Raw genomic sequence first — 144,179 nt, 5'->3', positions numbered from 1 at the left:
TCAAAATGTAGAATGTGCCATCTCCATAACGAACACTAGCTTTACCAGAATGAGCGCTCCCGTCCCCTAATTTAGTCTGAGCATGCATGGATTTTTAACCGATGGACGTGTCTACAGACAATCGTTTTTTATCTATCGGTTAGGTATCCATCAGATAATTTTAAAACAAGTTCCATTTTTTTTAACCAATTGATAACTAAGCGATGGGGCCCACACACGATCGGTTTGGCCTGATGAAAACGGTCTATCAGACCGTTTTCATCAGACAAACCGATTGTGTGTACGCGGCATTAGTTTTTCCTACATACCGTGTTTCCCCGAAAATAAGACACCGTCTTATATTTATTTTTCCTCAAGAAAACACACTATGGCTTATTTTCAGGGGATGTCTTATTTGTATTACCGGCAAGTATGGTACAACAATCTACATCTGTTTGTGTGGGGTGAGAGACTGTTGCTGGTCAGTGCTGGGGAGCAGCTTTACTTCTTCTGATGTGGAGCACAGTGGAGCTGGGGTGATCTCTTTGGGCTCAGTAGCAGACTGTTTGCTGAAGCTTTTCCCCCTATCCCCTGGTGTTTGTGTGGGGTGAGAGACTGTTGCTGGTCAGTGCTGGGGAGCAGCTTTACTTCTTCCCCTAAGGACAGAGCGTCCAGCTCCTCACTTCACTGAGGAGACTTTTTACTTTCACTTTCACAGACCGGGACCTGACAGGGGGAGCTGACCTTATTGATGGTGCTGCCGACACCTCTCTGGTCACCGTAGCAGCTGTCACGATGGAGCAGATAAGAAGGGCTGCACGACTTCTTTACAGCTCTACAGCTCTGCACCAGTACACTACAATACATACGCCTATCATGTCTTGTTTCCCGCTCCGCTCTGCTACGCATAGTCACGCCCATCACTACGTCTTATTTTCGGGGGTATGGCTTATATTTCGGAAATGCTTAAAAATCCTGCTACGGCTTATTTTAGGAGTATGTCTTATTTTCGGGGAAACAAGGTAGTAGGCTTCACAGTTGCACTGCATTAAATATAAAATGCCAATTGTCTGGCAGTTGGCAAACATTCATAACTTCCAGATCATGCCAATAGGTAGCATGATCTGGTGAGCATGCAGGACAAAATTATAAAAATGACATCTATCACAAGGGGCAGTGCCTGACTTTGTGGTTTTCCATGGTGCCTTTTCAAATGGTGCCTACCTCATCTGCTGTATGGAGAGGCCAATACCTCTCCATAATATGTCTGACTTTTTTATGCTGTCCAAAATACCTGGGGGTGGATTCAGTAAGCAATTGCGTCTTACGTCGTTTGCGTTCGTCGGCTTCCGCGTAAGGCTGCTCCTGTTATTAGCAGGCGCTGCCAATGCTAAGTATACCCGTCGTTACTGCATCGCGATGTTTGAAAATTACGTTGTTTGCGTAAATGAATCGTGAATGGCGCAGGACGCCATTTACGTTCACGTTAAACCAAATGACGTCCTTGCGACGTAATTTGCCGCAATGCACATCGGGAAAGTTTCCCAACGGAACGCGCCTAATTTAAATGATCCACGCCCCCTACGGGATCATTTAAATTATGCGCGCTTACGCCGGCCATTTTTACGGAGCGCCCGCGCAAATTACGGAGCTACTGCTTCGTGAATGAAGCGTAGCGCACGTGATTTACGGAGGCGTAGCGTTAAAACGGTATGCTCCACCTCCGTAAGAGGGCGCAAATCTACCTGAATCTAGGCCCTGCTCTGTATTTAGTCTGGTAGTCAACCTCTTTCCTGGGTTTTAACTCATCTACTATACCCCCAATTTGGAAGATTATGTCGGATGCCTTGGCCTCTCTTTCAAAGTCTTAGTTTTTTGGAACAGTTTCTTTTAATTCATAGATATTGACTGTGTGGAATACTATTAATCAATGTAATAGGATGGGAACTTGCTGCATGTAATATAGTATTTCCAGAAGGTGGTTTTCGAAATAGGGTGGAACCAAGGCTATTGTCCTCATTGATCAAAATGTTCACATCCAAAAATTTGATGGATTGTTGATGACATCTCATGGCAAACCTCAGATAAAATGTATTGGATTCCAGAACCTCTCTTGTTCCAGTCCACACCACAAAAATGTCTTCTATGAACCATTTCCAAATTAAAACCTTGTCGTGATATTCATGTAATGTCTCATCAAAGAAGAGACCTCGTTCCCAACCCCCTCAGATATAGGTTGGCATAGGAGGGGGCACATCTGGTCTCCATGGCTACACCCTGTACCTGGAGGTAGCTGGAGCTTTGAAACATGAATACATTATAGAGCAACAAGAATCGTAACAAACTAAGGACAAACTGATTGTATGGCTCTTTGAGAAATGAAGCACTCCACAACCCCAACCCCACTATCATGTGGGATGGAATTGAAGAGAACCTCCACATCGATCGCAACTAACCATGAATTGGTGGGTATATAAACACTGTTCAATACAAAACATTGTATCTTGTTTATAGGAAGGTAAAGAGAGAACGTGCAGATGTAAATAGTCGTCGACCAACTGGCTCACAGATTCAGTCAGGCAGTCATTGCCCAATACAATCGGTCTTCTGGGTGGCTGGTCCATGCATTTTTGAATTTTAGGTAGGGCCTAGAGTAGGGGTTCTATGATTAAAAGTCTTAAGAAACTCCCATATGGATTTGTCAATCACACCCCCAGAGAAGCCTTGACCAATGATATTGTTTTTTACTCTCTGGTATATGCCCTTCCATATGATACTCAGATTCTCATGGATATTGATTAAATATGCTACCCATGCTGATTTATACACATGTTTTGTTATTTATATATATGGTTTGGTAACACATATGTTTATTTACAGCTACCTGTACCTCATTAACAAACATTCCTGAACTTTTGATTTATGTTGTTTTTACATTGTTATTGATTGTATTTGTCTTCCTGTAGTTACATATGCTTTATAGCTCTTGAAGAAGCTTAAATGCAAAACATGTTGAGCAATAAGCATTACAAGTGACATTGTAGCTATTTTGTGTATTGTATGTATATACAGACATTTTTATTAAATGTGGGCAACATTTTCTGTCCCCTTATGTCCTTTTAAATTTTGGATTTGAATAAAGATGTTTTTATAAAAATATTTTTGGCACCATAAAAATCCCTCTTCTTCTCTTTGTTTAAAATTCGACTTTTCTGAGATGATGGTGCCTTTGATCTATGACTGTATGTGACTTATACAGAGTACATTTACTCCTCACCAATAATAGGCAAAATAAATCAACTCACTAAACTTAGGAGAACCAAAGGAGCCTAGACAAATGTAAACAAAGCTCAGGCTGGTTACAGTCTAGCCGCAAAATGCACTAAATTTGATTAGGGACACTTCATCTTGAGGCAGGTTCTATACATTAGAGTGAAGCCCTGTACACACGGCCCGGATTCTCGTCAGGAAAAAAACATAGCTTATCCTGCCGAGATTCCTGGCAAGATTCTCTTGCCGGCCGAGTGTACACACACACCATTCAAAAGAACCGCCGTTCTTTTGAATGGCACAAACGCGGTGATGTCATCGACTACGACGAGCATGTGCTTGTCACATTCAATGCCGTCGCCACCATCTTTTGCTTTACACTACCTATGCCTTGGAAGCTACCGCAAATGCGTCAAAATCATTTCGAGCATGCACAGGTTTCCATTGAGAGGTAAGTATACACATGCTCGAGTTTCTCGGCAAAAAATAGAGAGCAGGTTCTCTATTTTTCTCGTCGAGATTCTGGGCAGTTTTCTTGACGAGAAACCTCAAAGCCTCGTACACACGCACGGTTTACTCAGCAAGAAAGCTCTGTAAGCAGTTTTCTTGCTTCTTCTTGATGAGAAAACCATGCATGTGTACACGGCTTGAGTGGAGTTTCCATGTGATGCTAGCTAGGTCTAGTAAGGACAAGGCCTCTGTGTTAAACTGCAAGACCGCCAAACTGGACTTTGTAGAACTACAGATTCTGCACACGAATGTAATGCTGCTCAATGTTACAAACGTGTCTAGGAGAGAAGCTCACCACATGAGGTGCAATGGTAAACACAAAAAAAGTTTAATTTCATTCATGTCCCTACACTGGCAAAACCCCATGAGTATTTCTGTACAAGCATCAGCACTGAAAGCACAAACTCCCTGTGGAAAAATCACATCACTGGTGTCTCAAAGACATATAGAAAGCAAGTAGGTGACTTAACCACTTAAGGACCGCCTCCTGCACATTTATGTAGGCAGAATGGCACGGCTGGGCACATGCACGTACAGGTACATGCTGTGCTATTGTCCAGCCGTGGGTCGTGGGCGCGCGCCCGCGAACCGGCCTGAAGTTCCGTGACCCAGACCGCGGGACCCGCGGACCCGATTGCCGCTGGAGTCCCACGATCGGTTCCCTGGAGCTGAAGAACGGGGAGAGCCGTGTGTAAACACGGCTTCCCCGTTCTTCACTGTGGCGGCGTCATCGATCGTGTGATCCCTTTTATAGGGATACATAATCGATGATGTCACACCTACAGCCACACCCCCCTACAGTTGTAAACACACATGAGGTCACACATAACCCCATCAGCGCCCCCTGTGGTTAACTCCCAAACTGCAACTGTCATTTTCACAATAAACAATGCATTTTAAATGCATTTTTTGCTGTACAAATGACAATGGTCCCAAAAATGTGTCAAAATTGTCCGAAGTGTCCGCCATAATGTCGCAGTCATGAAAAAAAAACGCTGATCGCCGCCATAAGTAGTAAAACATTTTTTTTATAAAAATTCAATAAATCTATCCCCTATTTTGTAATCGCTATAAACCGATAAACTCTTAGGCCCCATACTCACGAGCAAACATGTCTGCTGAAACTGGCCCGCAGGCCAGTTTCAGCAGACATGTTTGGTCGTGTGTGGGCGCGAGCGGGCCGAATTCCAGCAAACATTTGCCCGCCGGGCCTTTTCCCAGCAGACAAATATTCCTGGACTTGTTTTAAAACAGTCCGCTGGAATTCTGCCCGCTCGGACATGTACGGTCGTCAGTACAGACCTACCGTACATGTCCAGGCGCCCGCCGTCCCTCGCATGCGTCGAATGACTTCGACGCATGCGTGGAAGCATTTTAAAGGCGGGCCGCCCACGTCGCCGCGTCATTGTCGCGGCGACACCGCGTCATCGACGCGGCGACACCACGGACACGCCCCGCGTATTGTTTACGCGCGGACTTCTGTACGATGGTGTGTACAACCATCGTACAGAAGCCCTCTGGCAGACATGTATGGTGGAAACGGTCCGACGGACCGCTTTCACCATACATGTTTGGTCGTGAGTACCCGGCCTTATTGTGATTTTTTTTACCAAAAATAGGTAGAAGAATACGTATCGGCCTCAACTGAGGGAAAAATTTTTTTTTATATATTTTTGGGAGATATTTATTATAGCAAAAAGTACAAAATATTGAATTTTTTTCAAAATGGTTGCTCTATTTTTGTTTATAGCACAAAAAAATAAGAACCGCAGAGGTGATCAAATACCACCTAAAAGAAAGCTCTATGTGTGGGGGAAAAAAGGACGCCAATTTTGTTTGGGAGCCACGTCGAACGACCGCGCAATTGTCTGTCAAAGTGACGCAGTGCCGAATCGCAAAACCTGGCCGGGTCCTTTAGCTGCATTTTGGTCCGGGTCTTAAGTGGTTAACACATCAGTGTCCAGCTGAAATGGAAATATTAGATTTGGATGTAAAATATTTTAACTCCATAAGACAGAATCTTATTGTGCTTTTGTTTTCTTATGTTAGCGTTGGAAATGTAAATTTAGTGGGAATGCTAAATAGCATTCCCAGTATCGTTATTCGTTTTTTATTATTCTTATTTTTATTCCGTACGTTTTTTGGCTCCGCGTAACTTCTGCATACTTTCAGCTATTAAGACCATTCAACTTTTAAAATGTGCTAATGATGGGACTTCTTGAACTTTTTTTCTACTATTTATACTTATACTTTATACTTATATAATATACTTTTTAAAACATTAAGCTTTTATACACTTTTTTTTAACGTTGAAGTCAATGAGAGCATGCTTCAAATCTTTAAAATCTTCTCTGCTACCAAAAGTTTCAGCTCCTTCATACTTTCACCTACAGACACCAAACAAACTTTAAAATGTTCACAAAATATTCAGCTATGACTTTTCAGTTTGATATCTTTTACAGTTTTTGTGAAAAAGCTGTTTAAGTTTAGTGATTTTTTCAAAAATTTTTAGCGATTAAACAGAATGTCTATGGAGGTGGGTTAGAGTGGATGATGTCATCGCTAGAGCAGAGAGCTTTAAAAAAATGATCTTTATAGAGAGGGAACAAATTGCCTCGAAGATCTACTTGTCATATACATCAAAACGTAGGTATTTTTGTCTGGTTTCAGGCAATGTGCTCAGTTTTGGGATACGCCTTTTACTTTTGGCTGGATGAGCTTCCAAATGACAAGAGTTCCACACTTTCCTCCATTGACTGTCTTGTATAAAAAAAATCTGATTTCCCATCGAAACACACAGAGAACTTCTTTTTTAAATTGCTGACATGCCCACATTTTTAAGTTTATCAACATACCGATACATTCACAAAGGGCGTGTGTCTCTAACGATGAAGTCGCTGTTTCGATAGCATATATGGTTGTGGATTTATTAAGGTTTGTTTGAAGGGTTCTTAAAATCATTAGGTGTGGGGATTAAAGAGGTCGTAAAGGTATTTTTTTTACATAAATAGCTTCATTTACCTCAGTGCAGTCCTCCTTCACTTACCTGGTGTGGAGAAAGCCTCTTGAGGGGGCGACCAGACAAGTCAGGACACTCTCTATATTGCAGATAGCGAAAGGAGCTGTGTGTTATTAGGCATTCTGCTCGCCCCTCCCCCCTCAAGAGGCTTTCTCCAAACCAGGGAAAAAGCCTTGCATTACTGTGTGTAGTTACAGACAGGAAGAACAGGAAGTAAGGACTTCTCAGAAGAAATAAGGACATTTAAAAGCAAAATCAAAGAATGAGGTAAGTGAAAGAGGACTGCACTAAGGTAAAGGGAGTTATTTAGGGAATTTTTTTTACCTTTACAACCCCTTTAATGATCAAATAGAGGCTTTATAAGTACTGAAGGAACACTGCTTGTATGTCCTAAAGATAGTGTAGTGGTTATGATGAATGGCTTTGGTGTGGGCTTAGCAATTCAGCTATTCAGCATTCCCACACATTTTCTGCAGGAAATGCGTTTTCTAGTTTAAAATGTTATAGTTACTATAATGTAAAATATGTAAAAATGTAAATGAAAGAAATCATTATGGTAACTGACTGATTCTTACCAGTAATTTAGTTGCCTGGAGCATGATTATTCTATATCTGAACCCACAAGGACCTTTAACTTGTTTTGGCTGTATTAGTGATTGGAAAATCTCAGCAGAAACCACAATTTGTATTATAATACATATCTCCTAATGTGAAGCTAGCAGCAATATGACACCGCCACATAAAATAGCTTATTATATATATCTTGAGTATTTGGAACACTATAATTGGTTTGAAATATAAGCAATTGTAAGGTTTTCCCCTTTTCTCCTACTTCTTTAAAAGAAAAGCCTGGCATTAGTAATATAAATAGTGTGATTTTTTTCCCTGCTTAGAGCAGGAGAATTTATAACTATTCCCCAAACTGACCAAATATTGGTTGTCCTTGTTTATGTGTTTATTGTAGAAAAATTAGATTACAAATTTCCACTGCAGACAGTGGCTGGTCTACATTATCAGATATTTCCTGACAAGAGTTTAGGAGATTAGTATATGTTACTCCTAAATTGTGATGGACAAATCTCTGCATCGCCTAGTGAATATTTGAAATCTGTCAACAGCTCAGAGCCACATTATTATATTTTCTCAGTGCCAGGATTTTACTGCATATTCCAGCTTGTTGTCATATTATTATTCGCCAACTTTTTGTTATATTATTATTATTTACTAGTTTAGTGCCACATTATGGTATACCAACTGCCAACTATACCAACCAGTACCAAATTATTACACACCATCTCATTGTCTCATTAATATGTACATACTTATTGTTACCCAATTATAGGTTTATTGCTACATTAATAAATACCAACTGAGTGTCAAGTTATGATATTTGTTAAGTGTCACTATATCTTATACCAGCTAAATGCCATATTACCGTATAACAGCTCAGTATTAAAAAAATATACATCATCACAGTGCCACGTTATCACCGGGAATGTGGTTCTGTTTCAGTGCTACTATGGGTTTAAGGGGTATCCTGCATATTCAAGGTTCATGGTCTTTGTAAGCTAATACAGTAATTCACCTGGCTGAATTCTTTGTAATCATAATCCATTGCATGGACTTTGATGTTAGGTCATCTGGTTTAGAAGGGCTGATAATTACGCTTTCTTCTGTGGTAGCCCTTTGACTTTAAAAGCAAATGTTCCCAGCAGACATTTGTCATTGTGTGTTGGGGTAGTTTAGAGAGAACAAGCTGAGTCTGTGTGTAGGAATAGTTACTTGCTATACAGTGTATACTGTGCTATATGATGCTTATTACTTTGGATTGCAATGTGGTGGGCTACATATTCTTGTGTATCCCTACCTGTGTTCACAGTTCAGAGTCCTTTTTAGGAGTATAATTGTGTGTGTGTGTGTGTGTGTGTGTGTGTGTGTGTGTGTGTGTGTGTGTGTGTGTGTCAGCAACAACTACCATCAGACTCTGATTGGCCCATCATTGTGTCTGGAAATCCTCCAGTTGGCGCAGAGTAAGTGGGACAAAAATATCATAAAATATATCAGTGGTGTCTCTTATGACAGCCCATGAATTAAAGTAAATGTACTTGCTTACAGGTTTCCTCTCTGCACCTGAGCATCCCACCCCCACATGATCTCATTTAAGAAATCAGTCAGTATTACCTCCACTATGTGAGTGAATGACAGCTGCTTGCAATGTGAAATATGAAACCCATATGTAACCACCTGCCCACTTCTGTGTCCATTGTGCTTAGTAGCTGTGCAACACAAAGACTTACACTGTAATGCCATCCCACCACCGAATCCTTCCAACAGCACCCATATGACGCAGTCATCCATTATAAAAAACACTGCTGCACAGGCACCCCCCGGGACCTGTTGGAGGTTATGAGGTTGAATTTGATCATCAAAAGATCAATGCCATTCTGGATTGTCCCAGTCAATAGAAAGGAAGTGCAAATATTCATGGGTCTGCAAGAAGTTTATCAAGGCTCTTCATCTATTATGTTTCCCATAATGCAATTCACGAAGCAGTATAACCGTTTTCAATGGTCTCAAGATCTCAATAAGCATTTGACAAGCTAAAACTCCTTTTTACATCAGTACTAATGTTGCAGCACCCAGATCCAGCATTGGTATGTATATATCAAATATAATAAGGCCCCAAAACATTAAGTTTCCTCTTTGGCTTTTGTCTTTCCAGAAAGATAACCCCAGCAGAATAAAACTATGATGTTGGAGATTGCGAATTGTTGGTAATTAAATCTGCCCATGAGGAATGGCTTTACCTGGAGATGCAACTCATCCTATCCCATCCAATCTTAATTTTTACGGACCAAAACTGGAGTATCTCTGCCACTTGTAGAATGTCTTAGTACATTTTTCAGTTCATCCTTCCTTCAAAATATGAAGTTTGCCAGTACCGTATGCTGAAAAATAGCCCCACACTATGATGTTCCCACCTCCTAACGTCACTGATGGTATGGTGTTTTTGGGGTAATGTGCAGTTCAATTTGATCTCAAAACATGGTGTGTATTAGGAATGAGCTTGATGTTCGACTCGAACGTAAGTTGGACTTGAACATCGGATGTTCGCTCGTTCACCGAACAGCGAATATTATGGGGCATTCGTGGGAAATTTGAGCGCAGCGGAACGCCCCATAATGCACTGCGAGGATATATATTGCCAGCAATACATTAGAGCCACAAGCAATTTTAGATTAAATGTTTTCCTTTAGAAATGTAATTTTGCTGCTGTACTGTTGTAAACATGAGAAAACTACTGTACGGGCATACTAAGGGTGCCCCCAGGCACAATATTTAAAGGAATATTTCATTTTTATTGTTTCACTTTAAGCATTATTAAAACCACTGCTCTTGAAAAAAAAACAGCCATTATAAAAACTTTTTTGCATTGATACATATCCCCTGGGGCAGTACCGGGTCCCTATACACCTTTTATGGCAATAACTTGCATATAAGCCTTTAAAATTAACACTTTTGCTTTTTCACTTTCGTGTCCCAGAGACTTTAATGGTGTTTGCATAAATGTTTTGTCTGTTCGCATGTTCTGGTGCAAACCGAACTGGGGGGTGTTCGGCTCATCCCTAGTGTGTATTATGGCATCCAAAGAGTTCAATTTTGGTCTCATCTGACCAGACTATATTCTCCCAGTATTTCACAGTCTTGACTAGATGTTGTTCAGCAAACTTTAACTGAGCTTCAACATACTTTTTCTTCAGCAATGGAATCTTGTGTGGTGAGCGTGCATACAGGCCATGGCTGTTGAAGTGCATTACTTATTGTTTTCTTTGAAACAATTGTACCTGCTAATTCCAGGTCTTTCTGAAGTTCTCCACAAGGTGTACTTGGCTCTTGGACAATTCTTCTGATAATTATTTTCACTCCTCTGTCAGAAATCTTGCGAGGAACACCTGGTCATGGCCAGTTTATGTTGAAATTATGTTCTTTCCATTTCTGGATTATAGCCTCGACAGTGCTCGCTGGAACATTCAGAAGTTTTAGAAATCCTTCTGTAACCATTGCCATCAGTATGTTTTGCAACAATAAGGTTGCAAAGGTCTTGAGAGAACTCTTTGCTTTTACCCATCATGAGATGTTTCTTATGTGACACCTTGGTAATATAGACCATCAGTTGAGATTGAACCAGCCAATGTTAATTTGCACTGACAAGGGGCAGGATTGCTTTCTAATTACTGATTGATTTCAGCTAGTGTCTTGGCGTTCCATGCCTTTTTTCACCTCCCTTTCTTCATGTGTTTAATACTTTTTCCTTGTGTCATTCCATTGTATTACACATAATGTAATTTCTGAACTTATTTGATTTGGTTTCTTTGTATGAATGGATTGCATGGGTTGTTACCGAACATGTGATGAAAATGTCATGAAAATGTCATGTCAATAGCACCTTTAGATATATTGTAACTTAAAAGAACGGTGACGTGTTTAATACCTATTTTACTCGCTGTACTGTACAGAAAGACCTGGAATTAGCAGGTACAATTGTTTTAAAGTAAACAATAAGTAATGCACTCAACAGCCATGGCCTGTATGCACGCTCACCACACAAGATTCCATTGCTGAAGAAAAAGTATGTTGAAGCTCATTTAAAGTTTGCTGAACAACATCTAGTCAAGACTGTGAAATACGCCCAATTTTTCAGTTTTTTATTTGTTAAAAAAGTTTGAAATATCCAATAAATTTCGTTCCACTTCATGATTGTGTCCCACTTGTTGATTCTTCAAAAAAAAAACAGTTTTATATCTTTATGTTTGAAGCCTGAAATGTAGCAAAAGGTTGCAAAGTTCAAGGGGGCCGAATACTTTCACAAGGCACTGTATATAGTAAGAAAGCAGTGCTACTTAAATAAAATGCATAAACTATACATTAAACCCAACTGATGTATTAGTGCTCAGTATTAAAAATTGTACTATTTATTGTGCCTGTGAAAAGAACAATGTTTTTTTTTTAGGAAAGGCAAATCCACTTTGCACTACAAGTGCAAACTACAAATGCAAAGTGCACTTGAAATTGCACTTGGAAGTGCAGTCGCTGTAATCTGAGGGGTAGATCTGAAACGAGGGGAAGCTCTGCTGATTTTATCATCCAATCATGTGAAAGCTAAACAGCAGAAATGTAAACAAAAGATTTCAGTGTGTTGTTCAACTGAGTTGTACAGTTTATAGGTCACATTAAAGTTCTGAAATGATTTATCTTTGTCCAACTTTTTTACATCACAGAAACCTGACATTTTAACAGGGGTGTGTAGACTTTTTATATCTCGTACACATATACATATATATATTTATACACACATAGGGCCAGATACACGTAGCGTGGCGCATTGCTGCATCCCGCGTAGCGTATCTCTGATACACTACGCCGTAAGTTACGGCGGCGTAGTGTAACTTTGGCGGCGTAAGGGCGCGCAATTCAAATGAATGTGATGGGGGCGAGTTTTATGTTAATACGTCTTGACCCAACGTAAATTATGTTTTTTTAACGGCGCATGCGCCGTCCGTGGGGTTATCCCAGTGCGCATGCTCGAAATTAACCCGCAACAAGCCAATGCTTATGACGTGAACGTCATGCTACGCAAAGCCCTATTCGCGAACGACTTACGCAAACAACTTAAACAATTCAAAATTTGACGCGGGAACGACGTCCATACTTAACATAGGATACGCCTCATATACAGTAGGTGAACCCGATTTTGTGTCAATCTCGCTCTCTTTCTCGGCGAGATTGAGCACCTACGAGCCCCATCGCGGGAGCCAGCGCCGAGCTGGCTTGCCGCGATGGAGACAGAGCCGTCATAGAAGCGACGGGAGATCCGACTTGGATTCCCGCCAATTCTACACGTGTGCGGCGTTTGTTATGAATCCTGAGGGGGAAGTCCCCGCCGGATTTTAAATAAAAATCCGGCATGGGTCCCCCCTCAGGAGCATACCGGGCCCTTAGGTCTGTTATGGGTTGTAAGGAGAGCCCCCCTACGCCGAAAAAACGGCGTAGGGGGTCCCCCTACGATCCATACCAGACCTGTATCCAAAGCACGCTACCCGGCCAGCCAGGAAGGGAGTGGGGACGAGCGAGCGCCCCCCCCCCTCCTGAGCCGTACCAGGCTGCATGCCCTCAACATGGGGGGGTTGGGTGCTCTGGGGCAGGGGGGCGCACTGCGGCCCCCCACCTCAGAGCACCCTGTCCCCATGTTGATGAGGACAGGGCCCCTTCCCGACAACCCTGGCCGTTGGTTGTCGGGGTATGCGGGCGGGAGGCTTATCGGAATCTGGGAGCCCCCTTTAATAAGGGGGCCCCCAGATACCGGCCCCCCACCCTAAGTGAATGAGTATGGGGTACATCGTACCCCTACCCATTCACCTGCAAGAAAAGTGGTAAAAACACAAATAAACCACACAGTGTATTAAAATATTTTATTAGTCTGCTCCGGAGGCCGCCCCCTGTCTTCTTTATTAGCTCTTTTACCAGGGGGGGCTTCTTCTTTGACGTCTTCGGGTGGGTGGGGGCCGCCGTCTGGTTCTCTTCCACCGCCGGGGGGGGTGGCTTTTAAAAAAGCCCCCACCCCCCCGGACCGGCGAGTCAACATCGGGAGAAGAAGAGAAGTGAAGAACATGACGTCACAGCGCGGAAGAAGAACTCACAGCACGGAAGAAGACGTACAGCACGGAAGAAGGGACCGGACTGCGAGACGAAGAACCGGGGTGCGACGAGTCAACAGCGGAGAGCGGCGAGACCCCCCGGATAGCGGAGAAGACCCGTCGGGATAGCGGAAGAAGAAGAGCCCCGCCGAAGACGCCGAAGACGCCGAAGACACCGGAGGAAACCCGCCGGGGGGGTGGGGGCTTTTTTAAAAGCCACCCCCCCCGGCGGTGGAAGAGAACCAGACGGCGGCCCCCACCCACCCGAAGACGTCAAAGAAGAAGCCCCCCCTGGTAAAAGAGCTAATAAAGAAGACAGGGGGCGGCCTCCGGAGCAGACTAATAAAATATTTTAATACACTGTGTGGTTTATTTGTGTTTTTACCACTTTTCTTGCAGGTGAATGGGTAGGGGTACGATGTACCCCATACTCATTCACTTAGGGTGGGGGGCCGGTATCTGGGGGCCCCCTTATTAAAGGGGGCTCCCAGATTCCGATAAGCCTCCCGCCCGCATACCCCGACAACCAACGGCCAGGGTTGTCGGGAAGGGGCCCTGTCCTCATCAACATGGGGACAGGGTGCTCTGAGGTGGGGGGGCCGCAGTGCGCCCCTCTGCCCCAGAGCACCCAACCCCCCCATGTTGAGGGCATGCAGCCTGGTACGGCTCAGGAGGGGGGGGGGGGGCGCTCGCTCGTCCCCACTCCCTTCCTGGCTGGCCGGGTAGCGTGCTTTGGATACGGGTCTGGTATGGATCGTAGGGGGACCCCCTACGCCGTTTTTTCGGCGTAGGGGGGCTCTCCTTACAACCCATAACAGACCTAAGGGCCCGGTATGCTCCTGAGGGGGGACCCATGCCGGATTTTTATTTAAAATCCGGCGGGGACTTCCCCCTCAGGATTCATAACAAACGCCGCACACGTGTAGAATTGGCGGGAATCCAAGTCGGATCTCCCGTCGCTTCTATGACGCGCTTGCTGGGATGTGCTGTCACTATTCCAGTGAGTGCAAGATGTCGGCGAGATCTCGGCACCATGTCGCCGAGTATCAGCGCGACGCTGTCGTGCTAAAAGCACAATATCACAAACACCTACTGTAGCAGGGGTAACTATACGCTGAAAAAAGCCTTACGGAAACGACGTAAAAAAATGCGCCGGCCGGACGTACGTTCGTGGATCGCCGTATCTAGCTAATTTGCATACTCAACGCGGAAATCAACGGAAACACCACCTAGCGGCCAGCATAAATATGCACCTTAGATCCGACAGCGTACTAAGACGTACGCCAGTCGGATCTAGTCCAGCTTCAGGCGTATCTTGTTTTGTGGATACAAAACAAAGATACGCCGGAGCAAACTAGAAGTTACGCGGCGTATTAATAGATACGCCAGCCTGGCCCATAGTATATAGCAAATACTGTATATTGAGATATTGTGGCTAATTAGCTTAGTGTTATATTTTTTCCCCAAAAAGTGGATTTACCCTTTAAGCTCTCCCTAGTCACCAATAAGAATCACACTTACTCTAAAAGTATCAATATGATTATTGGGCGAAAAAAAATCCAGTTCCTATAAAGAATGCATTAATATGTAATGCCCTTTGTGATTTGGATACATCAAGCTTAGTACCTGCACATCACTAAAAAGAACATAGGAACCATCTGTCCAGTTAGCACAAAATCTTTACCAAGATGACCATCAGAGTCCACGACTGCTGACACTTCCTGCCCGTGCCATGACTCCTTCATTGTTCTTTTTCTTTTGAAGACAAGCAAAGCACATTGCCATAACAGCATTGTCAGAGCTTGCATTTTCCAGAGACAACACATACAGCATACATTTTTTTATTCACATTGTTTAAATCTTCTTTTTTTAAGTAATTTTATAGCAAGTGCTCTAAAATACTGTCATTACAAGTACCGGTACTAATTACATACAGTTATCAGAGCTCATTGCAGGACTCAAAAGACAGCTCCCAATCTCTAATAATGATCAGTAGGCAACAGGACTGACTCCTGATTGTGTGACCACTGTGACAGCCAACACCAGTGGTCATGTGAACTTTCTGCACCCCAAATGTTTGAACACAGTATGTACTAACAAAAGATTAAAAGTGTAGAGGCTGAGCTTCTTGCATTGTATGTTAATGAGCCTGGGACAGGCTTAAATTACTCTAAAGCCACCCACGCATGAATCAAAATGTGGTTTGTTTAGAAGGGACTGGATGAATTTTGATCTATGTATGGGCAGGCTGGTTATACATAGGTTAGTCTATCCCTTCATTGGCTTCCTCTCACCCAACAAATGCAATTTAAACTACTAACACCAACTTACAAAACCATCCGCAACTCTGTCCACAGCTACACCACTAGCCTAGTCTCAAAACCAACCAAATTTTTCTCTTCATTGCTCCCTTGAATTCATGCTCTCTATCTCCTTCCTCACCTTCTCCTATGTTCATCTCCAGAACTTATCCAGAGCCTCTCCTATCCTCTGGAACTCCTTACCCCAATCTGTCCAAGTATCTCCTACTCTGTCCACTTTTAGGTGATCCCTGAAAATCCTCCTCTTTAGAGAAACCAATCCTGTCTCCACCTAATTACTATACTGTTAATTTTTTCATCAGCTAATCCCCTACCTTTTGTATCATTTACCCTCCCTTTTAGATTGTAAGCTCTAATGAGCAGGGACCTCTGATTCCTATTGTAATAAATTGTATTGTAGCTATACTATTTACTCTCTTGTTGCAAAGTGCTTCACCGACGGTTGGCTCTATATAAATTCTGTACTATAATAATAATACAACCAGCCTGTTGGAAAATTTTCTCTTGATCAGCGCTGTCAGCTATAGCCAGCGGTGCTGATCAATGTATCCTGATGACATGGAAGTCTACTCTATCAGAATTCCCCCATCCCCATCGATTGTGTGCGAGGGACCTAAGCGCAGCGTTTTATACGGTAGACCACAAATTATTGCTGACACGGCTAGTCGAAGTAGCCGGAGTTGCGGAATGTGATTTATCGTGGTTCTCCTCCTTCTTGGAAAACCGATCACAAATAGTGAAACTTGGCCCTTTCACTTCTGAAAAACACACAGTGTCATGCGGAGCCCCCCAGGGATCCCCTCTGTCGCCTGTTCTTTTCAATATCTATCTCTGCCCTCTTTTTGAAATCATCAGCAACCAGAAGTTACTTTACCACTCCTATGCAGATGACACACAACTATATTTTCGCATCTGCAACAGAAAGGATCATTATCTCGGACTAGAGAAATGCCTTTCTTTGATAGAAAAGTGGATGACAAAGAGTTACCTTAAACTCAATGGCTCAAAAACAGAACTTCTCCTGTTTCAGGCCAATCGGAAGATTCATCCCGCAACAACATGGACGCCCCCACCCATTCTGGGTCAATCCATCACCCCCAGCACCAAAGTCAAAAGTCTCTGAGTCATCTTCGACACCTACATGACAATGGATGCACAAATAGGGTCAGTAGTCAGCGGATCGCACCATCTGCTGCGCCTTCTATGCAGACTCACTCCCTTTATCCCAAAAAAAGACATAGCAGTCGTGGTGGGGACACTTATCAACTCCAGACTGGACTATGCAAATGCCCTCTATCTTGGACTCCCAAAATACCAAATCACTCTTATGCAAGTCGTTCAAAATACGGCCGCTCGGGTTTTTCGGGGCGTGGCCAGGCAGCGGATGTAGCCGGACGTGTCTGAAGTGAGCTCCGCCGAAAATCCTTCTATTCATCCTGCGGAAGAAATTTATACTCACCCACAGTCACACCGGAGGATTCCTTGTTGCTCGGGGAACACGTACATACCTTTCCCGGTGTCCTGGTCCCGCGATGTCGTCCGGCAAACGGCAGCTGGTGAACAAGCCAGCAGAGCTCATGGTCCAAAATGGCGCGTATGCAGGCCGCACAGCGAGGGAGAAACACCGCGAGGCAGCTGAAAAACTGTTCTCCAAGCCACTGTTGAAAGAACCTACGGCCTCCTCCAGCACTCCGGAGGACTCACCGAGCGGAGGATCCGAGGCGGATGACACAGTGCCCCTGGAGGACTCGGTACAGGCCGGACTGCTATGGGACACAGTGAGTACTCCAGAGCAGGCCTCAGATAAGACACAGGGCCCGGGGAGTCCTACCATAGAGGGAGAACCCACGCTGAGAGATATATTCACTGCAGTCACTTCATGTAATGTATCCCTGGCAGTACTGACCACGGAAGTAAAAGGGATGAAGTCAGAAATCTCATTTCTCAGACAGGATGCCCAAAAAATGAGAGAAAGAACCTCAGCATTAGAGGAAAGGGTGAGCACCATTGAAGATGACATGGGGCCTATGCAGAGGGACCTGACCTACAATAACCATTTAATAGACCAACACTCTTCTCGTTTGGAGGAATTAGAGAACAGGATGAGAAGAAATAACGTAAGGGCTATAGGCCTACCTGAGAAAATGGAAGGAAAAAATCCTGTGGAGTTCATTGAGAAGTGGCTGATTGCAGCTTTTGGAAGAGAAGCATTCTCCCCTATGTTTTCTGTTGAACGGGCACACAGGGTGCCATCTAGACCCCCACAGCCTGGAGCACCGCCTAGACCATTCCTGTTTAAATTCCTACATTACCGGGACAGGGACGCCACTTTATACAATGCCAGAATTAATCCAGCAGCACTGAAGGTTGACAATACTAAAGTCTCCCTATTCCCGGACTTTTCTGCTGAGCTACAGAAGAAGAGAAGCAAGTTCCTGGATGTGAAACGCCGTCTGAGGGACCTCGACTTGAAATACGCCATGTTGTACCCGGCCCGCCTTCGGGTAGAGGTTTTTGGTGCTGTTCAATTTTTTGATTCCCCGGCCACTGCAGCACACTGGCTGGATCGGGAAGAGCAATCCATCAAAGAGGCGAGGGGTAGACGACCGGCAGACTGAAAAGAAAGTCTAATCTGATGACCCAGCATATTATGTGCTCACTTTCCTAGTTGCCTTTGTAAGGCGGTTTTTGTTCACTTTGGTCACTAAGGCCCAGAGTTTTGCTGTTGAGAAGCTCTAAGACACTGTGGTGCGCTTCCACTGTTGCCCCCAATAGGGTTGTTTCAGGCCCTAACTTGCCCCCTGGGTAAACTTTCGTTAGCCATGTTGGCTACATTACATATGATACTAAAGAGCGATGATCCCGCCATGCTCTGCTCTCAGGAAACTGCTCTATATACTTCTTTGTTGTTTTTTCTGTTTTTTTTACTATTTTTTTCTATGCTCTCCCTAGCCTGTAGCCCACATGAGCATGAAATAGGGTTCCCTTACTGCAGTAGACAAGGGTCCCAGAATGGTAGTATGCTTATTGCTTGTGATATGCCTCTAACCTCCAAGATGGTCAAAGATGATGCTTTAGATAATTTTTACTTATACGGTATAAGATTGTATTCTCCTACTGATATTAAGATTCCGGTAGCATGTCTAATATAACTAGGTGTCTGTCGTGGAATGTCCGAGGCCTGAATAGTCCGGTGAAGCGCCTTGAGGTACTGCGCACTATTAAAAGATTGGGCGCGGAGGTAATCTGTCTACAGGAGACTCACCTCCCCCCGGGTTCTACCCCAAAACTGGCAACTAGGCAATTTTGCCACCAATATCATTCTACCCATACGGTTTACTCGAGGGGAGTGAGTGTCCTGATCCGTAGTGGTACACAGTACACACTTATAAATGTTAAGATAGATCCCGAGGGCAGATATGTCTTTTTATATTGTTCCCTTTATGGGGTCAAATGTGTATTAGCGGGAGTGTATATCCCCCCACCATTCTCATCTAATGTCTTGAAAACGCTGGCTGAATTTGTGTCCTGTCTTCCTGGTATTCCAGTCCTAGTAATAGGGGACTTTAATAACCTAATGGATCACGAAAAGGACAAACTTAAGACTGGTGCGGGACAGGGGGGACATGATAGGAAGGGTCCCACACCTTTTGCCCGTTTAATTGAGGAATTAGGCCTGTTTGATGTCTGGAGACTGCATAACCCTGATTCTAGAATTTATTCCTGCAGGTCAGCTTCTGTAGGGGGATTGTCAAGGATAGACATGGGTTTCGGTAATGGTCTATTACTACCATTGGTACGGAACTCGGCATACCACCCGAGACACACTTCCGATCATTCCCCGTTTACGGTAGATCTGGGCCTGGGTGAAAGACGAGGTAAAACACTGTGGAAACTCAACCCGTTCTGGTTGTCTCTTATTCCGGAACCAGACCCAATCCCGGCATTACTTAGTGAGTTCTTTAGGGATAATTTAGGCACGGCGGACATTCAGGTGGTATGGGATGCGGCTAAAGCCTTTATGAGAGGCCAATTTATTAGAACTATCAACCAAATTAAATCGGGCACCAAGGAATGGGAGACACGTGTGTTAGAGGAAGCTCGCAGCTCAGAGGCAGCCTACGTAGCAGATCCATCTAATGATGGCTTAAAAAGACAGTGGATGGCCTCCCATACCATGCTTAAAGACCTATCGTTTCAACTTGCAGAAAACAAAAGGTTCTTCTTACAACAGAGACATTTTGAGGAGGGTGAAAATACAGGTCATATGCTGGCGATCCTGGCTAGATCACAGCAACCCCCTTCTCATATCGCAGTGGTAGCGGATGCGGGGGGGACACTATGCCACTCCACACGTTCCATTATAACTTGCTTCCAAGAATTTTTCCAAAACGTATACTCATCTAAGGTCAGCCCCACTAGTGAACAGTTGCACTCTTTCTTGGATAAATATCAGCTACCAAAATTTCCTGGGTCGGATGTAGCCATGCTTAATGCTCCCCTTACTAGTGAGGAACTTCTGGAGGCACTGGCGCAGGCACATAATGGGCGGGCGCCAGGGGCTGACGGTCTTCCCTCTGAGATTTATTGCAGATACTCTGAGCAACTCATCCCCATTTTACTAAAAGTTTATAATACAGCTTTTGAAACTGGAATTCTACCCCCGTCTATGAATGAGGCCCTGGTTGTGGTTCTGTTGAAGCCTGGTAAGGATCCTCTCTCACCAGACTCCTACAGACCGATCTCTCTCTTGACATTTGACATTAAGTTGCTGGCTAGAGTTCTGGCCACCAGACTCTCCAAATGTATTCATCAAGTAATACATAGGGATCAGTCGGGCTTCATCCCTACGAGGTCCACAGCACAAAACCTGCGTAGGCTATTCCTAAATATACAGGTGCCGGTGGACAACCCAGGTAATAGAGCTATATTCTCTCTAGATGCGGCCAAGGCATTTGATAGTGTTGAATGGCCTTATCTTTGGGAGACTCTGCATAGATTTGGGGTGGGACCATCCTTCCTAAAATGGGTTCAACTACTGTATAGCGCCCCGACTGCAAGAATGAGAATTAATGGGGAGGTCTCTGACTCTTTCAGGCTCTTCCGGGGCACGCGGCAGGGGTGCCCCCTGTCGCCCCTGCTGTTTGCCCTAGCCCTAGAGCCCTTGGCAATACATATGAGAGCTTCACCCGACATTACAGGTTTCATCCGAGGTGCAGGGCGGGATGTCATTTCTTTATTTGCAGACGATACACTGCTGTATTTGGGTGATACTCAAAAGTCGCTGGGGAATGCGATGTCCTTGATCGCAGGCTTTGGCGAACTGTCAGGATTCAGCATTAACTGGAATAAATCAGTACTTATGCCTCTGGACCCCCTAGCAGACAGCCTGCCTGACTGCGCTAGGGATATTGTGGTAGTGAATGAGTTTAAGTACTTGGGAATTCTGGTCACGCCAGACCCCTCCCAATATCTCTCTCTGAATCTGGCACCATTGCTACAAAAATTCAGACAGAAATGTGCGTCCTGGAAAAAACTTCCACTATCAGTTACAGGCAGAGCGAACCTCATTAAAATGGTGTGGGCCCCCCAGCTTCTGTATGTTTTCCACAATACCCCGATTTGGATTCCCCACAGGTGGTTTGCTCAGATAGATGCCCAGTTCAGAGATTTAGTTTGGGGTGGTAAGGTGGCACGTATAAAACTTGCCACACTGCAACTAGCCAAGGATCAAGGTGGTTTAGCTGTCCCTCATGCCCGCTGCTACTTTATAGCATCGCAAATACAGCATCTAGGAAACTGGGGGGAGGTAGACCTTGGAGACCCAATACGAGCCATATTACTCCCGTCGGGGCCAATGCTACCAGCGGTGTCTTACTTGGAAGCAGGACTCACACACCTGGACCAGACCTTACCTACGGTGGTGCTGCTTAATACGTTGTGGAAATACGTTCGTTCCAGCCTCAATGTCAGGGGGGTATGCCCCTTTACTCCCATTTGGAAAAATTCCTACTACAGGGAACTTTTTAAACTAGAAGGCTTCAGGACCTGGGTAAATGCAGGTATACACTATATCACACAATTGTTTAGTGGCCCAACCCTCAAATCGTTTGTTAATCTGCAGGAAGAGTATGGTCTGCACAGAACTCAGTTCTATAAATACTTACAACTGAGACATGCAGCCCAGAGGGAAGTCAGGCTCTCTCCAATCTTGCTAATAAGGCACCCCCTTCATAATGATGTGCTTTTTAATGTGGACAAGAAGGGCATGATTTCCCTTGTATACTCCAGACTGCTTAATGTAACACATGATGCATCGGCATTACCATGTAGGAAAGGGTGGGTATCGGACCTAGGTCCCATCGATGGGGATACATGGGAGCTGTGCTTGACTTCCGCCCCTCTGGTCTCGGTATCGGCGCAACACAGACTTTCTCATCTATTTCTCCTCCATAGAGTATATAGAACACCCACTCGACTACATAAATGGGGTATACGGGATTCCCCATTATGCCCAAAATGTAATGTGCAGGAGGGAGATTTATTACACATGATGTGGAAGTGTCCAAAACTCTTCCGATACTGGAACTACGTTATTGATACTATATCCCAGGCGTATGGCTTTCCGTTGCCTCATGACCCGGTGGTGTGTCTGCTGGGTGGCCTCGAGGTACCTTCGCTGTCTCCCGGTGGCCATACAGCCGTACTTAGACTACTGTATGTGGCTCGCAAGGCCATCGCCAGATATTGGATCACTCCCCGAGTGCCTACAGAGGGTCAATGGGTAAAGCTGGTAAATAATCTACTGATAAGGGAAAAAGTCACATACCAACACAGAAATGCTCTTAAGAAATTCTACTCATTATGGCAACCCTGGCTGGACGTACCAGGCCTGGGACCCACGCAATTGATTATGGAAAGGCTATTGCAGGGATAAATAGATAGGATATGAGTCGAGATGGGCTGGCAAAGTGTGGGATGAATAATGTTCAAATAGTTTTTTGATCCTTGGAGCAGAGTGTGGGGCGAGGGATTCAGAACCAGGAGGTGGTTTAAGAATCAATGTGATTGTTACAAATGTAAATGTTATTGCTTGCATTATGGCGGGGTAGGTTAAATAATTATTGCAATTAGAGGGTAGGGTAACATAGGATAGACGGCCTGAACGTAAATTGAATAAGGTTATATCCAAAGTACAGGTAGAATCTGGCTTTTCTTGGCCGCTGTCTAGGGGGGGTAAGCTCCTCTCATGTTTGATTTAGCTCATGTAATTATGATTGCACGAAGTTTACCTGCCTCTCTCTTAAATTGGCATATGTTCACCCTGAATGTAATGATACTGTCTGTGTATGTATCCTAAAGTATTGTTTTACTATTTTTTGCATCAATAAACCTTTTTCTTGATTTAAAAAAAAAATACGGCCGCTCGACTTGTGACTGGGAAAAAACCATGGGAATCAATCTCACCTTCGTTGAGATCCCTTCATTGGTTGCCAGTAAAAGACAGAATCACTTTCAAAGCACTCTGTCAAACGCATAAGTGTATTCAAGGAAATGCCCCCCCAATATCTTTGCGAAAAACTAAAAGCTCACAACACCAATCATGTTCTGCGATCCACCAACCAAAATCTACTCCAGATACCCAAAGCCAAATACAAGTCCAAAGGAGAACGAAGATTTGCGGTCCAAGGACCCAGACTATGGAATGCTCTACCAACCAGCATCCGACTGGAGGAAAACCACCTGGCCCTCAGGAGAAAGATCAAGACCCATCTCTTCTGAGGGCCCAGGGAATGGATACCAAGCGCCCAGAGGCGATTCAGTTTGCATGTGTTGCGCTATATAAGTTTCTCACTCAGAATCTAGACTTTTTTTATCAACTTGTTGATTAAATTAAAAAAAATGTCTCATGTATGGCCAGGCTAACATGGTTCTAGAAACCTTGAAATCAGCCATGACACCTCTCCCTGAAGAACATCTAAAAGGTAGGAAGTATTAAATATTTGTTTAGGCATTTTGTGTGAATGGGAACACATAACAATCATATAGTGGGGTTTTCTCAAATTTGACTGCAAAAGTGGAAATATGCATAAAATTTATGTCTAGAAGTGTAGCAAATACATAAATGTTACATTATTATGGCTCTTTACCTCAGAAAACTATCTTATTTTACCAAAATTAAAATACAATACAATTTTTTTAAATTATTTTGGAAAGAATGGGGAGGGGTAGAAACCCTGTATGACTGGAATTGCTGTCTGTGCCCCCATTGTAGAGATTTACCTTCACTTCCCATTGTGTCACAGAGAAGAATCTTTCCAGCTAAAGCTAAAGAAATACTAAAGATAGATACAGATATAGAACAACAGATTTGGCTCGGAAGCATACCAATTTGTCTTGAGAATGTGCCCTATGACACTGACTGTTAGTAGAATTAGAAGCTTGTGTATGGCAAGATTCCAGTAACCTTCATTCATGGCAGAGGACATAAGAATTCCCATATAGGCACCTATTTAAAAAAATAAATCTTTAACATACTCTGTATTTATATCTTTGTTTGTGCTAATTGTAATGTTGTATTTGTACTACAACAATACTGTATATTTTATATATATATATATATATATATATATATATATATATATATATATATATATTTAGAGCATACAGTATGCATCTTTGTCATTGATACCTGTAAATAGTTGTTAAGTACTATGTAGTGGTTTCAATAATAACAGTGTTTTGAAATGCAAATGTTACGTGTTGTACTTAAGACAATCACTTAGTTTAGCGTGCACTGATTGACAACTATGCCTGGCTTGCACATACATAAAAATGTTTATGTGGCAATTTACAGGCCTATCTTAGAATTTCAAAGGACTTAATGTTGTTTTGATCAATTTCCCTCAAGTCCCTTATTGATTTAATGCATTTTCCTCGATGTGCAGTCATAGAATGTATAACACTGTGGAAACGTAACAAACAGAACACATCTGGCATTTTAAAATAATTTTATTGTGTGAAAAAGAGGTTATTATTTTTAGTTTCTTAGGTAATTAGTTTTGCATTGTATGCATTTTAACCCAGGCGGCTGAACTAACAACACACATGCGAAGTTCCTCTCCAGGCTCTGTTTGTGAAATCTCTATAATAATCACTTAGCATTGCACTGTGCTTTTATAGGTTCAAGAAAAGGTTAATGCAAACATTTTAAAACTATAACTTATTAAAAGTTATGTTTATAACAATTTGATTTCTTTAGCACTTTGAAAATGTATGCTAGCCTTGCTGCTACCTATTTTTCAACACCAGAATGGATTGAGATAAAGTAACATAATGTAGTATGGATGTTCATTTGCTCCCAACTTTGATTCCCCAAAGGTTGGATCTTGCACCTCAAACATAATACAAAGAAAGTATGAATATATTATTGTTGTATGGATCAGCGACATGCATCCTTCATTCAGCTATTATATATACTGTATACATTTATATATATATATATATATATACACACAGTGCCATGGGCTGTAAAATTCTGGAGATGGACTTGTAACCTTAAAATTGCCCATGCTATTGAGTTACATTTGTAAAAAAAAGTAAAGTCACTGTTTTATAATAATTTTTTTACCTCCTTAGCCTCCTTAGCGGTGATCCCGAGCGTGACTCGGGATGCTAGGATCGGTAACCCCGAGTCACGCTCAGGGAAGCTGTGCAGAGCCTGCAGCGGCGTTCCTTACCTTCTCCTGGTGATCCAGCGATGATCTCCCATTGCTATGATTGCCGGCGAGATCCCCGCCGCTCCGTCCATCGGTCATCTGACTTCCTGGTTCTGTTCCCTGCAGCAGCAATGGTGCATGGGAGCGGAACTGGGAGGGAAATTCAAACATACACAAACAAATAAAAAGGAGGTGATACAATGTAATCTTAGAGGATTACACTGTATCGCCTTGCAATCTGATACAGTGCCCCTTGCCATTGTCATTTGTGACCATAAAATCTTTTGAAAATGGCATCAAAAAAGCGCTGTCCTACAAAGACGCTTTTGGATCAGCTGAGCGACAGCGACAGTGACAGCAGCAGCGACACAGAGTTGCTCGCAGAACAGAGCGTTAGTGAGTCGTGGGGAGATTTGTTATCTGACTCTGACACTGACACTGATCCAGAAAGTAATAACGGCAATGATCCCGCACCTGAACTAAGCGAAGTGCGCACTTGGTGCCCTATAGACAGCGATACGGACCAGGTAGCGCCCCCGAGATTCCGATTCACTGGATCACCTGGGATGAAGGTAGATGTGGAGAATGACAACCCTCTGGCGTTCCTGCAATTATTTCTCACTGAGGAGGTAATTTTGAAAATTGTCACAGAGACCAACCGCTAACAAGTGCAGCAACCCGCAACGCTGCGTGCCAGGTTTTTCAGAACCAGAAAATGGGAACCGGTGACTAAAGAGTACATCTGGCAGTTTCTGGGACTCATCATCCTTCAGGGGGTGGTGGGGAAACCTCTCCAGAAATGGTACTGGACCACAAATAGGTATTTGGCCACTCCATTTTTTGGCACCGTGATGTCCGAATACCATTTTTCGCTCATCATGAAGTATTTACACTTCACTAACAATGAAGAGTTTGATGAGGCCACGCATCCTGTGTCCAAACTAAAAAAAATCTGGTAGGTATGTCAAATGATTGTCACCAACTTCCAGTGGACCTACGTGCCAGAAAGGGACGTCAGTGTGGATGAAAGTCTGATGGCCTACAAGGGACGCCTAAGCTGGATACAGTTTATTGCATCCAAAAGTGCACGGTTTGGCATCACATTTTACATGCTCTGCGAGTCATCCACCGGATACATCTGCAATGCGGCCATTTACACTGGTAAAGGCACCAAGTTCAACCCCAGGTACAGCCACTATGGGATTGTCACATCATCTGTCCTTACACTGCTGGACCCATTGCTGAACCACAGATATTGTGTGACAATGGACAATTTTTACACGTCTATGGAACTGTATGAGGTTATGCTCCTAAACAAAACTGATGCGTATGGTACCGTTAGTCCTAACCAACGTGACATGCCATCTATGTTTGGCAAGAAAAAATAAAAAAAACGGAGAAATGGTTGCCTTTCAAAAGGGTAAGATGATGGCAATGCGATGGCGAGACAAGAAGGACGTGTGTCTCATGAGCAACCTCCACTGCCATGGTCCGCACAAAACATGGGAAAGATGTGCTGAAGCCGCAAGTCGTGATCGACTATAATAACACAATGGGAGGTGTCGACAGAGCCGATCAGGCAATGACATTTTACCCGGCGATGCGGAAACAGCAAAATAAATATTACAAAAAGATTTTCAGGCATCTCCTGGAACAATACACAGAAAAAACAAAACTCCTGCGCACGGGTGGATTGTCCAACAGTTATTCAATATTCCACATGGAACACACCAACAGTGACAAAAATGTCAAAAATAGTAACAATGGCCTTGCTGCCCTTCATGGATGGGGAATGTCCTAGTAGAAAACGACAAATGAAAAGAAAGAAAGGCGCACCAGCCTAGTGTGTTACCGTTTACAGTTTTAATGAAATAAAATGGTAATTGAAAACTACTCACAAGCGAAATGACATGACAGGCTTGTCAACAAAGATGTGGTAGATACCTCTCGAACCACACTCCAGAATAGGGGGGATAGATGGGATATGGGGGATAGAGTGACACACCTCTATCCCCCCTATTCTGAAGTGTGGTTTGAGGGGTATCTACCACATCTTTGTTGACAAGCCTGTCATGTCATTTCACTTGTGAGTAGTTTTCAATTACCATTTTATTTCATTAAAACTGTCAACGGTAACACACTAGGTTGGTGCGCCTTTCTTTCTTTTCTTTTGTCGTTATCTCCTGGAACAATGCCTTTGGAATTCTTATATCCTTTATAGAGCAAACACTGACATACCTCTTGTTCACTCTGACTTTATCTGGAAGGTGGCTGAGCAGATTTTTGTCAACCACCAGCCGCCATCAGTACCTGCTAACAGACCCAGACAACGTGCTGTTGACGTTGTAAACCTAGAACGCCTGACAGGTCGTAATGTTATGGACTACATACCACCAACCGCAAGAAAGGCAGCGCCTACCAGGATGTGCGTCGTTTGCTGTTCAAACAGAGATGGCAATAGAAAAAAGTCCGAAAAGAAACAAGGTACTATTGTCCTGATTGCGACGTCGGACTTTGTCCAGTTCCATGCTTCAACATTTTTCACACTCAGGACGTTTATTGAATTTCTTTGTTTGACAAATTTCATTATTTTACATTATTGAATAACATTATATTATTTATTAGATTATAATTCATGAGTTTGTTTCAAATTTATCACATCTGGGATGTCTACTGGAGTCTTGTTTGGTCAGGTTTAAAAGTGAGATGTAGACTTTTCCAGAAATTTGGATTAATTTTAGGCTGGATTGTTGGTAAGGATTTTTGTTTTTTCATCCTAAAATCAATCTGATATAAAAAAAAATCCTAAATGTATGTAAAGACAGATCTACCCTATCTGATCTAGGGGCACAGTTATTATCCTTGTGGCTTTGTATGTTTTATATGTTTGAACAGTTTTTATTTTTAAAAGTCTTCTTAATTTTCTCTTTGTGTGCCTAAGCCTTGGATAAATGCAAATTGTTGTACTGGATCCTTATATCTTAGTGGATACATATACTGTATATTCATGTAAATAGAGTAATAATGAATTTAAAGTGCTTAAACAAAAAAAATACCTGTCACGTACCTTGTAGCAGAGCCTGACGTGTAGAGGGAGACCTCTTGTACAGCCCTGGTTCAAGGGCCACTGGTGTTGTGACAGTGGCGGCGTGAGAGTGTTGTAGTATAAGTGCAGAAGTGTGTGGCAGGATGGCTAAATCAGCAGATGGTAACATGAACAGCAGATGCAGGCACACAGCAGTTGTAGGACCAACATGACCAGGCAGTATGCAGAGCAGGACAGACAGATAACTGGATGCAGAGTCAGACAAGCTAGATTAGCAATAGAGGTTTGGGTATCAGTATAAAAAGCAGGCAGGGAATGATCAAGGTGCTGACAGAGGTTGGCAGCAGGATATCAGGCAGATATAACAAAGTCTTTAAGGCAAGCAGAGGTCAGGATAGGAGGAGAGCAATCATGGTCAGGATAAGCCGGGTCAAACACAGGAATCAAGCAGAGATCACAGGAACAGGTACACGGGGTAAAGCTGCAGATCAGGCAACGATGCACTACTGCGCTTATATAGGCCATTTGGCACCAGCATTATGGCTCATTTACACTTGCTTCGGCTTCAAAAAGTCTTCTGACAGGCTTTGTTAAAGCTCTCTGAAAGCTAGTCAAAGCTCCTGTCACTAAATAAAATGTCCTGTTTACACCTGCTTTTGCTTTTCTTCAGCTTTGCTTCAAAAATTATACCCCATGTAGCTTCAGTCGTTTTTCAAAGTGTCTTCAAAGCCTTCATAGAAGCCAATGGCAAAGCTCGCTTGGAGCCCAACTGAAGCCCCACCGAAGCCTCATCAAAGCCCCACGAAGCCTCACCAAAGCCCCACCGAAGCCTCATCGAAGCTCCACCAAAGCCTCATTGAAGCACCAAGCAAAATCAGGTGTAAACAGGACTGTAAGCTAACCATTTTATTTAGTGACAGGAGCTTTGACTGGCGTTCAGAGAGCTTTAACAAAGCATGTCCAAAGCCATGTTTTGAAGCAAGTGTAAACTAGCCCTTAATGGCTAATGTGCACGTGCATTTTAGGCTACTGTTTCTGCAAATGCGCATAGGCGTCAGCCTATGCCCGGCAAGACGGGCACCTGCAGATGCACGTCTGCGCATGCCTGCCTGCCTCTGCCTAGGGGCTTCAGCTGCACTATTGCCAGCACATCCCTGACAGTACCTACATTAAACTTCAAATCCGTTTCATCATGTTTAATTTGTTTCACTTAAGGACCGGATTCAATGTATGTGAATGCATGGAGGGCTGCATTTACCTGCTAATAAATGAAGATAACATTACACAGCCCCCGCACCTCTGGCCCCCTTTACATTACACAGCTCCTGCACCTCTTGCCTCCTTTACAATACACAGCCCCTGCACCTCTGGGCCCCTTTACATTACACAGACCACCACACCTCTGGACCCCTTTACATTATTCACTCCCGCACCTCTGTACCCCATTACATTACACAGCCCCCTGCATATTACACAGCCATTTGTAAAAAATTCCTTGGGAAACACCCAAGGAAAACACTGTGCTAACACGTGATAATTAAATAGTGATGAATAACAAAAGCAGCTAGTACATATTGCTCATAATACCCAAAGCAAAAAAAAATGTACATACAAAAGAAGGTACAGCGCTAAAGTAAATGAAATAAAAAATGAGTGAACCAAATAAAACAAAATATGAAAAAATCTAAAAATCTGTGGCTTAATTGAAAAACAACAAAAAATAATGATGAAAAGTCCATACAATGTCCAAGGGTGAGAAAATTGCTGATCCTCCACCAATCAATAATTGAATCTAATTAATAATGGCAATAATGATGAAAATCAGTGAAGAAAGTCCAAAAGTGAAAGGTGAGATGAACGAAATTCCTAATCTTCCACCAAAAGAAAACTCAGTGGATCTTCAATATAAAAAGCTTTGTCCCTTTTGGGTTGAACGTGGAGTGGGACATAAATTGTTTCATTAGTAATGCATAGCCCCCCTCCATTTTTTGCAATAATATTTTACATTTTTAATATGAGTATAAATATTAATATTTTTATTTAGAATATAAAAAAATATAATTTTTTTAATAAATTTTAACCTCAATTAAATTTTTTATATGTTTTATACTGTTGTATTATCATGAAGTTTAGGCTTTTATATGGATTGCTTGTATATATATTAATGGACCATCATCTGTTTATTTATTTATACAATTATTCATTGTGTATGTTGTCTATTTTCGTTTCCTGATGCTGTGTCTCCGTATGGTGTAAGACTCTTCTCCTATTCTTCCTCAAGATGGCAGTCATCTGCATTTTGATTCCATTACCTATTAGCCTCATATGAGTGTTTCCCAGTGTGTACAAAGTAGTTTCCGTTTGCCCTTAGCGTTCGCCCACAGTAAAAATGGCGGTCGGACATTATTTAAGGCTTCAGCGATGGCCGGCGTGCTATTGGTCCATCCCCGACGACGTCTTACGACGAAACGTACGTAGGAGTGGCCAACGCGTACCTCGTCATCGCTTGTGCGGAGAGAGCTATACACACTGAGAACAGCCATCAGGATTCGATTGACAGCACGCGCTGGGGTTTATGACAAGCCGTTATTTATCTACTGAATTGTAAGTGCAATCCTTTTTCATTAAAAGACCTTTACATGCAGTACTTCACCATGGAGCTATTTTTTGTTCTTTCTTCCTTGAATATATGAGCGTATCTTCCTCATTTATCTGAAGTTTTGGAGCAGTTGATGATTCGATCCGTTCAACCTGCTGGTTTATAGTCCACTTGAGAGGACTTTAAAACATCTCTGGGCTCAAACTGACCGCGTTAAAAACGGTCAGGGGATCTGGTAAGCAGATTGAAATACCATCACACGGGTGTTTTCTTTTGGTGGAAGATTAGGAATTTCGTTCATCTCACCTTTCACTTTTGGACTTTCTTCACTGATTTTCATCATTATTGCCATTATTAATTATATTCAATTATTGATTGGTGGAGGATCAGCAATTTTCCTTTTTCTCACCCTTGGACATTGTATGGACTTTTCATCATTATTTTTTGTTGTTTTTCAATTAAGCCACAGATTTTTAGATTTTTTCATATTTTGTTTTATTTGGTTCACTCATTTTTTATTTCATTTACTTTAGCGCTGTACCTTCTTTTGTATGTATATTACACAGCCAACCCTTGCATATTACACAGCCCACCCCTACATATTACACAGTCCAGCCTGCATATTTACATGGTCCCTTTGAAAATAAAAATCTGATCACTTTTATTTCTGTTAGAAGGAATGTAAACATCCCTTTTGATAGTAATAGGTAGTGACAGGTACTCTTTTTGGAGGGATCTGGGGTCTATAAGACTATAACTTAAAAGCATTCAAAACGCCAAGTTTGGCTGTTTTGAATGCTATAATTTTTCAAAATTTGGCGCCTTTAAAGTCTTCTGTAACCTGGAAATTATGTTATGACATCGCTTTTGGGTTACTAGATCCGGGGCCTGATCAAAGTCTATTCCAGCTGGTTGCTCAGGCCTCCTGGTGGGACAGGAGAGCCCGGGCGAGCGAAGAAGGTGGCGGGAGGGGGAACATCCCCTCCCGCTGCTTGGGATAGCAGCCAATCGGCTTTTCTGCCGCATTGGTTGTTATCCCAAGAAAGCCAACTGCCAGCTCTAAAAAAATGGTACCGGGGTGATGCCTGCAGCTGCCCTGGTAGATCAGCAAAGGAACATGCATGACTTTTTATAATATTCGTGTAAACTTTGGCGACCTTAGTAATCAGCACAATTAGAGCGAGCAAATCTCCATTACAGGGACACAAACAGTAATAACAATCTGACAGTGGTTCTAACCCTTTACCACTCTATCCAAGCCTAAGGAAACATTTTGCCTTTATGTATACTTTAATTGAAAATCAAGTTTTCAATCAAATTATGTTAGGTAAATGTGCAAAGTAAAGAATATAATTGTCTACAGTGTGTTACTACGAGTGGCAAAGGTAGAGTTTGGTACTCACTGTGACCCACAGTCGGTTTAGTTTGCCGCTCAGGCTCGATCACTATGAGAGTAGTGTGGATGATGCTACAACCACTGCAGGAGTGCCAACAAGGGATGGAGCTTGTCCCAGCTCCTGTAGTGACTGGATGGAAGAAAAGAAAGTTACCTGGTGCCGCACATCCAGGGAGTCCTATGGTAGTATGAGAGAGACAACCTCAGCTTGGGCATTTCACTCTGCCCCCCCCCCCCCCAGAGCTTAGGGATTTTTGGTACATTGGCTTTATTAATATGTAAGTTACACTGGTTGAGCATAAACAAATAAACCAAAGATTTTGGATACTTAAAACAAACTTGTGCTCTGTCCATGAGGGGCAAAGCATTACATTTACTTTATTGGCCCTCTCCCCAGGAACATATAGGGGTTTATTTACTAAAGGCAAATCTGTGTTGCACTACAAGTGCACTTGGAAGTGCAGTCGCTTTAGATCTGAGGGGGACATGCAAGAAAATATAAACAGCATTTTAGCTTGCACATGATTGGATGATAAAATCAGCAGAGCTTCCCCTCATTTCAGATCTAACCATCAGATTTACAGCGACTGCACTTCCAAGTGCAATTGCAGTGCACTTGTAGAGCAAAGTGGATTTGCCTTTAGTAAATCAACCCCATAGTGTTTTTCTCTTAGCTCCTCCATTGCTCTGATTATTCCACAAGAGGAGGGAAAATGGGCAATACTTCTGTGTATAGAGGAATAGGTTACTCAATCTCCTATCTGTCATAAAACTGCATGGGTACTTTGTGACCTCACTGTCACATGGGACAGGCAGAGAGTCCTTCGCTCTGTTTAAGCTTTGGCTACAGTGACCCAGAGCTTATACAAGGTTTTTCCCTAACCCCTAGCATCTGAAAAGAGCAGTAGGGGGTACAAAGTTCAGGTAAGTATGTGCTGTTGAAGTGGGAGACAACAATGTTTATCTATTGATTTACAGTACCTTGCATGGGAAACAAAATAGAGCTTTTAAGATGCTCTTTTCTAAGGCTTTCTAGAGCAGGGGTCCTCAAACTATGGCCCTCCAGTTGTTCAGGAACTACGGGCCAAATCCACAGAAAAGCTGCCTAACTTAACTTTTCAGAGTTAAGTTACACGGCCGCAATTCTCCGAATTTAGGTAGCGATCCTCAAAGCACTTACCCGGAAAATTGCGGCAGTGCAACTTAACTCCGTGCATCTAGAGGCGTTCCTAATTAAAATGGGCGATTCCCATTTAAATTAGGCGCGCTCCCACGCCGGACGTACTGCGCATGCGTGTGACGTCATTTTTCCCGACAGGCAGCGCGCAAACGTAATTTACGCCGGGCTTTGTGGATTGCGACGGGACAATAAAGTTGCGACGGGTTAAAAAAAAGTTACGCGCCGGGAAAAAAAAAAAAATTTAAAAAAAAACGCGGCTATCGAAAAAAAGGTCTGGTTTTACATGGTGTACTAACTTTACACATTGTAAAACCAGCCCTAATTTTGCGCAAGCAAATCGTAACTTACGCAGAAAACACAAAGCTTAAAAGCTTTGTGGATCTGCTTAAGTACTCATTTGCATACGCTAGGCGGCATTTCGACTCGAAATGCCCCCAGCGGCGGATGCGGTACTGCATCTTAAGATCTGACAGTGTAAGTGTCTTACAGATGTCAGATCTTCTGCCTAACTTTGGAAAAATCCTTTTGAGGATCGTTTCCAAAGTTAGGCACAGAGATACGCAGGCTGAACAGCAGTTCCGCCTGCGTATCTCTTTTGTGGATTTGGCCCCACAATTCCCATCATGCCTAGTCGTGTCAATGAATGTCAGAGTCTTGCAATGCCTCATGGGATGTGTAGTTCCGCAACAGCTGGAGGGCCGTAGTTTGAAGATCCCTGTTCTAGAGAAATGGTAACAACTGCTACAAATGGTTTATAATATCTAGCCAATAAGCCCAATCCACTGCCATCACATTTATCGTTTGTATGTTACATTGTTTTTTTCCTCCTGGAAGATTTAGGATTGTCCCAATGGACATTGAATCTTTCAACAACTGGACTTTTTTTTATTTTAACACATTTCTGGGATGGTAACCCTCATAAGTTATAACCTTTATCCACGCACACTGGAGAAATAAATGGTCAAATCTCCATCAAAAACCTTTTGGATCTTGTACTTTTGCAATACAAAGTTCCAAGGTTTTGAAATTTTCTCTCCTCCATTGTTCCCTTTTTTAGAATGTTCATAATCGACTTCAACTTTGTAGGTAATGTTAACTTAACACCATATAAAAAATATAAACTTGTAAAAGCTTAATACACATTCAGCACTGAAGCGGAAAAGCACTATATACATTGCATTGTATTATGTTATATTGTATCATGCTACTAAGAGTTCATATAGTAAAGTTTAATCTCTTATTTACTTTCTTGCCTCTGGATGCACAGCTTTTAGGCATCAGTTTTATCTCTTTGGATGCACACCTAAAAGCTGAGGTTTAAGCATTCTCATCTTGCTAACCATAGCAGAATGGCATTTTGTGTATGCAAGGCTCCAGGATTAAAGAAAATAGTTTCAACACATTGCAGTGGAGGCCATGTTATTGTTTCACCTTCCAAAAACCATACTACAGAACAGCTTTCCTGATGCAGTCGTAGGGGCAGATCCACAAAGAAAGTACGCCGGCGTATCTATTGATACGCCGGCGTACTTTCAAAATTTCCGCGTCGTATCTTTGTTTTGAATCCTCAAAACAAGATACGACGGCATCTGGGTTAGATCCGACAGACGTACGTCTTCGTATGCCTTCGGATCTTAGATGAAATTCTTCGGCGTCCACTAGGTGGCGTTCCCGTCGTAATCTGCGTCGAGTATGCAAATTAGCTATTTCCGATGATCCACGAACCTACGAGTGGCCGTCGCATTCTTTTACGTTGTTTCCGTTCGGCTTTTTTCGGCGTATAGTTAAAGCTGCTATTTGGTGGCATACGCAATGTTAAGTATGGGCGTCGTTCCCGCGTCGAATTTTAAAAATGTTATTTTGTTTGCGTAAGTCGTCCGTGAATGGGGCTGGATGCCATTTACGTTCACGTCAAAACCAATGACGTCCTTGCGACATCATTTGGAGCAATGCACCCTGGGAGTTTTGACGGACGGGGCATGCGCAGTTCGTTCGGCGTGGGGACGCGCTTCATTTAAATGAAACACGCCCCCTACTCGCCGCATTTTAATTCTGCGCCCTTACTCCGCGAGAGATACACTACGCCGCCGTAACTTACGGCGCAAATTTTTTCTGGATTCAAATATTTACAAAGCAAGTTACAGCGGCGTAGTGTATCTCACATACGCTGCGCCCATGCAAATGTATGTGGATCTGCCCCTCACTCTTTAAGCCATACGATGCTGATCATTGTTGAAAGACAGTGAGCCATAGCGACAGATTAGATATTGGTGCACTGCAGTCAGATAGATGCAAGATTAATTCTGATTAGTTACTATTGGCATGTTGTATGTTACAGATTCGATTTTTCCATACTGAACAAGCCCAAATCTTCTGTTAAACATTATTTACCATGCAAAATGAAATAGTGTGAATTATTTTCAGTCACTTGGTATTTAATAAAGTGCTTGTTACATGTTAATCAAATACACTGCTTCTTGAATTTCTGCATATTTGATTCTTTTCAGAGATTATCCAAATTAGGAGCTTGGCAGCCAGGGTCAGTATTGCATTTTATATAGAAATATCAAATGTAATACTCAGTGATTTTAAAAAGTGTCATTGTTATCTTAATCATAGTGACTATAAAAACAGCATTATTCCTTTGTGGTTTTGTGTTTCATTCATTTGATACCTAAAAAGTTCTGCGTTACATTAGAAGTCAGAGTTTCTAATGTTGATATACTGTAAAATACAGCCGACACATACGGCACATTTCTTTTGTTGCTGGAAACAAGATGCTGGAAAATGATTTTATTATACACAATGCGGATCAGATTATTGGCCTCATTTGCCCCAATCTAAATTAATGGAAGAATGAACACAAGAATTTACAACAGACAGAAAGGAGATTTATTTGCTTAAAGGAACTGTTCATTTTTGACATCTCTGCTAAGAAGCAAATAAAAAATAAAAAAAAATACACTTAACTTACAATTTCACTCTAGAGGCACTTCAGTAGTTTCCAATTCAAGATAATGGAAGATCTGAGAGTCCACAAACTATAGCAGAAGGAGCCATGTAATTTGCACCTTTACCCTTTTTTGCTTCAGAAAGGACTAAATAATATAATATTTCTGGAGCAAAATACAAGAATCAAAGTTGAGAACACTCTACCATATATGCATAGAGAGGCTCATTTTCTTATGTGAAGATGTGAAGACGTTTATGAATGTAAGTACTTTATTCAATTATATAGCATTAACATATTCTGCAGCTCTTTACAGGAAATACTGAACCATTACCATCCATTTCTGCCTCCAATGTAGCTGACAATGTAATAGGTTTTCAGCAGTCATATACACGCATAATAGGGCTATTTTTGAATGGAAGCAAGTTAACTAACCATATGTTTGAAACAGGACACTCATAGTACGTATATCCATACAAACATGGGTAGAGTATTCTCCAGAGGTAATTTTCTATTTTGCAATCCCCAAAACGATCATTGTCCTAATTCACAGGGACCTCAATACCATTAAAGTAGAATTCTGGGTGTTTTCTAACTATGCTTAAAAATGCTCCCTCCTTCATCATAAGATCTATATTTATTTACCTGTGTAAAATAAATGTATATACTTACCTATTCTCAGGCTTATCCAGTCCTACCACATGATGTCCCCTGTGCTAGCCAGCGCTGGCTACAAGGTAGAGAAAGTGAGTGCTTGACAACAGAGATGCTAATGCCTGAGTGGTGATGTCACCCATAGGCTTACTATGGCCCATCCATTGTTGGCTCTCCCTGTAGTATGCAGGGCTATCCTTAAAATCAGAAGTCTGACTCCTCTACCAAGGGTAGCTAGTTTGGGTGAAACAAATGATAGACCTAAATCTAAAGTTTATTTGCCAGGAAATACCTTCTCTTTCAAACCTCCAAGTCATCGCAGTTCAGGAAAATGGTAAACTAATGTCACCACCAATGCAATAATTTACCAATAATACACTTCCTGGTAGGGATGAGCTTCGAGTTCGAGTCGAACTCATGTTCGACTCGAACATTGCCTGTTCGCTGTTCGGCGAACAACGAACAATTAGGGGTGTTCGCGGCAAATTCGAAAAGCCGCGGAACACCCTGTTAAAGTCTATGGGAGAAATCTAAAGTGCTAATTTTAAAGGCTAATATGCAATTTATTGTCCTAAAAAGTGTTTGGGGACCTGGGTCCTGTCCCAGGTCACATGTATCAATGCAAAAAAAGTTTTAAAAACAGCATTTTTTTCGGGAGCAGTGAATTTAATAATGCTAAAAGTGAAACAATAAAAGTGAAATATTACTTTAAATTTTGTACCTAGGGGGGGTGTAAAGTTAGCATGTGAAATAGCGCATGTTTCCCGTACATAGAACTGTCCCTGCACTAAGTGTCATTTCTGAAAGGAAAAAAAGTATTTTAAAACCGGACTTGCGGCTATAATAAATTGTTGGCTCTGGCAATTCAGAGCGAATTCATTCATAAAAAAAAAATAGCGTGGGGGTCCCCCCAAATTCCATTACCAGGCCCTTCATGTCTGGAATGGATATTAAGGGGAACCCCGCCGTCAATTTAAAAAAAAATGACGCGGGGTTCCCCCCAAATATCCATTCCAGACCCTTCAGGTCTGGTGTGGATTTTAAGGGGAACTCCACCCCAAATTTAAAAAAAAAATGGCGTGGAGTTCCCCCAAAAATTCACACCAGACCCCTTATCCGAGCACGTTAACCTGGCCGGCCGCAGAAAAGAGGGGGGACAGAGTGTGGCCCCCCCTCTCCTGAACCGTACCAGGCCACATGCCCTCAACATGAGGAGGATGTCCGCATGTTGATGGGGACAAGGGCCTCATCCCCACAACCCTTGCCCGGTGGTTGTGGGGGTCTGCGGGCGGGGGGCTTATCAGAATCCGGAAGACCCCTTTAACAAAGGGGACCCCTAGATCCTGCCCCCCCCTATGTGAATTGGTAATGGGGTACATTGTACCCCTACCATTTCACGAAGGAAGTGTAAATAGTTGGAAAAAACACACACACCGTAGAAAAAAGTCCTTTATTAATTAAAAAAAAATAAAAAAATACAGTGGTGATAATCCACTCTCGGTCCCGGCTTCCTGCTCCAACGTTGTCTGTATCCAGCGACGGGTGCGGGTGATCTCCGGTCCAGCGATGAGAAGATCCATCCATCCAGAGCGCAGCATCGCCGACCTCCTCTCACCGCTGGACACAGCCCAGCGAATGATGCGGCTGTAGCTTTGACATTTCTTATATAGGGGAGGCGGGGCCACCCGTTACGTGACCCCGCACCCTCTGACGCACCCTCTGCTATGTCACTGGGTAAGCCCAGTCTTCCCCCTTCCTGGGCTTCCCCAGTGACGTAGCAGAGGGTGCGTCAGAGGGTGCGTGGTCACGTGACGGGTGGCCCCGCCTCCCCTATATATGAAATGTCACAGCTTCAGCCGCGTCATTCGCTGGGCTGTGTCCAGCAGTGAGAGGAGGTCGGCGAAGCTGCGCTCTGGGTGGATGGATCTTCTCATCGCTGGACCGGAGATCACCCGCACCCGTCACTGGATACAGACAACGTTGGAGCAGGAAGCCAGGACCGAGAGTGGATTATCACCGCTGTATTTTTTTAATTTTTTTTTATTAAGGACTATTTTCTACGGTGTGTGTGTGTGTGTGTGTTTTCCAACTATTTACATTTCCTTCGTGAAATGGTTAACGTGCTCGGATAAGGGGTCTGGTGTGAATTTTTGGGGGAACTCCACGCCATTATTTTTTTAAATTTGGGGTGGAGTTCCCCTTAAAATCCACACCAGACCTGAAGGGTCTGGAATGGATATTTGGGGGGAACCCCACATAATTTTTTTTTAAATTGACAGCGGGGTTCCCCTTAATATCCATTCCAGACCTGAAGGGCCTGGTAATGAAATTTGGGGGGACCCCCACGCTATTTTTTTTTTATGAATGAATTCTCTCTGAATTGCCAGAGCCGACAATTCATTATAGCCGCAAGTCCGGTTTTAAAAGACTTTTTTTCCTTTCAGAAATGACACTTTGTGCAGGGACAGTTCTATGTATGGGAAACATGCGCTAATTTAAAGTAACATTTCATTTTTATTGTTTCACTTTTAGCATTATTAAATTCACTGCTCCCGAAAAACAGCCGTTTTTAAAACTTTTTTTTTGCATTGATACATGTCCCCTGGGACAGGACCCAGGTCCCCAAACACTTTTTAGGACAATAACTTGCATGTTAGCCTTTAAATTTCGAGTCCCATAGACTTTAACGGGGTTCTAAAGTTCACACGAACATTTGGTGTGTTCGCAAGTTCTGGGGCGAACCGAACATGGGGGTGTTCGGCTCATCCCTACTTCCTGGCTTCTTGGCCTCTCAGCTGTGTTCAAGTGGCTTAGAATTGCCAAACATGGGTGTTTCCCTACGTGACAGAACCTCTGAATATAGAAGTCAGGGTTCTGAGCTTCCTTTTTTCAGTGCATGTGGAAGGTGCCATGGAGTAGTTTCTGTTGCTATACTATTTGAGGTGATTGTAGCTATATTAGCGCACTTGCAACAGAAACAATCGAGTACTGTCCATGATACTTTTTTTATTTGCACTAAAATACAGTTTTTCAGGACAAGCTTTCAGGGTATTTTCCCTTCTTTAAACACTTCAGCCCCGGAAGATTTTACTCCCTTCCTGACCAGAGCACTTTTTATAATTTGGCACTGTGTCGGTTTAACGAACAACTGCTCTGTCATGCGATTTTGTACCCAAACGAATGTAGCATCTTTTTTTCCCCACAAATAGAGCTTTTGGTGGTATTTGATGACCTATGCGGTTTATATTTTTTGAGCTATAAACAAAAAAAGAGCAACAATTTTGAAAGAAAAACAATATTTTTTACTTTTTGCTATATTAAATATCCCCCATTTTAAAAAAAAAAAAAATCTTCATTGGTTTAGGCCAATATATATTCTTCTACATATTTTTGGTAAAAAAAAAATCACAATAAGCATATATTGATTGGTTTTACACAAAAGGTATAGCATCTACAAACTATGGGAAAGATTTATGAAATGTGTATTATTTATTTATTTTTTACTAGTAATGGCAGTGATGTGCGATTTTTAGCAGTACTGCAACATTGCGATAGACAGATCGGACACTTTTGACACTTTTTTGGGACCATTGACAATTATACAGCGATCAGTGCTATAAAAATGCATTGATTACTGTGTAAATGTCACTGGCAGGGAAGGGGTTAACACTAGGGGACGCTCAAGGGGTTAACTGTGTGTTCTGTCAGTTTGTTCTAACTGTGTGGGGATGGGAGTGACTAGGAGAGGAGACATATCGTTTTTCCTACTTAGTAAGAACAAACAATATGTTTCCTCTTCCCTGATAGCACGGGGATTTGTGTGTATACACACAAAAATCCCCGTGCTGGCGCTTTTGCACGCGATCACGCCTGGCAGGCAGCAATCTTGCCAGCCCGCCATGCGCATCAGGTTTTCCTCGTCGTGCAGGGGGCGCGTGCCCTGTGGTGGCCGAAAAAGATAAGGACGTACTCGTATGGGGTTTTGACTAGGGGAGCCATTCTTCTGCAGTATATCCGCTTGACCCGGTCGGGAAGGTAGTACTAATACAAAGTTTTAGCAGAATGGTAAAACAATAAAAACTCTAAGGGAAAAAAAAAACAACACAAAAATTTACACAGCAGTGGTAATTAAATTAGGATAGTTAATGAGATAAGACAGAGAGAGATCTATGAACTGGGATGGGGATGTAGAGGGGGTTGTAAAACTGTGGATTATGATTAAGGAAACCCAGGTCTAAATTCATTCTTGTGTCAAATAGAATTATCATTTTTAGTTCAAAAGTGTTCCTTTCTTGAATGGTTTTGAAATTCCCTGTGGCTAGGTTCACACTGCTGCGAATTCAAAATCGCGGTAAAATCGCGGTTTTACCGCGATTTCGCGGCTGCGGTTTTGCCGCGATTTTGCCGCGATTTCGGCCGCGATTTAAGAGACATCTGTGCAGGGTTCAATGTAAATCGCGGCCCGAAATCGCAAAAAGTAGTACAGGAACTACTTTTTGAAATCGGTGCAGTGCTGCAGATGCGGCGTCGCACCGATTAGGACGGTGCCATTGCCGACAATTGCCGGCAAATGCCGCCGATTTGAGATGCGATTTGACATGTGAAATCGCATCTCAAATCGTACCAAATCGTACCCAGTGTGAACCTGGGCGAAGTAAAATATTTAAGTGATTGTAAACAATCGCCTTGTAAAACAATCCATTCAGTTTAGAATAGAAAGGCAAAACATTTTTGTATGGATTTAAAAAAAAACACGTATAAATACCTTTTTTTCCCTTTTTATAAGTGATCACATTCCCTCTGTTCTCAGCTGCATAAGAGTTGGGGGTGGAGAAGCAGCAGCAGACTGATCTTCCCAGTTAAGGCTGCACAGGGGGGGTGGGGCGTGTCAGGACAAGTCTGATTATTGGAGGCGAGCAGGCTGAGTTCCCAGCATAGCTGGAGAACTGACCATCGTTTGCTCTCCTGCTTAGTGTGGTAATTTTTTAATAGGAAAGCAGAGGGACTGGCAGGAACACCAGGGATTTCACACAAAGAAAGCAATACAAAGAAAACAGGATACTTTTTCAAACAAGTACATGTGATGGCAGCCACACATCAGGAATATGATATGTTTGGGTAACAAACACTTTAAGGTCTTCCATCGCGTGGTCTAGTTTTGAGAAATGGTGTCCCACAGGTGTGCAGAAATCATCCTTCTTACGTTCCTTGATGGTGTGCAACTTATTTCCTGTTTCGCTGACATAAGATCCTTTGCTACAATTTTTGCATTGGATGAGGTACACAACATTACTGGAGGTGCAGTTGTATGATCCTGTGATACTGAAGGTCCCTTTTGAGTGTGTGACACTTTTTGATGGTTTGATTTGCTTGCACAGTTTACAGTGTTTTTTTGCAGATCCTAGTTCCTTTACCTGTGATTTCAAATTCAGAATTAAATTTCCTGCTGATTAGTTTATATCTGAGGTTGGGTGGTTGTTTGAAAGCCAGTATTGTGGTTATTTTGGAATACTTATTTCAGAGTTTCATCCTCTGTTATGATGGGCTGTCAATATTTTATTATCTTTCTTATCTCTTCTGGTGGTGGATTGTATGTGGTTACTAGACGTACATGGTTCTTTGTTTTTTTTTCTTTGTATTGGAGGAGATTTTCTCTTTGAGTTTTCAAGGTTGTGTTTATGCTGGTATTGCTGGTTTTGTCATTGTAACACTACAAATGGAAAGAATCTGCTAGTGTCCTGAGATGTTTATCTCTGTCTTCTGGGTCTGAACATATTTGGTGTTATCTGATGGACTGGCTGTGTATGATGGCCCATTTAGTGTGCTGGGGGTAAAAACAGGAACTATTGCACTTGTCAGTAGGTTTCCTGTATATTGAGGTGTACAGCTTATCATCTTTGAGATATACTGAGGTGTCCAGGAAGTTGACATGTGTGTTTGAAACGTCGATTTTAAGTTTGATTAATGTATGAAAGGTGCTGATCAAGGAGTAAAATTGTTTTAGGTTTTCTTCACCTTCTGTCCATATGATGAAAATATCATCAATATAGCGATAGTATTAATATTGCTTTTGTATTATAGTATGTACAAATGGTGCCCCCTATATTTAAGTTATTAACATTATTAATCTGCTGCTCTCTTTTTTGATGAAAACCCCCCAAAATTATATATGAACCGTGTAATGAGGCATTAGCTTAAATCAGTGATATGTTATTTCAAATGTATATACTGATACAATCAATAGTTAACAATGCAAACATTTAAACATTGTTGCAAAATTAAACTTGTAAAATTGTTAATTAACCAAACTTATAACAAGTAAAGTCTACTTTTAGTGTATCTCTGGAAGAGATCTTCTATTCCATCAGTTTTTTTCTTTTACCACGTGCAAATCGAGTGAAACATGCTCTTCACACTTAAAGGGTCACTAAAGGAATTTTTTTTTTAGCTAAATAGCTTCCTTTACCTTACTGCAGTCCTGGTTTCATGTCCTCATTGTTCGTTTTTGCTCTGTTGTTGCTGTAATTCTTCTCTGTTCTGGACACTTCCTGGTTGTCTGTTTCCTGATGACCACAGTACTGGGAGTTTCTAGTTTCATGTTCCAAACCATCACTGCTCTATGGCTCTGTATAGCACAGAGGCAGGATAACATGCAAAAAACGAAACTAGATGCAAAAATGAAACAAAAAAACTACAGGTACATTATATGATTGATTTTTATCTATTTTTAATCGTGTTTAAAAGGAATCAGTTAACTAATATGTCTCTATACCCTGTACACAGTAATTTCAGCAAAAAAATACTACTTGGGGGGATCATCAAGGAACGTAAGGAAGATGCTTTCTGCACACCTGTGGGACATCATTTCTCAAAACTAGACCACGCTATGGAAGACCTTAAAGTGTTTGTTACCCAAACATATCATATTCCTGATGTGTGGCTGCCATCACCTCTTCTAGGATCTTGTGGAATGTGTTCAAGTGCTAGAAAAAGAACTGAGAAAGGACGATAATTAGTCAATTGCAACATGTCTGCGACAGTCTGCCAATAGGGTTACCTATTTCAATAGCATATACTGTATGTGGTCATGCACCCGGCTCCAAAATCCATGCATTGTCTTGCCCACATAGAACATACCTCACCCCATAGGTGAAGAAATATACCACATCCTGAGTGTAGTAATTGGCAAACTTTATGGGAACAATTTTTTTCTCATTGGACAAGACAATATTCCTGTTGGTATTTATATACTTACAGTTACTGCAGTTACCACATTTGAAAGTGCCCCATAGGGAATTCAGCCTCGTTAAACTGGAGCCAGTACCAATTTGTCTGTTAAAGAGGGTTAAGAGTAGTAAAAGTGATTACATACTATAGATAAAGTCAATACAATACAATGCTCTTTTAAGTATAGTAACACACTAAGTTTGATTTCTTATATGAAAGCTGTCTGGTGTATCCTTGTGAAACTGCAGACTAGTAAAAGTGCCTATGTTGAATACAAGGAGTCAATATAAAACTTCTAGCTTTTTTTGTCACTCTAAATTAGATATTTTCATTGCAAGTACATGGGGCCAGATTCACATAGAAGAGCGGCGGCGTAATGTATCGTATATACATTACACCGCCACAATTTTTCATCGCAAGTGCCTGATTCACCAAGCACTTGCAATGAAAACCTACGCCGGCGGCCTCCGGCGCAAGGCGGGCCAATTTAAATGAGCGTGTGCCATTTAAATGAGGTGCGCTCCCGCGCCGGACCTACCGCGCCTGCTCCGTTTCCAAACTCCCGCCGTGCTTTGCGCGAAGTGACTTGATTTTTTCGAACAGCGACGCGTGTACCGTAATTCCGTATTCCCGGACGGCTTACGCAAACGACGTTATTTTTTAAATTTCGATGCGGGAACGACGGCCATACTTTATACAGCAATACGATTGCTGTGTAAAGTTAAGGCACCAAAAAAAACGACTAACTTTGCGACGGGAAACTAGACTAGCGGCGACGTAGCGAACGCGAAAAACCGTTGGGAATCGCCGTAACTCCTAATTTGCATACCCGACGCTGGTTTACGACGCAAACTCCCCCCAGCGGCGGCCGCGGTATTGCATCTTAAGATCCGACAGTGTAAAACAATTACACCTGTCGGATCTTATGGCTATCTATGCGTAACTGATTCTATGAATCAGTCGCATAGATAGAAACAGGGATACGACGGCGTATCAGGAGAAACGCCGTCGTATCCCTTTTGTGAATCTGGCCCCTGGTGCTTAAATAATGCACATTGATTTCTTACCATTTTTCTGCCTTTTTATTCGAACTAAGAGACTCAAATTTTGATTTCTTGATTAAAAGCTGCCTGTGTCTTCCTATGAAATGAGACCTGGTAAAAGTGCATAAATAATGTGGATGGAGACATTACAATATTTCTGGCATTTGTTTTGTTGAATAAAAAGTCTAGTTTTAATTCTTGATTGAAAGCTGCCTAGTGTCTCCTTGGGAATATGCATCCTACTAAAAGAGATAAATTATGGTGCATGGAGTCATTACAATATTATAAGAAGGTATATGACCCCCTACTGTACTGCAAGTGATGAATTCAGAAATCTGGTAGTTTCTGGAGGTCACGTGGGAAGTGAATGTCAAAGTTCTAATGGTTTGTGATTTTTTGAAAACAGTACAGTTTTTGCAGGGAAAGAATCCCTTAAGGTTACCAAACATAGTGGGACGTTTGGGTGGACCTAAGGCACTGGGAGCCATAATATCTTTCAACGATCGGTTACGTCTATATAGGATCTTAGGTTTATATGGTTGGAAGATACTCTTTTGGTGAAAGCAGACGTGGCATCGCTGTACACCATTATACCACATGAACTAGGGTACCATTCTTTTTAAAACAAGAATCCACTTTACCAGTGGGACCACTGTCGGATTACTCTCTAGTAATAATGAGCATCCGTATATCAGCTGCAACACTGGGCCAGAGACAAACAAGACTTAATGAATCCCTTCTTTCTGACCCAGTCAGAGTCACCATGCTTGATAGTTCCTTTACAAGATTATTTTAAACTAAACAAGATTGAAGACACATCGGCGGAAACTGTGTGGGCAGCCCACAAGGCGTTTATAAGGAGGGAAATCATCCGAATGTCCTCTCAAATAAAACGAGAAAGAACATCGGATATAGAAAACTTGGAAAGGGAATACGCATCACTATGGGCACAACACAAAAAAAAACTCAAACACCTCCATCATCCAACTAGATAAAATCAAACTAGAACTTAACCTAGTCCTCACAGCTCAGGCTGAAAAATACCTCAGGTGGAATAGACACAAATTTTACACACAGAAGGATAAGATAGGCCCCAAGTTACCATCCAAATTATCCCCCAGAATTCAGCTGCATGTGATGCCACAGATCAGAATTCCTGGACACGAAAGCACTGCTGACCCCACAAAATAATTACAGGCCTTTCAGGTCTTCTACACAAATCTATATAAGGCTCACCCCTCACAGAACACTGTGGCATTTGATCAATTCCTAGACAAATTACCCATTCCGGATTTGGCTCCGGAACACAAAAAGTTAATGGAAGCTCCCTTCTCTGAAGAGGAGGTTCTGGGGGTCATCAAGGGACTCAGAAGTGGGTCTGCTACAGGTCATGACAGTCTTTATAACCCAGATTACAAGACATTCACTCCCACTCCAGCCCCACACCTCATTAAAATTTTCAACGCCAAGACCAAATGAGACCCGATAGACGCACAACTTAATTCCGCATTTATAGCGGTAATCCCTAAACCAGATAAAAACCCAGAGGAAGTTAGTAACTATCGTCCGATTTCTCTTATTAACTGTGACCTGAAAATATTGACCAAACTCCCCGCCGATCGCTTCTCCTCTTTCATCAATAATTACACTCACAAAAACCAGGTTGGTTTCATACCAGGCAGACATGGCCCAGACAAAATTAGAAGGACGATTAATATAGTATCTATACTCCAATCTAACTGGGAAGGGGGCCCCAGACAAGCAGGAATGTTACTCTCTTTAGATCTCAAAAAGGCCTTTGATTCTGTATCCTGGACATATATCTTCACCACCTTGGTGGGGCTTAATACGTGCCCTCTACTCCCGACCACAAGCTAGGGTTTTCCTTCAAAGACACTACTCAAACCCAATTCTCATTTAAAAAGGTACCAAGCATGGCCGCCCGCTTTCGCCGCTAATTTTTGCACTTGCGATTAAAACACTTGCTATCGCAATCCGGGAAAACCCAAATATAAAGGGAGTAACATGTGGCTCGCAAACTCACAAATGCGGGCTCTATGTGGACGACATTCTTTTATTCCTTACGTCCCCTATCACATTCGTGTCCAATTTATGTCAGACACTAGATGCATTCGCGGGCATATGAGGTCTTCAGGTAAACTATTCCAAATCCCTTGTCTACCTGAATTATTTCAGTACTACTTTGCAGCCAGACTAGCTCAGTTCTTAATTATTTACTCCAGGTACAAAAAAACAGATTGGGCCCAAATTGAAAGGCAAGCAGTTCCTCTGCACACTCTAGATTTTTTGATGTGGTGCCCCCCAAAAACCAGGCCACCGATCATGGCTCCAATGATGTCTTATTCCCTGGCACTTTGGGACACATTGAAGGCACTGATCTCGGCGAGCAAACCGTTGTCTCACCTATTCAATAACCCAGACTTTTCCCCAGGCATGGACATACTAGCATCCAAATGGTGGCTGGACAAAGGACTATACCAAATCAGACATTTTTACACCCCCTTAGACCCCTTCTCCCTTTAGCATTGTATCAACAAACTGGATTTGCCTGCCTCCGAACACATCAGATTCAGACAAATATCACATTTCTTACACTCTATATGGTCGGAAAAAAACGCTTCTGCCCAAGATTACAGCATATGAACTGTGGTGTGGTCAGGGTTCAGAGCAGAGGGAGGGATCTTGACCATCTATTTGTCACTGTTGCTCCCAGCCTCTAAGTCCAATTTCATGGAAGTGTGGGCGTCAGACCTCCAATTCATCTGGGATCTGGAGGCATGGCAGTTGACCTGCTTAAGCTCCTTTAAGGGAGTTTTAAACACCTCTCTCATGGAGTTCAGTGTGAAGGTGATAACCAGATGGTACTATACTCCTGTCAGACTGGCCTCTATGTATTCCTCAGTAGACCCTCTATGTTTTAGAGGATGCAAACTGTCTGGAACAATGGCCGATAATTGGTTGGAATGCCCCAGAGTCTGCCCTTTCCCCTCACCCATGTGGCAGCTGATTCACTTTATTTAAGTGGGTGCCAAACTAACAGTAGCCAGGGCATGGAAACAACCAAAAATTTCCATCAAAGCAGCCAAACTGAAAATGTTCTGGATAATGGCACAAGAAACAAGAAAAGCTCTCTAGGCAATTCGTAATCCCTATTTCTTTCTCCAATCTCAACTCTTTCTCTCTTTTCTCTACTTAACCTATCCTTCATTGGGTAACAGAAGTGTATATGAACATTTGGAGGTTTTTTTTTGTATTATTGGAATATCCTGTCCATAGGAAGCTGACATGTTTAGAAGGGCGGGGGGGGGGGGGTAGGACCAGGCACGAAGACCCACACCTGGCACAGCTAGATCCCCTTGGGGGTGCCGAGTGCTAAAGGGGTCCCTCTGGTAGTGCCCTACCCTTGCCAGATCTAGTTGTAATCTTTGGCTTCCTGTCGCCCAACATTCCCCGGATTATGACTCTGAATGCTTTGGGCAAGGTTGACAGTTCTAGAGTTTTTCAATTGTTTGCAGATGTCCTTCGAAAGGCTCCTTGTCTCAGTTCTTCAAGTAATTGTTAACTCCCCTGGACTTCATATTGGAATCCCCCTGTTTCTTATCCTGTAAGAACAAATACCTCTCCTGTTGTACCAATGTTTGGATTGTATATGTATGTTATTCTTTACAATAAAAATAAAACTTTTGATTTGTTGTATAGTATGATAATGACATACTTGGTAATCAAAAATATGAATCAAGGAAGGCGGTGTGGCCAGTTAAGAGCAAACTTTCAAAGACTTCAGAGGTTTGGGCTCTCTACTTCCCCTCATAGTCTTAAATACTGAACATACGATTTCATAAAAAGAGGCATGAAAGGGATTTTTATTGAGTGATGAAATTCAGCACTTATTCCCTCTCCCCGCTTCAAACGTGACCAATCCCTGCCTTGTGCATTACCTTCTATTCCTTTTAAAATGTCTTATACAGTATTTAAGACTTGTCAATCCAAGACTGTGCTAATAGATTAGCAGATAATGGAATAACATATTACTATGGCACAAACTCATTTATACCTCATTCAGTAATAATAGCTTTTGTTTTCTCAAATGCAGAAAAAAAAAGTTGTTATACAGACAAAATGTATTCATGTGAAGTGGGATTTTAGATCAATAAAACTTAAAAAATAAAATAAACCTGGCTATGTTTATTTATGTAAGTATTGTGACCTTGAAAAGCATTTAGAGTTAGAAACTACAATAAACTTGTTGATATATTCCCCTTAAAAATCCTACAATGTATTTTCACACAGCTTTAATGAAAACTGTGTCTAGTGTTTGTACAAGTTCTTCTTTTAATGAACAAAATGTTTCAAGTATAATTTGTATAATTTCTGTAAATGTAATTATGCCTCTTAAGATTGCAGGAGAGAAAAATATGTATATTTTTATTAAAGGGTAAATTCATGTTTAACCACTTCAGATTGCGCGTATAGTCAAATGACGTCTACAGATGGGATCTCCCATCCTGGGTGGACGTCATATGACGTCCTGGGCTTCCTGGCCATATAGGAGGCGTGTGCCCACAATCACGGCAGGACCGTGGATCTGTGTGTTTTAAACACACAGATCCATGTTCTGTCAGAGGTGAGGCGACCGATGTGTGTTCCCAGTACAGAACAACACAGATCGGTCTCCTCCCCTTGTAAGTCCCCGCCCCCTACAGTTAGAATCACTCTCTAGGGAACATATTTATGCCCTTCAGCGCCCCCTAGCATTAATCCCTTCCCTGCCAGTCACATTTACACAGTAATCAGTGCAGTTTTATAGCACTAATCGCTGTATAAATGTGAATGGTCCCAAAAATTTGTCAAAAGTGTCCGATATGTCTGTCCCAATGTCACGGTCACAATAAACATCACAGATCGCCGCCATTACTAGTAAAAAAGTAAAAATAAAAATGCAATAAATCTGCAAAAATGCAATAAAAAAAAAAGTCAGAATCCTATCCCCTATTTTGTAGACGCTATAACTTTTGTGCAAACCAATCAATAAGCGCTTATTGCAATTTTTTTACCAAAAATATGTAGAAGAATAATTGAAATGGGGGGTAACTAGATGCGCAAACCACATTAATGAATACTAAATAACGGATGGACTACAGCAGCAGCCACAACGATTGGGTGTTCACACACTTATAACAGTAATTAAAGGTAATGTGTTGGGGCGCTTGCTAATTAAGAATAATAATTAATAAATAAATAATATATAATCCCAAAATGTGCAGCAATAAAGTGCATGATAGATAATAAGTGCTAATCAGGTGCATCCATACATTGAAAATAAATTCAAGCAAACAGCACTGGATGTGCAAAATACGTCCAATGTAAACAATAAAATTGTAAAATTAATATATGTATATCTTCATGCAATTGTGCAAAAACGCATTAAAGGTGCAAAATTCCGGATCAAAAATCCATACATGCAAAAAAAATTTAATAAGTGCTAATCAGGTGCATCCATACATTGAAAATAAATTCAGCAAATGGCACTGAATGTGCAAAATGAGTCCAATGTAAACAATAAAAATAAATATATTCATGCAATTGTGCAAAAACGCATTAAAAGTGCAAAATTCCGTATCAAAAATCCAAACATGCAAAAAAATGTAAAAAGTAAAGTCCACAACGTTTTCCAAATGTGCAGTGCTCAGAACTATCTTAGAAAGTGCTTCACTCCCCTCGTGCCCAATCTCACCAGCCTCTTACCTCCAATGCCACGTACAGACTGTCGTTTTTTGTGATGAAATAAAATTACGTTTTATATCATGAAACAAAACAACGTTTTTTAAACTTCATTTTAAAAAACGACGTTGCCTACACACCATCGTTTTTTCAAAATGCTCGCGTACGACGGAACTCTGTTCCATTCAAGCTCGCGTCATAACTTGCTTCTGAGCATGCGCAGGTTTAAAAACGTTGTTTTAAACATCGTTTTACCCACACACTATCATTTTAAATGACACAAAAAACGACGTTTTGAAAAAACGACCGTGTGTACGCGGCATAAGAGGCTTAAAGTAAGCCTTATGTGAAATCCCAATGGCAGCTCCTCTTTCCCTCCAACTGCAGCAGCGTTGCAGATCACCTTCACTCCACAAAGGCAGCACTTAGTCAGTGTACAAGCCCCTCTTCATTTGAATCAATGACTCCCCATAAGGCACATATGGAAGGAATAACGCTCACAATCGTGTAAAAACGTCAGCATAATTTTAATATAAACATAGTAAGCACTCACATTTCAGTTAAGGATCTCAAACATCAGACATCAAACACAGTAGTTTCTCCACTCCCGGCCGAGAGCGGAGACGACGTCACCAACAGCTCACTTGGTGACGTCGTCTCCACTCTCGGCCGGGCACTCGGCGTCTATGGACGCAAGTGTATGACTCAGGAGTGCGCCCGCAAGTTAACCCCCTTGGGAGAGAGCTTCCCAGAGGGGGTTATCTAATGCAGGGAGGAGTCGCGAGAGCCACCATGGGACCCCAGAACAGGTGGATTGGGGCCACTCTGTGCAAAACGAACTGCACAGTGGAGGTAAGTATGACATGTTTGTTATTTAAAAAAAAAAACTCTAACCTTTAGTGTCACTTTAACATCAACACACACTCTATTTGTTCTCTAGAGATCAATGACATAAATAAGTGACCTGTTCAATCATTAGTGACCAGTGCATACATCACAATAGGAATTTGTCAAGAGACAAGAAATATAACTTCATTGCACATTAGATTATAGTGTGTGGTCATTTGTATATACTGTACATGTAACTGAGCAGGGTCTCCTATGTCACTTGAGAAGAGAATAGACAAATCTAGGAAGGAACATTCCAGCAGTAAACTTTCCAGAGGTAAAGCCTATGAAAACTTCATTATCCATGAAGGGGGAAGAGATGTCAAATGTGTGCTATCAAGAGAGATGCTAGTCCCAAAGGAGAAGTCTCCGAAAGGGTCTGTCTCTCAGGAGGGAAGTATCCAAATGGGAAGGCTCTGGAAACTTTATTATTCATGGAGGGGGGCTCCGCCCCAAGCCAATACATATGCAATATATTTAAGGGAGAAGGAGAATATCCATATGTATGCTGGAGAGAAGAATACTGCTACTATGAGACTTTGAAAGAAAAGATGCAGCAGGACAACTAGGACCCTAATAGGAGCAAACACAGCAATATTGCACTGAACATTAAAAGGGGCCAGACTTAAGGATACCAGTTCCTGTGGATTATGAAAGTATATGCCGTGCATGTATTTTTGCACAACAACTACAGATAAATTCTTCAGCCAGTAGATGGCAGCGTTTATATGTTTTTTTTTAAGCAGCATCTATGACTATGCTCTATGTCTTCTTCCTGAATAACGTTTCCTGTTTCCTGTCTGCAGTTAAGCAGAAAAGCCCACGTGGACTGTGCACTGACTATTCTGTAGGGCTTTAGCTTGTATAAAAACAGAAGAATCAATTAACTATAAAAGCGCTGACCAGAGTCCTCATGGTTTATTGGGAACTACAAGCCATCTGCAAGTTGGCAGACAGGGACTTGTGGGTTCATTCATTCCCAGAATCTGCAAATGAGTGAAGCGGTTATGTGGGGCGGATCCCTGCACAGCTATGCTGTTTTTAAATTGGAGGCTGCTGCTTTAGTAACATGTTGTACCATGTACAGTAGCATGTCACTAAAGGTGAACTTATCCTTTATATTATATGTGAGGTTGGGTGATTGCCTGAAGCCCAAATTGTTTTTTTTTTTTTGGAGGATTTTTTTTATCCTCTGTTATAATAGGTTGGAGATCTTTGTTTATATATTTTATCCTTTCTAGTTCTGGGTGGTATGTGGTTACTGAAGATACATGACTGTTTTTTCCCTTTGTATTGTAGAGGATTTTCTTTTTGGGTTTTCAAGGCAGTGTTTATGCTTGTACTCATGGTTTTGTTGCTATATCCTTTCCTATGGTAGGAATCTGCTAGTGCAGGGATCCTCAAACTATGGCCCTCCAGTTGTTCAGGAACTACAATTCCCATCATGCCTAGTCATGTCTGTGAATGTCAGAGTCTTGCAATGCCTCATTGGATGTGTAGTTCTGCAACAGCTGGAGGGCCGTAGTTTGAAGATCCCTGTGCTAGTGCTTTGAGATGGGTTTTTTCTGTCTTTTAGTGAAATGTGAAGTAAAGGCAGTGCCGATCCTGACCTCCATGGGGCCCTAAGCAAAATGACATGTCACATTAAACTTGAGAAGCGGGGGGACAGTGACATGTCACATTAAAGATTAAAGTGGAGAAGCAGGGGGTGTTCTGCTGTCAGAAATGACATCTTACATTAAAGTGAGAAGCGGGGGATGCTGACTTCTTACCTCTTCTCCCATGCAGCCAGCGGGGTGAGGGGCCCAAAATGACTTCTCACCAGGCGGGGCCTCTAGTAATTTGGGGGCCCTCCGCAGCTTTGCGAGGCCCTAAGCGGTTTGCATAGTGAGCCTATAGGGTAAATGTAAAGTAAATGTAAAGCAAAGATAAAGGCTTCTTAGAAGTTGTCTTAAACTTTGCAAATGTTTATATGAACTGACATTTATCTGCTCCTGGTTTGAGCAGATGAGAAACCAGATGGGTTAACACTGGTTAATTGGAAGTGAGGAATATAGATGCAGCAACTGAAGGTGGAAATGGAGTTCACAGGCTCAGATCCAGGATACCTTTTAGGATTAAAGGCAAATGCCCACCCTTAGTATGCCCAACATTTCCCAGAGTTGGTTAAGGTGTGGTTGCAAGTCACCAAATCACCATTTATCTTGGCAATGTGTTGGTCTATACGAGCTGAGACAGGCATCTTACCATCTATTTTCCCTGTGAGATATCTGAAAAGAGAAAAAGGAGATAAAATTTGTCTCCTGTGGTAATCAACTTCTAGCTGTAATCTCGAGTTGTTGTTCTTTTTGTTTTGTTTTTTATCAAAGAAAACTTTTGATTGGCCACTGTGAGCAAACTCACGATTTCCTTTAACACCTGTTTTTTTTTTTTTAAATATCCCGTTGCAGTCAAATTTAATAACCACCAGTAAATAGTGGATAATGTTTACAAGAATCAGTACCCTTCATAGTTATAGCTAACATTTAGGTTGTTCACACCTTTTTAAAATTCATTTTACACGCCTACTACAACATGGTAAAGACATGGCTGAATGGTTTCAAAATAATGGTAATTTTAAATTATTTTTGGGTAAAAGGCACTGTCTGGTAACCCAATTATTTATGTTCCTGACCTAGTATCGCCCTGTAGATTTTGTACAAAAACACCCATTAAAGAGAATTCATTTTTAAATGGGAACACTTGGAGTAGTTTCAAATGACTGTTCCAACCCAGTGATTACTTATTGCTATCTGCCAGCAAGGGTCAACCTGCCAATATGTGCACCTGTTCCACAAGACTTTGTGTTTTCAATTTGTGCTTATTACTTTCTAGTTTTATGCCATTAAGGGGCACGGCATATATGTAACCTTCTTTGATTAATTCATCATCATTCATTTATTTACTAAAAACTTTTGGTTAGATGGAACATGTTCTTGCGATATGTTTTTTCACCTTTTTCTCTAGCTATGACTGTGGGCCTCATCTTGACAGGTATCAGGCTCAACATTAATTTGCCTCACTTGTTACGGAAAGTAATGGATCTTTTGGTAATGCAGCTTGAGTGCTATTTTTTCATCTATTAGAGTCTCATGAGCTTTTTTGATGTTCTGCCAAACCTGCTTGTTCTGCTCCGTTTCTTTTCCTTTGTTCGTCTGATATGCTGCTGTTAGCTTGCCATTCAGACCTAGCAAGCTCTCAATGACTTCTTTTTCTCTACCAAACATATGCAATTATATAGCCTTTCATCATATATTGCTTCCATTCATATTAATTGCCTCATCGCCAAATCCTGGTGAATATTCTGAGCAGAGTCCTTACATTCAATGTATTTTCTCTAGGATGTGGGGTGAACCAAAGGGCATATTTGGAGCTTTCAATCGTGTCTCTCTAAACAAGACTTAAACACATTTGTAGCATGACTGGTTAATAAGACAGTGAAGATATATGTTAAAATTATTCCTTCTGTTCTAGTTTTGCCTGGGTGGCCAATATAACCTGTAATTTAGACTCCCTAAGAAACGTTTTTGTTACTCAGTCAAAGTAAATTAAATACTGTATCTATATTGCAAAATAATGTGGTACAATGGGGCTTAGTGATTTTCTACCCTATAGTGCCTGCATAGGGCCAGATTCAGAGAGAACTGCGGCGGCGTAACGTATCGTCTTTAAGTTACACCGCTGCAAGTTTTCCTTGTAAGTGCTTGATTAATAGGATAAACTTGCGGCGGAGTAACGTAAAGATGTTCGGCGCAAGCCCGCCTAATTCAAATGGGGCGTGTACCATTTAAATTAGGCGCGTTCCCGCGCCAAACGTTCTGCGCATGCTCCGTTAGGAAATTTCCCGACGTGCTTTGCGTGAAATTAAGGTGCCCCGACGTGTTTTTTGAATGGCGACGTGCGTAATGTACTTTCGTATTCCCAGACGTCTTACGCAAAAAAAAAAAAATTGAAATTCGACCCGGGAACGACGGCCATACTTTAACATGGCTCATCTAAAGTTAAGCCATGAAAAAGCAAGCCTAACTTTGCGACGGGAAAAACCGACTAGCGAAGACGTAACGAACGCGAGTACCTTCGTGGATCGCCGTAAAAGCTAATTTGCATACCCGATGCTGGAAAACTACGCAAACTCCACCCAGCGACGGCCGAAGTATTGCATCCTAAGATCCGACTGTGTAAGTCAATTACACCTGTCGGATCTTAGGGCTATCTATGCGTAACTGATTCTATGAATCAGCCGCATAGATAATCTCAGAGATACGACGGCATATCAGGAGATACGCCGTCGTATCTCTTTTGTGAATCTGGCCCATAGTCTCCTCTTTATGGCAGGGCTGAACAAAAAAAAATGTTACCCTCCCCACTGTACTCTGCATTCTGACAGCAGGACTCCTCCACTGTCAGAATACACTGATCAGCACTGATGGCTGTAGCGGCCGGTAAACGTCTTTCCTAGGTTCACGCTGACAGGGAGAGCTGATTGGTGGCTCTCCCTGTCAGAGGGGGTTTTGTGCTGATAATCAGCACATTGATTATCAGTGCAGCCCCCATCAGCTACCAATAAAAAAAATATTCTCTCTGCAAATAATATTATCATTTGGTAGTATTGCATTGCATACCACATTATGAAAGATTTACCTGAAATGAAGCCCTCCAGTGGAGTGATGTCACTGCTGACAGGACTTTTCATCTTTGCTTGGTCTTTCTTCCGCTGTTTGATTGCCCAAACCACAATGACGTCACTCATGCATGCAGGAGTCACAGCCGCGGCATGACTCTCTCTATGGACAGCACGCCATCAATTGAGAGCACAGTGATGACACCGGCACTGCTAAAGTAAATATCTCCTTAATGGTGCACGTTTAGGAGACAATTACTGTAGCTACAGGTAAGCCTTATTATAGGCTTACCTGTAGGTATAAATAGAAAAAAAACTTTAATACCACTTTAAAGATGAAAGACAACAATAATACTTGACATGGTTTGGATCACTTCCTAAATGCTAACACCTTCATTCTAAAACAAATTATCTCAATACATTCAATTTCGAGAAGAACACCCACTGTCCACCCAGTGAAAGAAGTAAAACTTATTTAGGTGTGCAGTATAACACCACATAAATTATGTGCTTCCAACACCCAAAAATTTGATGAAACTGAAGAATCTTCCAACTCTACAAACTGGTGGCTCGAGTGCATCACCACTCCCTACAGACAAATGCCCCAATTACATGCCTCACTTTTTACAGATTGGCATACATCACAAAGTGATGCTATTGGAAATCCTGCTTAGTCTCTCATCCATCTAGCCAGACCCCATCAGACGTCACTTTCAGTTGCCACTAGGCCACATCCTGATGCGTTTCATCCTATGTGACATTTTCAAAGGTGTGACGAAAATGCATTGGAGTGGAGCCTAGCGGCAAGAGGCAGTGATATCTGCCGGGATCCAGCTGTCTGGGTGAGAGACTAAGCAAGCATTCTGATAACAACATTTGGTATGTTACATTGTTTTTACAGCTTGCTTGCTAGTATATTGTATGAGCTCACTACATTCTTGTATTTTTAAGTGCTGCTTTGTTATTTGACATACTACACTACTTGAGTGTGTTAATTTTTGATGTGCAATACTGGGGAAACAAGACTGATTTTCCAGTGGAGGAGGAGGAACACACTTATGAACCAACAGTAGTTTGGGGTCTCCATAAAATGCAATGTATGCCAATCTGTAAAAAAGAGGCATGTAATTGGGGCGAGTTTCTGTTTTTTGGGAGTGATTAAGCACTTGAGCACCAGTTTGTGTCGTTGGAATTAAATTTCATCACATGTTTACATTGGAAGCACATAATTTATGTGCCGTTATATTGGACACCTGGATAACGTTAGAGTGGACACTAAGGGGCAGATCCACATACAATTGCATGGGCGCAGCCTATGTGAGATACGCTACGCCGCTGTAACTTACTTTTTTATCTTTGAATCCACAAAGAATTTGCGCCGTAAGTTACGGCGGCGTAGTGTATCTCTCGCGGCGTAACGGCGCGTAATTCAAATCGGCGAGTAGGGGGCGTGTTTTATTTAAATGAAGCGCGTCCCCACGCCGAACGAACTGTACATGTGCCGTTCCTAAATTTCCCGCCGTGCATTGCGCTAAATGACATCGCAAAAACGTCATTGTTTTAACGTGGACGTAAATTACGTCCAGCCGCATTCACGGACGACTTACGCAAACAAAATAAAATATTTTCAAACTCGACGCGGGAACGACGGCCATACTTAACATTGCGTACGCCACCAAATAGCAGCTTTAACTATACGACGGAAAAAGCCGAACGGAAACGACGTAGAAGTATGCGATGGCCGCTCGTACGTTCGTGGATCGTCGGAAATAGCTAATTTGCATACTCAACGCGGAATACGTCGGGAACGCCACCCAGCGGACGCCGAAGAATTGCATCGAAGATGCATCTAACCCAGATGCCGTTGTATCTTGTTTTGAGGATTCAAAACAAAGATACGACGCAGGAAATTTGAAAGTACGCCGGCGTATCACTAGATACGCCGGCATACTCTCTTTGTGGATCTGCCCCTAAGTGTACTGAAAGTGCAGTTGCTCCAGATCTGATTGGTTTCTATGCAGAACTGCACCATATTTTGCACCAGTTTTAGTAAATAACTCCCTTTGGTTTGGACACTAGCTTTGAGAGATCATAGCCATGCATTGTAGAAGGATACAGGCATACCCCACTTTTAAGTACAACATGGTGTTTATTTACTAAAGCTGGAAAATGCAAACCAGGCTCACTTCTACATAGAAACTAATAAGCATCTAACTCCAGCTTGTTCAATTAAACTTTGGTAATAAAATCTGGAAGCTCATTGGTTTCTATGCAGAAGTAAGCCTGATTTTGCACTTTCCAGCTTTAGTAAATAAACACCATTGCATAATTAAAAGTGGGGTGTGCCTGTATTGTGTTTTACACAGTACAGTGTTCCTTTTATTTCTTGTTACCAGGGGGTATAATGTGGGAGCAGTGATAAGTGGGAATTAGATGTTAGGTATATATTTTTTTCACTTTTTCATTTTCATTTATATAATTTTTAAGTAAGGGTAGTATTGTAGTTTAACTATTACAAATTGTTTTTGCTCTATGTACACAGTTCTAGTAATATGAAAATGTACAATATATTAAAAGGAAAGTATTAAAAAATCATGGGTTACATGTACATTGCAAAAAGTTAACCTGATCCTTAGATATAAAGAGTTAATATGCTGCTTCCTGTGTGTGATATAAGTTATGTTTCTAATTAAAATGCTCAACAAATTTACTGTTGTCATCTTGCTTGGCCTTTCTCTTGTTTTACATCAATCTCCTGTCTTCGTGATGGCACAATGTCCCATTGCTTTTTGCTGACCTTTCCATGAAGACCTTGGTAAAAGATATACTGTAATAAGAAGAGGAATTCATAAATCAAATCTGAGCACTACACTTGTCTGGAGTTCTGTAAAATAAAAGTGTCAAAGTACCTGTATAAACAACACAGGCCTCTTCATGGAAAGAGTGTGTAGGTGTAATAGTGAATCATTTCCTGATAATAAATCAGTACATTTTGATTCAATTAATTCATTTATTTACATAGTTCAATTCTAGGATACAGTGATTATGGCAACGCTCTAAAGGCTAAATTCACAGTTTTTAATGAATATAGCCTATAAACACAAATACTCCTAGTAGGGTAAATTACATTGTGCGTCTTTGTAAAATCTTTTGTAATATAGGTGCATACCTGTAGGACACATCCGCCTCCCAGGATGTGTGGCCAAAAACTCCCAGTTAGTAATGACAAGCCAAGTTCTAGCACACTGCAGCCATTAAAGCAGGGGTGTCAGTGATGGTGAATCTTGGCACCCCAGATGTTTTTGTAACTACATTTGCCATGATGCTCAACTACACTGCAGAATGCATGAGCATCATGTGAAATGTAGTTCCAAAACATCTGGGGTGCCAAGGTTCGCCATCACTGCTCTAGGTGAATGGGGCTGCACTGCAACCACCCTGCAACTGTGTACATTGCATGCAGTTGCAGCACAGCCACTGTGCCCTCAAAGGCAGCCACTGTGCCCATCAAATGCAGCCACTGTGCCCATCAAACGTAGACACTTTTCCCATCAAACGCAGCCTCTGTGCCCTCAAACGCAGCCACTGTGCCCTCAAACACAGCCACTGTGCCCATCAAATGCAGCCACTGTGTCCATCAAATGCAGCCACTGTGCCCTCAAATGCAGCCACTGTGCCCATCAAACACAGCCACTGTGCCATTAACCCCAGCCACTGTGCCCTCAACCACGGCCACTGTGTCCTCAAACGTAGCCACTAAAAACTGCAAATTCCATAGCATGGTAGAAATTGTAGATTGGTTTCAGTGATGTGACACAGTGAGACAATAAAAGAGCACTCACTAAATAAACAAAAACTTTGAGTATGGCCTCAATTAAGACTAATAAATAATATACATCAATGTGCCATCATCCAGAATACTTGAATCCCTAGTCAACACCCCCTGACCTGTGACTATTGATGGGTTAGTTGGCATCAAGCAGCCCTCACCCTATACTCACTTGGTCCCATTTTCTGTACTCACTAAATAGAAGCGAATCAAGGCATGTCATAGACCTCCATAGGATCACCATGAGGCTACAGACCTTAGCAGACATTTAATTATTTGAAAACAATAAAAAAGAACTTTATGGAATAAATAGGACTGTTCATGCATACAGTACTATGTTGCAATTTATTAGATCATTCTTTCAGAGTGCTGCATTTTGTGTTTTTTTTTTTGACTGTCGCATCTCTTTCCATGCTGTGCTGGCTGCACTGGGTATGATCCACTTATCTGATTACTCCTCATCGGAGCACTCTACTTGGCCCCTAGACTCGCAGCGCTCCAGGTGTTCTGTGTGTTTATGTGGCTAGTTGAAGCAGAGTTTTTGATAGAAGTGCAGCTGTCAGGCTTCATACTGGAACATAAGAATCAGCAGCTTCCAGAAGTGGCAAGATGGCTGATGCTCCAAACAGCACCTCTCTCAGGTGGGTAATGACAGGAAGTGGAGGCAACAGTAAAGTTAGCCCATTTTTTTTATATTGTGAAAGATAATGTTACGCTGAGTAAATTAATACCCAACATGTCACGCTTCAAAATTGCGGCCGCTTGTGGAATGGGCAACAACTTTTATCCTTTTTTGTCTTATTTATTTTATTTTTTTATTTTTACACTGTTCTTTAAAAAAAATGTGTCACTTTTATTCCTATTATAAGGAATGTAAACATCCCTTGTAATAGGAAAAAATCATGGCAGGACCTTTTAAATATAAGATCTGGGGTCATGCAATGCAATTAACTCAAATGCAATAATAAAAATAAAAAAAAACCTTTGAGGCCTAGTACACACGAGAGGGTTATCCGCTGGAAACGGTCCTTTGGACCGTTCTCGCGGATAAATCCTCTGACGGATTTTGATCTGATGGTTGTACTAACCATCAGATCGAAATCCGCGCGGAATCCATCCGCGGTGACGTGCGACGTGCGGGCACTGGAAGGTAAAGACTTCCCACGCATGCGTCGAATCATTACGACGCATGCAAGGGAGGGGATCGGACGGATTGATCCGGTGAGTCTGTAAAGACCACCGGATCAATCCGCTGGACAGGATTCCAGCGGATAGATTTCTTAGCATGCTAAGAAATTTTTATCCGCTGGAAATCCATCGGCCCGAAAAATATCCGCGGAAAAATATCCGCTGGGCCGTACACACCACAGGATCTATCCGCTGGAACTGATCCACGGATAAATACCAGCGGATAGATCCTCTCGTGTGTACGGGGCCTAAGAGCCATGGGCTTTTTGACGTCGCTTCCGCCCTACAATTGTATGGAGCCGGGTGGGGGCCATCTTCCCCTCACTCAGCTCCATGCCAAGCTGGGGTCAGGATCCGATCGCCCCCACCGCTGTCGATGGCTCCGGTAAACAGCGGAGGGCACCGAAGCGCATCAGAAGGGGGGGCCCTCTCCCATCACCAATCTTGCAGCGAATCCGGTGAGACCACTTTTGACTGAAAGCGGACCGCCCACTGAAGAAATGGATACTAGGGTTATGGTAGCTAGCTAGTATTCCACTTCAAAGTGTCGTCACATAATGACGGCGGGCGGGCCATAAGTGATTAAGATAGAAGATATATCAGTGGCAGATTCACCGCAGTATCCCTTTTATAGGCGGTGTCAGGGGTGCCATTCCCCCTGGGCATCTGATGCCTTAAGATAAAAAGCTTTCTGTGTGCAGCAGCCCCCTTCAGCCACCCTAATACTTACCTGAGCCCCATCTCTGTCCAGCGATGTCCACGAATGTCTTGGCCATCCGAGACTCCCCCTTCTGATTGGCTGAGACACAGCAGCGGCGCCATTGGCTCCCGCTGCTGTCAATCAAATTCAGTCAGCCAATCAGGAGAGAGATGGGGCTAGGCTGGGCAATGGCCCCATTTCTAAATGGACACAGGGAGTTTTTACTCTGCTTGGGTCCCCCAATAGCAAGCTGCTTGCTGTGGGGGCACTCGACAAGAGGGAGGGGCCAGGAGCACTAACAAGGGGCCCAAGAAGAGGAGGATACGGGGTGATCTGTGCAAATCCACTGCACAGGGCAGGTATGACATGTTCATTATTTTTTTATAGCCTTTGGGGGACCGGAGAAAAGTCTAATGTCACGTCCTGTTATCGGGCAGACAGAAAGGATTTTCTTAACCGGTTCCCAACCAGCTCCTGTAGATTTACATCCCCTGCCGCAAGCTTCCATGACCGTGCCTGCGGGACCCGCGGACTCAATGTCCGCCATGTGCTGCGATCAGGTCATAGAGCTGCAGAATGGGGAGAGGCAGGTGTAAACATGCCTCTCCCTGTTCTGCCTAGTGACACTGTCACTGTTTGTCTGCTCCCTGTGATCTTGAACAGCGATCAGTGACGTGTCACTTGTAGCCACGCCCCCTAACAGTAAGAATCATTCCCTAGGGCACACTTAACCCCTTCAGCGCCACCTAGTGGTTAACCCATTCACTGCCAGTGTCATTTTCACAGTAATCAGTGCATTTTGATCGCTGTAAAAATGACAATGGTTCCAAAAATTAGTCAAAAGTGTCCTATGTGTCCGCCATAATGTCACAGTCATGATAAAAATCGCTGATCGCTGCCATTACTAGTAAAAAAAAAATATTAATAAAAATGCTATAAAACGATCCCCTATTTTGTAGACGCTATAACTTTTGCACAAACCAATCAATTAATGCTTATTGTGATTTTTTTTTTACCAAAATTATGTAGAAGAATACATATCGGCCTAATCTGAGCAAAAAAAATAAAGTTTTTTTATATAATTTTTGGGGATATTTATTATAGCAAAAAGTAAAAAATATTGCTTTTTTTTCAAAATTGTCACTCTATTTTGGTTTATAGTGCAAATACCGCCAAAAGAAAGCTCTATTTGTGGGAAAAACAGTACTTCAATTTTGTTTGGGAGCCACCGGGCAATTGTCAGTTAAAGCGACGCAGTGCCGAATCGCAAAAACTCTCTTTGGCCAGCAAAATGGTCCGGGGCTAAATTGGTTAAAGGGAAAATGTCTTATTTTTTTTTGCTTTTAAGGGTAAATTAGCAATCTGGGATCTTTATGACCCCAGGTCTCTCAATAAAGAGGACCTGGTATGCTTATTTCTATTACAAGGGATATTTACATTCATAATAATAATAAAAGTGATAAAAAAAAACTATTAAAGGGACAGTTGCGCCTGCATATGTAAACAGTGTTCAAACCACACATGTGAGGTATCGCCACGAACGTTAGAACAAGAACAATAATTCTAGTGCAAGACCTCCTCCGTAACTCTAAATAGGTAACTTGTAAAAATGTCTAAAGCGTTTTTTTTATTAAGGTTTTTTAATTAATTACATTTTTATTCTCTAGGGTCTCTGCTAAAACAAAATATTTAATGTTTGGGTACTCTAATAATTTTCTAGCAAAAAAATACAGGGCCAGATTCTCGTACCTGCGGCGCAGCGTAACGTAACCCGTTTACGTTACACCGCCGCAAGTTTTCAGTCTAAGTGCCCGATCCACAAAGCACTTAGCTGGAAACTTGCGGCAGTGTATCGTAAACACGTCCGGCGCAAGGCGGCCCAATTCAAATGGGGCGGGTACCATTTAAATTAGGCGCGCTCCCGCGCCGGACGTACTGCGCATGCTCCGTTCGCAAGTTTCCCAACGTGCCTTGCACGAAATTACGACGCGCCGACGTGTTGAGAATCGCGACGTGCGTAACGTACTTACGCCAGGAAAACAAAAAAATTCAAAAGCGACGCGGGAAAGACGGGCATACTTTAACATGGTGGAGTAATTTTACACCATGTTAAGAGCAGCCCTATCTTTGCGACGGGAATCTAACACTTGCGCCGACGTAACGATGGGAAAAACCTTTGTGGATCGCCGTAACTGCTAATTTGCATACCAGACGCTGGTTTACGACGCAAACTCCCCCCAGTGGCGGCTGAAGTATTGCATCCTAGGATCCGACGGTGTAATTCAATTACACCTGTCGGATCTTAGGGCTAGCTATGCGTAACTGATTCTATGAATCAGTCGCATAGTTAGAACGGCCCTAAAACAGAGATACGACGGCATATCAGGAGATACGCCGTCGTATCTCTTTTGTGAATCTGGCCCACAGATTTTTACCTGTACACAACAAATGTCAGAAAAAGGCAAGGTCATAAAGTAGTTAACGTGTTTTGGTAATGTAGCCTATTTATTTGAATGCCCCAAAAAAGGTCCATGCACTACATTTTGTAACACAGCACACCACAACACACAGTAGCACATTATGGTGAGTGCCTATGTGGAAAAACCTGCCAGCTGCCTTCTACCTGCTCCCCTCTGCTCAGCTAGGGGGGCAAGGTAAGGAGGAGGTAGCTTTTCCAGGCTCAGCCTCCCTCTGGTATGCTTCTGTACAAATGCTTATTAAAGGGAGTCTGCCTGATGTGCAAATCTGCACCTGGTAATATGTGCACCACATTGTAGCACAAATATTTCTGTATATGAAGCAATTGTAACATATCCTCTGTAGCTGATCTTTCCATCATCACTGAATTGTCATGCCTTATTCTGCACCGTGCTCCTGTATGGAGGCAGCCATCTTAGTAAAGGAGAACAGGCAGCAGTGCCTCAATCTTTCACTGCAGGTATATGTAAAGCTTTAAGACTCAGAAGTGCCTAGACAAACTCATGTGCCAGAAAGTGGTCTGCTATTTTTTTTTTTGAATCCAAAACAAAATATAAAATGTTCAAGGTACTGCTTATAGGCACAATCAAAAGAGAAATGTGGCAAAAACTTTTGTGACCATACTTTTCTTGGGGGTCACAGGAGTGCATTTATTTGTGCTCTAATGTGACCCAGAACCAGCCAACAGCGGGCTTTAGCTTCCCAGGGGTGAGCCAAGTTCTGGAAGGATCCTGATAGTAATGTCGTGTGCCACCCGGATGCGTGATCACTGGGCTGACAGCCTTATCTAGATGCCTCAGCCCCCTCCAGTTCCAGTGAGCACTGCAGGAGCAGAGCAAAGAGCAGTGAATGACAGTCACTGCTCTCTGTTAAGAGCAGACTGAGAGCAGCAGAATGAGAATTGAGCAATTAGCAGTCAAGCAGTCATGCTATTTCTCAGTTCTAGGGCTTAGGGACAGCAACGAATAGCACAGATTTACAGGATATATGTATAGGCATTTATTATATTTATTTTGAGTTTTGTTAACCACCAGAAGGGTGTCACTTATATTGTCATATATGTTATGCAATACCAACATATGCGTATGTACAGTATCTCACAAAAGTGAGTATACCCCTCACATTTTTGTAAATATTTTATTATATCTTTTTAAGTTCAACATGGCACCTCATGGCAAAAGAACTCTCTGAGGATCTGAAAAAAAGAATTGTTGCTCTACATAAAGATGGCCTAGGCTATAAGAAGATTGCCAAGACCCTGAAACTGAGCTGCGGCAAGGTGGCCAAGACCATACAGGTTTAACAGGCCAGGTTCCATTTACAACAGGTCTCGCCATGGTCGACCAAAATAGTTGAGTGCACGTGTTCAGTGTCATAGCCAGAGGTTGTCTTTGGGAAATAGATATATGAGTGCTGCCAGCATTGCTGCAGAGGTTGAAGGGGTGGGGGGTCAGCGCTCAGACCATACTCCGCACACTGCATCAAATTGGTCTGCATGTCTATCGATTGCCTGGCCATCATTGTACAATAGTCTGGATGGGAATGGTGTTAAAAATATTTAATATAATTTTATTAATTAAGATATTTCAAATTACACTTAGATGCTAAGGTTTCAGGGAGATTTAGTGACTGAATTAGATCTGCTTTAAAGTGACACTGTCATTAAAAAAATAAGGGGGTTGTAGAGTCATCAAAGACCCAGAATAAGTACACTGTAAATGATTGTCAGAAAAGTGACCCATCTGTTCCAGGTCAGAGATTGCAAAAGTGTAATGTAGTTTACGTTCAGGAGTACTCCTTTAACAAAATATTCATTAATCCAAAACATTTGCAAAAGTAAGTGTAGTTTTATGCAAAGGCTTCTTCAATTACCTCTACCCAAAATGCAATCACTTGTTTTGGGTAAGGGCCTCATTTTTTTTATTACAATGCATTTGTAGCCACAATGGGAATTGTAACACCCTGATTACCTTAGATTTTCCTAAGGCCTTATTTTATTTCCCAATTTTGGACTTTTAGAGTTTATAAAGTCTGAAAGTAAACTTAAAAAATCCAAAAAGAACAAGATATAAACTCTTCTACAGAAAGTGGAAGAGCAAGATTGTTTACTAACACCCTAAAGTAATTTCAGCATTATGCCAATGAGCACAATAATAAGGTTGTAATTCAATAGCGTTCCCCGGAACCAGTCAAAATTACTGTATCCTAAACCTCCTATCTGAAGTTCAATATCTGCCAAGGATTTCAGAGCACTGTGCCCGCTCTCCTATCTGCTTTCTCAAGTGGTTGTTTCCCGAGAGATTAAAAGGGAAAAAAAGGCTGAATGCTTTTAAGTAGGAAGCCATTTCAAAGTGCAGAAGTAGTTTAGGCTTTGCTAAAAGGTTTATGTTCTCAGAGTTTGTGATGTTAAGGATCCCATAACCAATAAAAAATCATTGCTACAAATAAATCATTCTGTAACAGCTGTCAGGTGCATAACAGCAAATGTAACTCATGCTTTTCCCAATTGCATTCCCTCCTCATTACATTTCCACCATAAGTAAGAGATGATTTATCCTTGCAATATACATAAAGGTCTTCCTTTGGAAACTGGATGTCTTCAGAGAGATAAAATTGAGTTCTCAATGAACTTGGACCATAATAACGAGGAAGTGTAAAATTAACACTTTGACCTGTACTTCACAAGAAATTATTTTTGGCCACTGTACCCCATTTTAACTTTCATAAACTAAGTTGGATACTGTGTGATTTTGTGGTATGATGTACCTAATTCATGTCCTGTATGTAGTGTAGGTCAAGCACCACATATACATTTATGTAAAGTTGCGTTGCCATCTGACCACTAAACATGGCATCTGTTGCTAATTCTACTTATAGGAAAGGGTTCAAAGGGCCAGTAGTTTTTTTTTCCCAGAAAGGGTGGTAACTTGTGGTCCTTGCCCAGGAATTTTGCTCTAGATTATTCAAACATCCCATTTGTCGGTTACCCTGCCCTCATTTTGGGCATATCACTGCTAAGGAATGAACACATCTTTCACAATGTAACTATAAAGTGAACAGCCAGTAACTGCAGTGGATGTCACAGTCAAATCACCACTATTGATTGGTTGGCTGTACAATGTGGTTCTCGGTGCGTAAAGTATGTCCCCACTTCCTATTGTCAACAAAGCCTCAAAGTAGAAGGAGATTTTAATGGCATTCTGTAACTGGAAACCATGGGGCCAGATTCACAGATCAGATACGACAGCGTTTCTCCTGATACACCGTCGTATCTGTTGTTCTATCTATGCGACTGATTCATAGAATCAGTTACGCATAGATAGCCATAAGATCCGACAGGTGTAATTGTTTTACATTGTCGGATCTTAAGATGCAATACCGCGGCCGCCGCTGGGGGGAGTTTGCGTCGTAAACCAGCGTCGGGTATGCAAATTAGGAGTTATGGCGATTCCCGACGGTTTTTCGCGTTCACTACGTCGCCGCTTGTCTAGTTTCCCGTCGCAAAGTTAGTCGTTTTTTTTGGTGCCTTAACTTTACACAGCAATCGTATTGCTGTATGAAGTATGGCCGTCATTCCCGCGTCGAAATTTAAAAAATAACGTCGTTTGCGTAAGCCGTCCGGGAATACGGAATTACGCTACGCGCGTCGCCGTTCGAAAGAATGACGTCATTTCGCGCAAAGCACGGCGGGAGTTCGGAAACGGAGCATGCGCGGTAGGTCCGGCGCGGGAGCGCGCCTAATTTAAATGGCACACGCCCATTTGAATTGGCCCGCCTTGCGCCGGAGGCCACCGGCGTAGGTTTTCATCGCAAGTGCTTGGTGAATCAGGCACTTGCAATGAAAAATTGCGGCGGTGTAACGTATCTACGATACGTTACGCCGCCGCTCATCTACGTGAATCTGGCCACACGTGTTACCAACTTCCATTGGGTCATTTGTCTTTTTTTTCAGACCTGGGCAAAGCAACTGGTTTACAGTAAAACCAGCCCTTTTAGCATGCAATAATAATTTTCCATTTGCTGCCCCCCTCAATTTGTTTGCCTCCAGGAGTGAGCAGATAAAGCCCTGTTTTAATAAGGCTATATCAATATAAGCACAACATTTTAAGTATTTTATTTGCAAATAGGTTTGCCTATTGACATACTTTGTACCAGAAAAATCATTTTAGAATGTTTATGTAATCTGCATTTTAACCCCTTCCCACCTAAGGGTAAAACAAATCTAAAAGCCCAATTTTTCACTTTTGACATGTGTTAGTAAAACCGTACATATCATCACAACTACTTTGTGCATCCAGGTTATATCGTGTTTTTTTTTTTTTTTTTTCAGGACAAATTGGGCTTTTATTCGATAGTAAATGGTAATGGATATCTCCTGATTGATTTATTTTTATTTTCAAGGGAAAACTGGCCCAAAATAGTAAAAAAAAAACATTTTTAAATTGAACTGTATATTTCTTGCTACTACCATAACCTAGCACCAAAATAAATCCCCAAATAAATTCTGCTGCTCCTAATGATCGCAGCTACACCACGTATGTGTATGTTAATTGTTGTTTGTACCCGTAGTACATCCCAGAAATAATAGTGCGCATTTTGCTTGTTTTAATCCTACCTAAAACACACTGGCTCGGATTCAGAGACGAGTTACGACGGCGTATCTCCCGATTTGCCATCGTAACTCTGAGTGTGCGGGGTCGTATCTATGCGACTGATTCGTAGAATCAGTTACACATAGATTTCCCTAAGATTCGACCGGCGTAAGTCTCTTACAACGTCGTATCTTAGGCTGCATATTTACGCTGGCCGCTAGGTGGTGCTTCCATAGATTTACGCGAGGAATATGCAAATTAGGTAGATACGTACGTCCGCCCGGCGCATTTTTTTACGTAGTTTACGTTAGGCTTTTTCCGGCGTAAAGTTACCCCTCAAAAAGCAGGGGTAAGTCATTTTAGGTATGGACGTCGGAAACACACGAACAGCGTCATATTTTACGTCGTTTACGTAAGTCGTTTGCGAATAGGGCTGTACGTAAGTTACGTTCACGTTGAAAGCATTGGCTTTTTTGCGGGTTAATTTGGAGCATGCGCACTGGGATACGTTCACGGAGGGCGCATGTGCCGTTAGCCAAAAACGTCATTTACGTGGGGTCAGCCTTCATTGCCATGCAACACACCCACTGCATGGAGAATTTGAATTCCACGGGCTTACGCCGGACCACATACGCTACGCCGCCTTAACTTAGGGCGCAAGTTCTTTCTGAATACGGAACTTGCGCCCTAAGTTACGGCGGCGTAACGTATCTGAGATACGTTACGCCCGCCGATAGATACATAATTGTATCTGAATCCGGGCCCCTGACACTAACTGACACTGACACTAACTGACGCTGATTAATTAAAAAGAAACCCTGTCCAAAAAATTCTGACCCTGACCCTTGACTCTGACCTTTGACCTTGACCATTAAACGCCCATACACACCATTTGACTTTTTGACAACAAATGTCCGACGGACCTGTTTTATCGGACAATCCGAACGTGTGTATGCTCCATCGGATAGTTGTTTTCGGTTTTTCAACGGACAAATGTTCGCTGTGAATGCTCTCAAATTTTTCGACAACAAATGTCCAATGAAGGATAATCCGATCGTGTGTACACAAGTCCATCGGACTAAAGTCCAAAGTACAAATACGCATGCTCAGAACCAATGCTAAACATCAGCCAAAATTAGCAGAAGTTGACCAAAGGGTGGTGGTAAAGAGCTGAAAAACTACGTGATTTGGTGAAAGTTGGCTGAAAATGTTCTGCCTTGTGTATGCAGAACAAGTTCACGACCAACGCTCATTCGGACAAAAATCCATGGAAAAGTCAGATGGAAGTCCGATCGTGTGAATGAGGCTTTACACTGACCTTGACTCAAACACTAACCCTGTCACTGACCTACTGTAGATCTAATCTTTTTTATTTATTTTTTTATTTAATTACATTTTTTTTAATTATTAGACCCCAGTCTCTATGCTTAGAGCATGCTGTGTGACATGCTCCCAGCACCAAGGGAGAAAAAAGCCCAGTCCAGTGGGGCCGCATATTTGCTGCATACGGTAGACGTGAAGGGGTTAATGGGCTATAGGCTACCTTAGTTCTCAATTTTTTTTATTTTGGTTATCATAATTATAATGAAAGCCCAACTTAACATTTTACTGAAAGCCTGTTGTAACGTGCTAATTATAACTGATTAACTCTGGTTTGCATTCCTGCTAAATTTTTCCTTACTTTTCCATGGACCAAAAGATGTCAATCTTAAGACTGGAGACTGTGGCTCATGTAGATGTGCAACCAGGATGCATCTCAGCTTGGGTCTCTCAGGTGTGAATAGGGGTGCCAGCACATTAAATGCCATGAGAGAAGGGGAGGAGGAGCTACAACATGGTGCCGTAGGATCGAGGGCGGCAGCAAGCTCCATGCTTTCCTCAGGTGATATAGAGAGTGGATCCCTCCCTAGCCCATGCCTTGAAGATCTTTCCCCCAGGCAGCCGTGATCGAAAGTAATGGTCTCCCGGTATGTGCAACGGCTGCTGAAGTGTGCTCGCACAGCCACATAGTTATAATCTGTGCTGAGTAGCCGGTCCTGTTGGAAGAATGTTACTGGGTCCGGAGGAAGAGGTGGCATACTGCTGGACGACTGCTCTGCGTACTCCTTGACTGGTCCCCGACGGCGAGTGGAAGGTGCCGAAGGCAGCTGGAGTGAGACTACCGAAGGGCCACCAAAAGAAGCCGAGAGACGCCGAAGATAACTGAGGGCCGTCGGGAGACGTCCAAAGCTTCCGAGAGTGACTGAGAGGCGCCAAAGGACACTGGGAGCGGCCGGGGGCTGCCGGAAGCAGCCGACAGCAGCTGAGAGCCGCCGAAGGACGCCAAGAGAGGCAGAGGGCCTCCGGAAGCCACCGAGAGCCGCTGAGGATTGCCGTTGGCTGCTGAAAACCACTGGAGGCTGCCGAGGGCTGCCAAAGTCCTTTAGGAGCAATTTGGGGGCAATTTAGGAGCCTCTGTGAGCCACTGAGACTGCCTGACGGGCGAAGCCAGGAAGGTGGCCATTGTTTTCCCTGTAGTGAAGGGGTTCACCAGCAGTTCTCCCGGCAGGGACAGTAGTGGAAGAGCCACAATCTATTCCCCCAAGTGACGTTCCGTGAATAAGCCAAGGAGAGATCTGGGATAGACTGCCAAACTGAAGGGGTAAGATGAATAGTAATCTTTTACCCCTTTAGGCTTCTATGCTTTGCCCTTATTGCCATATTAAGCAGTTATAAAATTATATCATAAGGACAATCAGTAATTCTGTCTTTCCAAGAGGATATATATACCGCATTTTTATATATATAAAACAAAAAGATATAAGGGCTTACACGGTCCTCGGCTACCAGCTGGAAGTAAGTGGGGTATATAAAGGTATCAGTAACAGCTAGTATCTGGTTTTCAAGGTGTATTTTCCGGTTAAAGAAGTTTCTCTGTTTTTTGCATCCTTCCTTCTACCCTCCTTACTTGGATAGACTATTGAGAGTTTTAAAGAAAAAGAAGAAAATGTACAACTGGAAAGACTGTTATATTGGCTTATTATTTTTGTGTCCATCTTTTCTCCACTTGGGTCTCAGTTCCAGTAATCAAGAAGATCTAGTTTATTAGTTATTCCTGCTTTGAATAGTATATATAGAGAAAAGAGGGAATTTAAGGACATACTCTGTTAACCCAGAATATATAGGATTTTGGTTACCTAAATATCCTATTTTAAGGGAAAATGGTGAAGAAGGCTCCCAAAGTTAACCCGGGGGAGGGTACTGGACGTAACACAATAAAATCTTACATAGTGACCGAAGGTTTAGACCAAACAGTTGAAAGCCCTTTAAAGAAAAACGGAGGATCAATCTCACCAGTAAAAAATAAGGGGTGTTCTGGAGATGATCAGATCGAGGAGGGGACTCCAGGAAAAAGTAAAACTAAAACTAAAAAGGCTCAATCTCCACAAGTAAATAGTCAGAACAAGGATCAAAAAACGCCTGAGAGACAACAACAATCTAGCCCCCCCCCTGACGTTCAACAAGCCCCTCCAACAAAGCAAGATATGACAGACATGATTGAAATTATATCTCGTTTAGAGCAAATGATTAAAGGTGAAATGGGAGCAACAAGAATAGATATTCAGAGTGTCCCACAGAGGGTAGAAGGAATAGAAGAACAACTAGAATACCATAAAAATGCAATAGTTGAACTGAGAGAAAGAGCTGTTATGGATTTGATAGAGATAAGAAATGCTCTTTATAGACTTGAGGACCAGGAAAACCGAAGCAGAAGGAAGAACCTACGGGTAAGGGGACTTCCTGAAGAAGTGAAAGATGCAGAATTAGGCGAGACGGTACAAGTGATATTCAATACAGCTCTAAAACAGAAAGTAACTGCATTGATGCATTTTGAAAGGGTACACAGAATACAGAGATCATATAATGCACATAGGGATCTCCCAAGGGACACTATAGTAAGGTTTCAAGACTATGAACAAAAAGAGCAAGTATCCCGAATCATAAGGAACTTAGAACCTATGGAATATAAAGGTGTCAAGCTACTTATATTTTCAGATCTGTCCCCAGAGACACTAGCGCGTAAAAGGGCACTGAAACCAGTAACTAAACATCTTCGGGTAAATGATATTCCCTATAGATGGGGCCCAGCCTGTCTATCAGTAAAAAAATCAGGGGGTCTCAGCTTATGTCCGGTTCCCAGAAGATATAAAGGAATTCTGTAATAAACTGAATATCCAATATATACAACTGGGAAAAGAGACCCCCGGTCTGGAGAAGGTGGAAAGATCAGGACTGGAATAGAGCCTAGTTTATTTTTCTTTGTGGGGTTTTAGTTTAGTTTGTGTTTTTTTGGGGAGGGGGGGTGGGGAGGATAAGGGTTAATTAAGAATGTTGTGTATGCTCCTTTAAAGAGTGGCGATGGGGGAGGACGGGATAGGAGGAGCTCCCCTCCCGGTCGGTTTTCCCCGGACCACCCCCCTCTGTCCCCCCCTCCTTATAAATTTTCCTTTTTTGGGGGGGGGAGGATAGGGGTTTATTGGGAAAGCTGTGTATGCTTTCTTAAAGAGTGGGGATGGGAAAGGACGGGGTGGGGTTTTCCCGGACCTCCCTACCCCCTCCCCCCGTTTTATATACCAACTAACGTCTCTGGGGGCAGACATAACAGAAAAAAAATAGGGGTAGAACTTCTATTTTTGTTTTCTCTTAAATAAAAGTTATCTAAGATCACCTGGGGGAGGGGGGGAAGGATGGAGCAGAAATGTCTACCCTTAATCCGGGAGCCGCTCCCAACTTGGAGACCGGGAAGCAGGGGGATCATTTAGGCCTCGTACACACGATAGGTTAAACAGAGGACAGCGGTCTGATGGACCGTTTTCATTGGTCAAAACCGATCACGTGTGGGCCCCATAGGTTATTTAACCATCGGTTAAAAAAAAGCCTACTTGCTTTAAATTTAACCGATGGATTCCTAACCAATAGGTCAAAACTGATCGTTAGTAGGCACGACCATCGGTTAAAAATTCACCCATGCTCAGAATCAAGTCGACGCATGCTTGGAAGCATTGAACTTAATTTTTTTCAGCACTTCGTTGTGTTTTACGTCACCGCGTTCTAACACGATCTGTTAATTAACCGATGGTGTGTGGGGGCGACGGACCATCAGTCAGCTTCATCGGTTAACCAATGACAACGGTCCTTCAGACCGTTCTCATCGGATGGACTGATCGTGTGTACGAGTCTTAAGACTCCCTAAAGAAAGGCCCGCTCGGCAGGATGCCTGGTTGGGTGCAGACCGAGGGAGTCTTAACATTGGTGTACAATGTGATTGGGGGGGGGGGTATATATGGTCTCAAGGTACTCCTTATAAGATGTGGAAGGTATGTTTCTATGATTGAGGCCATGATCTTTTTCCCCCTTCTGGGAATGTCAAAAAGTTACATCCAAAGCTCCTTATAAAATGGAGTTTAGCACTTAGGAAAAATAGGAAGCCTCTGAGAATGGAAAGGAAGCCTCTGGGATCTGCTATAGGCCTGATATACTGTAATTGTTACAGCCAAAGGCCTAAAATATAAAGGATGGTAGTATTAAAAATAGTCACGTACAATATACAAGGGCAAAATAGCCCAAGTGTTACCAGATACTACAGGAAATGAAGAGACAATCAGCTAACATAGTGTTTCTACAAGAGACTCATTTAAAAATGACATCTAGGAGTAGACTAAACTCAAAAAATGTCCCCATATGGTATCATAGTTACTCTCCTAATAAAAGATCTAATGCCGCGTACACACGATCATTTTTCGGCATGAAAAAAATGTTGTTTTAAAAAAATGTAATTTAAAATGATCGTGTGTGGGCTTCACAACATTTTTCGGCTTCTGAAAAACGACAAAACATTTTTTCGAGCGTGCTGCATTTTTTAGCAATGTCTTTTTTCGGGTTGTAAAAAATGATCGTGTGTGGGCTAAAATGACATTAAAAACCCACGCATGCTCAGAAGCAAGATATGAGACGGGAGCGCTCGTTCTGGTAAAACTACAGTTCATAATGGAGTAAGCACATTCATCATGCTGTAACAGACAGAAAAGCGCAAATCGTCTTTTACTAACACGGAATCAGCTTAAGCAGCCCCAAGGGTGGTGTCAAGGGTGGTGTCATCCGCATGGAACTTCCCCTTTATAGTGCTGTTGTACGTCACCGCGCTTTTCTAGAGCATTTTTAAAAAACAATGGTGTGTGGGCAATGTCGTTTTAATGATGAAGTTGGAAAAACTTTGTTTTTTCTACATGCCAAAAAACGTAATTTTCATGCTGAAAAATTATCGTGTGTACGCGGCATAAGGGAATTGCGATTGGGTTTGACAGGAATACAAGGTTTATATTAGAAACTATGGAAACAGATCCGGAGGGAAGATATCTATTTATCAGAGGCTCCCTATCTAATGTGAAATATACATTAGTAAATGTTTACTGCCCAAATCTTTGCCCAGCAGCGTATTTGAAAAGAGTTATGACAAAGCTAGAGGGTTTTAGAGAAGGAAAGGTTATAATGGCAGGTGACCTTAATTTTGTTTTTGACCCTACAATAGATACCCAACCTGTTTCACTGAGGTCAGAGGGAAAATATTTAAGAGCAATTAAACATAAATTACACCAAATGCACTTAGTGGAGGCATGGAGAATTCTCCATCCCAGGGATAAGGATTTTTACATATTATTCATCTGTCCATAGGTCATATTCCAGAATAGACCATATCTTGCTGGATCACCGGCTTTTAGAGGGACTGAGAGGGATAGAAATAAAAACAATAACGCTCTCTGACCATGCCCCAGTGGAAATGTCCTTGGACATAGGGGGGTACTGGGGGGCCAGAGAGCATGGAGAATGGATGAGTCCCTCTTATATGACACCAAGACAGCCGATGACCTGGAAAAGGATATGTGCCTCTTCTTTAAAGAAAACGATAAAGAAGATGTTGTCCCATCAATTTTGTGGGAAACACATAGGCCCGGATTCACAAAGCACTTACGCAGACGTATCTCGAGATACGCCGCGTAAGTGTAACTACGCGCCGTCGTATCTGTGCGCCGTGCCCACAATCTGAGATAAGCCTAAAAATAGGCTTCCTACGACCAACGTAACTTGCCTAAATATGCGCCGATGTATGTGAATCCGGGCCATACGGTTTATATGAGAGGCAGGATGATAGCAGAAAAGGCCAAGAGAGAAAAAATAAGGCAAGCCCAGAGACATCTCTTACTGGAAGAAATCCAGGCCCTAGAACAGAAACATAAAGAAATACAGAAAGAAAAATTTTGATATTACTAACTATGGGGAATAAACCTGGAAAACTCCTAGCAAGGACCATAAAACCAAAAAGTACGCAGAACTTTATCACAAAAATGAAAGATAGCAACGGAGACATGAGACACTCTACTAAAGATATAATTAAAATCTTCCAAGAGTACTATCAAAATGTATATAAAGTTAACAAAGAACAAGGTCCAACGGAAATTCAGAGCAGGAGAAGGAAAATTAGGCAGTACTTAGATAGAGCTAAAACTCTGGAACTGATAGAAGAAGTAATCAGTAATCTAGAGAAAGAAATATCAAGAGAGAAAATAAGTCAAACAATTAAAAATATCAAAATGGGAAAGAGTCCGGGCCCACCTCGCTTTACTATAAGAGATATGGGGAAACCCTTATACTGTTTTTCCAGGGATACATGAACTCTATAGGGGGGGGGGGTAAGTCAATGCGTGAGGAAGCACTAGGAGCCCATATAACTCTGATAGGGAAGGAAGATAAAGATCCGTCACTATGTGCCAGCTATAGGCCTATCTCTTTGATCAACGTTGACATAAATCTATGCGAAAATTTTAGCAGAGAGATTAAGACCTTTTATGTCAGGGTTGATCGATAATGATCAGGCAGGGTTTGTCCCAGGGAGGGAAACGAGGGACAATGTTTTAAGGGTGCTATTTCTGGCACAAAAAGCTAAAAAGAGTAAGGAACCAGTGATCTTTCTGTCATTAGACGCCAAAAAAGTGTTTGACAGGCTGGATTGGGAGTTTATATTAGCAACATTGACACATATAGGATTAGGACCAAATATGCTTAGGTGGATAGGTGCATTGTATTCGAAAACCTTCGGCCCAGGTGAATTGTACTCTTTCTGAAAATTTTCCACTTTATAATGGAACCCGTCAGGGCTGCCCCCCTTCGCCTCTTCTGTTTGTTCTATCCTTAGAGCCATTATTATCAACAATATGAAATAATCAGGAAATACAGGGGATGAAGGTGGGGGGGGGAGGGAACACAAGATCTCTGCGTTTGCAGATGACATGATGCTTTATGTATCTAATCCTAGACAGACATTACCAGAGATTATAATTGAATATGAAAAATATGGTGAGATCTCAAACTTAAAAATGAATAAAGAAAAAACTGAGATATTGAATATATCTATGAGTCTGGAAGAATGCAGGGATCTTGGGGCCCTCTACCCCTTTACATGGAAACAGAGGGGGATGAAATACTTGGGGATATTCTTGTCTAATGTGGAAAGATATCTGTATGAAGACAATTACTGTATATCATTCTATTAAATAAGGTAAAATCAGAGCTTAAGGGGTACCTAATAGATAAAATATCCTGGTGGGGTAGAATAAGTACTATCAAGATGATGATACTACTTAAGTCCTGTATGTTTTCCAAACACTTCTGATAAAGATTCCAGATATATGTTTTAAAATTCTGGGGAAGATATTAAGGAGGTTTATATGGAAGGAAAAAAAAAACGAATATCAGCTGAGACCCTGACTAGACCTAGATGTGAGGGAGGGTTATATCTACCAGACTTTAAAAGATTTTATGAGGCAGCAGTAATAAAGAGGATAACTGACTGGTTTCAGGAAGAGTGGCAAAGGAAAACATGGGTAGAAGTAGAGGAAAATCTAAGTAAAAAGGATCCGGGAAAGAGAATATGGGTTCCAAAGCAATATAGAAGCCTACCCAAGGAGATACCATCAATACCAAAAGAAACCTTTAGAATCCTTACGGATACAGACTACTTCCAGCCAGGTAAGGGGGGTGGAGTGTACCTGAGATGGACAACTTCGGACACATTAAGACTGAAGGATTTAATAAAGGATAATATCTTATGCTCTTTGTTAGAACTACAGTGGGTGACCGCGATATTGTGTCAATCTCGCTCCCTTTCTCGGCGAGATTGACCACCTACGAGCCCCATCGCGGGAGCCAGCACCGAGCTGGCTTGCCGCGATGGAGACAAAGCCGTCATAGAAGCGACGGGGATCCGACTTGGATTCCCGCCAATTCTACACGTGTGCGGCGTTTGTTATGAATCCTGAGGAGGAACTCCCGGCCGGATTTTAAATAAAAATCCGGCATGGGTTCCCCCCTCAGGAGCATACCAGGCCCTTAGGTCTGGTATGGGTTGTAAGGAGACCCCCCTACGCCGAAAAAACGGCGTAGGGGTCCCCCTACAATCCATACCAGACCCGTATCCAAAGCACGCTACCCGGCCGGCCAGGAAAGGAGTGGGGACGAGCGAGCGCCCCCCCTCCTGAGCGGTACCAGGCCGCATGCCCTCAACATGGGGGGTTGGGTGCTCTGGGGCAGGGGGGCGCACTGCGGCCCCCCCCACCCCAAAGCACCCTGTCCCCATGTTGATAAGGACAGGGCCTCTTTCCGACAACCCTGGCCGTTGGTTGTCGGGGTCTGCGGGCGGGGGGCTTATCGGAATCTGGGAGCCCCCTCAAATAAGGGGGCCCCCAGATACCGGCCCCCACCCTAAGTGAATGGATATAGGGTACATCGTACCCCTACCCATTCACCTGGAGGCAAAGTGTTAAAGTTAATAAACACACGACACAAGGGTTTTTAAAATAATTTATTTGTCTGCTCCGGAGGCACCCCCTGTCTTCTTTAGCTCTTTTTGCAGGGGGGGCTCCTTCTTCCGCTATCTGGGGGGGCTTCTCCACTCTCCGGGTCTTCTCCGCTTTCCGGGGGTCTTCTCCGCTATCCAGGGGGGCTTCTCCACTCTCCGGGTCTTCTCCGCTTTCCGGGGGTCTTCTTCTATGTTCGCCACTCTCCGCTGTTGACTCGGCGCACCCCGGTTCTTCCTCCCACTGTCCGGTGCCTTCTCCTTCAGGGCTGGCCGCCGCTATACTAGCGGTGGCCAGTCCGCTCTTCTGTGACGTCATCTTCTTCACTTCTCTTCTTCTGCCTTCTCCCGATGTTGACACGACGCTTCTTCTCGCTGCAATGACGGGTGCGCGGCTTGCATCCGACTTATATAGGCCTCACAGTCTCATCATGCTCTGGTACCTACCCACGTGGGTAGGTATCACATGGGTAGGTACCAGAGCATGATGGGACTGTGAGGCCTATATAAGTCGGATGCAAGCCGCGCACCCGTCATTGCAGCGAGAAGAAGGCGGCAGGCACTGTATGAGGAAAATATGGATTAATTCCAGGAGATGAATGGAGGTATAGACAGGTTCAACACTTTGTAGGCACACTCCAGAAACCCCTGCATGATATGAAGGAATTAAACCCATGGGAAAAACTTATAGAGCGTGGAGGAATAGGAAGACAGGGGATATCAAATATATATAGAATATTGACACCCAATGGAGAGATGGGTACACAGAAAATAGTGGAAGGGTGGCAACAAGAATTAAATCAAACCATATCGGAAGAAAGGAAGAGACAAATATTAGATCTTGTCCATTCTACATCAACAGATGCAAAAGTAAAAGAGATGAATTATAAACTCCTTACCAAATGGTCCCAACGAAATTTCAACAATGAGATATCATCTTTATGCTGGAGAGAGTGTAGGATGGAGGGGGCACATGCCTATATCTGGTGGCAATGCCCCCTGATACAGGCATATTGGATAGAGATTCTAAAAATGAGTAAGAGGATAAGTGGTTGGGAGGTTAAACAAGATCCCTGGCATTGCCTGTTCCATAATACGGATATGGTAAGGAAAAAGTATAGAAGGTCTTTGGTCCCTTACCTACTGAATGGAGCTAAAGCATTAATTCCAAAGATCTGGAAGGAAAAAAAAGCCCCATCAGTGGGAGAATGGATAAAATAAATAGATAGAATTAGTAGGATGGAGGAATTAATATCAATCGATAATGAAGGTAGATTAGGATACATCGAGATATGGAGTAAATGGAAAGAATTCAAGGAGCTGGATGTCTAGGTGGATGTGGATGGAGATTTCCCTTCACCCCTCCCCCTTTTTTTTGTTACACTCTATCACTGATAACGAGAAATTTCTTATATTTTTAATAATTTTTTTTCTCTCTCTCTTCTCCCTCTCCCTTCACACATTATAAAGCTCACTTGATAGGTACATCTTAGAGGGTAATATGATGTCCCTCTATCTTCCTTTATTTTTTGTCTTACACTTTGACACTGATAATGGGAAAAAAATATTTTTCCTACGTCGGTGTATATATATGCTTGGGTGGGAAAGCCTCCCCAAAGTAACACACATCTATTTACGAAAAATATTTATATATATTTTTTTCTCTTCTCTCTCTCTTTTCTCTTTCTCTTCTCACATTCTAGAGCTCACTTGATAGGTACTTTTTTAGAGGGTAAAACGATGTCCCTCTATCATCTTTTATTTTTTTTGTTTTACACTTTGGCACTGATAATGAGAAGCTTTTTCCCTTTTTTCTCTCTCCTTCACCCTTCACACATTATAGAGCTCACTTGATACGTACTCTTTAGAGGGTAATATGATGCCCCCTATAGCTTCCTTTATTTTTTGTTTTACACTTTGGCACTGATAATGAGAATTTTTTTTCTCTCCTTCACCCTTCACACATTATAGAGTTCACTTGATAGGTACTCTTTAGAGGGTAATATGATGCCCCTCTATCTTGCTTTATTTTTTGCTTCACACTTTGACACTGATAATGAGGAATTATTATATTATTATTTTTTTCTCTCTGGGGAGAAGGGTTCTCTTTCCCCGACATCTCGTTATCCAGCTACCTCTTCCCATAGCACCCTATTCTCTAGCCCCTATCTCTCCCTGGCTTATTATTTCTCAATATTTCATCTAATCTAGAAAAGAGAAGTTAGAAGGTTTAGGACCGGGGATGGTGTACATGAGACAAGGGGATATGTAACCCTAAGAATTGTAATTATTATAAATATGAGATCGATTTTATGAAGGGGTTATATTGAGACTGTTTATGTGTGTTTGTATAATGTATGTCTTTTAAATAATGTATATTTATTTATTTATTTGTATGTAATGTTGAAAAATTAATAAAGAAATCTTGGAAAAAAATAATGCCACGAGAGAACAGATGTAGAAACCACTAAACGCAAGAGAGATGCAGGTAAAACACAAGACACCGGGGGATAAGTCTTTGTTAACTGACAGTAAATATTAAACATAGCAGACATCTGAACAAAACTTTTAGCACTGTGTTGACAAAGCCAAGGTGGGCAAGATGTTGATGTTAATAATATTCACTTAAAAAACTGCCATGTAAAAATGTACCTTACCCAGAATTCCTTTCTCTTTTGAAGAGACTTATTTCTAACGATATTTTTATACTTTATGTTACACTGAGAGATAGCAAAATGCCAACACAATAAGATGGATGATATCCGTATATTGTTGCAACTCTGCTTTCTCTACAAATATAAATTTCTCCATCTAGAATGTTATATTGTACAGTCTCCTCTATTCTCTTTTTAACTGGATTCTATATACACAAAATAAATGGACCGCATAAAAGCGAGGAAAACGTACAAGGAAAGCATTGTATTGTTAAAAAATCTAAAATTGATTGCGTATTGTGCTTCAGAAACAGGCATTGACTACAAAATGTTCTACTGTTGATTAAGTTCTGCGCACGTGATATGGAAGGGTCAGATGCGTCTTGTTTTTCATGATAAAAAGAATTCTGACTACTCTGTGATGCTGCACACTTACAAACATGAGTCCGCTGATGCAAGGTTCTGTAATCACAGCCAGTACAATGTGCAATGACCCTTGTGCAGTATTCCTCAGCATCACTAATTCTTTACCGCATGATTTCTATCCCTCAGCACAAGAATTGCATGTTGGCCTTTGTGGAACCTGTAACAGAACATCATCGATGTGACAGGATCCTATTTGCTACACCAGAAATAACGGCTGAGAATAGAAAGCAGTCACCAAAAAAAACTGTCAATGCACTCTTTATTGTCATAGAAAATCCCAATCATTCCCTCTAATCACTGCAAATGGGAAATGATGTGTAAAACTCTGTAAAACAATAAGCAACTTATGCATGCACAATGCTGGACTGGGAAAAAACAGCCATACATACTGTATGTATGAAACGTCATTAAAAGGAAACCTTTCATGCAAGCTGTCATTGCTGATATCTACAATGCCTTGAAAAACTATTCCTGAAATGTTCCACATTCTGTCACATTACAACCAAAAGCATAAACGCATTTTATTGGGATTTTATGTGATCGACCAACACAATGTGGCACATAATTGTGAAGTGGAAGGAAAAGGATCAATGGTTTTCAATTTGTTTTACAAATAAATATTTGAAAAGTGTGGCTTGCATTTGTATTCAGCCCCCTTTACTCTGATACCCTAAAATCTAGTGGAACCAATTGCCTTTAGAAGTCACCTAATTAGTAAATAGAGTCCACATGTGTGTAATTAAATCTCATTATACTTACAGCTGTTCTTTCAAGCCATCATAGGTTTGTTAGAGAACCTTAGTGAACAAACAGCATCATGAAGGCCAAGGAACACACCAGAACGCTCAGGGATAAAGTTGTGGAGAAGTTTAAATCAGGGTTAGGTTACAAAAAAAGTCCAAAGCTTTGAACATCTCACAGAACACTGTTTAATTCATCATCTGAAAATGGAAAGAGTATGGCACAACTGCAAACCTACCAATACATGGCCATCCACCAGAACTGACAGGCCAGGCAAGGAGAGTATTAATCAGAGAAGCTGCCAAGAGGCCCATGGTAACTCTGGAGGAGCTGCAGAGACCCACAGCTCAGGTGGGAGAATCTAAACTATTAGTCGTGCACGCCCCAAATCTGGCATTTATGGAAGATGGCAAGAAGAAAGCCATTGTTGAAAGAAAGACATAAAAAGGTCCCATTTGCAGTTTGTGATGAGCCATGCGGGGGACACAGCAAACATGTGTAAGAAGGTGCTCTGGTCAGATAACACCAAAATTGAACTTTTTGGCCTAAAAGCAAAATGCTATGTGTGCCGGACTACTTGTATCACTATTACTGGAAAGTTGCTCACAGGCTGAAAAAAGTATACCAGGATTGTGACTGCAGCCACGATGCCGGATAAACCACTTGATCCTGAGGATATATATATATATATATATATATATATATATATATATATATATACAGTACAGACCAAAAGTTTGGACACACCTTCTCATTCAAAGAGTTTTCTTTATTTTCATGACTATGAAAATTGTAGATTCACACTGAAGGCATCAAAACTATGAATTAACACATGTGGAAATATACATAACAAAAAAGTGTGAAACAACTGAAAATATATTTCATATTCTAGGTTCTTCAAAGTAGCCACCTTTTGCAGCAGACACATCTCTAGAACTGTTAAGAGGAGACTGTGTGAATTAGGCCTTCATGGTAGAATATCTGCTAGGAAACCACTGCTAAAGAAAGGCAACAAGCAGAAGAGACTTGTTTGTTCAAGGTGTGTCCAAACTTTTGGTCTGTACTGTATATATATATATCTATATATATATCTATATATATATCTATATATATATCTATATATATATATATATATATATATATATATATATATATATATATATATATATATATGGCTTATGAATGGGAAGTGGTTAAGGGGACACTACAAATTAAAAGAAAATGGAGAAAATTGTCCTGCACCCCAGGCTACTCTCTACACTTGAAGTATATCTGATGCCAACCTTTAATAACGCAGGGAATGGTTAGAACCACTGACTTTGGAATTTGGAATTTGGAGATATCACCAGAACAGGAATTATGTACAGTAACATTAAAAAAAGTAAAAGGTAGAGAGAACAGGAAGTAAGAGGACTGTGGAGTAGTATGCAATAAAGCAGGGATATGCAATTAGCGGACCTCCAGCTGTTGCAAAACTACAAATCCCATCATGCTTCTGCTTTTGGTAGTCATGCTTGTGGTTGTCAGAGTCTTGCTGTGCCTCATGGGACTTGTAGTTCTGAAACAACTGGAGGTCCGCAAATTGCATATCCATGCAATAAAGCATCCAGGGTAGAAGCTAATTACTATTTTTTAATACTGGAAAGTATTTTTTTCTTTGGAGATATACTGTAAGTGTCTATGAACAATGATTTTTAAAAGCAGGACTCAAAGCCCCAGACATAGGTGAATGGGTCATAATGATTGGTCATCCATATCTGTTCCTCTGAGCTGCCTTGAGAGTCTGTGGTTTAATATTCTCTATAGTTTCAATGTTAACTACAATTCTGCTTATTGCTAAACAATATAAGATGTAAATATGATTTATTTGCAATTTTGTTTATACGATGTGTTTTGTATTGCAAAATGAACCAATAGCCAAGTAAATACAATACACAGTGCAAAAAAAATATTCTAGCTTATTGCCTCTTAACTTTGCTTACTGAAGAGGAATTCCTACTTAAATAGATTATTTTTACACCGCACAATTGTGCCAAAATGTCCACTATGTAAAACTTATGTTATTCTGCAAATGAAGCTGTAAGAAGATGTTAGATGAATTACACATCAGGGAACCATTTGGATTGCTGATTTCAGCTTTAAATCTATCCATTTTGTGTCCTTGGACATAAGCTCTTCCAAGGCTATAAAAGGCAGAAATACTGGTTTATTTTTGGTGATTGAAGCATAACCTTATGATTAGTGCACAGTTTCTCCTATTAATCATTTTTTGAAAGACAGAGTAGACTTTGCTATCCTTCAGCTGCCTGTCCAACAATATGTTGGGCAATAATAGACATTAGATGGGAGGTTTGGCTAGGTTCACACATATGTTTTTCACACATTTTTGGTACATTTTTCATGTTTCAAATTCATTTTTGATGCATTTTCATGCATTTATTTGTAGAAGGCATAGAACTGACTGTTAAACACAAAACACTACCAAAAACACACCAAAAATGTATATACATGCATTTTTTTATGTATTTTTATTGAAGTCTATGAACCCAAGAATGCACCTTCCTGCATGTAAATAGTCCCTACACCAGTGGCTCTCAACTCCTGTCCTCGGGACCCACTAACAGGCCAGATTTTAAATATTACCATGCGGATATGCAGACTAGAATACTGCAATTACTGAGCAGAAAAGGATATCACCTGTGAGGTATTTCAGTTATCTTGCAAACCTGGCCTGTTAGTGGGTTCTGAGGACAGGAGTTGAGAACCACTGCCCTACACCTTTTCCAAAAATGTACTGCAGGAGACTGCATAAGTGTAAGTAGAAGTCCTATGAAACCATGCTAAATCAATTGTTGAAAATGTGCTAAAAAACGTACATATGTGAAGCTAGCTTTAGATCATAGGCATGCGCACAGGGTACGCCGGTTGTGCCTGGGCACACCCAGAGGCGTATCTAGTGAAAATAGCACCTATGGCAAGCACTGAAACTGCGCCCCTGTTGAAACATTTGAAACCCATCTTTCAGATGACCTTAACAAAAAAACAGCTAACAAAACTAGTGATATTTATCATCCCTTGTGATACCTTGGGTAGTGACATATCCTCTTTATGGAGAAATCTGGGGTTTATTAGACCCCTGATCCCTCCCTTGCTCTCCAAAGCCAGGTAAATGCAGAACCAATACTGGAAGTGATGAAATCTTCATCACATAAGGCCTCAGTTTTCACAGAGGAGAGGGAGAAACTGATGTTCCTCCTCCTTCTTTGTGCGCTGCCAATCTGACCAGATGGAATGGGAGAGCCTGAGAGAACAGGGGAGGGCTGTGGCTGAACGCAGCAGGGATAGTGCTGCCATTGTCCATTAGCAAAGGTGCTGAAAAGGAGATCCTGCCTATGCTTGGGAGGAGGGAAAAAGAGACCCTCAGACCCTGGTAAGTGCCTTGCTGCCCAGCCACTCAACAGCACCCCCTTTATATGGCGCCCATGGCACTTGCCATGGCTGACATACCCTAGATACGCCACTGCTCCTGGGTCCCTGTTATTGATCTCATTGGGCCCCAAAAAATATGATTTAGACTACGAAGGAGCCATGGTCTCCAGGGAGAGAGGAAAGCATGAAAAAAAGGAAAGCATGAAAGCATGCCTGCAGCTTAATCAATATCATATGGCGCCCATGGCACTTGCCATGGCTGCCATACCCTAGATTTGCCTCTGGGCACACCCTAATCATCCCATACACATTAGCATTATTGCTCTGTGTGCCAGCAGGAAGATGGGAAATATTTTCCTCTTACCGGCTCTGCCATTAGAGAAGAGTTTACGCACTTCTCTTTACCTCTGCCGGCAGGGAGATCAATGTGTTGGGGCCACATATATGTAGACACACACACACATGTGTGTTTGAGCGTTAGGGTGTACACTCTAATGCTTTAGGCTGTGCACACCTATGCCTTAGATAGAGTGAAAAGCATGAAAAACTGTATTTTATTTTTAAGGGAATAGTTGCATCTACAGGTAAATTAGGAACACTTTTTAAACTTCTACGTGTTGATTTAATAAGTCAAAGTACACAATACAGTAACATTTAGCCGTTGAAATTCATCACTGACTAACTTAACTTTGCTTGTCATGGGTTACTGCACTATGGACCTACGTATTTTGTTAACACTGCCTTATTAAATACGATTGCTTGTAGTAGTTGAAAGCCTTTCCTTTTTTTTACCTTGTTCACTGACACTGAGCATTAGCAGAACGTTTCAGCACAGTACAGAAAACTGTTCTTAGAGTTAGAGTTAGAGTTTTGTATTCACTTCGGACTGTCTGCATACATTCAGTAACAGCAAAAGACCAGATGTCATCCTTTAAAAAAGGCATTTCAAAAGTGCTGAACTGAGTCGGACAACTTTCCATGGGCTTCATTAATTCTATCAGGTAGCACTTAAATGTAAAAAGTAGATGGTCAAACACTTAAAAGATCTACTTACTAATTAGGTACAACTAAACTTTTGTAAACTTCATCTTCTGGTGGCTTGCTTTGACCCATGTCTGCAATCCAGCTTGGCAGCTTGGGTTCAGGGATCTGTAATTTTTTCTTATTAAAAAAACGTATCCATTCATTCAAATTGGTAAAATAATTGTACACACTTGTCAAAAATATTGTGTCTGCCTGCCTCTTTATTACAAATTAAAGCCTAATACCACTCCTAACCTCCCTCACCCAAAATCCCATTGTCATAAAAAAACAAAAACAAAAAAAAATTAGAACATACTAACCTTTTTTTCTAGTTTTGTGCACCATGCACTGACCTCACAGATCTTTGCTCTCCCAGCACGGTGGTGGGTAGTCCATATTCCAGGACAGTTTGACACATATGTAATGAAATGTTAGTATTGCACTGTTCTGGAACACTGAATACAATACATAGATTCATGCATTGCTATTGCCGCTGTATTGCCGCTGCCGCCGACTATTCAGATGGCCGGCCCCCTGGTGCGCGCCAGCCATCTGAATAACGGCGGCTGGTTGGCTGTGAAAGTGCCTATTAGAGCCAGCGGCTCTGATAGGCTTTCCGATTACAGCCCTCAGGCTGTAATAGGCTTCCAAATACTTATCTAGGGGACGCACGGGGGGGGGGGGGGCGTTCCTTGGATTAGACTGACAGGCGTCTCAGCCAATCAGGTTCACCGGTTCTGGTTACCGGTAACCTGATTGGCTGAAGCGACATCGAGGGTGGGAGAAGACATCGGGGGACCATGGAAGGAGAATGGCCGACCCCAGAAAAATAAGTGCCGGTGGGGCAGCATTTTACAGGGCACAGTGGCGACAATTACAGGGCACAGTGGCGACAATTAAAGGGCACAGTGGTGACAATTACAGGGCACAGTGGTGACAATTACAGGGCACAGTGGCGACAATTAAAGGGCACAGTGGCGACAATTAAAGGGCACAGTGGTGACAATTGGCACAGTGGCGACAATTACAGGGGACAGTGGCGACAATTGGCACAGTGGCAACAATTACAGGGCACAGTGGCGCACAGTGGTGACAATTACAGAGCACAGTGGCGACAATTTAAGGGAACAGTGGCGACAATTGGCACAGTGGCGACAATTACAGGGCACAGTGGTGACAATTACAGGACACAGTGCGACAATTAAAGTGCACAGTAGTGACAATTAAAGGGCACAGTGGCGACAATTGGCACAGTGGCGACAATTGATGGGCACAGTGGCTGCATTTGATGGCATGGCACAGTGGTGACAATTGATGGCACAGTGGCTGCGTTTGATGGCATGGCACAGTGCCTGTGTTTGATGGCATGGCACAGTGGTGACAATTGATGGCACAGTTGCTGCGTTTGATGGCATGGCACAGTGGTGACAATTGATGGAACAGTGGCTGCATTTGATGGGCACAGTGAGGCTGCAATTGTTGTTTTTTTTCCGTTTGTTTGCGCCCCCCCCCCAACAATTTGAGCACCACCCGCCACTGTTCTGGAGAAATGTGAGACCAATCCAGAGTGATGACATGTCCCAAGAGGGCATTTCCATGCTCAGAATCAAGTCGACTCGGAAGCATTGAACTCGGAAGCATTGAACTTCATTTTTTTTCGGCTCCTCGTAGTGTTTTACATCACCGCGTTTTGGCACGATCGGAATTTAGTCTGATAGTGTATATGCAAAACTGATGAAAGTCAGCTTATTAAAGTCCATCGGATTTTAGTCCATCAGAAATCCAATTGTGTGTATGAGGCTTTAGACTGCCTACATCTAGTGGGATAGAGGAAGTACTGTGGGGAACAGCTCTGGATTAAAGGTGAATATTGCAACAAAGCTTGATTTTTACCTGCTGGCCTTTTTAGGCCTCATGTACACTGCTGCTGGTAAACGAACGTTTAGGAGCAGTTGGGCTCCTGAACTCTCTTCTATATTATCTTATCAGTACATGAACACAGGGTCGTTTATAGTAATTTCTAGGCAGTTGAGTTTAGAGGCTTTTTCTGGAACCCAAAAAAATGCGTTCAGAAGCTGTGTTTGGAGGCATTTCAAGTGACAAACGCGGCTAAACGCGGTAACTCGCTGTTTACAGACGTTTTTATTTTAATAAAGCAGATTTTTTTTAAATTGCTTCTAGACGCAAACGCGATTAAATGTGGCATGTAAACATGGCTAAACGGACATTTTTAGACCCCGGTTTCTAGCTGTCAAGTTAAATAGTTCAGGAGAGGTAGAACAACATCACTTAAGTTTTGTTTTTAAAGGTGGTGTTTGACTTTCCTGTTTCACCTCATAATGTTTAGTGGACTCTTTTACCAGTCCACTAGCATGATGATTTAGAGTAATAATTACAGCCAAGGTGGGTAGTTAGATTTCTCTTGAATACCATACCCACAAGGTCCCACAATCTTCTGTTACAAATCAGGTGCTATTGACTAGTGTACTGGATTGGAAAATACGGTATGTTCTATATTTGTAGTGAGGGATAAGAGGCGCTAGCGCATATGTGAATACATAACAATATCAAATAACTATTAAAGTGATGAGTGAGTGATCAAAAAATGACAAAATAAATCAGTAATGAAATATGACAGCCCCCAATTGGGGAAACGCATATAAATGTGAATAAGTTATCGTGCAAAGAAAGTCCATAAGTGAAAGTAGATGACAGACAGCTACTTGAAGAATGATGCAACTTGATTAGTTAAAGATTTCCACCTTCACCAAACAAAATCGATCACCAAAAGTGCTCATGGATGGCACCTTACCGCAAGTTGTTGACCACTTTAACTAAAAAGAGGTCAATTTAGGCATGAATAAAGATCAAATTCCAGGTTTATTCTTGTAGTCTCAATTCCGCCACACTCCACATCCCATGAAGCATTCAGAAAAGAAAAGAAAAAACCGCCATTGAATAATAACGTTTATTTGGACTTAAAACAAAAGGAACAACGCCAAATGGCCTCTTACTTGAAGGCGTGCCGTGCCCCGGCACTGAGGTTAATAACGTTGTATTGGGTGGAGAGAGAGAGATGATCCTACGCCAGCGATGGAGCCTGCAGTCTTTTTTCCATGTTCTATATTTGACATTTAACACCAGGTTTATGGCTGTAGCTAGACCAGCTATGCACCAATATTTCTGAAAAAACAAATCCTAGCATTAGAGTCGCTGTTGGATCACTTTTAATAGCCGTGGGAAGTGTCACCCCCACCACTTTAAGAATAATCTGGATGATCAGTGAGCAGAGGAACCAATTTGGCACTGGCGTTGGCTGTTAACAAAGATGAGCGGAGGAAAGATGGCCTCAGCTAATCTCTATGGTCTAGGAACGATGTCATGACTTCACTTTCAGTTCCAGCCCAATGTAAACAAGGCCATTTTTGTTTAAGCATTAGATCCATTTTTTTTTTATCTCTCCATAAAGAGAACCTGTCAAGTTGTATTTTTATTGTAAGGGATGTTTACATTTCTTGCAATAGCAATAAAAGTGATACAAAAAAAAAGAAAATTAAAGACAATGTGTAAATATAAAGAAAAGTAATAAAATAAATATTAAAAAAATTAAAGCACCCCTGCCCTCACATGTGAGGTATTGCCGCGAAAGTCAGAGCAAGAGCAATAATTCTAGCACTAGACTTCCCCTGTAACTCTGAACTGGTAACCTGTAGACATTTTAAAGCGTGGCCTATGGAGATTTTTAAGTACTGTAGTTTGAGGCCATTCAACCAGCATGCCCAATTTTAAAGCATTTTAGCAATCTATTTAACCAGCATAACATCATCTTTCATATTTTTTTTTATGTCTAAAAAAAACCTGCTGCTCAAAAACCATGTAACATAAAAAATTGCAATGACCATCATTTTATTCTCTAGGGCCTCTGCTACAAAAAATATAATGTTTGGAGGTTCTAGGTAATTGTCTAAGAAAAAATTAGGCCTGGTCGTTAAAGGGGTTGTAAAGGTACATTTTTTTCCCTAAATAGCTTCCTTTACCTTAGTGCAGTCACTTACCTCACCCTTCCATTTTGCTTTTAAATGACCTTATTTCTTCTGAGAAATCCTCACTTCCTGTTCTTCTGCCTGTAACTCCACACAGTAATGCAAGGCTTTCTCCCTGGTGTGGAGTGTCATGCTCGCCCCCTCCCTTGGAGTACAGGAGAGTCAGGAAGCTCTCTACGTTGCAGATAGAGAAAAGAGCTGTGTGTTACTGGGCGTCCTGACTATCCTGTATTCCAGGGGAGGGGTCAAGCACGACACTCCACACCAGGGAGAATGCCTTGCATTACTGTGTGGAGTTACAGACAGAAGAACAGGAAGTGAGGATTTCTCAGAAGAAATAAGGACATTTAAAAGCAAAATCGAAGGATGAGATAGGTGAAGGAGGACTGCACTAAGGTAAAGGAAGCTATTTAGGAAAAAAATAATTACCTTTACAACCCCTTTAAGTGGTTATATGGGGTGCCTTCTCCCCATTAAAAACGTTTAAAAACAAAGAAAGTGAAATTAAAAAGCTGCACGGATCAGACCCAATTGGCAATACTTTTTGTGTATCTACCCTATGTAGGTCTGATTCAAGGTTGCCCAGTTCCAACATTTGGTTTACTTATCTGTCACACCAATGAACTATACTGTATTTTAAAATAATGAATACTCAATAATTAATTTGAGGCATAAAATAACTGCAGTTTGTTCAAATTCAACCTTGGAAAGTTGTAAAATTATGTCAGAGCATATGAAGTTATTGACTTCTCAAATGTACTGAGGCTTCTTTGAGTTTAGCGTTTAAAATTTGTCAGGGGGAAAAAAAGGAGTTGTAAGAAGACCACATGAGGCCTAATGAATATGAACTTATATGACTTAAGAACAGGCTGGAGTCAAACTGACTTAAAACCCACTATCAGAAAAATATTGCATTCTGACAGCCATATGTAGTTTATACATCTAATGTTTTCCTTTTTTCTCTACACTATAATGCAGGTTAAGCTTTAATAAGCATTTCATGGCTTTCACATCTCTTTAACCCCTGAACATTTCGTTCATGCCTTATTCTCACTGGAATATTTAATTGTACACCCATGCAAGGGGTCGATTAACAGAAAGGACAAAACCATGTCATTATCAAGTAATTAACAGCAACCTCCATGGGTCTTTTCTAACCCATTACCAGTATATCTGATGAAGAAGCCATGCCCATTTAGCAATAGCTTAAAAGTTGTACCAATGACAAAACTCTTTCAATGATATATGCAATATATAACAAAACAAAATTAAGCAAATGAGAGAAATACATTTTTTAGGGTTTACTAACCTTTAAAGCTGAAGTTTGCATATGGACTATTTTGCATAGTTACATAGGGCCAGATTCACAAAAGGGATACGACGGCGTATCTGCTGATACGCCGTCGTATCCCTGTTTCTATCTATTCGACTGATTCATAGAATCAGTTACGCATAGATATCCCTAAGATCCAACAGGTGTAATAGTTTTACACTGTCGGATCTTAGGATGCAGTACCGCGGCCGCCGCTGGGGGGATTTTGCGTCGTAAACCAGCGTCGGGTAGATAGGGCAACTTTTACAAAGTGTAAACTTAGTACACCATGTAAAAGTATACCCGTCTTTCCCGCGTCGCTTTCGATTTTTTTTAAATTTTTTTATATTTCCCGGTGCAAGTCTTTTTTACCCGTCGCGATTCACAAAACATTGGCGCGTCGTAACTTTGCGCAAAGCACGTAGGGAAATTTGCATTGGGAGCATGCGCAGTACGTCCGGCGCAGGAGCGCGCCTAATTTAAATGGGACTCGCCCCATTCGATTGGGCCCGACTTGCGCCGGACGGATTTAGGATACACCGCCGCAAATTTCCAGGTAAGTGCTTTGTGGATCGGGCACTTAGCCAGAAAATTTGCGGCAGTGTAACCTAAATCGGTTACGTTACGCTGCGCCGCCTGGCTGTGAATCTGGCCCTTAGTTCCAGCTTGGACCAATGTAAGTATGTAGGTGCCATATAGGGCTGATCCCTATGGAAGCTGGAAAACACTCCAGCAGGCATGGCTACTATGAGAAAAGACAAAACAGAAAAGAGAGGTGATGATGTCACCATCTTTACCTTGTTCAATCAGAAAATGGTTTGCATTCATTGACAAAATGCAGTGTTCTCTGAATAGTGCATGTGCTGTGTAAGCGACCTCCTGAGTGTTTACTCGGCAGCAGTGCAGCCACTTGGCATGGAAACCAGTGTGGTGCCTTTTACAGTGATTTCCAGATTCCTTGGGGAATGGCCAGATAGGGCCAATGTAACTATGCAAATTAGTCCATACCTAAACATCAGTTTTAAGCAAAAGTGACAGAGACAGAAGTTGTCACTTTCTATTGGTAGAAAATACAATAATCATGACTCTATAAAATAAACATGTACATGTATTTATCTGTATTGTAAACGGGTACATACACTGCAGTCTGCTGAAATGGAACTAGAAACCTTGCACAAAAATTTCAGTCTTTGCACTTCGGGTTTGGCTAGAAGTTATTTGTAACTGTCATGATATAATACGGTATAGTTCTCACTTTTTCTTGGGTAAGAGAAATTTATATACAGTGCTGTCACTTTAATTACCCCAGTACCATCATGATTCACCCCCTTTATTACCAGACTATTGTTTCCATGTTCAGCCTTGTGATACTTTGACTGATTATCACATTGTTAACACTGTACCAAAATGAATCTTTTTATCATTTTTTAGACGGATGGAGCTTTCTTTTTGTGATATTTAATAACCACAGTTTAATAAAAAAAAATTACTGTGTAAAGGAGAAAAACCAAACAATGTGAAACAAGTCCCTTACTTTCTACATAGCCAATAAAAATGCAAGGCCTGTACAAAAATGACCCCCCAAATGACCCAAAAGTGATCCATTTTCTTTCTAAATTTTTTGGAAATGAAGAAACATGCTGGTTATGAGGGAGTTAAGACATGGAGCTTGATAATGGTACGCTAGATATTTGAAATGTGCAAGTAATACATAGAGGGTTTAAGAGGTGAAGTTGCTAAAGTGTAATTAAACCCAAAAACAAAAATGTAACATATTGTAGATTACCAATCATTGGATGTGGTGGCTGTATCAGTTCATCCAGTTCATCCAGTAACACATGATCAGGGGTCAAGCTTAAAGACTAGTTGCTATAGCAATTGCGTGACTGCAATCGACCAGCAGGATAGGTACACAGGCAGTCATCCTGGTGATGTGGGCTCAACTGAGGTGCACAGTGTAAGCACTAACCTTGTTCACCAGAGCTCCTGATGGTGTAGATGGATTTTGCTGCGTGTTAGTACCATGTCACGATCCTCAGGATCGCTCCACCATGTGGTCAGCAAGCTGAGGTCAAGAAGCGGATGCAATAAGCAGGTAAGGATCAAACAAAAGCGTAGTCGAGGAACAAGCCAAGGGTCGATAACCCTATTGAGGAAAGCAGGATAAGTTATTTTTTTTTCTGCTGCAGTTGGAACTTTGCTCTCTCAAGCATCACTATTTTTAATCCTTTTGTGGCTAGCTTTAAAATATAGATAAGAAGTTATATTATATTTACTAGTTTTCATTTTTTTTTGTTTGTTTACATTTCTTCAGTTGCTTCCTGCTTTCTGGTCTTGGCTAATATGATGTCATACATCCCGATGTCTTCATGGGCATGTTTTTAGTTTTTAATTAAAAAATCCAGTGATGATGAAATACCACCTCAATCCGTCTAAAAAAAAAGTGATAAAAATGTGATTTGGTTACAGTGTTAAATGCTGGAAAAATTGTCATTCAAACTGAGACAGCACAAATGACTAAAATTGGTCTGGGCAGCAAGGGGGTGAAAGTGCCTGATACTGAAATAGTTAAAAGCTATCCTAGTCAGAACTGCCAGAGGCTCTTCTACCCAAAGGAAACATCACACAGTCATTAGAACCCCGAGCTCAGGTCTGTACTCACAACATCACAGTATTTATTGGACACTCTTCAGTGAGCTCTCCAGACCAGATGAAATGCTTTGATTAGCTCCAGAAAAGGATCTTTAAAAGTAGGCCCCCCATCTATGCCACAGCTGGGACCTCGATGAACACACAACAAACTTTAGCAGTCTGTCCAGAGGGGCAGGGACTCCACCAGTAGGACAAGAGTGGCTGTGCCAAGCCTCAGACTATTTATGTGCTCTTCAGCCACCTTCTGAGCACACCTCCCCGGGGATTGGCTGAATTCCCATAAATATTCAGACTGCTTTTTTTACTTTCCAGCTCACTATGGATTTTTTTTTTTTAGATGGATTTTGCTGCGTGTTAGTACCATGTCACGATCCTCAGGATCGCTCCACCATGTGGTCAGCAAGCTGAGGTCAAGAAGCGGATGCAATAAGCAGGTAAGGATCAAACAAAAGCGTAGTCGAGGAACAAGCCAAGGGTCGATAACGAGTTGTTGCAGGTTGGAATCAGGCAGAAGCGTAGTTGAGGAACAAGCAAAGGGTTGATAACGAGTGGTAGCAAAATATGAACAGCAGCAGGGAAGACAAGAGCGAGATACTGGCTGGAGAGAGCACAATAATCTGGCAAACAGGAAGTGCAGAGACATGGCTTAAATCAGGAAGTTCATGAAAGGAGCAAAGAATTCAACATTCAGCAGACGTTAAAGTAGTATTAAAGCTTTGTTTTTTTTTTAAATAACATACATGTTATACTTATCTGTTCTGTGCAGTGGTTTTGCACAGAGCAGCTCTGATACTCTTTTTTTTGGTGTACATCACTTCTGCTCCTCCCCATCCAGAAGTGCCCCCAGAAAAAAAATTTGCTGCATGCTTACTCCCAAGTTGCTGCTCCATGTGTCCATAAGACACATAAAGCCACAACTCTGTCCCTCCCCCGCACTCTCTTCATTGACTCAATGACTCATGCCTGGCTCATTGATAGAATGCATGAAGATAAAAAAACCTTCAGCCTTTAGAACCACAAGGCCGGGTTGTCCAATGGATCAGACAGAGTGCTGTCCAGCATCACAGTATCTCAGCGAGAAGAGCCATTGCCAGACACAGCAGAGTTCCCAGGTTCAAGTAAAGGCCATGGTACCTCCAGTCTTAAGATGGCAACATTCACTTCTCAACTGCATCTGTGGAGAAGCAACCTCTGGACAGCAGCATTGTCAAATCCATGCTGGACTTGCAGAAAATGGGTACAATGTTGCTGATTTTCATTCAACCCAAAAAGGGCCAGCAACAGAGGTTGGAGGGGGTAAGTAGAGCTTGACAGCTTTGTTATCGTAATAAGGTAGGGGAGCCTGAAAGTTATAAAATAAATAGAATTATGCTTTCACAAAAAGGGTTACAAAAGGGTTACATTCAGGGGTTTAAGGCAGTGTTTGAGGATAACATTAAATCATGACTCAGTAAGTGATAACTACTTTTGTTTTTTTGATTATTTATTGGGGGTGATAACATAATTTTTCAGGTGTGAAAAGGGTATAAGATGGAATAAAGGCCGCATGTGCCAATATTTCTAGCACTAAAAACCTTGGGCCAGATTCACAAAGAGATACGACGGTGTATCTACAGATACACCATCGTATCTCTGACGTAAACTGGTCCTATCTATGCGCCTGATTCATAGAATCAGTTACGCATAGATAGGGCTAGATCCGACAGTGTTACAATGTGTTACACTGTCGGATCTTTTTTTCAATTTAAAAATGGCGCCGGGGGCGTTCCAGCTGATTTACGATAAATAATATGTAAATCAGCGAGATACGCAAATTCACGAACGTACGCGGACCCGTCGCAGTGTTCTTACGTCGTTTCCGTAGCGGTTTTCCGTCGTATACTTACCCCTTCTTTTATCAGGCGCAGCCAATGTTAAGTATAGCTGACGTTCCCGCGTCAAATTAAAATTTTTTAACGTCGTTTGCCTAAGTCGTTCTCGAATACGGACGGACGTCGTTTACGTAAGCGTCGCAACCACTGACGTCCTAGCGACGTCAGTGGGAGCAATGCACACCGGGAAATTTCGCGGACGGCGCCTGCGCATTTAAATCGGCGCGGGAACGCGCCTGATTTAAATAGTACACTCCCCTAGCCGCGGAATTTGAATTCCGCCGGGGGATTTAGGATCCGCCGTCGCAAGTTTGGAGGTAAGTTGTTTGTGAATTAGCCACTTGCCTCCTAAACTTGCGGGAGCGGATCTTAATTCTTTTTTTTTCACTTCATATTTTTCATTATTAAAAACATTTTTATTGGGTTTTCAACAAACATACAGCAAAATAGCATGTCAGACCTGGGTGCAACCAGTGGCCTGTGTGGGAAGGTCCCACAGCTTTTACAGTCAAAACTTACACCGTTGCAAACGGGAAGCAGTACAGTAAAGTATTAGACTTATTCAATCAGAATGTCTCTAAGTATGAAATCCATGAAAGAGAACAGGCGGTATCTCGCCACTATCAGGAGGCAACGAGTTTCTATTAACATCGTCCAGTGGGCGGAGACTGACCCCACGGGCCGTGAGAAAAAAAAAAAAAAAAAAAAAAAAGAAAAAGGGGGGGGGGGGAAGGGGGGGGGGAGGGGGGGCACGCTGAGGGGGAGAGATGTGGTCGTGAGTTAGACCTTCTTGTCAGGGACTAATTGGGAAATCAGCGGGGAACGTCAGGCGGAGCAGCTGGCTCCGTTGGGTTCAATGAATCTCTGTACTGAATCCAACATGTCCACGTGTCCATAAACTTAGCATGCGTATCATTGGCACGGTGGATGAGCTGTTCCATTTCCTCCAGTTTCTGCACCCTTAGGTGCCAATCCGACACTGTGGGGGGTGTAGTAGATTTCCACCTCAAGGGGATACACTGGGTGGCTGCGTTGACGAGGTGAATCGTGAGCGACTTGCGGTAACAAGATTTCGGCAAGGTCGTATGGTGCAACAAGAATTGCGCTGGGGCGAAGTCTAAGGGATATGATGTAATCTTGGCAATGAGGCTGTGCACTTCTTTCCAGAACGGCTGTAATACGGGACAGTCCCACCAAATGTGGAGTAGCGAGCCCTTGGCCGCTCCACACCGCCAGCATTCAGGGGGTACCGTCGGGAAAATTTTGTGTAATTTGTCAGGTGTTCGGTACCAGCGGGAACAGATTTTAAACCTATTTTCCTGCGCGGATACGTTAATTGATCCCTTGTGTGTGTGTTCCCATATGTTGGCCCAGTCATCATCCGAGAGGTCTAAGGACAGATCCGTATTCCAGACGGATCGGTACGTAGGTCCGGATGTCGTTTTGGACAGCAGCATGGAATACAGGGAGGATATCAAATGGCGTTGGGGCTCCTGAGAGCTACATAGTTGTTCAAACGGGGTCAGATTTCTGGACCAGAGTTCTGGCGTCGGGGTCTTACCTAGGAAGTGACGGATTTGCAGGAACTTAAAAAACGGAATACATACGTGTGGTAAGGCAGCGGACATTTCTGAAGGGTCGAGAAGGGTGCCATCTCGAAAGAGCTGGCTAGCCCTTATTTGCGTTAAGTCGAAGTCTACAGTCGGGTCACGTACAGTAATATCCGGTGGAAAGTCGGGGTTGCGATGGAGTGGGGTCATAGGTCCAGGGGGGGGATTCCACTTGAATGAGCGGGCAACTGCCCGAAAGGTCAGGATAGAGGGTCCAATTAAAGGGTGTTCTAGGCATTGTTTAGGAGTTGAGTGCGGAGCAATCCAAGGTAGGTGAGAAATGGGGAATTGGAGGAACGTGTTTTCTATCGCCACCCAGTCTTTGCCCCTCTTGTGAAGGTGCCAGTCCACAATCCTCGTGAGCTGGCAGGCCTTATGATAGAGCGCCAGATCAGGTATTCCCAATCCCCCCTTCAATTTTGGGAGGACCAGGTTTCCCCAGCTCAGTCTGGGAGGGTGGCCGGACCAAAGGAACTCCCTGCAGCATCTCTTAAATGCGTTGAAAAATGACTGCGGGATTTTAATCGGTATAGCCTGCATGAGGTATAACAATCTGGGGAGAGCATTCATTTTAAGCACTGCCGCTCGACCGAACCATGAAAAGTGCCCCTTATTCCACCGTCTCAAGTCCTCCTTAATGGCCTGGAGGGTTGGGAGAAAGTTGAGAGCATAAAGGTCTTTTAGATCATGTGGGATCTTAATGCCCAAGTACGTGACACTGAGCGGATCTTAATTCACGTAGAACGAGCGGATCTATAGATCCGCTGCGCTACGTGAATCTGGCCCCTTGTGTTTAAAACAACTCCACGAGTTATACTTTTCCAGGAATCCTGCATAGGCTGTACTGTAGTCAGCTACTAAAACAGTCCTTAGTGATAAAGATTGACTTCGCAAAGCTATAAGACATGCAAGGATTGTTATAATGATCACTATAGCAATTTTTAGGGCAAATAACACATGTGTTATAGCTTTGTGAATTGACCTTATAGACAAAATACAATGTCAGAACACACCCCTTCATTTCCAGAAACATTCTTTTAGAAGTAACAATAAAGAAAGTCTTTTTAAACATTTTAAGGGTCACTGTCTACTTATAAAAATTCCCATTTCTACTCCAGTCTCCAGTTTATTGCTACTCTGCTTTCTAGGTCTTCAGTTATTGCTCCACCTTCCCCACCTCCTGACATATCCTTGAACACAATGTGCTGCACAAACAGACTCAAGCTATCAAAAGCCTACAATATGAGGCTATCAGATGCTTGGTCTATTCATTTTCTAACATTAGACAAGGAGAGTCTACAGGAATCAGTCCAGATCTCTGACATCTCTCTTTGTTAGAGCCAATGCATACATTCTGCTATAAGCCTTAAAATTATAGCTGAAGCATATTATGGAATGAAATAATAAAAAAAAAAGGATTTGTATTTGAGAAAAAGCTAGAAAGGTCTATATAGATATTATCTCTGGTAGATAATTAAGGGATCTGCATGCAGCTACTTACTTAGCAGATTTTTTCTTATTCCTGTGTTTTTCCCAGTTAACAACATACAAATGGCACAATTTATTTTATTAATTTAGCAATTTCAAATTGATCAGGTTATTTTAACTTCCTGTCTAGCAGCCCTATTTAAAGAAACACTTAATTTAGTCTATTTTATCATAAAATAAATACTGACATAAAAGGTTAAGCAATGTTTATCATGATGTTAAATGTGAATTCATTCACATATTAAAGCAGAATTTCAGGCAAACAGCTACATACACAGAGGAAATACATACACAGGGACCTGATAAAGGAGTTCTATTTTTGTACATCCAATCCTAAAATTTACACAGCACTGTCACACAGCATAACCCTATTGAGGAAAGCAGGATAAGTTATTTTTTTTCTGCTGCAGTTGGAACTTTGCTCTCTCAAGCAGCACTATTTTTAATCCTTTTGTGGCTAGCTTTAAAATATAGATAAGAAGTTATATTATATTTACTAGTTTTCATTTTTTTTTTGTTTGTTTACATTTCTTCAGTTGCTTCCTGCTTTCTGGTCTTGGCCAATATGATGTCATACATCCCGATGTCTTCATGGGCATGTTTTTAGTTTTTAATTAAAAAATCCAGTGATGATGAAATACCACCTCAATCCGTCTAAAAAAAAAGTGATAAAAATGTGATTTGGTTACAGTGTTAAATGCTGGAAAAATTGTCATTCAAACTGAGACAGCACAAATGACTAAAATTGGTCTGGGCAGGAAGGGGGTGAAAGTGCCTGATACTGAAATAGTTAAAAGCTATCCTAGTCAGAACTGCCAGAGGCTCTTCTACCCAAAGGAAACATCACACAGTCATTAGAACCCCGAGCTCAGGTCTGTACTCACAACATCACAGTATTTATTGGACACTCTTCAGTGAGCTCTCCAGACCAGATGAAATGCTTTGATTAGCTCCAGAAAAGGATCTTTAAAAGTAGGCCCCCCATCTATGCCACAGCTGGGACCTCGATGAACACACAACAAACTTTAGCAGTCTGTCCAGAGGGGCAGGGACTCCACCAGTAGGACAAGAGTGGCTGTGCCAAGCCTCAGACTATTTATGTGCTCTTCAGCCACCTTCTGAGCACACCTCCCCGGGGATTGGCTGAATTCCCATAAATATTCAGACTGCTTTTTTTACTTTCCAGCTCACTATGAGCTCACTATGCTCTAGAAAAGTTTAGAATGCTGTGGGGAATAATCAAACCTGCAGCCTGTGAAACACAGAACAGTCCAAAGCAATCAACAACTGCTCCACCGATTACTGAGGAGCCAAAAATAGCTAAATTTGCCTAACCTCCTAGCAACTTAATTAGGAGGGTGCTACAAACAATAAATATTTCCCGATTCACTTAAGCAGGGAATGTCTGCCATGGTCTGAGAGAGAAAACAGACATATAAATGTTGCTCAGGCAAGGAATGGGCTTGCCTTCATTATCATTAGCTGATGATGTGGTTTGTATACTAATTCTATGCAATATATATCTTTCTTTCAAAAAAAAGATTTTCTTTTAAATGTGTAGGGTATACTAGAAACACAAGCAATGCTTTACATTTCATCAGTCTCGGCATCAAAAGAGATTGCGTTTTTTTCAATCACACTGAATGCATTTCCCTTTTGTCTACGGCTCATCAGCAAACCATTAAGCCAGATCAAAAGGGTCAGCATTACATGCCTGTAAATGGTGGCCTGTAAATTACCTAATCAAAACTTGATTTGATATGAAACAACAAGTAAGCATAATTACTGAACCTATAAAAAACACCCATATGAGCATTCGTCCAGAGATGTATCAATACCATTCCAGCAAATGACAATGTCACTGGCAAATGTATTTGTGCCAAGATGCTATTATTCCCATAACTAATTTTTCTATAAGCAGCAAATTGTAACGCTAGATTTTGCAGATCATTTGAAGTCACCATTCCACAGCTATTCCCCATCAACTTCTTAATGTTTTTGTAATTAAACTTACCTTGGTGTGAAATTCTCTTGAGCGGGATCGCCTGACTGTTTCGTTTTTGCTATCCTGTGACTTTGAGAATTTAAAGGAGACTCTGATATCTATGTTTGTGCATTGTACAAAATTGGCATCACTAACATTGAGGGTTGTTTACGAAAGGCAAATCCACTTTGCATTACAAGTCCAAACTACAAGTGCAAAGTGCACTTGAAATTGCACTGAAAGTGCACTTGGAAGTGCAGTCGTTGTAGATCTGAGGGGGACACGCAAGGAATATAAAAAAAAGCATTTTAGCTTACACATGATTGGATGATAAAATCAGCAGAGCTTCCCCTCATTTCAGATCTACCCCTCAGATCTACAGCGACTGCACTTCCAAGTGCAATTTCAAGTGCACTTTTCACTTGTAGTTTGCACTTGTAGTGCAAAGTGGATTTGCCTTTCGTAAATAACCCCCTTTGTTTCCAACATTAACGGTGACATGGTCGAGATCAAAATCGCTGCGTTTCTTAGTGTCCGTGGCCACCTGTAGGACAGACCGTGGCTTCGGCCTACCCTCGGAAGCGGTGGCCATTTTGGTACACCCGGCCACGGGATCCTCGCTTAATCGTGATTCCCCCAGGCCAGCCTGCTTGCGCCACAGCCCCCAAAGCCCACCCCTTACTGATTGTCGCTCGTGCCATCCACGGATCCTTCCCCACAGCGGCCTGCAGGTAGAGTACCAGCTTCGGCCTGGTGTACGGTGGTCATCTTACTACACTCGGAGCGGTACCAGCACTGAATCCTGCCCCCCCCCCCCCGGACCAATCTGGACATTACCCTCCCTATATATAGCCTCCGGAGCCCATCCACCTGCTAACTGCTACATGTGTCACTCACTGGCACTCCCCCCACAGCAATCTGTAGGCAGAAAACCAACTCCGGCCCGGTAAAGGGCGGCCATCTTGGTACACCCAATGCTCTCCTTCTGCCTCCTCTACAACTGGTAGGCCACCCCTGGAGTTTAGAGTACTTTTACTGGTCGGGCCATGTCCCCCCTCTCCCCAGTAATGGACAGATACGTTTATTAACCACTTAAGACCCGGACCTTTAGGCAGCTAAAGGACCCGGCCAGTTTTTGCGATTCGGCACTACGTCGCTTTAACTGACAATTGCGCGGCTCCCAAAACAAAATTGGCGTCTTTTTTCCCCACAAATAGAGATTTATTTTGGTGGTATTTGATCACCTCTGCCGTTTTTATTTTTTGCGCTAGAGACAAAAATAGAGCGACAATTTTGAAAAAAATGCAATAGTTTTTACTTTTTTCTATAATAAATATCCCCCAAAAATATATAAAACATTATTTTTTTTCCTCAGTTTAGGCCGATATGTATTTTTCTACCTATTTTTGGTAAAAAAATCACAATAAGCGTTTATCGATTGGTTTGCGCAAAATGTATAGCGTTTACAAAAAAGGGGATTGTTTTATTGCATTTTTATTAATTATTATTTTTTTACTACTAATGGTGGCGATCAGCGATTTTTTTCATGACTGCGACGTTATGGCAGACACTTCAGACAATTTTGACACATTTTTGGGACCATTGTCATTTTCACAGCAAAAAATGCATTAAAAATGCATTGTTTACTGTGAAAATGACAATTGCAGTTTGGGAGTTAACCACAAGGGGGCGCTGAAGGGGTTATGTGTGACCTCATTTGTGTTTCTAACTGTAGGGGGGTGTGGCTGTAGGTGTGATGTCATCAATTGTGTTTCCCTATAAAAGGGAACACACGATCGATGACAGCGCCACAGTGATGAATGGGGAAGCTGTGTTTACACACAGCTCTCCCCGTTCTTCAGCTCCGGGGACCGATCGCGGGACTCCAGCAGCGATCGGGTCCGCGAGTCCCGCGGTCACGAAGCTTCGGACCGGTTTGCGTGCAAGCGCCCGCGGCACACATGCGCGACCCCACGGCTGGGCTTAAAGAGCCACGTACATGTACGTGGATGTGCCCAGCCGTGCCATTCTGCCGACGTATATCGGCGTGAAGGGGTCCTTAAGTGGTTAATTTAGGTGTGTGTGCGGCTTCTGAAGATGATGGACGAGTGAGCCCAGTGCTCGGTCCCCCGCCGCCCTCCCAGAACTCCCACTGACTAATCTGAAGCTCTGATAGCCACGGGAGTTACCCCCCAGACTCCTGAAGCAGGTGCACGCCCCATGGGCAAGATTGGAGACAGACCTTTGCCGCAACCCTTCAGCCTCAGGCCCCCTCCACCATGGACGGCTACGTACACCCTCATCCACAACCTTGAGTAACCAGAATTTAGCGCCAGACCCTCCAGAATGCTCTGAGCCTGTGACAGGTACTCTCTTTGATACTGTTCCCATACCTGTACAGGGGTCACCTCCCCCATTGATGGCGGACATACTTGATGCCAAACTACAATCGTTACTCCAGGCCATTACACATAACATTGCCCAGGAGGTGGGTAAACTCGCCAAAGAACTAAGGGGGGAAATAGGCCAAATGGAATCTAAATTTGACGAGCTAGTACAGTATGTCCAAGTCCTTGAGGAGGACAATGCCACCATGAAACACTCAATCACACAGCTCCAAGCACAACAGGAGGACCTCGAAAAATAGAGAACGCAGACAGAACTTGCGAATCAGAGGTATTCCTGAAGCAGTGGAAGACCGAGACCTCCGTTCTTATCTTTTAATTTTGTTTAATGTGGTAGCCCCTACCATCCCTGACATTGACTGGTGCCTGGACAGGGCCCACAGATCCCTTGCCCCTAAACCCCCGACTGGAGCCAACCCGAGGGATGTGATTGTCAGATTTCACTACTACGACAGTAAAGAGGCACTCACTATCGCCACTCGCAACCAATCTAGGCTAGATTTTAAAGAATTCAACATCCAGATCTTTAGTGATCACTCGCCTATTACCCTAGCCAGATGAAGAAATCTACGCTGACACTTCATCTTCATACCCACAAGGTCATGTATCGTTGGGGGTTCCCATTTCGCCTCTCTGCATCTCGTAAAGGAATACAGTACTCTCTACGTTATCTCCATGAAAGTGACAACTTTCTACGTAATTTAGGCCTACTGCCTCTCCCTGATGAAGATCCTGTGCAACTTCCTGCTACTCCTAAGCCGCCGACAGCTCCAGGCCACATCTGGACCCCGGCGTGGCAGAAGCCACCTAAATCCAACTTCACACCCCAGAGGCTCTTTGATGCTCCTGTCTAGCCCACCTCTTTTTGAGTGGGCCTGTTCACCCCCTTGCCTGTGGGGTGTGTTGCCTGTTTTTTTATGGCACCCTGGACCAAGAATTTGTTTGTTCCCACAGTTTTTAGTTTGTGGTCCAGGCCTTGATGCTTCGGAGGGCGAACGGGGACCGTCCCCTCGATTTTTGGCGGTTCTCGTGCTCCCCTTCCCACTCCCAGGCATAGACCTGGTGGCGCTTGGCCTTCCAGGCTTCTTTTTGAATACAGCACAGTTTTTCTTTTCTCTTTTTCATTTATTTTTTCAATTTTCATTTTGGTTTGTGTTTTCCTCAGGTCTTTTTTTTCCTGACCTGCAGCTGCTACATTTTATAGACTGGTTATTTTTTTGTTACAATGCCACTGTTATAAACTCTGTTATAAAGGTTTAAACTCTATTCAAAAGAGATGGTTGACTTTGAAGGAGTTTAAAGCTTCCAAGGCTGATGTAATTTTGGTCCAGGAGACTCACTTCCGTCAAGGGGGATCCCTTAAATTTGCTAGCAAACACTTCCCGATATCTTTCATGGCTTCTGACCCATCTGGGAAAGCAGGTGTAGTTAATTAGTCGCTGCTGCCCTTCAAGAGTTAAATCCTCTCACTTGGACCCCCAGGGCAGATTTATTATCCTGGACTGTTCGTTTCTCACCCAATCCCTTACTTTAGTTAATGTCTATGCTCCAAATTCTGGTTAGGTCCAGTTCCTCACCAACATGTTTGATACACTAGACAAATTTTCACAACCCTTTCTGGTAATGGGCGGAGATTTCAATATGACCATGTCACCCAGTAAAGATAGACACGTATTATTCCCATCCACAACTTCATCTACGTCTGACCGCCTCTCCAAATCCTTCCACAAACTCATTAGAGCCAATAATCTCCCGGACATTTGGAGGATTAAACACCCCACACACATACAATACACCTTCTATTCACACCCCCACAAACTTTACTCTAGATTGGACCATTTCTTCATCTCCTCGCCCCTTTTGACGTCCACGGTCTCCTCTGAAATTAACCCCATAACCTGGTCAGATCACTCCTCTGTACACCTAGATATTTCCCTTTCCTCCTCCTCCTCCTCTCCCAGAACTTGTCATTGGCGCCTTAATGAGACCTTCCTCCGTATCCCTGAAACTAGAGACCTTCTGTCCAACAGCCTAGTTGAATATTTCCAACTTAATGAGAATACGGTCTCTGGGCACTCCACCCTGTAAGATGCCCATAAGCCGTCTTCCGGGGACATTGCATTGCTTGTAACTGCTTCTCGTCTGAAAAAAACGCAACATTCTAATGCTCCTCTATCCTGTCCAAACTCCGTAAAGCTGAGAGCCTTTTGCTGTCTTCCCCCGCGGTGGCTGAGCTCAGGACCGTTATTTTCCTGCGAAATCAACTCAGGTCATTAGATATGAAAAAGATTGACAAATCCCTTTTGTGGTCCAAACAGAAATTCTTTGAATATTCAAATAAACCCCACAGGATGCTAGTGAATAAACTGAAACCTTGCCCCTTTCTCTCATCCCCAGATTTTCTCAGACAAACTGACGGTACTCCTACCTATTGCACTCTCACCAAAGTCTTTGGAGAATTTTACTGCAAATTATATAACTGTTTACAGACGGACCCTAACTACAATTTTACACAGGAGAAATTTGACTCCTTCTTCTAGCTCACTACACTTGCCCACACTCTCCCCCGACCACCTTTCTTCTCTGAACTCTGCAATCACCTCTGAGGAATTAGCAGTGGTGGTCAAAAACCTCCCTACTCAGAAGTCCCCTGGCCCGGATGGCCTGCCTTACTCATATTACAAAACCTTTTTGCCAATTTTAAGCCCACACCTACTTTCTCTTTTTACCGTCTTACTTCAAGGTACTGTACCCCATCCTCAATACCTTCATGCACATATCTCTGTAATCCCGAAACCTGGTAAAGACCCCACCCTCCCTGACAATTATAGACCCATTGCTTTACTTAACTCTGATTACAAGATACTTACAAAAATCTTAGCGAATCGACTCTCACAGTTCATACCTAGACTCGTGCATAAAGACCAAGTAGGATTTGTAACTGCCAGACAAGCCGGCGATAACACGAGACGCACCATAGACTTATAGATTTATTGAACAAAACAACTCGCCCAGCTCTGATATTGAGTCTTGATGCGCAGAAAGCCTTTGATAGGCTCAGTTGGCCCTTTATGTTTGCCACACTTTCCAATTATGGTTTCAGCGGCCCCTTTATGGCAGCACTGCATGCTTTATACTCCCAACCCTCTTCCCAAGTCCAACTGTCTTCCTATTTATCCCCATCCTTTTCTTTGAGTAACGGTACCAGACAGGGATGTCCGCTATCCCCTTTACTATTTATCCTTTGTCTCAAACCCCTAGCTGCAGCCATCTGCATCCACCCTGACATCCATGGGGTCTCCCTGCATCATAACGAATATAAACTATCATTGTTTGCAGACGATATTCTATTGACTCTGACCAGACCCCACACCTCTCTCCCAAATTTACATGCCTTGCTTAAAGAATTTTGCTTCCTTTCAGGGTATAAAATCAACACAAACAAAACAGAGGCCCTTCCAATACTCATCCCACCTTCAGATCTTGCCATCCTACAGCAAAACTATTCCTATCACTGGTGCTCAAACTCTCTTAAATACCTAGGGATACATCTCACCCCTTCATACTCAACACTCTATCAGGCCAACTTTCCCCCACTCTTCCGCAACATTGACCTAATCTTGCAACAATGGGACACTTATCCCATCTCTCTCTTGGGTCGCATCAATGTCCTGAAGATGTCTATTCTACCGAGACTCCTTTATCTATTTGAGACTTTGCCGATTCCTGTCCCCATGTCACAGCTCAAAGCCACTCAGAGATCACTCCTTAACTTTATTTGGCACTACAGGGCCCACCGAATAGCCAGCTCGGTGGTGTTGGCCCCTACGTCCAGAGGCAGATTGGGGGCCCCAGACCTTATTAAATATTTTTTTGCCTCCCACCTCAAATCCATTATCACTTGGTCTTCTAGAATGGCATCTAGCATCTGGTCGGAGATTGAAATGAGTATTACTAGACCAGTCCACCCCTGCTCTATGATTTGGGCAAACCTAGAGACCTCCACGACTCAACTCCGAGGCCTTAGCCTGCACCCGATGTTATTCACTCTTTCCATATGGAAGAAGTGCTTGCGCCAATTCTCCCTCTCTTCTGCATGTCCGCCTCTATTAAATGTATAATTCAACCCCAATGTCCCAGATAGTCTTTCTTATATTCGAATGCTCCTGTGGACACAAGCAGGAATTTTCCAGCTCAGAAATCTTGTGCATCCACTCACCTACACGCTTTTATCTTATAACGAACTACAGAGTAAAAATCAGATCCCTAAGCATTTGTTTTACTCTTATCTCCAATTCAAACACTATTTTTCCTCTAAATCCCCTACTTTAACCTTAGATAAACCTACCTCATTTGAACTTTTATGTGCTCAAGGCCCATACCAAGCCCATCTTATTTCGGATATCCATAGATATACCTGCATGAAGCTTCCTCACTTACCGACACATTTTACTCCTACATGCAGAAATGGTCCCAGATTATTAAGCGACCCATCCAACTCCCTCAATGGCAAAAGATTTGGGAGACCACTTCCAAGTCTTCAAGGTGTGTGGAGCAGAGGGAGACAACCTATAAGATATTGCTTTTTTGGTATAGGACCCTGGAGATTTTACATAGATACGACCCCAAAGCTTCCCGGGTGTGTTGGAGGTGCAGGGATGACGTTGGCTCCCACTTCCACATTTTTTGGGAATGTCCCATGATTGAGCCTTTCTGGTCCTCCATCCAAACCCATCTACAAGAGCTCTTTGAAACTACTCTCCCTCTGGACCCGATCCACTATCTTTTGGGCTTGCCATTCCCTGATATCCCCAAACATGCCCAAAGGTTGACCAACTTTTTTCTCATGGCAGCAAAAAGGTCTATACCTCTGAGAAGGTTGTCCCCCCTCCCCACCCACCCTTGCACAGGTTCTGTAAATATTGGAACAAATCCGCAGGATGGAACACCTGACTGCGACGGTCCATGATACACTTCCTCAATTTTCCAAAGCTTGGGACTTGTGGGATCAGTCGAAGCTTAATCCAAGTGCCGTTTCACTACCCCCGCAGTAGTGCAGTACACTTTTAAGCATAGGTACTGAGTTTAATGTTTCCTTTGTCCTGTTAGCCTGCTCTTTTTGTGATTCCATGGTGCTCCCTCCCTTTTCTCCCACTCTCCCTCCCTCCCTAGGTGGGTTCTCCATGGGGCGTCCTGGTTCCTCAGTTTGGGTGCCCTGGGACCCCACTGACACTGGATCCGGAGTGCAATAATCCCTTCCCAACCTCCCTGGTCTGTACAGTTGAATTATTTTGCTCTTACAAATTTTGTAGCATTGTAGCGATATATTTATGATTTTAACATCTGTTATATGCCTTTTCAATTAGCATTCTTATAAGCTGAACTACATGTTTGGCATCTATTTTCTATTTTCTGTTTGTATTTTATTTTTTTTATTTATATATATTTTTTTAAATGTAATAAAAATACAATTTATAATGTGTGTGGGTTCATCATACCAAGAATAATAGAGTTCTCTTAAACCCACAGAAAGAAAGTTGTGGCTGTCTATGAATCTGTTAAGGAATTTAAAAAGATCACAGCATGACTTAAAACCAACCATTCCACCATAAAGAAAACAATCTACAAGTGACAGAAATTTAAAACAATTGGTAATTTGCATAGGACTGACTGGCCCAGCAAATTCAACCCAAGAGCTCACTGTCTGATGCTAAAATAATTCTCCAAGAATGTCAAATTTTCATTGTAGGGTGTTCAGGTAAATCATGCCACAGTGCATCTACAATCAGAAAGAGATTGTGACAGATAAAATGGTATGAGTGGGCATCATAAGCACCACATCCCTGACAACTTTGGAACAATAATATAAACAGAAACAATATGGAACTTTTAAGCCATGTACACACGATCGGTTTGTCAGATGAAAACAGACCGATGGACTTTTTTCTTCGGACAAACCGATCGTGTGTGGGCCCCATTTTTTTTCCATCTGTGTTAAAAAATAGAACATGTTTTAGATTTTTCCTATGGATAAAAAAACGATAGAAAATCCGATCGTCTGTGTGGAACTCCATCGGAAAAAAAATCATTTTCGGCTCGTCGTAGTGTTTTACGTCACCACGTTTTGGCACGGTCGGATTTTTGACTGATGGTGTGTAGGCAAGACTGATGAAAGTCAGCTTCATCAGATATCCGACGAAAAAATCCATCGGATTAGATTCCATCAGATATCCGATCGTGTGTACACGGCTTTAAGGTGCTTACAACCTAAGGAAAAGCACAAAAACACTACAATGTTTAAAATACATATGTTATAGTACATTTTACATAATAAAACCACTCTAAAAGCCATATAAGAAAATAGGGTAATCACATCAAATGCTACAAAAAAAGAAGAGAAGGAAAGCCATCAAAAACTCATAAAAGGTTCAGCCGACACGCCCAACAGGCAACTGGGTGCAAAATAAAGTTACCTCTCTTTGCACTACAGCATTCGTTTTATTACTTTACATCTGAGAAAGAAACAAAATACTCAATTTGCCAACAGTGGGATAGATTCAGCAAGCATTTACGGCGGCGTATCTCCAGATACGCCGCCGTAATTTCAAATCTGCGTCGGCGCATGGTTATGCCGATTCTCCAAGGACGTCTAAAAAATAGGCTTCCTCCGCTGACGTAACTTAAATGCAGGGGCGTATAATTGTGTGCAATATTACGTTGGCCGCTAGGGGCGCTTCCGTTGTTTTTCGGCGTAGAATATGCAAATTACCTAGATACGCAGCGTATCTCGAGATACGTCGGCGCAAGTGCTTTGTGAATCCGGGCCTATATGTTTATAGTACCATTTAGTTAACTACATGTTATTGTAGTGGGTAGAATATGTAAGGCGGTTGACTTTAAAACTCTATTTCTTTATGTGGCTTTGATGCACATTCTGGCTTTTAGCATGGTTTTAATATGTATATCTAATAAAGTATATGTATTTTAAACATTGTAGTGTTTGTGTCCTTCCTGAGGTTGTAAGCACCTTAAAAGTCTCGTATTGTTTATATAATTGAGATAGCACTAAATCAGTCCACATGAGAGACGTGTTAGGAAAATGCCTTTGCTGTCCAAAAGGAACATTATAGCAAGAACACAATTAGCCATTGAACATTTAGGCAAAACCTAGGTCGAACACCCCCTCCCCCCGCTTCTCAACTTTAATCTTTAATGTGACATGTCATTTTCGGCAGCCCCCCCGCTTCTCGACTTTAATGTGACATGTCATTTTGCTTAGGGCCCCAGGGAGGTCAGGATCGGCACTGGGTGGATCAATCAAAAATAAGGTTGTTTGGTCACAGCAACAGTAGACATGTTTACCGAAAACCAAATACAGTATTTCAGGAAAAGAACCTCCTATTAACTGAAAAGCATGGTTGTGGAAATGGGATTGCTTTGCTACTTTAAGGCCTGGGCAGCTCATAGTAATCAAGTCAGCTATAAGTTCCTCATTATATCAAAGTTTGGTTGATGAGATTTTGAGGCCATCCATCCATACATTGAAGTTGAACCAGAAATGTGTCTTTTGGGATTGACTGTACAGGCATGCCCAGGGTGGAGAATATTTATACCAGAATCAAACATTGTGGTGGGCCATAGCATGTACAGTAGATGCTTACGCAACTGAAGAAGGGGATGATGAGACACTTTAGACCCAGAGTGGAGGGGAAGGTGGAATTTGGCAAAAAGGTAAACGCACTTAGACTGCAAGTGTACATATCATGTAAGGCATACTATACTATATAAAAAATATTGAGTAATGTTTCTTCATCATGCCCTCTCTTCCAGAGGTTCACAGAGGGGAGGAAAGAAGCTGATATATGAATGATGAAAAAGAAATGTAGAGGTTTTCCTTACCTGTCACCTTTATGGTTGCTATGGACTGAACCTACTGATTTCTGAGATAATGAACTGTCTACAATGTGCTGAGCTTTTTGCAATGCAATACAAAATGGCACGTTCAAATCATGGAGGAGTGCAGCTGATTATAATTTAGGCTTTAATTATCCTAAATGACATAGAGCTCCGAATAAATATGTGTTTATTCTAGAGGATATTTTCTATTTTAAGCATCCTATGTCATAACATTCTAATTATGACTAAAATATATTACTTTACAATTTCCAGAGCACAGAAAATTACAGTTATTGTCAGTGTTGCATTTATTTTTATACATTTTTCAAAAGTATATATATATACAGTATTTCACAAAAGTGAGTACACCCCTCACTTTTTTGTAAATATTTTATTATAACTTTTCATGTGTTTCATGTGACAACACTGAAGTAATGACACTTTGCTACAATGTAAAGTAGTGAGCGTACAGCTTGTATGACAGTGTAAATATGCTGAACCCTCAAAATAACTCAACACACAGCCATTAATGTCTAAACCGCTGGGAACAAAAGTGACATGAGTGGAAACAGAGCTGCTTCTGGGACACATCTTGCTGCCATTCACCCACTGCCATTAAGACGGGGTAAATGCCGGGTAGACAGCGGGCGGGGTGCTTGATAATTAATTGCTGTGGTTATCATTAGGGTCCCCCTGGATTAGTCCACTTCACTGGCTGCGCGTAGGGTGGGGGATGTCGCTGGATGACTCCGCTGGCGGGGGGGCTTGGTTGATAGCAAAAACACAAGCAGCCACTGAAATAGTGGATTCATGTTGATGAAGTAAAATCCTGTGTTAGAGGAGCACCAGAGAAATGGCAAAATATTGTGCTTGTTTATCTGCAAATCAGTCATAATTCCAACCGGTCCTGAATGAACTGACCGACATAAGAGCCATAAGTGTCCCTGTCAGCACCTGCCCAGCCAACATCCTTCAAACTGAAAATCCAAGAAGTTGGGTAGAAAATCGTCAACCAAACAAATGACTTTTTTGGTATTCTGACAGTTGCCGCTGTAGGCTGTCAGAATACAATAACCAGCAGTGAAGGATTTGAACATTCATGTTGTTTAGTGTGAATAGGGAAACTGACATATTTTCCACATACAAGTCTATGCAAATACCCACTTGTAGCAGGTCAAATGCAGGTCATAAGGAAGTCAAAAGCAGATAAAATTATTCTCTCAATGAATTCTGAATGATTTCAGTAAGCATCTAAAGCTGATCTCAAACTAATACCATTGACACAAGCCCAAAGCTTAAGGACACTAGAAATGGCCTGCCGGTTCGCCCGGCAGTCATTTTCGGGTTTCGGGGGAAACCGGCGGACATCTGGCGATGTTCGCGGCGGTCCGCAATGTTACATTTCAGCACATGGACATACCTCCTACCTTATAAATAGACCTGATCTGGCGGCCATCTTACATTCTGCTTTTTGTCAGTGTAGGGAGAGGGTGCTGTTTGGAGCAGGGACATGCTGGATTCTATCAAATAGCTATCTAAAAGGTCCACAAAAGTCCTTTTAATGACAGGTATAGGTGTGCTACTTGCTGTGCTGACTTTTGTCAGTGTAGGGAGAGGTTGGCGTTTCCAGCAGGGACAGACTTTAGCGACACAAATCGCTACCTAACAGGTCCACAAAAGTCCTTTCAAGCACTGGTATAGGTGTGCTACTTGCTCGGCAGTACATGATAGTGTGTAATACATGCATATACTTGTTGTCAGTGTAGGGAGAGGTTGGCGTTTCCAGCAGGGACAGACTTTTGCGACACAAATCGCCACCTAACAGGTCCACAAAAGTCCTTTCAATCACTGGTATAGGTGTGCTACTTGCTCTGCAGTATATATGTGAAATATACACTTATAATATACTTTTGAATATAGAAAGCATATTATAGTGGATTTGTATTGTGCAGTATTGTGACTGGCGGTGTATTTAGTTACTGCAGAATTTTTGCCTCTTTCGCTGCCTTACCTCTGCTACACACATAAAAAAAATCCTGAAAAAAAAGTTTCATAACTGATGCGATAAACCAGTGGCCCCCCAAAACGACTGATTTTGTTATATACCTTTTTTCACACATACTGCGCTTCTCTAGAGACTTGTGTTGTCACAGGGTCATTTAAAAAATGACAGGCAGAGGAAAAGGCAGGCCCTTCCGCAGGGGTGGTAGGGGTAGTGCAGGAGCACCAGGCCAAAGTGGGAAGTGGCACAATGTTCGTTCGATTACGTCAAAGGATGCACCAGACTTGGTTGAGTGGCTCGCCACCTGTAACACCACCACCACCATATACCCTCCGCTTGAGTCACAGGAATTATTTTCCAATCCATCAGAAGACATTTCAGATGCGCAACCATTCTTGGCATTGGATCAGGAAGAGGAGGTAGCAACAGCCGACACTCAGCAGTCTGACGATAGTACTCAGATCAGCCCAAGGAGGTTGGTTCCCGCTGTTGCTGCCTACTCTGAGATCTCTACTGTTAGTGATGGGGAAGGTGACATCGATGATGACATGTCTACAGACGTCACATGGGTGCCCACAAGAGAGGAAGAGGAGGGGAGTTCAGAGGGAGATATGGACCAGCAGATAGGGAGGAGAAGCAGGCCAAACTTACATTGCACAGGAGGGACAAACCAGAATCCTAATGTATCAGGAGCGAGCCATCAACCATGTACGGTCACATCTGGTGCTCCCAGGACGCTGGCCCATGGCTCCGCAGGGTGTGGGCTTTTTTTTTGTGTCTGCTGCAGACAATAGTGTTGCCATCTGCAGCCTTTGCAGTCATCGCATAAGTTGCGGTAAGCCCAACACTCACCTACTGTAGGGACGACACCTACAGTAGGGAAGGCACCTGGCCTCCCATCACCGAGCCCAGTGGGAGTAACACCATCAGAACCCACAAAGCCACACTCCAGGCTCTCACCGTCCAGCCTCTTCTCCTTCTCCTTTCCCTCTATGCTCACAATTGTCCTCAACTCCACCTTCCATCATGCCTTCCTCAAGTTTTTCTGCAAAAAGGCAGGCTTCTGTGGCCCAAATGTTTGATCGTAAAAAAACGATGACTCCGGATAACGCTCTTGCCCAACGGTTGACCGCTGGCTTGTCAGAACTGATAGCCCGCCAACTACTGCCATATAAACTGGTGGAGTCGGAGGCCTTTCGAAAATTTGTGGCCATTGGAACACCACAATGGAGGGTCCCAGGAAGGAATTTTTTTTCACAGAAGGGCATTTCAGAGCTATATGGCCATGTTCAGCGGCAAGTGAATGTATCTCTGGCACACAGTATCGGTGCCAAGATACATCTGACCACAGACACGTGGTCTAGCAAATACAGGCAGGGAAGGTATATAACTTTCACTGCCCACTGGGTGAACCTTATAACGGCCGTCAAGCATGTAACCCGTGGCACCCATGTAGATTTGGTTTTACCGCCACGGATTACATGCAGGCCTACATCTTCTTCTCCTCCTCCTACTCCATCCTCCCTCTCCTCCTCGGCTGACTCCTCATTTTCCGATGCTACCGACTCTTCCGCTGCGCCTCCCAAGATCCCCAGAACCTATTCGACATGCCAGGTGAGACGTTGCCATGCTGTGCTGTGTCTGTTGTGCCTGGAAGACAAGTGGCTAACACCGCTCAATTTGACAGTTGGTAAAGTGGTGTGCGACAACGGTGCCAATCTGCTGAGCGTGCTGAAACAGGGCAAAATTACACACATGCCATGCATGGAACACATCCTGAACTTGGTCGTGCAGTGTTTCGTTGCCAAATACCCTGGGCTCCAGGACATCTTGCGGCAAGGCAGGAAAATCTCGTCCCATTTCAGAAGATCTTACACGGCAATGGCTCGCCTTGCTGACATTCAGCAGGGACACAACCTGCCGTCAGACGTCTTATTTGTGACTGCCCGACGCGATGGAACTCAACATTGTACAGTATATGCTTGATAGGCTGCTCCAGCAGAAACGTGCAGTTAACGACTACCTGTACGAACTCTGCGGCAGGATCGGTTCTGGGGAGCTTGTTTTTTTTGCACCGCACCAGTGGCTGCTCATGCGCGACTAATGCAGACTTCTGCGGCCAGTTGATGAGATCACCAAACTGGTCAGTCGCAGCCAGGTCACCATCAGTGACATCGTACCTTACGCATTCTTTCTGGAGCGTGCATTGCGTGGTGTCATTGATCAAGCCATCGAGGAGCAGGAAGATGAGGAAGTCGCAATGCTGGATGAATTTCCAGGGGGGGCTACTCCACCTGAGACAAGTCAACAACGGGAGTCTGAAGAGGAGTCAGAGGAGGATGGTGCCGGGGCAGAGGAGGAGGAGCAAGAAGAGCATGCTTTAAACATTTCTGGGATCCCTGGTGTTGTCCGTGGATGGGGGGAGGAGAACGAGGATGAAATTATCCTGGATGATAAGCAGGAGCCAGGCCAGTACAGCGCTTCCAGTTTAGTGCAAATGGGGGCCTTCATGCTACAGTGTTTTAAGAGAGACCCCAGTATAAAAAGCATAAAGGACAAGGACCAGTACTGGGTAGCAACGTACTTAGACCACCGGTACAAACAAAACATTGCGGAAATGTTACCACCATCACAGCCTATCAGAATGCAGCACTTCCAGGCCTTGCTTCGAGAAATGCTGCATTCTGCTTTTGCGTCCGCTGGCAGAGGAATTTCCACTCACAGAGAAACAGTTTGGGGTACCAATCCAACAGCGCCTGCAAGAACAGGGCGGTTTGAAGATGTCTTGGCCACTAATGATATGAGATCATTCTTTCAGCCGACCCATCGACAGCTGTCCTCCGGATCCAGCATCAGGGAACACCTAGACCGACAGGTGTCTGACTACATCGGGTAAACCGTTGATGTGGACACACTGAGAAGTGATGAACCCCTGGACTACTGGGTGGGCAGGCTTGACCTCTGGCCAGAGCTTGCATAATTTGCAATGGAACTGTTGGCTTGCCCCTCATCCAGTGTCCTGTCTGAAAGGACATTCAGCACAGCAGGGGGGGTCGTGACCGATAAGCGCACTCGCCTAGCTCACAACAGTGTTGACTACCTCACATTTATAAAAATGAATGAAGCATGGATCTCGGAGGAATTCAACCAATGTGACCAGTAGTCCATTTTTTTAAATCAAATTCAGGTGAACGCCTGTGGGCAAATTTTTTGGGCCAGTAATGGCCGACACTTTTTTCTGTATCCGGTGAATGCCTAATGTACCACCAGGCACAGAATACAAGGTTGTTTGCTGTCAGGTGAACACCTGTGGCCGTGGGCTAATTTTTGAGGCCTGTAATGGCCGACACTTACTTCTGTATCCAATGAATGCCTAATGTAACACCAGCAACATAATACAAAGTTGTTTGCTGTCCAGTGAATGCCTGTGGCCGTGGGCTAATTTTTGGGACCTGTAATGGCCGAAACTTACTTCTGTATCTGGTGAATGCCTAATGTACCACCAGCCACAGAATACAAGGTTGTTTGCTGTCAGGTGAATGTTTGATCGTAAAAAAACGATGACTCCGGATAACGCTCTTGCCCAACGGTTGACCGCTGGCTTGTCAGAACTGATAGCCCGCCAACTACTGCCATATAAACTGGTGGAGTCGGAGGCCTTTCGAAAATTTGTGGCCATTGGAACACCACAATGGAGGGTCCCAGGAAGGATTTTTTTTTCACAGAAGGGCATTTCAGAGCAATATGGCCATGTTCAGCGGCAAGTGAATGTATCTCTGGCACACAGTATCGGTGCCAAGATACATCTGACCACAGACACGTGGTCTAGCAAATACAGGCAGGGAAGGTATATAACTTTCACTGCCCACTGGGTGAACCTTATAACGGCCGTCAAGCATGTAACCCGTGGCACCCATGTAGATTTGGTTTTACCGCCACGGATTACATGCAGGCCTACATCTTCTTCTCCTCCTACTCCATCCTCCCTCTCCTCCTCGGCTCCTCGCCTGTGGCCGTGGGCTAATTTTTGGGACCTGTAATGGCCGAAACTTACTTCTGTATCTGGTGAATGCCTAATGTACCACCAGCCACAGAATACAAGGTTGTTTGCTGTCAGGTGAATGCCTGTGGGCTAATTTTTGGGGCCTGTAATGGCCAACACTTACTTCTGTATCCGGTGAATAGCTTAATGTACCTCCAGCCACAGAATACAAAGTTGTTTGCTGTCAGGTGAATGCCTGTCGGCTAATTTTTAGGGCTTGTAATGTCCGGCACTTACTTATGTATCCGATGTTTCACTTAATACTTCTGGCAGGTCAGTGTCCATGTTGTGGGACTATTTGTGCACAGCTAGTAAGTATTTTGTGGCTGCAAATATGAACTGCATGTTTTTAATATTCGCCTGCCATTAAAGTCAATGGGGCCCGCCGCGAACTTGCGGTTTGCGGACATTTGCAAAAATTCACGGTTAGTGTTCGCGAACCGTCCTGTCGGATGTTCGTCCATCACTAAAGGACACGCACCCTTTTACTGAAATACTACATTACAATAAATAAGATAATCCCCAGTGGTGAGTTACAGACGTAAGAGCCGTGTTCCTACCACTTTACTGCCTTACTGAGTTGAGTTGAGAGGTATCTTAATATAGCGCGACCTTACCCCGAAGGGTTCGGACGTGCAAAGCAGAGTTCCTGGGAAAAGAGGATCCAGGCGGCAGAAAGGGTGGAAGAGAGAGGCTACGCAGGAAAGGCTTGCGTGAAAAGCCAAGTCCTCAGTAACCCGCGGAAGACCAGGATAGTAGGGGCCTACTGGAGCTCGACAGGGAGGCTATTCCATAATATGGCACCCTGGTGGGAGAAAGCCTGACCACCACTCCGGATCTTCTTGGGCACTGAGATGTAGAGGAGATCTCTGCCGGTAGATCTGAGTGATCTGACAAGAGCTTGTTTATAAAAACTGCATACCCACTATATGTTGGAACACCACAGTGTCCCCTATTTGTGGTCATATGCCTTGATCTGATGTCAGTGGAGAAGTGTCTCTGCCCTGTAGCTTCTCTATCCATGCAGGGCATCTGCTTGGTACCTTCTGCTTTATGGTGGGGCTGTAATAGTTGTAGTTTCCACCTACCACAAACTGTGACATAGCATGTGTGCTTGAAAGATCTCATGTAAAACAATAAAAATGTGTACATGACCATGAATTTTTTTTTTTTTTTTTGCCCAATATACAAGAGCATGTACAAACATTGTTCCAATGGCAATTGTTGGAGAAATGTTCACACATTGAGGCTGATGTTTACTTCTAAAATGCACAGATTTAATTTCCAACATTGTCCAAGATTTTGTTCCAACATTCTTTTAGCAAACTTCATTAGAAACAGGTCAGAGTTTGCAACACATCAAAGGCCTTGCTCTCCACAGAGTGTGCCTCATTCACACCTGTGAAGCTCCAAGCTCCAAAACGCTGCAGGAGAATTTTTTTTATTATTCTCTATGGAGATGGTTCACATCTCCACTCCAAGTCACCCAAAGCCAAAAACCTGCAGCCTAAAAAGGTTTTGGAGCTTTTTTGTAGCTCGAATTGGGCAGATTGGTGCATTCTCAAATTAGACAGATTGGTGCATTTTGCTGTCAGTGGGATTCTCTGCTGACAGCAGAATGTAAACAAAAGAGTGAGCATTGAAAATAAAAACAGAGTAGGGATCCCCCTAAACCATACCAGGCCCTTTGGGATTTTGATGGATTTTGAAAGAGACCCCATGGTAAAAAATAATAATAATACATCGAGTCCCACCAAAATCTTTACTAGGCATGCAGTCCAGCAGGCCAGGAAAGAGGGGGATATGAGTGATCAGCGCCCCCTTCCTGAACCATACTAGGCCACCTGCCCTCAACATGGAGGGCACTTTGCCAAGTCCCACCTGCAAAGCACTTTGTTCTCATGTTGATGACAAGGGCCCCTTCCCCACAATCCTGGCCTGGTGGTTGTTGGGATGCGGTGGCTTTTTAATAAAATCTGGAAGGCCCCTTTAACCACTTACCCCCCGGAACATATTGCTGCCTAAAGACCAGAGTACTTTTTGCGATTCGGGACTGCGTCGCTTTAACAGACAATTGCGCGGTCGTGCGACGTGGCTCCCAAACAAAATTGGCGTCCTTTTTTTCCCACAAATAGAGCTTTCTTTTGGTGGTATTTGATCACCTCTGCGTTTTTTATTTTTTGCGCTATAAACAAAAATAGAGCGACAATTTTGAAAAAAATGAATATTTTTTACTTTTTGCTGTAATAAATATCCCCCAAAAATATATAAAAAAACATTTTTTTTCCTCAGTTTAGGCCGATACGTATTCTTCTACATATTTTTCGTAAAAAAAATCGCAATAAGCGTTTATTGATTGGTTTGCGCAAAAGTTATAGCGTTTACAAAATAGGGGGTATTTTTATGGCATTTTTATTAATATTTTTTTTACTAGTAATGGCGGCGATCAGCGATTTTTTTTTCGGTATTGCGACATTATGGCGGACACTTCGGACATTTTTGACACATTTTTGGGACCATTGGCATTTTTATAGCGATCAGTGCTATAAAAATGCATTAGATTACTATAAAAATGCCACTGGCAGTGAAGGGGTTAACACTAGGGGGCGGGGAAGGGGTTAAGTATGCCTGGGTGTGTTCTTACTGTGGGGGGGGGGGTGGCCTCACTAGGGGAAACACTGATTTTCTGTTCATACATTGTATGAACAGAAAATCAGCATTTCCCCTGCTGACAGGAACGAGAGCTGTGTGTTTACACACACAGCTCCCGTTCCCCGCTCTGTACCGAGCGATCGCGTGTGCCCGGCGGCGATCGCGCCCGCCGGGCACACGCACGGGAGTCGGGGGCGAGCGGGGAGCGCGCGCGCGCGCCTCCGGCGGCGCGCACGCGCCCCCTAGTGGCGGCTATACGATAGGACGTATAGCTACGGGCTCTCGCCCAGGAGAGCCGACCTGCCGCCGTATAATGACGGTGGCTGGTCGGCTACTAGTTAAGAATAAATAAATAAAATAAAAAAAGGTAAACATGTCCCTAAATGTAGATCCATCATCAATCATGATGAACACCAGCCGCTGGCTTGCACACAAAAAAACTAAAAACTTGCGCCATGCTGAACACTCGCCGAATGATAGCGCCACTCCCCCACCTACTAAGTAAACAAAGTAACCTATAGAAGACACTATAGTACTGGTAATTTACAGTAGATGTCATAGGTCAAATTTGTCAAGCTATTGTCTTTTATTGACGTAGCCTTGGTGCAGTTTTTGACCAGAACTCCTGTAATACAATGGGAGCAGCTAAAAATGTGTATTATTTTCCCCCAATATACAACAATGGTATCTGTTTTCCCACTGTATTAGAGGACAGCATGCACAAACAGTATCAGTGGTGTTTGCTTAGGAAATGTTCACACAATTAAACTGATCTGAACTGATTAAAGTTCCTCCTTTAGGTATACCTTAACACAACAACACGTGATACTGTAACACATAGTAACGTGCTGTTTAGTTGTTAATTGCCTGGTGCAGATCAGCCCCCGCTGCAGCCTCTCAAATTTACAATTTTTCAATTAGAAAACTCTTTATCCAGCTGCAGCAGACTGATGGCATCACCTCAGCCTTGGCAAAATCACTAACTGGAGATCAGAAACAACATTCTAATGATAAAATGATCAAATCAAGAATGTGTTTTTGCAGATTTGCAAAATTATTGAGAGGTCCATTTGAACAAAATAAATACATGACTATCCCTGTACATAGCAATGCAGACATGTGTGTAAATTTCTTCTGCACTGCATTTTTTAAATGTTCCTAAATGTTCTTAATTAGGGAAACTCTTCAGTATTTCAGCCTCAGAAGCCTCATCAATATTTTGGTTTGATGTAGGGAACCTCTATTTTCAATGTTATCGGCTTTCTCAATGGCGGCTAGCGGATCTACACAAAGAAAGCCAAAGAGTACATTATGATAGCTTATTTACTGTCTTGCTTTTCATGTTACATTGATTTACTTCTTTCTTCTTTTTTACTAAAGTCATTAGTTAGAGAAAAGTGCATAATTAAAGAGGGAATAAAGTAAGGTTTTTGGTTTAATTTTATACTAGGATACTGCAATATTATTTCCATAGATGTTTGTGTAATTTTATGTATTCATGCTTAACAATATTAAACTGCGGATGGCAGATTTTGTTGATTTAAAAGTAAATAGCCAAGTAATTTGCCAAAAAAAGAACCCAGAGACTATTATTATTACTAATAACCCATAATAATAATTACAACAATATGAATTTGATTTTTACAGCTGGTTACACATTAACAGACCTCTAAGCTACAAGAAGGCTCCTCTATTATGTGTGCACTGCTATGGAGCTGGCAGAAATTGAAGGGCAGATTTTCTAAACTCTGGAGGAATTAGGAAAATATATTCTGTCCCACAGTCGTAGTGGAGGTCAATGAACAATCACAGATACGGCTTTGTATCGCTTCCTTCCTCTATCCATGGAGGTTTTGTGTGAAAGATTTTGGACTACCACCCAACACCGAAAAATCTGTCTTGTGCAGTGTTACTGATGCTTGCAAATGGAGCTCCTTCCTGCAACTGGAGCCAGTGTTCAATCTCAGCTACAATTGAAGCAGCACTCTTCTGTATAAAACACACCTGCACAGCCTCCGCAGCAGATGGTGAAGTCTGCAGATGTGGAATGAAGCCAACTATGGGGTCTCTGACTCCAACCTGATAAAACTTGAGTGTTTAAAAACTCCTACCTGCTTTTCCAAAAATGCCACCCAAACTTTTAATTTTTTATGCTGTTTGGAAATAACAAAACGTGTCTAAAAAGGTACAGACTGGATAAGGAGATGTTTACCAGACCTCTGCAAATCTTTTTAATAGATGACTGTATTGTGCTCTATGAAGGTGGCATACAAATTATGCTGTGTATTACATGTTTTGGTATTTATAAAAAATGTATTAAATAGTTTAGATGTTAATGCATTTTCACACAAAGATTATAAAATTACTATTAGTAATTTAAATTGTAACTCCTCTTTTGTGGGCAACATAACAGTAAACAAAAATAAATAGCGCAGTGTATACAATTACTAGACAAGTCATGTTAAAATTTAATTTTATTAAAAATGTACCTTTCTTTTTCAATCTGCAGCTGCAATAATTTTCTGTACAATTCAATAGAATGTGGAAAACCGGAGGCCTTATGTACACTGTTGTTCTGAAATGTAATTTCCAGTATGGCTCACTGATTTTCCCAGAAGTCTGCATTAAGTCAAATTTTAGACACTTCCTGAAAAAGGAGATTGTGTTTTGGTGAGTTACTCCCTAATAAGGATGAGCTCTGTTGTGTTCGCATAGAACACGTGCAGAGCCCACCAGGAAGTGTGCATGGTGCTGTGCTAATCACAGCCAAGGAGACATTGTCCCAATGCTCGGCTGCAGGGATCGTGAAATGTCTCCCTAGCTGTTATTAGCGCAGCGCCATGCACACTTCCGGGTGGGCTCTGCACGTGTTCAATGCGAACACGCCAGAGCTCATCCTTACTCCCTAAGGGCTAATTACTTCTAAAGGGATGCAGACCATGCTGCTTTTCTCTTTAGAACTTTGAGAGCACACCAAGTCATCATAATGAACCAGAATCTTCAGAATCAGTATCCAAGAGATATGGTCAAGCAAACAACTATTTCTTCAGAGCAGTAAGAGGTAGGAATTTTCTGCAATGTTTGTTGAGGTCTTTGCAACAAACATTGATCACCCAGAGGGAACTGTTTTTATTTTTTCTCAACTAACATGGAGTTACTCTTTAAGCATCAGAATTTATGTCAAATAACAGACAGCAATGCCTATTTCTTTTAGAAGAAATACATATAAAACAGTTCTCTTAGAAATCTATATATGAAGAACAGTTTTGAAGCAAGGAATATAAAAACAATATCTAGTTTGAATACAAAAAGGTAAAACTCTAATTCAAGCAACCTATGGACTTCTTTAGAGCTCAGATGCACAGGGCCCAGTACAAACAAAAATAACAGAATCCCTTTCAAATATTACCTGGCTATGAAGTGCATTTGCAATATAACTTTGATCAAACCTCCAACCTCATTGGCGGTATTCCCGAGTGTGGCTCAGGGTGAAATTTCAGTACCATTAGCAGCCACACTCGGGATTGCATCACAGTCACAATCCCGCAATGTACTCCTGCTGTGTCAGGCAGTCGGATCTTCCACCCGATGCTCTGTGCATCCTGGCTTCCGTTCCCTGTGAGCGTTGTGACGCATGGGGCCGGAACCGCCGGCAATTTCAAAATTTATAAAACACAACACACACTTAATACATTGTAATCTTATTGGATTACATTACTGTATCAAATCATTTGACCTCAGTTTGTCCCCAGTGCTTTGTCCAGTTCCCTGTCTGCAGTTTTTCTGCCTGGGAACTGGAGAACATCCACGGCATCCAAAAAGCTTGCCTCAACATCAAAAGCGGTTTATGACCTGCTTGAAAACAGCAATACAGAATCACTTGCAGAATTGAGTGATAGTGATTCATGGGAAAAATCGTCATCAGACACAGAAAGAGAGATTTCAGCGACTATCCCGTGACTGAGCTCAGTGATGCGCGGACTTGGTGCTCTATTGACTGCGGTATGGATCATACTACCTTTATGGGGACCATCTGGTTCTTTTGGGGTCCTAGTTCAGGGCTCAAGTCCTGCGGGAACGTGTGGGAACGGAGTTCCTGCACTTTTTTCACAGCAGGAACTCAGTTCCCTTTTCAGGACTAGAGCAGCCGAGAGCAGCCGAGCCGCCCGAGCCAATCCTTCACTAAGCGGCGATGCCCAGCTCGAGTCAATGTCAGGGACAGGCGAACCTTAGTAATTCTTTATGTTACAGGCCGCTTCCTGTATATGGATTCATCGGGTAGTGTGCGGATATTCCGTCACTTTCTCGATGTCGCAATGTCTCCTGGGAGCTTTTGTCATTGTTCCCAGGAGACATTGCGGAGGTCTGCCCCGAGTTATCGCGGGATTTAGAAAGAACTTGCTTCTTTTTTCGAAAAAAAATAAAACATACAGTTTAGTAATTATGCATATGAGGCCGGGTACACACGGGCAAACATGTACGATAAAACCGGTCCTTCGGACCGTTTACACCGTACATGTCTGCCCGGGGACTTCTGTACGATGGCTGTACTAACCATCGTACAGAAGTCCGCGCGTAAACAATACGCGGGGCGTGTCCGCGCCGTCGCCGCGGCGATGACGCGGCGACGTGGGCGGGCCTGCCTTTTAAATGCTTCCACGCATGCGTCAAAGTCATTCGACGCATGCGAGGGACGGCGGGCGCTTGGACATGTACGGTAGGTCTGTACAGACGACCGGGCGGGCGGGCAGGATTCCAGCGGACGGTTTTAAAACAAGTCCAGGAATATTTGCCCGCTGGGAAAAGGCCCGGCGGGCAAATGTTTGCTGGAATTCTGCCCGCTTGCGCCTACACACGACCGAACATGTATGCTGAAACTGGTCCGCGGACCAGTTTCAGCATACATGTTTGGTCGTGTGTATGGGGCCTGAGCGTATCATTTTTATTTTTTTTGGTGGGGGAGTGGATCTTGGGTGGGTTTTCCCAGGACTTGACCCCTGTCCTAGTTGGTAGTTTTGAAGGACATATAGGCTGTTATCAGAATAGCAATATGCCCATATCCTCACACCTTTCTTACTATGGGATACTGGTCCATATGCTTGGTATAATCTCAGGAAAGGCAGACACACAAATGTGTTAATAGGCGGAAAAAAAAACTGATTAAAAATTGATAATCATATTGCAGGAGCACATTGGACAAATCAGCGATAGAAAAGTTCTTCTCTTGTGTGGAGGTTACCATGATGGCACTCTCAGCCTTACAGAGATTTTCCAACTTGCAGGACAACAATCCATGTCCCAGCTGACTGAAAGAGATCATCACTGGGGTTAGTTAACTCCACAGTTAACCACATACACACACAAACAATGAGCAGCAGTAATTGAAATTAGAATAAAGACATAATGTGATTAACAAGCTAAATCATTACCCATAAACATCACTCATAAATTGCAGCAGCTTTTTTTTGGACCTTCTAGAGCAGGGGTGTCAAACTCAATTTCATCGTGGGCTGCATCAGCATTATGGTTGCCCTCAAAAGGGCCGGTTGTATCTGTAATGCCGCGAACACACGATCGGTCAAACCGATGAGAACGGTCTGATGGACCATTTTCATCGGACCAAACCGATCGTGTGTAGGCCCCATCCGTTATTTATCCATAGATTAAAAAAAAGCAATCTTGTTTTAAATTTAACCGATGGATACCTAACCGATAGAAAAAAAACGAACGTTTGTAGGCACATCCATCGGTTAAAAATCCACGCATGCTCAGAATCAAGTTGACGCATGCTTGGAAGCATTGAACTTCATTTTTTTCAGCACGTCGTTGTGTTTTACGTCACCGCGTTCTGACACGATCGTTTTTTTTTAACTGATGGTGTGTAGGCACGACTGACCATTAGTCAGCTTCATCGGTTAACCGATGAAAACGGTCCATCAGACCGTTTTCATCGGATGGACCGATCGTGTGTACAGGGCATAAGATTATATGTCCAGCGCATCCCCTCCCCTTTACATTAGATGTCAAAAGCCACCCCACCATCACAAGTTGAGTCCCCCCACTCTCCCTTACATCACAGTGCACCCCCTTTCCTTATGCTGCTGCTGGGAAGAAGCTGGATGCATTGCTTGAAAGCAGAAAGTAAGGGTAAGGAGTAGGACCAGAGGAGGGCTGGAGCTCTCCTGCAGCTGCAGGAGAGGTGCGAGGCCCACATGAAATGGCCTGGAGGGCCGGATTCTGCCCACGGGCCTTGTGTTTGACACCTGTGCTCTAGAGGGAGTCACTGAGCCATCTCTTATCTTTACAAAAGAGCTTAGAGATGAAAGACAGCAGGAGTTAAGAATTTATGATATTTTCAGGGGACTCTCCCACAATACCAGTTTTTTTTAACTGCATCAATGTTTTCACATGGATACATATTACAGTCTGATAACCAACATATTATTGAACAGAATGAAATAACCATTTGATAGAGATTAAACATGATATGTATGTAATGCTGATTCTGCTTAGAAGATGGAATGTGTCTAATCCCTCTGCACCTCGTAATATAAGGGTATTTGGTCCTAACATTATGGTAATTAATCTATATATTCAGATGAATCGTCATTATTAACATCATTTTCTTTCAGGATTTGTAAATACAGTGTAGATTTTGGTCCTGCCAGTGAACAAACACTGGACTAAAATGTTTATTTATATAACAGCATGTTAAACAATTTACAACCCTTTTACAAGCCACCTTATAAACGACACACAATCCCCTCTGTTATAAAGCCTCCTATGCTGCAGTGTTATTTGTAAAAAATATGCCTATTTCTGCCTCAATTCCCAGGGCTGATCGGCTGTCACGTGACTCCTCGAGGCTCCCTCTCTGGATCTGTCAGCTAGAGCAGGAGGGGCCGAGATCCCCCCTGGTATCAGTAGGAAGTAGGGAAGGAGAGGAGGAGAGAACCTGAGAGGAGGGGGAGCCTTGAGGAGTCACGTGACTGCCGATCGGCGCTGTGAATTGAGTTAGAAATAGGCATCTTTTTTACAAATGACATACACTGCAGAATTAGAGGCTTTATAACAGAGTGGATTGTGTGTATTGCCTAAAGGTATTCCAGCAGCAGGAAGGGAGGAAGAATTGGTACGAGCTGACAGGCAGGGAGAGGAGGGGAGGTGGGAGGAGGACAAAAGAGACAGAGAGCAGGGCTGCAAATGATGGAGGCAAGTAAACTGACCACGGTGTCAGGGTTCAGCAGTCATGACATATCGTGGTCAGTTTACAGAGGGGAGCATAGAAACTGGCAGGATCAGCCAGGTATTTCAGGTGTTACATGGGGGCAAATTACACAGCACAAGCGCTGTGCTGTATAAAATGCTTTAACCTCCCTGGCGGTAGGATTCCTTCTAGTTTTAGGTGCTGAAAGCGGTACAATTATTTTGCATGGAAATTTGGCATTTTATACTGTAGGCCTGCAATTCTTAGGAATAACTCACTTAAATCTGTCCAAACAAGAGTCTAGTAGACATCCTGGGTATGATAACGTTTAAAACACAAAATCATAAATTATAATATAATAAATAACTATAAATAATTATAACAAATAATAAAGTAATAATAATAAAAGTTTTTCAATAATGTAATCAAATCAAAAACACTGAAATTTGCTCAGTTGCAGAATTGTCGCTGTCCTTATTTTTATTGTTTGATGATGAATTTCCCCACAAATCGCTATCGCTCAATTCTTCAAGTAATTCTAATTTATTATCGCTGTTTTCTAGCTGGTCTAAAAGCACTTTTGATGTAAAGGGACACTTTTTGGTTGCTATGGACAATCTCCAGTTTCCAGGCAGAAAGAACAGTTTTTATTAAATAAAACGGCATGCAGGACACTGGGCAGACCACTAGGGACAAAGGGGTGTGTAATTATTTGATACAGTACTGTAATCTATCTAATCTACAGTATACTGTATGTATATTGTGTGTTTCACTTTTTGAATTTGGTGCCGAACTCCGTCCCCGTGCATCGTAACGTCGCAGGGAACGGAGCTTGGCACTGTGAATCGAGCGAGGAGACACAGCGGTGGAGCCCGCACACACAGCGGGGACACATCGCAGGATCCAGGGACAAGGTAAGTAACTTCCCCCTGTATCCTGCAATGCAATCCCCCAATCTGGCTCGGGGATACCGCTTTTGGTATGACAAATTCACCCGAGGAAGACTCGGGAATACCGCCAGGGAGGTTAAAGTAACAGGATCCAATTTTATTTTTATAGGTTAACAAAAGCTTTAAGGTTGGGTTCACACTATTGTGAATTGGATGCGGATCCGCTACATCCAATTCATAATAGCAGGAGATTTTGACCGGCTCTCTATGGAGCCGGTTTACAAATCTCCGCTGCGGCTCTGGTGAAAATTTGCACAGAAGCCCTGTTCATCTTTTGGTCTGTTTCAGGTCCGATATCAGCCAAAGATTTGGGATGAAATCGGACCTGAAACAGTAAACAGGGACGCACCGGACCGGCTTATCAACACTTTTGCCTAGTACACACGAGAGGATCGATCCGGGGAAACGGTCCTCCGGACCGTTTCCGCGGATAAATCCTCTGGCGGATTTTGATCTCATGGTTGTACTAATCATGAGATCAAAATCCCCGCGGAATTCCCTCCTCGGTGACGTGTCGCGCCGTCGCCGCGATGATGACGCGGCGACGTGCGCGACGCTGTATTATAAGGAATTCCACGCATCCGTCGAATCATTACGACGCATGCGAGGGATGTAATCGGACGGATTGATCCGCTGTGTCTGTACAGACCAGTTGATCAATCCGCTGGACTGGATTCCAGCGGATAGATTTCTTAGCATACTAAGAAATTTTGATCCGCTGGAAATCCATCGGCCCGAAAAAAATCCGCGGATAAATATCCGCTGGGTTGTACACACCAGGGGATCTATCCGCTGAAACCGGTCCGCGGATAAATTTCTGCGGATCGATCCTCTCGTGTGTACGGGGCCTTTGCCTTTCAGATCCTGCTAGTGGTATCCAGTTAGCTATATATGGGTAGCTCATTGATAGCTGGTTAGAGTTTGGCTAAGCAAGACTTATGGTTCTCCTGGAAGGTGTGTATATTCAGCTTGATTGTGTTACAGTAAATACAGGCTGTGGAGATTCCATTCCCAAATTTTCTTAGTGTGTTTTCCTAGATCTTCTTTTACAGCTGTGTTCTGGTGGGAATAGAAATATGTGTCTTTCAAAAATTATCATCCTCGGCTGGGGCACTTACAACAGGTTTAAATTGAATTGATTCATTGCAAACAGGTGAATTTTAGAAAAATGACACCATGTTCAACCCAACTTCCCCCTTCTGCCCATTCAGTTTGGGGTCATCAGATCTCAATATCATCACAGATGTGGCTTACCATTACTGTATCCATTATAACTGTATGGAGGAGAGCTATGATCTTCTTACCGATTTTTTTTTCCTGGCCATTCTCTCAACGCTTATATGCAACTAGAATTCTTTTATTTAGTCATCTCTGTATCTGCTTATGGCAAAATTCAGTATAAAATGCACATGGTGGCTGTCCAAAAGCTTTAAAAGACTTAGCTTTGAAGAATCACTAGCTACATATCACTTGCCCTCCTCAATGTTTTTCTTTTAATTAGAGAAGGAGTTCATACACTGACGGTTACATTAAACCAATGTCAGTTTGAGAAGACCCTTTATCAACATACTCAAGCCTAATATACACATACATGGCTATTAAAGTCATGCTTCAAAAGAAATGTTAACTTATTTTCTCCACTTAGAAGAAATAGCAGGAACCTGATTCAATCCCAGGTTTTATATCTCTTATATCTGATTCATCTATTTAGAGTGAAATCAATGTCTAATAATTTGGATTTCATATGCCAAGCTGTACAAGAATTATTATTTCATGTGTTCTGGTTATGTCATGTCCTACAACAATACAGTTATATGGGCTTTTTACATCTTATATTCGCATTCCCATTGATTGTCACTACAAATGTGTCTTATATGATTGCATTGTATAATACCTTGAATGTATTTTTTGATTGATATTTATCCATCAGCTCTTTCTGGGCTCCAGGATCCTTCTTCTCTCTCTCTTTATTTTACCCAGTATCATTCTATCTTAAAGTATTTTCTCTAATTTGGTATTAAGGATTAAGCTAGCTTTCAAATACGCAACTACACATTTTTCCACACTGTCACAAAGCTTGGTCATTAATATAGCTTTATGTGGATTTGCTCCAAATGCCAGTGAGATAGCTAGGAGTTCAAATGCAAAATCGCAACCAGGGAGCCCAAAAAATATACGACTGTCATACACACACACAAACGTACACCCAGTGAGCCATAAAACAAACTGCAGTGACCCACAAAACACAATATGACCCATGCACAGGCAGGCCTAAGGGATGGCATTTTATCTATGTACATAAGCATTAGAAGAAAGCACACTGTAAAAAAGAAAAATCATCTGGCATTTTATCTACAATGCCCTTTCTTAGCAGTCAGTGAGTCCTCCAATTATAGAATTTAAAGATTTAAGCTTTATTTATCAAAGCTTCAAACTAATGAGACCAGTCTGCCTTGTTTCATAGCAACCAGACAGAAGCATTCATTCGCCAACTGTCACTTTTAGTGCAGGTTCAAATATGACTGGTTGTTATGAGGCCATATTAAAACTACATATTAAACGCACTATAGGTGCAGACCGGTGCCTGTCAACTGTGGTGATTGACAGAAAGGTTGATATGTCATGGAGTAAATAAGCTGATAGAAAATATTGTGGGCTGCTTTGCTGCATAAAGTACTGCTGCTTGACCTGATGATGGTTGCATTCTCAAAAGCTTATACTTTGAGAATTTTACTATTATTCAAATAGTGCTCAAGAAAATGTGCTATACTAATTATGTATTAAACATAAAATGTCCATAAGTTTCCAAGGGTCTTTTTCAGCTCTGTATTATAAGGAGGGAGAAATACTGTATATTGCTTTTAATTAGTAAATGTGGTAGAAAGATGATTGTCCTGTAGCTAAAAATGCTAATAAAAACATTCAGCAGCTGTTGATTTGTAGCTGGAGTGTTATCCTAGGGATGGGATAAGATCCTCTAACAAAGCAGAGAAGCCAAAAGTGCACACTGAAATTCAGTTCCGTCCAGGTTACCCCTTACAAATATGCCCACAATATAAATAACTGTTATATAATGGCAGGCACCACTTACTATTATTGTGTCTTCTGATTATTCCATTTCCTCCTGTAGTTATATCGATGTATACACAATCTAATAAGCAGATGAATACATAGAATAGCTTTTGGGAGGGTGGTTGGTACCAAAGCCCTAGCATGTGTATACAACATACAGTCTGGAACAATCAAAGATCAAATTGTATTGTATTTAAGAGCACTTTGGTATGCTCACACATTGATAGGTCCATCAATTAATACACAGTACATCTCTACAATGCATACATCATTTCCCCAAGCTTTATTCTTTTTAAGTTTATACAAGTACAGAAAAATAATGTACCCGTTGATCTGACAGAAATGCTCCCAGCTCTTAAGCCACATATAAACATTTTTGTAGACAGAGCTGTCAGCCCCATCCAGTGTTTTTTGCTAAACGACTCAACCACTCTCAAATCTCTATAACATAAGGGCTAATTATTCTGTAGTCCAAGATAAGAACTAGAAGGGCTCTTCGAGATAGCACAGGAAGTGTGCAGAGGACACAGGGTAGTTCTGAATTTCTGACAAGATTAACAGATTTTTATTTTTATTTTTTTGCACAAACAGATATAACCAATCACTCTCAATGGTAAAATAAACAGACCAAAAAAAAAAAGCGAAGGCCATTGTTAGGCTTATGTAAACTTTAAAACTTACCTGAATTCACTGAATTTATTAGTGTAATGCAGTCAGACAGTAATCCAGCCATACATGGATCAAAATCTGTCTGGTTCAGTGGGGACTGGCCAAGATTCGATCCATGTATGGGTAGGCTGATTGTACCCAAGTTTATCCATCGATGGATAAAACCAGCCAGTCATATATTTTTACATGTGATTACTGTTGGCTTCTATAGCCACTAGCAGTAATCATTGTGTTCTGCCAACTGTCCCAACTGGGACGGCTTCCCGTGATCTCTGTCGGCAGAACATAATAGTGTTGCGGGAGGTAATCGCCCATCAATACTGACTGTGTTGATGGGGTAATAGAGCGAGCGAGTTGATGGGGTAATCAAGAAAAGGAAAATCAAGGAAAGAAAATCAAGTAATCTATTGGCTGCTTTATAAATATGAAGTCTTCAACTGGGTTTGAAAGCAATGATTGTACATGACACCCTACCCCTTTTTCCTAAACAACACATTCCCACAATGCAGATGTATTTAACTCCTCCTTTGTCGTGGAAATAGGAAGGGGTCACAGCCAGTGTAAAAAACACCCCTAAAAAGACAGCACAGACACTGGAGATACACAACAAGGGCAACATGCTCTCTTATCTATTGACCAAGCTACGGGGGTGCTTTTACTGCACAGTGACATATTAAAGGACTAAAAAAAAAATCATTACCAAAAACCAGAAAGAATATGTGAAAAAGATGGATATTTAGCTAATGTCATGGAGAACACATTCACCTGGCAGAATTGGAAGAGCTTATGCAAGTCAGGCACATGATCCTTTCAGAATTAAAAGATCTCCCAGTGAAGTGCTCTGGTCTATCGTGATCCCTCAGTAAGTGTATTAGTCCCCTTGATCTTTTATTACCAACAGTCCTGAAAAACACTAGTATAGCACTCCCAGTGTAGAAAGTTGCAGTCATGTTCACATAAAAGAGGCCTTTGTATTCTTGCCACATACCTACCAACTGACTGCCCCATTTATCACCAGGTATACATAGTGTATAATACATATAATATATTGTACTGTATAACCCTAGGCAGAGTGACTATGTGTAGGACTAGGTTTAGAAAAAAGCAGGGATAGGGCTGGCTGCCTAGCTTTGGCTCTGGCTCTGGCCACCTACTGAGGCCTACATATCATCTCATCGATGCTGCAATGTGCAACTGAGTGCAATGTGTGCTGCTAGGTTCATGTGGCCCACCACTGCTGATCTATTTGCCTGGCTGTCCAGCTGATGTGTACATGTATGAAGTTTAGGAGTTCTGACTTTATTCTGACTTTACTGGTTGCATGTTTGTTGCAGGTCAGTAACCTTTGAAAGCTGTGAAGCAATTTGGATTAGCATGGCAACCCTGTCATATCCAGCCCTCTGGATTTTGCAATAGTAAAAGCTAAATAATTATCTCACCAGCGTGTCTTCAAAAGCTCCAGTCGCTGTCATTATTCAACACTTCTGGGTGTTTCAGATAGTGTGCCCCCACTGCCCTCTGTATCCTGTAGTTACAGTAAGCACCTGTTAAAGTGGACCTAATATTACATTTCATTTTAATTAACCAATACAGCACATATCATCAATACCAAACCGCATTATTATCTGCAGTAAGATAAAAGTCCAATCAATCAAAATAGCCTGCAAAAGTTATTAGCAAATATTTCCACCACCAGGTATTACCGAATATACTCCATACTTTAATCATTGATGCTTTTTCTCTGTAGTCTCTAACAAGAAGCATATTTATCCACTTAAGCCCCGGACCTTTAGGCAGCTAAATGCCCAGGCCAGGTTTTGTGATTCGGCACTGCGTCACTTTAACAGACAATTGCGCGGTCGTGCGACGTGGCTCCCAAACAAAATTGGCGTCCTTTTTTCCTCACAAATGGAGCTTTCTTTTGGTGGTATTTGATCACCTCTGCGGTTTTTATTGTTTGCGCTATAAACAAAAATAGAGCGACAATTTTGAAAAAAATGCAATATTTTTTACTTTTTGCTGTAATAAATATCCCCCAAAAACATATATAAAAATTTTTTTTCCCTCAGTTTAGGCCGATACATATTCTTCTACCTATTTTTGGTAAAAAAAATCGCAATAATCGTTTATCGGTTGGTTTGCGCAAAATTTATAGCGTTTACAAAATAGGGGATAGTTCTATTGCATTTTTATTTTTTAAATTTTTTTTACTACTAATGGCGGCGATCAGTGATTTTTTTCGTGACTGCGACATTATGGTGGACACTTCGGACAATTTTGACACATTTTTGGGACCATTGTCATTTTCACAGCAAAAAATGCATTTAAATTGCATTCTTTATTGTGAAAATTACAGTTGCAGTTTGGGAGTTAACCACAGGGGGCGCTGTAACATTTAGGGTTCACTGTGTGTGTGTTTACAACTGTAGGGGGGTGTGGCTGTAGGACTGACATCATCGATCGAGTCTCCCTAATAAAAGGGATCACTCGATCGATGCGCCGCCATAGTCAAGCACGGGAAAGCCGTGTTTACACACGGCTCTCCCCGTTCTTCAGCTCCGGGGAGCGATCGCGACGGGGCGGCTATAAACGAATAGCCGCGCCGTCGTCCCGGATCGCTCCCCGAGGCTTACCGACCGCCGCATGTACCGGGGGGGGGCCCGATCGGGCCCCCGACCCACGTCAAGCAGAGCACGTACAGGTACGTACATGTGCCTGTCCGTGCCATTCTGCGTGAGGAGGTCGGCAAGTGGTTATAAAGCTGTGAACATTACTTTCAGTAAACATTCACTGGTGGTGAACCCATCAATGTCATATTCACTGGTGGTGAACCCATCAATGTCATTTTAAACACCAGGACAACTCATCTGCAGTCAATGTTTAGTGAATGTTAGATTTATTGCTTTATAAATGTGCCCCTCAAGTTTGTTTCTGCTATCCAATACTACACTAAATGCCATTATATACATTTCAGTCTTCTTCTGACAAATGTGGGCTGATATGCTTAAAATACAAGAGCTGATTTATAATCCACACACAGCCCTAGACTTTTTGATAAATAAAGCCCTTTATTGCTCAAGATCTAAATCAAATCTGATTCTAGCTACTTTTTCTCTTTGCAGACGACTGAAATATTGCAATAATAAAAGCTAGGTAAAAAATTTAGCCATGAAAATTTTCACTTGATTTTCCATTAATCTTACTCAATTCAACTGTTAAGAATGGTGCCAATTACAAGCAAACATAATTTAATGGAGGCCAGCAATTTCATCTGTAGATGCCATGCAGATAGGTCATGTAGAAACTTGGTATAGTAAACAGATTTGTATCAAGTGTAATCGGTGCTATTAGCAAGATGTTTCCTGTAGTGAGAAAGACAAGGTGAAAGGAAATGACTGGCTAGAGAGATGCCAACTGCTGCTAAAGCGGCAGTATTAATCATCAGAGATATCCACATATTCTGAATCTAAACAATCATTCTAGCTCTGATTTCTAGAATGTTACATTGATAAAAAAATGTAATTTCCTGATTTCATAGTCACAGGAACTTCACTAGGTTTATATGGTGAGTACCAAGCAGGGCCGATCCCCCCTATAGGCTCACTATGCAAGCCACTTAGGGCCCCACAAAGCTGCAGAGGGCCCCCCAAATTACTAGAGGCCCCCGCCCGGTGAGAAGTCATTCAACTCGCTGGCTACATGGGAGAAGAGGTAATAAATCAGCACCCCCCGCTTCTCACTTTAATGTAAGATGTCATTTCCGACAGCAGACAGAACACCCCCACCCCCGATTCTCAACTTTCATCTTTAATGTGACATGTCACCATCGGCAGCAACCCCCCCTCAACTTTAATGTGACATGGCATTTTGCTTAGGGCCCCAGGGAGGTCAGGATCGGCACTGGTCCCAAGGGTGTAACAAGATTGCAACTTTCCTGTTTTGGTCCTGGGTGATCCTAGCCATCACTTAGTGAGTATTAGGCCCTGTACACACGTCCGAGGAACTCGACGGGCAAAACTCATCTTTTTGCTCGTCGAGTTCTGTGTGAAGCCGCCGAGGATCTCGGCGATCCAACTTTCCTCATTGAACCACGAGGAAATAGAGAACATGTTCTCTATTTGGCTCGACGAGGAACTCGTCGGCTTCCTCGGCCGAAAGTGTACACACGCTGGGTTTCTCGGCAGAATTCAGCTACGATCGAGTTTCTGGCTGAATTCTGCCGAGAAACTCGGTCGTGTGTACGGGGCCTAACTGTACAGAAGAGCATGCTCCATCTAAGTACAGACTTTGTTCACTTTTCATTGTCCACATCCTTCCAGAGTCACTCCTTACTGTGCAGTACCCCACTGTCACCATACATTGCATACGGAGCAATGTCCTTCTCATAGACTATGCTCACTGAGCCCTACAAGGCATTATGGAGATTCAGTATATGTTAAAAAACACTATTCTCTTTAACTATACATTTTTAAATTCACAAATACCATGTAGAGCACAGTTGATGGATTTGTCAGTTTTGTTTATTCAATTTTTAATGCCTAAATATTGGGTTGGACTGTGCGCCATTGTTTTAAATTGTCCTCAGCAGCGCTTTATTCGTGAAAATTCAGAGGTCCATAAAATAGCAATGAACACATAATTATAAAATAGTGTAACAACTGACAGCAAGTGATGCCAGGGGGTGATCTTTGAGTGCCCACTAGCCTAAAGAATCCATTCTGTTATCCAGGCACTCCCCACAGACTCAAGGATAGTTCCAAGCTGAGCATTTCTAACGTCCTTCAAGTCACCCAACAACCAGTAGAAACATCAACAACCAGCCAAAGAGAAGCTCCATGCCACAAAATCAGCCCCCATTTTATAGCAAACATAACGCTTTCATAGACGCGGCAAGCTGTCATGACAGTGATTCTGCCACACAGATCTATTTGTGTAACATTAAATGTCTAACAACCTTCCAGGAATGACCTCCCCAGCAGCCCACAGTTCCTGCCCTTGCAGCTTCACCCTAGCAACTGACAGTCGACCAACAATCAAGTAAGACTTCATTTAAGAACATTAAATATTTACATACTAACGTTCATGGGTCTATTATTACTTCTAGTTATAGAATTGTAAGAGACTCAGCTCATCATCATTCCCCCAACTGTGTGCATCCAAGGCCACTCATTCTACTTCACATTCATGCTGAAGCACACTTCATGCCTTTACTTTCTGATCTGACATTTGAACTTTGATTTCCAGTTACTTTAATAAAAAAAATGGCTTTCAATTTCATTCACATTAAGATATAATAATCTAGCACTTAAACTGTGGGCACAACTGAGTTCCAATAGAAACACTATTGTAAATTGGTAAACTGTGCCACCGTAGATGCAAAACTAGGGTAGGCATTATATCCCTACATAGGCTGGTAATATCACACTAAACAAAACTATTAAATAATGAAGATCATTAAGGAAAAAGTAATGGTTTATTTATTGATATTAGTATTAATAAAGCATTGTATCTAGAGATGAAAGTAAAAGAGAAATTACTGCGCTAGCCCAAATAAAATGAGAGCAGCTAACACAAATATTGACAAAATATAAAACAGAATGTGGCACACAGTGTAGCGCTGAATGGCAACAATAGACTCATAATCAGTGCAATATATCATAAAGTGCATGTGAATCATATAATAATGGTAGAAATAAAGTGCTGTGTGCAAATGTGCAAATACAAATAGCCAGAACTACTGGGAAACCTGAGTCAATGGATAATATGGTGGATTCAGACGAATGTAGGATGATGACCATATACAATGAAAACAGTCCACACTTTGCAGAAAGAACTCAGTGATGGGGTGCATTCAGAAGTGAAGGCAGGTGCAATGGCCACAACAGAAAACAAAACACCAGGGATGGTACATCCTCCACCGTGGGTAAGGGGTAAACACTCTTATCAGAAGTCGTGGACTCACAAGCCAGCAGCAGTGGGTCAATCACGCTTAGAAAGCCAGGACCTGGGACTCCGATGTTGGACCCTGATATACCAAGACAGTTTGGACAATTTTACACTCCCAACTTTGTGGGAACAGATTGGGGATGGCTCCTTCCTGTTCCAACATGACTGAGTGAGCACCAGTGCACACTGCAACATCCATAAAGACATGGTTTAATTATATATATATATATATATATATATATATATATATATATATATATATATATATATATATATATACATGTATATATACACTATGGGCCATATTCTCGTAGATCGGCGCATATTTAGTGAGGCGGAGCGGATCTCCGATGCGCACCGCCGGCTTAACTTGGCGAGAGCCGAACCATATTCCCGAACCCCCTGCGTCCTACACTGCGCTCGCGTAACTTAAATGTGTTGGCGTAAGTAGGCGCAAGTGACGGTAGGAGGGATGTGGGCGTGAAGCATTATAATGATCCGTGACCCTATGCAAATGATGTCCAGACCTAACGGCGCATGTGCCGGACGTGCTCCGCCCTCTGCGCATGCGCACAATGACAATAGGCATAAATCCATGCTAAGTTGGGCCGGCCCAGTGTATAAAAGCTTCAAGCATCCGCCCAGCTAGTGCAAAGTGACTCCCTTGTATTTCCCTATTGGAGTTTTCACTTTGCTGCTGCTGCTATGCCAAGGAAAGACCGCAGGAAAAAAAACTTCAGCCCTGCTGAGAGGGAAGTTATTATCTCAGCAATGGAGCGCTTTGATGCCAGGCTCCATGGTGCTGAGAGTGGTAATACCAGCAAATTAAAAAAGGAAGAAATCTTACGCAAAGTGACGGCACAGGTCAATGCCCTTGGCCATGAGGTGAGGACCCCCCAGGACATCATTAAAAAAATGAATGACCTGCGGGGGGTGGTCAGAAATAAAATGGCCACCATTGCCAAACATGCCAGGGGCACTGGAGGTGGGCCACCCTGTCCGATCCGGCTGTCAGAGGAGGAGGAAATTATTGCCAGATGCCTGCGGAGGGAGCAGGTGGATGGCCTGGAGGGCCATGACTCCAGTGACCCACCCATGAGGACAGGTAAGTGTGTTTTATCTTCTATATGGTGTGTAGCATGTTTGGGGGGGGGGACATGTGACAAGTGTGTGGGTCCACCAACATGGGATTTTTTTGTGTCATCCACAGGTGTGCAGGAGGGAGCTGGGCCGTCTTCTGCTGTCCGTCCAACACCATCCCCCCAGCAGTCTGCTACAGTGGCTGACCCCCTGGGAAGCCTACAGGCCTTTTTGGAGGGGAGTGGCCAGTCCTCCGCACAGGAGGTGGTTGAGGAGGATATTGCCCATGAGGAGGTGGTGGGCAATGAAGAGGAGGTGGCCCAGAGTGTGCAGGAGGTCATTTTATTTCTTGACGACTCACATGAGATGCCCGGAACATCACACCACCACCGAATCACCAGCCCCTCAGGGTCTTCCATCACCCTCTCCAGCCCCTCCCGTCCCATGCCCCTCACCACCAGCCCCTCACGGCCCTCCCCCTATTCAAGGGCCCCAGGCACTCCTGTCCCCAGGAAGGCCACCCATAAGACCAGGGGTGTGGCAGGAGTCCTGCAGGAAAAGCTGGTCAGGCAGCAGGACCAGCAGAGCCGCCATATGGGGGACATTTTGGAGGAGTTGAGGCGGCTCAATAATAGCCTGTCCTCCTCTGGAGCAGTGCCCGACGCTCTGCAGGATGTGGCAGGAAACTCTGCAGCCACCATTACAAGTCTGGGTGAGCTGCAAGCCACCACAGCCGAACTTGTGGGGGAGGTCAGGGGCCTGCGGATGGCTGTGCAGGCCCAGACTGCATGCCAGGAGGCCCTGCTCAGCCATATAGCAGTGGCTCTAGAGGGCAGACAGCCAGCCAGGGAGGCACCTGGGGATGTTAATCCACCGAGGGAGGCTCCTCCACCTGATGCCCCACCACCCCCAAATGAGGCTCCCCCCAGACAAGCGAGGGCCAGGAACCTGGGCACCAGGCGGAGTCCGCGCCGGGGCCGGTGATTTATTTGGGCTTCTTTATGCTCTAAGTATGATTTTTTATTTAATTTTTTATTTATGCTCTAAGTAAGAGCTTTTTAATATTATTTTATTTATGCTCTAAGTAAGAGCTGTTGTATTTTTTGTGCTGCACAAAGTAGTGCATAGCACAGTGTGAATGGTGTGTGAATGTGGGGGGGGTGACACTCCTGCCAGTAAGGGGTGTCACCCTCGGTCGCTGGGGATAAGTTCTCCCCAGGTCCGTGTGAAAGGTGTATGAATGGACAGCAACATCATTGGAGCCTTGACGCGGCGTTGCTGCTCCTTAGTACCGTGCGGTGTACTTCGGTCTAATCCAATGGGATGTGCATGTGGGGTGTGTGTGCTAGGGACCACAGTGGTGTGCATGCGTGCATTTTCTGTGTGCCATGTTTAATGTGTGTGTTTAACGTTCAAAGATTCGCTCCACGAGACATCTCCTGACTGCTGTACCATCAGCAGACGGGGTAGCCTCGGTTAGGGGGGGACATGGTGGTTGGGGGGTCAGGTCATCACGTAGGTCAATCTGCAGGCCCTTTCTCACTGCGAAGTTGTGCAGCACGCAACATGCAGCGATGATTTGGCACACGAAGTTGGGGGAATACAGCAGGGTACCCCCAGTCTTATCCAGGCATCGAAAGCGTGACTTAAGGATGCCAAATGTTCGCTCAACCACTGCACGGGTGCGTGCGTGTGCTTCGTTATATCTTCTCTCTCCTGGTGTTTGCGGATTGCAGAATGGAGTCATGAGATGAGGTCCCAGTGCATAGGCAGAGTCACCTGGAAGGGAAAAGACAGGAGGATGTTAGTCATGCATGTGCCCCTCGTGATGTCTGCATCATGGGGGGGGACAGTCATACCTGACACCCATGTCACTCACCAACCAGCCAGCTGTCCCCATACACATTCTGCTCAAATTGTCTTGGGATGTCACTTTGCCTGAATATAAAGCTGTCATGGCTGGATCCGGGGTGTTTTGCACGGACGTGCCATATGAGGCCATGTGCATCCACGATCACTTGGACATTGATAGAATGCCAATGTTTTCTGTTGCGGTATATGTGCTCGGTCTCGTGGGGGGGCTGTATTGCCACATGGGTACAATCAATTGCACCCACAGTGCGTGGGAAACCATCAATTAGGCAGAAATCTGTCATTGCCTTCAGCCGCATGTCCTCCTGGGTGGGTCTGATTATGTGGTGCGACATGCGTCGGAGTATTGCGGGGACAACTTGGTGCACGCATCTACTCATGCTGGTTTGGGATATCCCAACCACGTCTCCACTGGTTCTTTGAAAAGAGCCTGTGGCAAGAAAATGCAATGTTGCCAGGACCTTCACCAGTGGCTGCACTGCATGGGATCGTTGTGTTGGGCTGCTGATGTCATTCTTCAGGGCTCTGGTAATTTCAAGGATGGCATCAGGGTTGAATCTATAACGGTGATACACATCCACATCAGCCATGCCAAAGAGGCTAATGCGCTGTGGGTAGATCCTCTCACGTGCCCTCCTCCGTGCCCTCCTCCTTCTAAGTGCCTCTTCCTCCTCACACACTAGCAGTGCTAAGACCACGCCTGCCCCTGGCATGTTGGCATACGAATGTGTTGTCCGTAAAATTTGGTTGCTCAGCTCGTCCGGGATGGTGCTGCTGTATTTGCTTTTTTCAAGCTAACTTACTCAGGTCTGGAGCAAAGTTAACCGAGCTTTATAAGGGGTAACTTTCAGCCGGACAATCGTCTTACGCGCACAGCGCGTAGCCTAAGCCGATCGCGCGTAGGTTCGGGAATCAGCGCATCTACATCATTTGCATATTTGAATACTAATTCTATGGCAGCCTAGGATGCCATCAGCTGAAATATACGCCTACGCTGCGTAAACTTAAACTAGTTAAGACGGACAGGAGTAGCCTGATTTCTGGCGGATCTGGTTCTGTGACTATGGCGCATAGATAGGACGGCGCATCTTTACACTTACGCCGCGCATCTCCATATACGCCGGTGTAACTTGTTTGAGAATATGGCCCTATATTACCAAAAGTATTGGAACGCCTGCCTTTACACACACATGAACTTTGAAGGCATCCCAGTTTTAATTTGTAGGGTTCAATATTGTTCAACCCTTTTGCAGCTACAGTGATTATACAAATTCTACACACCCCTGTTACAATGTCAGGTTTCTGTGATGTAAAAATTAGACCAAAGATAAATCATTTTTAAAAGTAAAAAGTGTACACACCAGGGCTCAAATCCTGCGGGAACGTGTGGGAACAGAGTTCCTGCACTTTTTTCACAGCAGGAACTCAGTTCCCTTTGCAGGACTAGAGCAGCCGAGAGCAGCCGAGCTGCCCGAGCCAATCCTTCACTAAGCGGCGATGCCCAGCTCGAGTCACTGTCAGGGGCAGGCAAACCTTAGTAATCCTTTGTTACTGGCCGCTTCCTGTATATGAATTCATC

Source organism: Rana temporaria, chromosome 1 (genome assembly GCF_905171775.1).
Source record: "Rana temporaria chromosome 1, aRanTem1.1, whole genome shotgun sequence".
NCBI lineage: Eukaryota > Metazoa > Chordata > Amphibia > Anura > Ranidae > Rana > Rana temporaria.
Note: the sequence above shows the minus strand (reverse complement) of the source record.